We start from the raw sequence: 144,179 nt of genomic DNA, 5'->3' as shown, positions 1-144,179 counted from the left end.
AGTGTGGTGTCTGGCGGTGACACCACAGACACCATTATCAACATCTCACTAAGTTGGATCTAGGTCGTGTAGAAGGGCTACGAGAAGATGGATGTTCCTTCTGGAATACTACAGAAAGACTGTGTAGAAATGACTGCTGGCAACGGTTGTCACGAGAATATACGGCCACAAGAAGACTGGGCTCTGGACGGCCACGTGCCACTGCCGAGAGGGAAGACCATTGCGTTCGGCGTACGGCTCTGGCACATCGTACTGCATCTGCAGCAGCAATTTAAGAAGCAGTTGGCACCACAGTGACAAAACGAACTGTTACAAATCAGGTTCTTCAAGAACAGCTCCGAGCCAGGCGCCCTGTAGGGTGCGTTCCGCTGAGAGCAGACCACCGTCGTGACTTCAGTGGTGTCAAGCAAGAGCTCATTGGAGGGCAGGGTGGAGGTCTGTCATGTTTCCTGATGAAATCTGGTTCTTATTCGGTGCCAGTGGTGCCAGGTGTTAGTTAGAAGGAGGCCAGTTGAGGGCCTGCGTGCTAGACACACTGGACCTACATCTGGAGTTATCGTCTGGAGTGCGATTTCGTATGACAGCAGGAGCACTCTGTGGTTATCCCATGCACCCTGACTGCAAATCTGTACCTCAGTCTGGTGATTCGACCTGTTGTGCTGCCATTCACGAACAGTATCCCAGCCGGCCGCTGGTGGCCGAGCGGTTCTGGCGCTACAGTCTGGAACCGCGCGGCCGCTACGGTCGCAGGCTCGAATCCTGCCTCGGGCATGGATGTGTGTGTTGTCCTTAGGTTAGTTAGGTTTAAGTAGTTCTAAGGGACTTATGACCTCAGCAGTTGAGTCCCATAGTGCTCAGAGTCATTTGAACCATTTTTTGAACAGCATCCCAGGTGGTGTTTTCGACAGGGTAACGCTCGCCCGCTTACCGCAGTTCTAACCCCACACGCTCGACAGAGTACAACATGTTGCCTTGGCCAGCTCAATCACAAGATCGGTCTCCAACCGAGGCGGCGGAGGTTCGAGTCCTTCCTCGGGCATGGATGTGTGTGGTTGTCCTTCGGATCATTTAGGTTAAGTAGTGCTTGGGGATTGATGACCTTAGCAGTTAGGTCCCATAAGATTTCACACACATTTGAACATTTGATTCAACTGTGGACATATGGGACATCATTGGGCGACAATTCCAGCGTCATCCATAAAAAGCATTAAGCGTCCTTGTATTGACCAACCTGGTGCAACAGGGAGAGTCAATGAGAGCCAGGACTGGGCCCGGGGTAAGATGTATGGCTGGACTCCACTTCTAAACATAGGAGGCCGTGCGGAGTGGCCGCGTGGTTTGAGGCGCCATGTCACGGATTGCGCGGCCCCTCCTGCGGAGGTTCGAGGCCTCCCTCGGGCATGGGTGTGTGTCGTTCTTAGCATAAGTTAGTTTAAGTAGTATGTAAGTCTAGGGACCGATGACCTCAGCAGTTTGGTCCCTTAAGAGTTCACACACATTCTAATCATAGGAACCCAATTTTATTGTTATTTGAAATAAATTTTGATATGATTTAAACATAAAGCAATTCGGGGAATATTGGAGCTACAGAAAAAACTCTTATTGGGATGAAATACAGAAAAAAACATAATTTCTTTATTAAACACTTAACAAATCTTCACAAATGTAATCGGTCCATGCACAACATTGCACGATCCCACATGTTGGGAAAAAAAAATAAAAAAAAATAAAAAAAGTTCAAATGTATGTGAAATCTTATGGGACTTAACTGCGAAGGTCATCAGTCCCTAAGCTTACACCTAAATTGTCCTAAGGACTAACACACACACACCCATGCCCGAGGGAGGAGTCGAACCTCTGGCTGGACCAGCTGCACAGTCCATGTCTGCAGCGCCCTAGACAGTGTTGCAAAAAGCCTCTCACGAAAATGTGATTTTTCAGAGGGTCATATGTCGGGTTCTATTGGTTACAGAGATAGGGGTTCAAGCGTTTTGGACAGTCCTTAGCCTAGCGACCATTTGTATGCTTATCGGAAGAACTGGCATACTGTAGCTATTTAAATATTACACACTTTCTCCTGCCCAGGCAAACTGAGCAAATCGGTTGGTTTTTATGCATTAGGTGTGGTGTAGGGAGGACCTCAGGCGGCTTATAAAAGCATCATTTGCTCATTTGCGATTCCTGAGGGAACCCCGAAAAACTATGATTTTGGGGTACGAAAAGTACCAGTTGTGGGAATGGCCACTTCTATAATGTCTATTGATGGCATATCATCGAAAATTTTACTCTGTGTTGTTAATTTGATTTTCTCGGCGAACTTTGAAATTTTTTTCGATATCATTATCCGTTACCAAGATCCAGTGGTTCGAAGTTGTATTACTTATCCAGTAAAATATACACACAATAGCAGGTAAATGTAGTTTTAACTGACATTGTTGACAAGGGTTCTAGATCATCACAGGTGTTGTAAAGTTACCAAACTACGTTTTTAATCAGCACTGTTTCACCATTAAAATTTTACGACTCAGTGTCTGTGCAGTGTGTTCAGAAATTCACGTTACAAACCATTAGGACTTGTAGAATATAGTGAGTACACGTTTCCGTTCTACGACTGTTTCAATTCAGATGTACCATACCTCCTTCCACTCAAGTTAACTGGTCCTGCATACCTGATATTCCCACAAAACGTATTGGAGCCGTTCTTCGGAGCTGTGCTACTGAATGTCCGTCAGGAAATGTGGTTTCAGTACAATGGTGCACCACCTCACTTCTCACGTGCGGTTCGGAGACATCTCAACAGACGGTGTGGTGAAAGATGGATGGGCCGAGGTGGTCCAACCACATAGCCGTCGCGATCGCGGTATTTAACTCGTATGGACTACTTCTTGTGGGGCCGTAAGCAAAGCTGAGTTTACAAGACTAATGTAGAGACAGAGGAAGATCTACTGGCTCGAGTTCAGGCCGCTGCACTGGAAACTGAAGACACCAGATGGGAAGGAGAGCGTACTCGTATACCAGAGTATGCTTCTAGATTCAATGTCTGTAACAGCTTTGGTGGTCACCACATCGAGCCGCTGTTGTAATGCTCATTACTGTTCTTTACGTTAAGTTTTGTTTTAGAATAATGTAAACACGTAATGTTTATGTGTTAATACAAACAAATGCGCTTAAGTGATACACGGCGAAACGTCTTATTCAATTTCTAAAGTAGAAATAGATGAATTAAACATCTGAACTAAAACCGTCGTAGACCGGTACGTTTCAGGACGTGCGTTGCTTTTAAAAGTGTTATGTACTCACTCCCCTCTGCAAGTCCTAGAAGTTTGTAATGGGAATTTCCGAATGTCCTGTGTAATGTCCAACGTGCACTTCACGCCTGTAGAAACATGCGCAAACTGGTACGTCAGTAACAAAAAATAGGCTAAAAACGGTCTTGGCATGACAAGAACTTGAATTGATTGCCAAAGGTTATGTAAAACTGGAAAGACTGGAAATTCAATAAAATATTCCTAATAACATTATGACTCTTTTATGATACAAGTCATAAACTGGGAGCTTTCAATGAAATGCAATCGACGAGCAAAGTATTGAGTAAAAACATAAAGCATTTTGTATTAACCTTATGTTACGTGTGCGTATCTGTTGTTTATATGTGTCAAAGTATACAAATGTGTCAGAGTATACAAGTAAACTGCCAATACTTTAGACCAATAATGGAATGTAGTCGAATTAAATCAGGTGATGCTAAAGGGGATTACATTAGGAAATGAAGCACTTAAAGTATTAATGAGCTTTGCCATTTGGGAAGCAAAATAACTGATGCTGGTCGAAGTAGGGAGGATATAAAATGGAGACTGGCAATGGTAAGAAAAGCTTTTCAAAAGAAGAGAAATCTGTTAACATCGAGTATAGATTTAAGTGTCAGGAAGTCCTTCCTGAAAGTAATTGTATGGAGTGTAGCCATGTTTGGAAGGAAACATGGACGATAAACAGTTTAGACAAGAAGAGAATAGAAGCTTCTGAAATGTGGTGCTACAAAATAATGCTGGAGATTAGATGGGTAGATCACATAACTAATGAGGAAGTACTGAATAGAATTGGGGAGAAGAGGAATTTGTGGTACATCCTGACTAAAAGAAGGGATCGATTGGTAGGACACATTCTGAGGCATCAAGGGATCATCAGTTTAGTGCTGGAGGGAAGTGTGGGGAGTAAAAACTGTAGAGGGAGGCCAAGAGATGACTACAGTAAGCAGATTCAGAGGGATGTACAGGGTTATTACAAATGATTGAAGCGATTTCACAGCTCTACAATAACTTTATTATTTGAGATATTTTCACAATGCTTTGCACACACATACAAAAACTCAAAAAGTTTTTTTAGGCATTCACAAATGTTCGATATGTGCCCCTTTAGTGATTCGGCAGACATCAAGCCGATAATCAAGTTCCTCCCACACTCAGCGCAGCATGTCCCCATCAATGAGTTCGAAAGCATCGTTGATGCGAGCTCGCTGTTCTGGCACGTTTCTTGGTAGAGGAGGTTTAAACACTGAATCTTTCACATAACCTCACAAAAAGAAATCACATGGGGTTAAGTCGGGAGAGTGTGGAGGCCATGACATGAATTGCTGATCATGATCTCCACCACGACCAATCCATCGGTTTTCCAATCTCCTGTTTAAGAAATGCCGAACATCATGATGGAAGTGCGGTGGAGCACCATCCTGTTGAAAGATGAAGTCGGCGCTGTCGGTCTCCAGTTGTGGCATGCGCCAATTTTCCAGCATGTCCAGATACACGTGTCCTGTAACGTTTTTTTCGCAGAAGAAAAAGGGGCCGTAAATTTTAAACCGTGAGGCATCCAGAAGCTTTAAACTGCGCATACCATCGCCGAATGGAGTTAGCAGTTGGTGGATCTTTGTTGAACTTCGTCCTGAAGTGTCGTTGCACTGTTATGACTGACTCATGTGAGTGCATTTCAAGCGCGACACACGCTTTCTCGGCTCCTGTCGCCATTTTGTCTCACTGCGCTCTCGAGCGCTCTGGCGGCAGAAATCTGAAGTGCGGCTTCAGCCGAACAAAACTTTATGAGTTTTTCTACGTATCTGTAGTGTGTCGTGACCATATGTCAATGAATGGAGCTACAGTGAATTTATGAAATCGCTTCAATCATTTGTAATAGCCCTGTATATTGCAGTACTTACTCAAGAGGCTTGCAAAGGATAGAGTAGCATGGAAAGGTGCATCAAACCAGTCTTTGGACTGAAGACCGCAACAACACAACACGAGTCGTTTCGTATAAGCTGCATATGCTGCTGTAGCAGGGAAAAGAAGGGAACCAGAGGAAAAATACTCGTCAGTGCACAAAAAGTGCTACTGTCTCTCACTGACCATCAATATCTCCTTTCTCTTTGGTTGCCACTGCTATTTTCTTTATCAATCTCTCTTTCTCTATCACTTACACACTCTATCCCACCGTCACTGCCTCCTCTCTCTTTATCTTCCACTGGCACTGTCTCCTCTCTCTTCCATCGTCGTTGTCACTCTGCTACTCTCTTTCAGCATAAAAAAGCGCAAGTATGTTCGCATGTCAACATTTTTGGGGAGGAAGGCGTAATGAGGACTGGCGCAGCTGGTTACCCACATTTCTGTCAGAATCTTTACAGTAGGAGCTGAAAGAGAGTAGCAGAGTGACAATGACGATGAAAGAGAGAGGAGACAGTGCCAGTGGGAGATAAAGAGAGAGGAGGCAGTGATGGTGGGAGAAAGTAAGTGTAAGTATTAGAGAAAGAGAGATTGATGAAGAAAATAGCAGTGGCAACCAAAGAGAAAGGAGATATTGATGGTCAGTGAGGGACTGTAGTAGTAAAAGAAAGAGAGGTGTATGGAGACAGAAGCACTGGAATGGAAAGGAAGAGGAGACAGTGGAAATTATAGAGAGAGATTAGTGGACACCGTACAAGGCTTGGGAGGGGGTCTGGGCCCTCCCAAACTGGCGAACTTTAACGCTGAAGGCCCTCCACACACGCAGCGACCCAAATGGAACCCGTTGCCGACGCCAGTTGGCAACCGAGCCATTTCCTTACTGTTAAATGGGGCTCCGGAGACTTCGCGACTCACTGGTAAATCGCTTGCAACGCTTTGTCAACCAGTTGCATGCGACTCGGCGTGTCGCGTTGCATGCTATCCGGGTTGCGTCGTATCATCGACATCAACTTTGTTTTACGTGATTTTGAAGACGAACGAGCAAGTTTTAAACATTACTTTTGTGCGGGATGTAGAAAGACATCCTATTTTATATACTTACAAACTTCCAGGCTACTGCAGGAGAGATTTGACAGACAAGGCGTGGAGTGATGGCGGAAAGGAAATTCATATGACAGGTATGTAATATACTGTGCATCTATTGTTTAAAATAAAATTGCCAGTAAATCAGTGGGAACAAATGTACAAAAAAATATTTGCATTATACATTGAGTATTCTTTGTGTGACAATGTCATTCTGTAAAATCACATTGTTGTGCGCAAACAAACCTGAAAATGGCGGGAAAAGACAGATGCTATAAATCTGCGATGAGTGTTAAGTACAGTGGTATTCAAATATGGGGTGTGGAAAAAGTCTCTCCGCAGTGCCGTATGATTATTAGCCGCGCGTGCCGTATGGTTGTTCGCCTGCCTGAGTTACTCCCCTTCAAGTGGACTCTCCCAACATTCCACTGTTTCATTTATCTCAGCCAGCGTCAGTAGTATCGTTGATGTGTGTCGTTATGTGTTGACGTGAACGTTTAAGTTTAGTTCCTTTGTTCGTTTGTTTCGTTTTTGTCACTGTTAAAATGCTAACCATTTAAGAACGTGTGTTTTTAGTCGAACAAGTGTTCGTCAAACATTTAATTCAGTTTTCCCGGCGACAACACTCCCACATCGCGATACTGTGCGAGATTTGATTAACAAATTTAGAAGTACGGGTTCAGTGACAGATGCACCGAGAAGTGGTCCTCCTAGCGTTTTGTCTGAGGATAAACTTTTCGACATTTACGATAAAATGTCCACGAGTCCGAACAAGTCAATAAGAAAACTCGCCCAGGAAATCGATGTTAGTGTCGGAACGGCCCACACAGATGTAAGGAAAAAATTATAACTTTTCCCATACAATGTGCAAGAACTGAAAAATACTGATCATGGTAAGAGACTGCATTATTGTCAATGGTTCAAAAATTTCGTCCAACAAAATGGAAGGGATATTCTTAACGGAAAGTTTTTCACTGATGAGAGGCGATTTCATTTATCCAGGTACATGAACTCGGAAAATTCTCGTATGTGGAGTACTGCAAATCCATTGTGTATTCATGAGGAACGACTTCATTCCGTGAAAGTAGGAGTTTGGATTGCAATTTCTAGACGTCGAATTGTGGGTCCTATGTTTTTCAACGAAACAATAAACGCACAACGATACTGCAGTGATATTCTGTACCCTTAGTGTTAAGTGAAATACTGAACGGTTATTTTCAACAAGATGGTGCAAGCGCGCATGCAGCTCGCGTTTGAATGTCACTGCTTGCCGATGTTTTTGGTGATCGCATAATTTCACAGGGACTTTGGCCTCCACGATCTCCTGACCTAACACCATCTGACTTCTGTTCTGGGGTGCAGCGAAAGCAACTGTCTATAAAAACCGTCCAAAACCCATCGATGAATTGAAAACTGCAATATCCGCTTTCACTGCTTCTGTTACAGAAGAAATGTTACAGCTTGTGTTTGGAAACGTGACTAGACGAATTGAATTGCATATTCAACAACAGGGGGGCGGGGGCACTTTCAACATTTAATGTGAAAATTTGTAAGTAAAAATGAATATTCAATAAATTAATAACTTGTATTTCACTGACTTTCTTTGCGGTATATTCACTGCGGCATACGGCACGCGCGGCTAACAATCATACGGCACTGCGGAGAGACTTTTTGAACACCCCGTAAAAATGATTTAAAGAGCATAAACCACTACCATCATGTTCACGTGGGTATAAATGTAATCACGTCCAGGTTTTCAAAATAAAAGTAATCGACAACAGGTTAAAGCGAAGAATGTAGGTTTTATTCATTCACAGACTAACTATAGTCAAATGAAATGAACATTCAAGTACAGTAGTTCCATCGCCACACATGTGAGCCACGTGGGGTTAAAAAAAAATTTGCTAAATAATTTCTCAATTCAATTGCTGATGAATTAGCACAAATTGAAACATTATGATTTGTTTCAAATATTGCAACATCATTAGCGGGTTCATGATTTTCTTGCAAGTGTGTTGATGCGTATTCTACACCTTTTGCGTACGTAGTTGTGGAGAACACAAAAGGTTTGGATAACATCATTCACTCTGTCAGGATTCTTGCAACGTATTGGGCCATTTAAAACTTGAAACTTTTCTGAAGCCATTCAAGTGCACATTCACTGGTTTTCCTTCCTCTGCTTAAGCGGTAGTTGAGACACTTTTTAGAGAATGATCTCATTAAGTAGCGTGATAAGGGGAAGGCTTCATCTGCTAGAAAATAATAAGGAAATGGGTTATCATTTTCATCGTACATTAATTTCTATGGGGATGTAATATCAAGGCCCGGATGTGTTATCCAGTTTTTGATTGCTGATGCGTGAAATATTCCTCGGTCACTGTCGTTTCCAGCATAACCCGTCTCTATTAAAGTAAATAATGCATCAGCATCGCAGCAGGCCATTAGCACAACAGAATGGTATGATCTGTAATTGAAGTAAGTTGAACCGCTGTTCGCCACTTTTTCTATTCTGATATGCTTGCCATCCAGTGTTCCAAAACAGTTCGGAAGATTCCATAAATGACAAAAACGCTCGGCAATCTTCTTCCAGTCCTTCCTTTTTGAAACTGACATGTACATTTCCTTGAGAACACCCCAAAATATCTTTGTGATCTCCGGCACCACACAGCCAATGGTGATCTCTCCTCGTGCAAAGTACAATGAAAGTGATACAAATGTGCAGCCAGTAGCCCAGTAGCCAAGTATCTGTAAACGAAAAACTATGTACTGTATAAGCTTATCAATCTAATTCACGATTCTCTACGTTTTATTACCTATTTGGCTCTTAAGAGATAGGCCTTCTTTTTGTTTCAGTGCATGAATGCAAAGAGAACTGGAGGAATTTGCGAACGGTCTTTGTTCGGAACCTCAAACCTCCTCCAAGTGCCAGTGGGACAAAAACAAAGGAGCCTTATTATGTGATGCAAGCAATGCAGTTTGCATTACCGATGTGAAATCCTTAACCTCTGCTGCCACTGAAAATTTACCAGCTAATCCACCTTGTCGAAGAAAATGTATTTTATGCTGTAAACAGTGAAGAAATCTCTTTCTCAGCATCTCCCATGTTCATCACCATCATCCTTGTCAACACCAACACCTCCGTCAGAAACACCATTCTTACCAAACACCGCGGCTAATGAGTTGAATGAGAACAGCCAACGTGAACACTCTCAAGATTTTCAAGCTGACAGAAATTTCCAAGTGCATCTGATTCTTGTCCACGAGCAAAAAAGCCTATACAATGGCGTTCTAAAGCTGATGAAATGGACAATTTTTTCATCGAGTTTATTAAAGCCAAGAAGGCCAAAATTGACTCACAGCAGTCTAAACCTCACAGCCAGTAGGGAGACAATACGAAACTATTTCTTCTTAGCTTGTTGTCTCAGCTGGATGAAATGAATGAGCAACAGTTAAAGATATTCAAGCGTAGAGTATTACAGCCAACCGACTAAATCATGAACCAGGCAACTACACCACTGTCCGTCTCAATAGCTGTTACGCAGTCAATCAATGTCACTATTGAATCAGGCGAAGATACAGAGAACAGTAACCAAGACAGTAGTGCTGCCAGTCAGCTTCCCGAGGGAGTTCGCCAAGCAGTTAGTCAACAATCAATGAAAGATTCTACTGACAACGCATCTTGAAAGTTAGTTAAGAAAATGATTTATAAAACATAGTAACCAGTATATACCTTGATTGAAATGTTGTTATTTGTGTATAAAATATATCAGAATTCTCTCACCTCAAAGTGATTAATATCCGTTCTTCTACACTGACACATTCCCCCATTTTCGTATTTCGCTGTGTTACGGCGGCAGAAATCAGTTGTACCAGAGCACTGTAGCAATGTTTACTCATTCTATAAAAAGCAATGAATTTCGAATCTGTTAGTTGCAGCTCTTCTGTTGCTACAAACAGCCTGCAGTTTATGTTTCTGTGAATGTATGGTTGAACCCTGAATTTTCTTCTTTTTCTCATTCGTAGCAGTAGTAATTATAATAATAATAATAAAAGAGGACCACATCTTCTTCTGTGCTCGGATCTGTACTCGACATGTCCTGTGTAATCAAAGGACGCTCAGGTACAACAAACAATAGTCCTTCTCCTCCACGCTCGCAAGCCGTAACTGCAGTTTCTCATTGCAGAGTTTCGCCGTGTGCGGAGTTGCGTTGCAGGCCAGGCTGCAACCAGATATCGCCGACACGTGGCGTTGCTTTTCAGTTGCTGCGTGTGCGGACGGCCTTAAGCATAGAGGAGGGTGCATTTTGGGCCGAAGTTTTAAACACGTTTGTATAGGGGAAAGTTTAAGTTAGACCCCACCATCCTAGTTTATTATTTAAATTTCACAGATTCATAAAAAGAGCCACAAATAAATTTTAACATTTCACCTTAGAAATTTATATTTTAACCCTAATATTATAAACAACTGTTTTAACCAGGCCCCACCAGAATTTTTGAACTGCCGATAAATGGTGGAGACAGTGGCAGTGGCAAAGAAAGACAAAAGGAGACAGTGTATGTGAGAGAAGAGATATATTGTAAATCAACGGAAGAAAAATCAGGCAGTGGGAGAGAAACGTAGACAGTGGGACTGCGAGGGAGATGCTGAATATGAAGGCTTCACTACAGAGTGAGACTGGATAAAAAGATGCAGAAAGTTTTGTGTTAAACGAGGACGACTGTGTTTGCATGCCAAAATTTTTGAGGAGGACGGCGGACTGACGAAGCTGGTTCCTCGCCTAACTTCGGTTGCGCGTTGGATGCAATGTTATCCTGTATTATAGAACAAGTGAACATTCGAGGAAGCTATACAAAGCTTGACTTGTTATTGCATGATATTTAGAAAGCGAATGCCCCCGAAGAACTAGCGCGTAGTTTTCCGACAAGAGCGGAAAGTGTATCACAGTAAATGTTCCTAATTTGCTGATGTCGTAGAGGACAAGTGCATGTAAACATTAACGGTACTTATCAGTCACACAGTGTCTGAAACTTCTCTTCGTTTTCAGCACATAACCCAGAACTCATCACTCATTTTTTAGATGCTTTTGTTTTAGTTGTTTTTCTTACCATGGCAACGAACTGTTGAAGTCAGTTTGTTGTTATCCGTCACAGAATAACTTCTGTCAAATTTGTTTACTTAGTTTCACAGTTTAAAATATGTAACATTCTTTTCCGACCAAAGGGCGGAAAGACAGACTTTTTAATTACAGAACTGACACCGAAACTGAAATTTCCTGCCTACAGTACGTTTTTTTTTTTTTCCGAGCACGTGTTCTGCATACATATTTCTATTTTCCAGCATATTTTCAATCAGGGTTAGAGTAGATTGTGGTAACTACAAATTAAAATTTATACATATACTTGCAATTTTCATTGCATTCAGTTATAATAATTTAATAGAAAGAAAACAGTTAGCAGCACACCTATGTGATGTACGATCGCTAAAATCATACTCTAAATTGTACACTCGTTTTGTAGTGAAGTCCTTCCAGTACTTTTATTACAATGTACAGATTCCTTCACCCGAGCACAAGTCCAAAACCACGCTTTACTGGACATTGGTTTTTTTAAAAAGATGTTTAATTCCACGCCCTATGTTATTTCAGAAAACCAATGATGGCTATTATGATACAATGTATTTAATGTTCGGTTACAATCAAAATTACTTCGAATGTAGTAAAACAAAAAAAAAAGTCATAAACCATGTCTCCAGTTTCCCACTGTGAATCTGAAAGACAACAGGCCAACCAGATGAATCATGAGTATGGAAAGGTTAGATACATGAGAAAGATTACTAGCGACACGACGCTTTCATGCAGTAGGAGACTGAAAGAACAGCAACAGACTGGTTTGAAAAGTAGTGAATAAGACTGTTCCGTGGCTTGATTCTAAAAGTATTTGTCAAAACTGGTTTTATTGATGTACGCTATATAGTTTCGTGTGCGCTTCATAATGCTAAAACGGCCATTGTCTAAGCCACATAGGGCATACTGGGGTTTTAAGATGTAAGCCCCAAAGTGTTGTATCAAGTTTCCAGTCGGCAGTTGGCCCTCCCTCTTATTTTACATTTGTTGTAAGAAGGGCCAAAGTGTTTTATCAAGTTTCCAATCCGCATAAAAGGACCAATCTTGGCATTGGCCCTCCCTCTTATTTTACATTTGTTGTAAGAAGGGCAAATGTTGACATTGTCCTTTTTTGCTGACAGATGGTTTTAACAACTGAAACAGTGCTGTGACATTGGACTTAAATCTGGCAGGAATACACAATATTAAGAGTCGTTCCTTTAACAATCCCCTAACCATTGTTATTGAGGAGTTAAGACAGTCTTGGTGGTATAACTGCCGTAACGTAATATTTGCGGCAGTTCCCAAAAGATGTTGCTTGGCGATATTTAGTCTAATTTTAAATCACCAAGAACACACGTCACTTTGCCTGCTGAAGACTTCTTTATTGACTTCTGCTTAGCAGCCATCTCAGAATCATCACATCTTTGCTACCAAAGAATAAACAAAACAAAAATTAAAGATATTACATCATGTTATCAGTAATGAACTATAACTATTAACGGTCTTGGCAACTTCACAAAATATAAAAATTCCATTTAGACTCATCACTGTTGCCTTTACAGTGGGCACAAACATTATGTTTCACAGAGGCGATAAGGAAGAGCTTGAGGAATAAACTGCACCTGAAATATCACTGCTGAAGCCGTCACTTTGCCTTGAAGGTAAGTTTACTAAAATAAACTGGTATCAGGAGCATTTACCCCTAATTTTTCCAACACAAGGCCATAAAACGACTGAATGCCAATCTAAAGCATTATCAACCGCTTAATAAATTTACTTAATTTTTATTTTCTTTAAGATCATCTCAGTACCAGCACAGAAGGAAATATATTTCGTCATTATCGACAGACGTGATTTCAAGATCTGATGAAGATGTATTTGAAGACTCTGATGAATATATTCCAAGTGGTAGCGAAAGTAGTGATGAAAGCAATGACGGAGGGAATATAGCTGTACGAAAGACAGTTAAAAGATCTTCAAGGATTGAAGAAATTGATCTAATTCAACATCAGCCTGGCAATGACACAACAAAGTTCAGTGGAAGGAAGAGGAAGAAATGTGATCCAAAGGATTCACCAGAAAAACAAAGCGAAACGAAAAATTATGAGAGAAAAATCGGAGGAAAGAATTTAAAACTGCAGGAAAGGAATATGTAACGTCGAAAGGAAAAGTTATACTGCTAAAGTTCCGAAATCATCATGCAAGTGCAGGAAAAATTGGGAAGGAAAAGTAAATGACAATGAAAGAGAGAAAATTTCATAGAATATTGCAAATTGTCCCCAAAAGCTCAAATTCAGTTCATAGCTACTCATGTGTCTGAGGAAAAGAAACTTCTGAAGCGTTTAAGGAATAAACCTGAAGGAACTGCAAGCAGGCGAAAATATTCCAGGCAGTACTTTCTTTACATTTCTTCTTCGCCAACTGAGATAGAAGTATTTCAGAATATGTTCCTTAGTACATTTTCTTTAACACAAAAGAAGGTAAGAATAATTGTGGAGAAAAGACGGGGCTCTGAAGGAGGAGTGTGTTCTGAAGATGGAAGTGGTAAACACTCTAATCATCCGAAAGTACCATTTGACAACACTGATTTAATAAGGGAACGCATTAACATGTTTCCTTCCTATGAAAACCATTATTCTCGCTCTCATCCTTATAAAAGATATTTAATGCCAAACTTGAGTATTTCAGCAATCTACCGGCCCTACCAAGAATTTTGCCAAACCAAAGATATGAAGCCAAGAAGTGAAGCGTGTTATCGAAGACTCTTTGTGACCTGTTTCAATCTTAGCATTCACAAACTGAAGACTGACACTTGTGCAAAATGTGACCAGTACGCCATGTTACTCATGAATTGTACTGATGATGCTGAACGTTGTAAGGTTGCAATGGAACGACAGCAACATTTCGATTTAGCCCAGGCTACTTACGATCAGAAAGACAGTGATAAAAAGAAAGCTGAGCAGAATTCCAATGTAGTAACCCTGGCCTTTGATTTGCAGGAATGTCTACTCACTCCTTTTCTACGCTGTGGTGTGGCATTTTACAAAAGACAACTTTGGACCTTCAACTTGACCATCTATGTAAAGAGACATAAAGAATGGTCTCCAGCATGTTTCATTTGGAATGAAACAGTAGCAGGAAGAGGTGGACAAGCAATAGCTTCTTGTCTATATAATTATTTGATGAAACTGGCTGACAAAATTGTTGAGGTACACCTGTGCAGCGATTCGTGCACGAGACAAAGCAGAAATATTTTTATTGCCATCATGTTTCTGAGAGTAGTAGAAGACCTCATGATTCATGGAAGACCTTTGGAAATCAACCATAAGTTTCTTGAAGTTGAACATACTCAACTGGAAGCTGACTCAATTCACGCAGCCACTGAGAAGACAAAGAAAGCGACAGCTGTTGAAGTAGAACTGCCAAGAGACTGAGCCAAATTAATATACATGGTTCCCCAAAAGCCACCCCTAACTACATTAGAGCTGGAACAAAAGGACTTCTACAACTTTAAAGACCTGATGAGAAGTCATTATCTGTACAAGAAAATTAACACAGAAGGGAATCCTATTGTTTGGAACAAGATAAAATGGATGAAGTATGACTCAGGTATGCCAGGAATTGTCTCCTAGAATCACAGTTACTCCTCAGAAGAACCATTCAAGATGATAGATCTGAACAGAAGGAAAACTCGACGCTTGTCTATGCCAAAACTTGCACCTATTTCTGACGCCATCTTACCCATTTCAGAAAAGAAATTAAAGGACTTAAGGGATCTCCTTCCATACATCAGTGTAAGCAGTCATCCATTCTACATGCAGTTCATCAATCACCCGAGAGCCAATGCACAGTCAGATGAAAGAGATAAACAGATACCTTATGAAGGGGAGGATGAGGATGGTGATGATGACGGAAAAGAGTGATATATTTTTCTCTCCCCATTCACAGTAGCAATCGTAGTGTATGCAAATTATTTGTCTGATATTAAGAAATGTGAATAAACAGTTTCTCCCCTGATTACGAGACCAAAGAGTGTTTTCATGATTTATGGTGATAAAATGTGATTTTTGTAAAATATAACAGCTATTAAATTCTTGAGGAATGAATAAAGTGATTTAATCAAGTACTAGGAAGTATTTATCTTAAAAGTACCAGTTTCTGGTTATTCAGTGTACCTGACCCTGAAGTCCAATGGGCCAATGTCAAATAATTTAAGAGAGTTGGTGATGTTAAAAAAGGCCAGTGACCCCTTAAGTCCTTTTAATTTTGAAGCTGAAAATTCTAGAAATTTATTATTCAACCATGAACCACACAGCTTGAGAGAAAACTAATACAACTGATAAACTTACAAATTCAGCTTCAGATGCTACTCAATAATGATTTATTGTAGAATGTATGTATGCACCAGTTTATATAACTTTTTAAATTGATTTAATTTGCTTTCACTCCATTTTAAAACAAAAGGCCTGATATTATAATGATGTATACATTGACACAATGTGTTTTGTCCCCACTCATTCCCTGCCATGCCAATATTCGTTCAGGAAGTGTTTGAATCATAGCATCAGAATCTATTTGTCTTGTGAAACTATATTCAGTTACCTAGGTTCCCAAATCTGTGAAATGTTGTTGATGCATATTTGATTTGAGACAACTTTTAACATGAGTCATAGTGCTGAATGACTTCTTTGATTCAGTTTCAATCACTGGAAGAGTGTAAAATATGGGCATTGCTCCACATAAATCGAAAACAGACTTAAAATTTTAACCCCATGCATCTTATTCAAGAGTTCCAATGGTTCCAAATAAATGTTTTCCAAGTTTGAAGTATGAATTGTTTTCAAATATTTAATTTCTTCTTTTAAATCTGTTATCATATCATTATGGTGTTCAATGATAAATCACTTGCATACCTCAGCGACTAGATCTTAAGTTATCTTCCAGTATTTCCATGAAACCCAGATGTTTCATCTAAAATCTTCGCTATTTTTTTGCTGGGATTTCAGGTTCGACAATAGATTGTCAACAATTATATAAAATACATTTATCCTGAATAAATCTTCTGAATTAATACTTGTCACTTATTCCTGATTTCATCACGAAATAATTTCCTATTCTTAAGGTGAGCACCTTTTCAAGCTTAGGATCGATATTAATTGTACTGGCAACAACTTTACATCTGGAAAACTGGCGTCCCAATCTTTGTGGAGATATTTTAAGGCAATTAATGAGCTCTAAGAATGTCTTTCCTCAACATTAAGGTAGTTGATGATTTTTTTTGTGGGCCCACAATCCTATAAAACTTATGGAAAGATATAACTGCAATTTGACTGTATGATATGCTTTATTATATGATCCAGATTTCAGCCTTAGGCCATTTTCAAGTGTTACAAATGCCAAAAATAATGTGTGGAACACAAGTCATAATTCCTTACAAAAAAATCATCAGAAGAATAAAAAGTAAAAAGGCGAAATTTACACTATTTACGGACACAGACAGTGTGAGTGCATGAACAAACTGATATCAAAGCTTATCAAGATTGATGACTCAACATATCTTCATATTATTACGTAAAAAAATACATAATTAACTTTTTTCCTGTCAGGTCGTCCACAACGACAATCTATATCTATTATTTTAGTAATTGATTACAGTGAGCATTTCAATGCTCATCAGACACGAAATATAAAGAACTTCCAACACACCGTTTCAGAATTTACCATCGTTGTGGACTGCTACTGAACAGATTATTAAAGAAGATGAATCGCTTAGAAAAAAGTATCTGCTTCATGACAACTCTCAGCTATATGAACTCCACATAAGGCTACGACAAGCACACACAGAAAATTTTGCAAGAAGACATACTGAAGTAAATGTGTGTGACCTCATTTATATACTCTCTAATATTACTTCCGTTATCATAACCTTGTACATGGCATTCACTAATAGGAAACGACCATTTCACAATTGTTGATCGAATTAAATATGCAACAGTAACTTACTTTTCCTGATTAGAATCTATAAATTCAAAAAACCGTTCATTTATTTCGTTTTTATCAGTTTCCTTCTTGAAGTAAATATAACACAGGATTACTGTTGTTTGAATTTGAAATCAGGAGTTGCATAAATAATAATATTCTTCCAAGATGGCACTTCTGACATGATGGGCACAACTAGAAGTAAATTCATTCTGAGTAGCACTTGACACTTGTAACCACTTTTCGGTTTCTTGTAGGGCTCTGACCTTCCTAATGTGTTTTGCAAGAAACGGATCACAATGACTCAAAAGTTTAAACATTCCGAGGAAATCTCCATATTTGGATCTCTAATTTTCTGAGCTAAGCCCCTGAAGTTCAAGCCTCTTTGACCAAGAAATAATGTCACATTGAGTGACATAAGAGGTTCCACTTAAGTTGGCTACTCTACAGATGAATGAAAGAACATAACTATTCATGTCATTTCATTTCTTTACTTTTACTATTCTACCAGGGCAAATGTATAGAAACAAATATTTCATTTTGTGCTTACTCTTGAATGAAAAATATTCTCTGTATACTCATTTTTCGTGTAAAATCACCTTGTGATGGAACTGGCATGCGCCATCTCCGAATGTTGCCATGTACATTGTTAGGGAATTTTGTTGGTGGGCCTTTTAACAATAAGAAAGTGCATTTTGACTCTATCACAAGGTGGTTTTGGTGCACAATGTCTAAAGAAAAAAATAGTGAATTCAAGATTAAATGGGAAACAGCATTGTATGCAATTGGCTTGTATGACTTATAAAATTTAAGTTGAAAGGAAGAGCTAGATTGATTATGCTGGTGCTGCGGTAATGTTCCTTTATTTATTATGTGCTACAAAATTTCTTTTACAATAGCACTATTGGTGATCCGGGCGCTTGAGAGACTTTTACTCCCCCTACCAACCCCTCCTCCAATCCCCCATCTTTCGGGCCAGGCGACAGGCATGGAACTCCATCCCACAAACTACTGACATCTGGCACCTGTACAGCACAATGCATGCATGTTTCAAAATTCAGGCGGCTAGATTGGTTATTAATGTACCAGTATTTTACATCTGCAATGGCTTTTTCTCATGCTTACATTAAACTATGATATTGCACTATTAACCACTTAAATATGCTGTCTAGACAAATGCATTCCCCAAATTTCATTAATTTAGATTAATTATTTTTTGGTGTTCCGGTATTTTTGTAAGTCAGCGTAACTTTGCAAGTGTTAAGATTATCTTGTTCAGTGCTTGTCTGGACATCAGGATTGAAAATTCCAAATTCTTTTTCCTTCTTCCTGTTGCCAGGAATCGCAATGCCACTATTAGCCATTAATGTAAAAATACTCACCTCACACAAGCACAGGGTTATTCTAAATGATGGACCCATTTTCAAAAATTCGTATGTATTCAAGTATAAATCCAAAATGAACAAGCTTTATACCAATGAAATGAGGAAGTTTCAAAGTTTTTGGTGGGCGGCGGCAGGCGGGCAGTGATGGTTTCAGAAGCGGCCAGTAGAAATCGCATGGCAGTAGGGCCATCATTCTGATTCACTGTCAGTTTTGAGTGAGATGGCGACTGTGGAGCACAAGGTTTTCAACGTTCTAGAGTTCGCAAAAACTGAGTCGCAAATTGCAGTGCAGCAGACATTTCGTACCAAATTCGGTATTCAGCCAACAACTCGCAAAAGCATTAGCCTTTGGTTTAATCCCTTTAAACAGACTGGGAGTGCGTGGAAAGGAAAAATCAGAGACCGACTGCGTGTGTCAGAGGATGATGTCCGAAGGATCCAAGTGCGCAGTGCAGTATGTCTACCAATAGACCCAGTTGAGAACTTGGAATACCCCAACTAAGTGTATGGGAAGTTCTGAGACGGCGTTTGCTGTGCAAGAGCTACCGATTGCGTGTGTCAGAGGATGATGTCCGAAGGATCCAAGTGCACAGTGCAGTATGTCTACCAATAGACCCAGTTGAGAACTTGGAATACCCCAACTAAGTGTATGGGAAGTTCTGAGACGGCGTTTGCTGTGCAAGAGCTACCGATTGCGTGTGTCAGAGGATGATGTCCGAAGGATCCAAGTGCACAGTGCAGTATGTCTACCAATAGACCCAGTTGAGAACTTGGAATACCCCAACTAAGTGTATGGGAAGTTCTGAGACGGCGTTTGCTGTGCAAGAGCTACCGATTGCAACTCGTGCAAGCTCTCAACCCCAATGACAAAGAGAAGTGTCTTGCATTTTGTGGTTATGTGCTACTAAAGATGGCAGATGACGCATTCAGACAGCGTGTAATTTTTGGCGATGAAGCGATGTTCCACCTTAGTGGAAAAGTCAGCAGACATAATGTTCGTATAAGGGGTTTGGAAAATCCACATTCACCATTGCAACACAAAAGAGACTCACCGATGGTCAACATGTTCTGTGCAGTATCCTGTACAAAGGTTTATGGACCATTTTTCTTTGTGGAAAGAACTGTAACAGGAAACATGTACTTGGACATTGTGGAACAATGGCTGTTCCTTCAAGTTAAGGAAGGTTCCCAGGACTTCATTTTCCAAAGGGATGGAGTTCCGGCACGTTGGCACCGTGATGCACAAAGCTTTTTGAATGACTCCATTCCTCAAGGCTGGATCGGTCGCAGGGGACTTGAGTTCCTGGCTCTGCACTTCTGACCATCGAGATCTGCTGACCTCACACCCTGCGACTATTCCTTATGGGGTTATGTGAAGGAAGCTGTTTACGTCCTGCCTCTACCAACCACTCTGAACAATCAATGGAACCGGATCACAGCTTCCGTACACTCAGTAACAGCAGATACGCTTTCAGGTGTGTGAGACGATTTCGGCTACTGCGTCGATGTTTGCCGTGCAGCCAATGGTGGCCACATTCAACATTTATCACATTCCTAATTATTAAATAATTACAAATTATTAAATTTTTTGACTTGATATCAGACATTATGAAAAAATACTTTGAAACTTCCTCTTTTCATTAGTATAAAGCTTGTTCATTTTCGATTTGTACTTGAATAAATACGAAGTTTTGGAAATGAGTCCATCATTTAGAATAACCGTGTATTTTTAAGTGTTATGTGAGGAGTTACGAGCGGCAGCTGATATTCATACGTCTCCATGTTCATTCGCAAATAATTTCGCCAGTCGTCGGGTTCGCCGTGTAAGTCGCGAAGTACCGGGAAATTAACGCGCAAAAACGTCCGTTACTTAATAACCCTTTCGTTGCTGAGAGCGCCAAAACACTGCGTGTGCCGTCTGCCCGCTGCAAGCAGCACTCAGCAGTGCCCGCCGTGCGTGGGCCGAGTAAATGAATATGCTACCTGCCGCATCGATTGTCGATATTGCGTGACGTCAAAATGACGTCACGTCTGCAGCAAGTCCTGGCGAATCCGCCTTGCTGGCATGATATGGCGCTGAGCAATGCAGCATCTGCTACTACAGCACTAATCACCGTGGGCTTTTCTGTATTCGTTCTCGCCAATAAGTTCTTAAAATAAAATGTACTTTGAATATTCTGTATTGTTAAGCTTCCTGAAACCACGTAACATTCAAAGAAGCACATTTCAGAAATCCGGCATCATTCCAAACACGGTGCAGCACACAGTAACATACCACACTGTTTACAGCAGTATCGAGATTCCTCTCTCTCTTTTGTCATACTATGCACCTGCTTACAGTCCCGTGCTATGATGTTCACGATTCAACTATGGCACGGATTTTCCTCGTGTGATCGACCTGATGCTCTCCTTTCTTGATGGTACGTCTCCAAAATCTCACGAATTAGCCTGAGACGAAATTAGAGACAGATACATACCTGAGGACTGAAAACGTGTTTTTTGTGCTATTTCAGTGTCTTGCGAACATTAGCATGACTCGTTTGTCCACTGCACCCAAGTCTCGCTGTAACCCAGCACGCTTTTGGTCAAAATATTCAGGTATTAGTCTCCATTTTCCCGCTGATTTTATTCCAACTGTATGGCATTCGTAAACATACGTACTTTCTTCTGTTATATCACTTCAAAGCCATCATACTGTCTGCTGTAAATTTCATCTCTCCCCTCTCTGCATTCGGCTTCAGGTTTTGTTATACCTTTCCTGTTCATGCACACTATATCTACTGCAATAGTTCCTTTTCACGCAACCAGTGGAAGAGAGATAAACTTGGGTACCAAGTATCCACATATAGTATGTGCCTCTTCCCAAATATGGTTCCAATGGTCTTCACTGACTATTATGCCACACTTTGCACCAGTATAAATTAAAATGTCAAGTATACATCACATTTCACAATCAAAGAGAACAAATATTTTTATACCGAAATGACGTCATTTAGATGGAATGTACTGTCTGAAAGTCAAGTGTCCCTTGAATAATAGAAGAATTTCGTCAATATAGAATTCTGAAATGGAGGAGTGCCATTCTGAACTTCATCTTCCTGTATGAAACAACTGATTTTATTTTATACGCGCTATAATCTAGAGCAGGTACACTGTTGTTGCAAAAATGCAGCATTTGTAAGAACAGTAAATATCTGTCACGGGACAATATGTCACTAATAAATGGTGTTTTGAGGAGAGGAACATTGAACCAGTATTCAGAACCATTCAGTTTTTTACTTCTTGATGCAAGAAGAGTTACTGACAGGAACCAATATGTTTCTGTTATACACATTTCTTTCTATGCCTTCAAACAGCATTTCTCACCGAGCGAGGTGGCGCAGTGGTCAGACACTGGACTCGCATTCGGGAGGACGACGGTTCAATCCCGCGTCTGGCCATCCTGATTCAGGTTTTCTGTGATTTCCCTAAATCACTCCAGGCAAATGCCGGGATGGTTCCTCTGAAAGGGCACGGCCGACTTCCTTCCCTAATCCGACGAGACTGATGACCTCGCTGTCTGGTCTCCTTCACCATACAACCCAACCCCAGCATTTCTCATACAGAGAAGTACCAGTACTCTGAACTATTTGCCACATCTACTATAATTGGGACCAATTTCTCTGTGAACAATGTGAGAAAAACTTGTGATGTACCAGGGTTTCTGGAATCTGCTGTACCAAAATGATGAATGCTGGGATTCAGCTCCTTCCTGTACCAGTGAAATCTAGCCACAAACATGTCCTCCTTCACTGGGGCATGTCATCTCCATCTTCATTATCACTGTCAGCCCATACTACAGGAAGGTGAAGGTATGCAATGAGCAAAGCAGCTTTCCGGGCCCTGAGATGTTGAAGCACGAGAGTCAAGAGGCACAGTGTCCTCAGTTTCAAATGAAGGAAGAGAAAACCCACTCTCATTACCACTTTTCCTGAGAATACCTTCTATTTCCTCACCAGACAGCACACCTTACACATTTTCAAACACAGTGACACAATACAAATATTGCCATGAAGCCAACAAACTGCTGTGTCTGCCATCTGAGTCAGATGGAGGAAAGACCAGTAATCCTACAAACCACTTGGAGCTCTAAAAGTACTCATGTTACCAAGTCACTAGCATTTACTAAGAAAATCTCAAAATCTATGTAACCAACATCAGCACTCCTTGTACATTCACCTCCTGTCACATGTATAAGTTGTTAGCACTGGAGGCACAACTACTGTGTACAGATTTATGCACATGTTGGATAAAAACGTGGAAACACCATTAGAGTTGTATGCCTGAAAATTAATGGAGATGCTAGCCAAGCCTTCATGTTGCACTGTTGTATTTGACCATGAATAGCACCTGTGTAATGTCCTCAATACATTGCAAGTTTCAGCCATGGTCAGAAAAGTGTTCTCTGAAGTTATGAGTGCATTTTGTCAGAGCTTAATGATTTCAAATGTCAGAAAATTGTTGGTGTTCATGTGGTGGGTGATTCTATAACCGAGGGATGGTGGGAAAATATGTCATGAGAGCCTGGACACACAAATGGACAATCAGTGTCATTCTTCACTTTATGGATTTTGCAATTGCTGCTGCATGGTTGGAGTACAGGGAGACTGAAATGTAGAATGGTACTGCAAAGAAACATAGAGCCCCTTTCTATCAGTTCAAGATTGATATTGCAGAAAGTTTAACATATTTTCACCAAAGATCGAGTCTATGGATGGATCCTATGGAGCAAGAGCTAAGTGCTGAAGATTTTTTCCAAGAAAGAAGAAGACCAAGATGTCCTGTTCACTGCCACCAATGAAGATATGGCAAGCAATTACGTTTAATTTGCCTGAAATGATGAACCATGTTTATAAGAACAGGTCGAAATGCTGAACAGGAGGCTGCAGATGTATGATGTGAGCAATGCAAAGTGTACCTTTGCTTTATTACTGAAAAGAATTATTTTAACACATTCCATAAAAAAATTAAACTGGACAAGTAACATTAACATAATGGGATAATATAAAAAAAGCAACAATATTTTGAAAAATTTTGCTACAATGATTGTTTTTAAATACTTTGAATTGTTTACTTTCAGGTGTTGAAAGCTTCTGTACCAAGATTGTAGGGTGACTTCCTTTAAAATCTACAGAAAGTATAAACAATATGTGTCATGTTTTTTATGTAGAGATTCAGCATGCACATGCAGCATGACCAGGCGCCATACAGGAAGAAACAGTAAGCTACGCCTCTCATAGTTATAAGGTGCAGCCACCGCATGACACTCTTCAAATATCTCTGCATAACATATGAGCAAACAGTTCTATTCTGTCTATGAGTTGTGTTTACAATTCCGCCTTGAGAGCTTGAGTACAGCCACACATCAAAGTTCTACTTCCACCTCGATAGGACAGTATCACCATATTGTCACTCAGTTGAGCCTAGTTCAATCTTAACTGTACAGAGAGTTGAGCGCCATCAATGGACATGTACTTGTCATAGTTACAATAAACATACAGAGCTGATTATCTGCTAACTTGCACTTGAATGTAGCTCAGTATGTATGGCTGCCTCTTGTGTATTTGAATACCAAGTCATTTAATTGCATAATTAATTCCACATGTCCACAGCAATGGAGAGCAAAAGATAAGTGTCCTTTGCATCAATGAAGTGATAGGATATTTGCGTGTTCTTTTAACAACCTGCTTCTTTTGTTCACTTGTTCACGAGTTTGAAACAGAACACAACAGATACAATCTATAAAAAAATTCATTATGGTTTCAAAAACGTTTGAGGGTCATTCATTGTTAACTACCATTAACACAAATGTAACTCAATTGCACTTTTAAAATGTGTATGGGACTGAAGAGGATATGGGCAAGGAAATCGCTCATGCCCTTTCGAAGGAACTATCCCTGCATTAGCCTGGAGCAATGTAGGGAAATCATAGAAAACCAAAATCAGGATGGCCCGGTGTGAATTTGAGCCATTTTCCTCCTGATCATGGGTCCACTGTGCTACCCACTGCACAGCTCAGTAGGCAGGTATTGAAGTATCTACATGATCTTCAAACCATGGCTGTGCACTTGGATGGAGTAAATGTTTGCCAATGCAATGATTTGAGAGGATATTTTGAGGAAGTGTTACAGATAACCACATTTGTTGCATTTACTAGCTCTGGGGCATTGTTTTTAATGGGTTGTGGTCTGCAGATCCTTTGTGCCTTTGCTAGGATGCAGCACCAATTCTATTGTATTGTAATAGATTATGAAGTGTGAAGGCCCATGAAAAGTTCTGATCTAGAAATCATTTTCTTTTCCCTTTTACAGGGTGGGCACCAATAGTGACGTACACTCATGTTCAGAAGAAAACAGAACCCCTTAATATGTTCAGAAAAAAACAGAACCCCTTAGTATGTTCTGCAGAAATGATTACCATTTGAACCATGTAAGCCCTTCGGGTTCGATGTCAGTATTGATATCACGGAGCAACACTACCTACTGGTAAAATGTACCCACGGCTCTCATTGTTGTAATAAACTGAAGATAACGGATCAGTGTGGCTTGAGCAGATACGCAGCATGCGTCGCAGATGTATGTGCGAACTGTACCGTTAAATCAACGAGTTTGCAAGAGGGGGCATTATTGGCATAATTCCCATATGGGAAATTGCTGCTTGTGTGGGACAAATGTTTTGGCAATGCAACAGGTGTGTGCAGAATGGTTTATCGAAGGCAACAGAACACAATAAAATGGGTCAGGTCGCACCTCCTAGACTGCCCCCCGAGAAGATCGACATCTCATCCAGAAAGCATTGCAGGACAGATCTGCATCTGCATCCTCCTCTAGTCTGGAACAACAGTGAGGCAGTGTAAGTAACACATCATACACTATCAGGGTTGACAATTCATTGCTGTTTATTATAGCATTGCGCCATCGTCCACTTCTCGCTTACCTTTCATGAATGAAAAGACACATACTTGATGGCAATGCTGTATGGAATGACGTCACTGGGGACAGGAATGGCATCAGATACTGTTTTTGGACGACTCCAGCTTCTGTTTGTTTGAAAATGATGGCTGCATTTTGCTCTGCTGCAGACAGGGAGAGTGTCATCACAATGACTGCACTCACATTAGACATACAGTACCAGCTGAAGGCCTTATGATGTGGAATGCTACTGGGTGCAACCACAAATCAAAATTGTTGCCTGTTCAGGGTACTGTGACCAGTGTGACCTATGTGAATGACATCCTGTGACCTGTAGCCACACCCTTTCTGCACAACACCCCAGATGCCATTTTTCAGCAAAACAATGCACGACCACTTGTTTCCACATGAAGGAATTCCTTCTTGTGTCACAGGATGTCAGCCTTTTGCCCTGGCCTGCAAGATTGCCAGACTCCTCACCAATCAAAAATGTGTGGGATATGGTGAAACAACAGGTGAAGCGCTTTGACCCAGTGCCAACCACCACAGATGAATTTTGGAACCAGGTGAATGCAGCATGGGTGGCTACACAACAGGATGACAGTCACACCTAATCTGCATCAATGCCATCAAGCTTGGCACAAGTTGTCAGGGCCCACAGAAGACCTTGTGCCTACAACACAACGGGACACATACTGAATCGAGATGACTGAAATGCTAACATACTAATGTACATGTCCTGTGAATATGAACATCCTATCTCTAATCATTTGAAGTGTTTTGTTTTTTTCTGAACATGGGTGTATATTGATGTAGGGTGAATGAGTGTAGACTCATGGAGAGTTCAGAAATGATTACTGTGGTTTTAGTAATTTTTGCTCTCTGTGCGAGGAAGTATTAGTTTCCTTGTTACAGGAATGTACAAGTTTTCTGGTTGGATTTTAGTTCATACAGCCTCTGACAGTAAAGTTTGGTGAGGTAGTCCTGTAACATTAATGTAGAAGAACTGTGAACTACAGTTACCTTACTGTCCTCCCATAACTATGCATCGTTGAGCTCTGCGATACACATCCTGGAAACTTTGCACGAAGTTTTCCTTTGGGATGGTGTTCAAAAGCTGTGTCACATTTCATTGGATGTCAGGAATATTGTCAAATCTTTAAAAGCGAGTTTGAGTCAAGGGAATAGGAAGAAGTCTGGAGGATTGAGATCCGGCAAGTATAGTGGATGTTCAAGTTCCACCACCCCCTTTTTAGCCAGGAACTGTTTCACGATATTGGGTGTGTGAACAAAAACCAGGAATCTTGTTGTATATACTGGGGTCACATCCTGTGTTGCATGAAAAGGGTCAAAATTTCAACGTACCGTGCAGCATTCAAAGTCGTTCCCTCAGGTAGAAATTCCTTGTGGATAATGCCTTGACTATCAAAAAATGTGATGAGCATCGTTTTGGTGTGTGATTTTTTGGCTCTGACCTTTTTCCAATGAGGTGATGTCGGAGAATGCCATTCCATGCTATGCTGTTTCATTTCAGGGTCGTATCAGAGACATCAGGTTTCATCCTCAGTGACAATACGGTTCAAGAAATTGGGTGTTACATCCACGACAAAATCCTGTAAAGCCTCTAAAAATGCTTGTTTCTGATCGTCAGTCAAGTGATGTGGCACAAGAAGATAACATGTTTTCCTCTTTCCTAACTCTTGGGTAAGGATTTGTGGCACAGATTCACGGTTCATCTGCAGTTCATCCGCTATCATGTGCACAGTTAACCAACAGTTCTTCATGATTAATGTCCTCACTTTCTCAATGTTTTCATCACTGACGGTAGTCGACAGTCATCTGCTATGGGGATTGTCATAAACACTTTCCCGTCCTCCTCGAAAATGTGTGAACCACTCATACACACATCTCATGGACAGTGTTTGATCCCCATAAACATGTGCCAGCATTGCATGCATTTCTTTCAGCATCTTTCCAAGCTTAAAACAAAACTTTAAATTCATTCTTTGCTTGTTCATTGTCCTGTTCTCAGTTCAGAACCAATGCACTAAACAAGCACTTCGTCCAACAGGTCTAACATAGAACACTCACGATGCTCAACTGAACTACGGTGGGGGCAGGTTGTCAACACTGGTCCTATGCAGGTAGAGCATTGTGAGTCACCAGTGTTGCCCGATTGACCATTCTGACTTCATTCACTGAACTTTATTGTTGTCAGAAGTTGTATATGGGAGTACACCAGAAATGGTAATGTTAGTTTTGGTGATGCACAAGGAAGGAGAACATCTTCTAGCAGTCTTCCTTTATACAGACATACTCTAATTTACTGTTGTGTCAATCCTCTGCTAAGATTAACAGCATACAATTTTATTCGTTTTATAATGAAGTTATGTATATCTGATTTATTAAATGATGACATCTGGTAAGGATTTATACTATTGTCTACAAGCTGATAACATTAAAGCAGTACAGGTTTTGCACAAAGAGTATTTGTACTGTTTGAAATTTACCGAATGATTGGAGTGGCATATTTTTGTGATGGTGGTTAGCTTTACTGTAGTGTAGATAGTCAAGGTTATTGTTTTTCTGCTGTACCTAATGAATATAAAGTGGATCACATTTATGGATAACTAGTCAGTTCATTTCATAGTATGGTTCAGATGTCAAATGAAAGTTACTATGTGCATTCCATCATTCTTTGTAGGGTTTCCATAGTAGGGTGTTAAAACCAATTTTTGGAGTCTGTGGTGTCTGTTCTCTAGGATTGATGAAAACTCTATCCTCTTGCCCACCAGTGAAGTACTCCCCACATTTTATTAGTGTATGATCTTTAATATCTACTTGTGTTGTTTACATGGCCCTTGCTGATGAAGAAAATGAAAGTTTATTGTGGGATACTAGGAGGGGAGACTAGAATGCTGACTATAGCTTGCTGCTTGTGGCACTGCTGAAGAATACGCATTCATATTTAAGTGAAATCACACAATTGTTGCACCACAGCAGATGCTGAGATTTCATTAGTATGCTGCATAAGTATAGTATAGAAGATCAGAATTAGCTGTAGCAGGATGAGCAGACAACTCACGTAATGTTATGTTCTGAACAGGTATACAAAAATGTAGTATTCTGTTTCTAGAGTGAAAACCGTAGAACATAAAGAATATAGACATTTTGTAACTAAAACTACTTTATCCACAATTTTTCTTTTCTGAGTGCTTTAATATGTCACATATTATTTGTATAAAATTATATTTTATTTCATTGCATGTATCGTGATACAATACAGTTGGCACTTACTGGTATTTTAATTAAATTATTTGGCACATCTTACTTTTCAAAAAGACAGCTACAGTAGGCGTGTGCGTGCTCACACACACACACACACACACACACACACACACACACACACACACACACACACACACAAGTCGAAAAAAATCTGGAACTGTGAAGTGCATTTCAGTATGAAACAACTCTGAACATGCTATGATATAAAAACACAACACAATTTTTTTCATATTCCCATGAAATTACAAAGTGTGTAGTACTTCCTTCGATGATATGCTGATTTTGTGAGACATCCATATAAATCATTGATCTTCAGACAGTCAGTCTTGCTCATTGCTCTGCGTTGACCCAACTTCACAACACGATTCTTTGCAACAATGGTTGGTTTTCCCTTTTCTTTACTGTAAAAAGAAGTCAGTACATAATATCAAGGTTCTATTTGCATGAAAGAAATTAAGCTGCAGGACCTATTCTGTAAAAAGAAAAATTAGGTAATAACATTATAACTTTATTTAACTAACTTGACTGAATTGATTTGTCAATGAATAAATCACATCTAGACATAAAGGAAAAAGTAGCTAATAAAATAATACACAGTGGAGCATGCTGTTTGGTGTATTTACACATGTGGTAGCATACTTGTTTGTAAGCCTGAGATTTAAACAATGAATGAGTGTATACACTGTCATTCACCATACAATGAAGTTCTTACCAATACACTTGCAATGATTAAAGACTGCTGTAGACTGAGGTGTCAAAAGTCATAGGATACTGTCTAATATTGTGTAAGACCTACTTTTGCCTATGTAGTGCAGCACCTCAACAGTTAATTGGAAGTCCTCTGCACAAATATTGAGAAACCCTGCCTCTGTAGCCATCTGCAATTGCAAATGTGTTGCCAGTGCAGTATTTTGTGCATGAACTGACATCTCAATTTTGTTCCATAAATGTTCATTGGGCTACATGTTGGGTGATCTGGATGGCTATATCATTCATTCAAACTGTCCAAAATGTTCTTCAAACCAATTGTGAACAATTGTGGCCAGATGATGTGGTGCATTTTCATCCACAAAAATTCCGTTGTCGTTTGGGAACATGAAATCCATGAATGGCTGCAAATGGTATCCAAGTAGCTGAACACAACTATTTCCAATCGATGAGCAGTTCAGTTGCACCAGAGAAACCAGTCCATTCCATGTAAATGCACCTCACACCATTAAGAAGTCACCACCAGCTTGCACAGTGCCTTGTTAACAACCTGGGTTTATGGCTTCGAGGGGGCTGCACCACACTCAAACCCTACCATCAGCTCTTATCAATTGAAATCAGGATTCATCTGACATGCCCATGGTTTTGCAGTCATATAGGGCACAATTGATATTGCCACAAGCCCAGGAGAGGTTCATGTTGTCAGCAAAGGCACTGGTGTTGGTGATCTTCTGCCAAAGCTCATTCAATGCCAAATTTCCATGTACTGTCCTAATGAATATGTTCAAAGTATGTCCCAAGTCGATTTCTGCAGTTATTTCATGCAGTATTGCTCGTCTGTTATCACTGACAACTCAATGCATTGCCCCTCCTCTTGGTCATTAAGTGAGGACATTCAACCGCTGTGTCGATGGTGGTGGGAGGTATTGTCTTGACACTGTGGGTCTCAGAATATTGAATTCCCTAACAATTTTCAATATGGAATGTCCCATGCATCTAGCTCCAGCTACCATTCTGCGTTCAAAGTCTGTTGATTCCCATCATGTGGCCATAAACATAACAGAAACCTTTTCACATGAATCACCTGATACAAATGACAGCTTCACCAATGAACTTTTTTACCTTGTGTATGTGATACTACTATGGTCTTTAAATATGTCTGCTTGTGTCTGTATGTGTGGATGGATATGTGTGTGTGTGCGAGTGTATACCTGTCCTTTTTTCCCCCTAAGGTAAGTCTTTCCGCTCCCGGGATTGGAATGACTCCTTACCCTCTCCCTTAAAACCCACATCCTTTCATCTTTCCCTCTCCTTCCCTCTTTCCTGATGAGGCAACCGTTGGTTGCGAAAGCTAGAATTTTCTGTGTATGTTTGTGTCTCTATCGACCTGCCAGCGCTTTTGTTCGGTAAGTCACCTCATCTTTGTTTTTATATATAATTTTTCCCACGTGGAATGTTTCCCTCTATTATATTGATACTACTATCATCTGTATACGTGCATATTGCTACCCTGTGCCTTTATCACCTCAGTGTAGTCTGATTGAAATTACTCATTAGTTGACACTTCTTGCCCTGAAACTGATGACCTACAATAAAATCTGTCAGTGTACAGGAGAACTGTTAATCACCACTTATGTGCCAAAACAAAATCACAGGTTGCTTGGATTGTGTAATTATTGCAAAACACCTCATGCTGCTGTAACAAGTCTCATTTAACAACTGAAATGCACAGTTAACATATCACTGATTAAAGCAGGGTACAGCACAGTCTGGTTGCATGGGCAACCTGTATCTATTTCAGCAAGCCTCAACCGTACAACAGCCGACAACCATTGTGGCAACACGATAGCAACATATGACAAATACACATGAATGTAATTTTAATTATGCTATAGTTCTTTTCCACAACTGCATCAGAAGTGTTTTTGAGATTTTTCTTTCAGTTCTCATTATGAAAGAAAAAATATTAAAAAGGATAGTGCAGAAATCAACACAATATAGCTATTCTTTGTTCGCCATACTATATTTAAGGTGAATGATTATCACAATAAACGAGTACATAACTTATTCTTGATAGGAGCTCAAATTGAATACAAAACTCTCTTATTCTGAAATCAGTTACTTAATCTATTGGCAGTGTTTACTTATAGAAAATTTGTAAGTTTGTTAAAATGTTGCAAACTCAGCAAGAACATGAATGCCTTTGTTAAAGGTACAAGGCAGAAAATGAAATTCCATATACATCTACACTCTGCAAACCATTGTGAAGTGCATGGCAGAGGGTACTTCCCACTGTACCAGTTAAAAGTTCTTCTTGTTGTTCCAGTCACATATGGAGCAAACTCTTCAGATATCTAACAAACTGCATTTTCACATAATGGTTATGCAAAACTTCCTTTCTGATGTCAAGGAAACCGTTTTCAACTTCAGTAGCATCCATTACACAGTACCAAGTTTACCATATGGTGTGCTGTGTCATGTAATGAGGTGAGAGGCCCTTTGAGACTGAATGAGACACTGCTATCACTGTGACATTAGGTTAGAGCTGTTTCTTACTCCATGACTCTCTACATTTCCAAATCCTGAAATTTAATGCACTTGCTTTCAAAAGGATTGAGCTAGTTTGCAAGTTGCCAGTGAGTGTGTGGCATCAGTAAAATGTTTATTTGGGGATGACATAATTTCAAGGAATGTTAACATTGCTTGGCTGCCTTGTTTTCCAGACCTTTTGGACAGTTATTTCTTTTTGTACGGACATCCGAAGAGTGTCATGTTACCAGACTAGAACAATAACTGTAGCTCATTTCAGAACACAGTTTGAAGAGGAAATTGTGAACATCCTGGGTTGACACATTATGTTGCATTTTGTAAAAGGTATAGCAGTTATTTAGTAACCCTGGAATCATTAACGGTGGACAGAGCAATTAATTTTGTGAGCCAGTATCCATTACAAATGCTTGCCTTTTACAGTTCTTCTGTTTTTGTTGATCTGGACCCGAAAAACCAACCTCCTCCATATCCTTCTTCCATAACCCTTTCTTATATTCCTTGCTTCTTCTTTCTCTCTTATTCCCCATAACAAATGCTCATTGGTTCAATAAATTCAGTTTTATTTATGACTTACTTATGTTACTTATGCCTATTATCACAGAGTAATTTCAACTCACTCTGGTGTATGCATATACAGGGTGTTTCAAAAATGACCGGTATATTTGAAACGGCAATAAAAACTGAACGAGCAGCGATAGAAATACACCATTTGTTGCAACATGCTTGGGACAACAGTACATTTTCAGGCAGACAAACTTTCGAAATTACAGTAGTTACAATTTTCAACAACAGATGGCGCTGCGGTCTGGGAAAATCTATAGTACGATATTTTCCACATATCCACCATGCGTAGCAATAATATGGTGTAGTCTCTGAATGAAATTACTCGAAACCTTTGACAACGTGTCTGGCGGAATGGCTTCACATGCAGATGAGATGTACTGCTTCAGCTGTTCAATTGTTTTTGGATTCTGGCGGTACACCTGGTCTTTCAAGTGTCCCCACAGAAAGAAGTCACAGGGGTTCATGTCTGGCGAATAGGGAGGCCAATCCACGCCGCCTCCTGTATGTTTCGGATAGCCCAAAGCAATCACACGATCATCGAAATATTCATTCAGGAAATTAAAGACGTCGGCCGTGCGATGTGGCCGGGCACCATCTTGCATAAACCACGAGGTGTTCGCAGTGTCGTCTAAGGCAGTTTGTACCACCACAAATTCATGAAGAATGTCCAGATAGCGTGATGCAGTAATCGTTTCGGATCTGAAAAATGGGCTAATGATTCCTTTGGAAGAAATGGCGGCCCAGACCAGTACTTTTTGAGGATGCAGGGACGATGGGACTGCAACATGGGGCTTTTCGGTTCCCCATATGCGCCAGTTCTGTTTATTGACGAAGCCGTCCAGGTAAAAATAAGCTTCGTCAGTAAACCAAATGCTGCCCACATGCATATCACCGTCATCAATCTTGTGCACTATATCGTTAGCGAATGTCTCTCGTGCAGCAATGGTAGCGGCGCTGAGGGGTTGCCGCGTTTGAATTTTGTATGGATAGAGGTGTAAACTCTGGCGCATGAGACGATACGTGGACGTTGTCGTCATTTGGACCGCAGCTGCAACACGGCGAACGGAAACCTGAGGCCACTGTTGGATCACCTGCTGCACTAGCTGCGCGTTGCCCTCTGTGGTTGCCGTACGCGGTCGCCCTACCTTTCCAGCACGTTCATCCGTCACGTTCCCAGTCCGTTGAAATTTTTGAAACAGATCCTTTATTGTATCGCTTTTCGCTCCTTTGGTTACATTAAACCTCCGTTGAAAACTTCGTCTTGTTGCAACAACACTGTGTTCTAGGCGGTGGAATTCCAACACCAGAAAAATCCTCTGTTCTAAGGAATAAACCATGTTGTCTACAGCACACTTGCACGTTGTGAACAGCACACGCTTACAGCAGAAAGACGACGTACAGAATGGCGCACCCACAGACTACGTTGTCTTCTATATCTTTCACATCACTTGCAGCGCCATCTGTTGTTGAAAATTGTAACTACTGTAATTTCGAAAGTTTGTCTGCCTGAAAATGTACTGTTGTCCCAAGCATATGGCAACAAACGGTGTATTTCTATCGCTGCTCGTTTAGTTTTTATTGCCGTTTCAAATATACCGGTCATTTTTGAAACACCCTGTACTTCCACTATGTGCAATTATGATGTGGTTGAAATAACTCATGACTTTTGATAGTTCAGTGCCGAGTGAGTACAGGGGAGCATTATTACCATTGCATTCGAAGTGTACCACACAAAAACCTCTCATACTTGAATCAAAGTACTTCTGTTAGCAGACAGCACAGTAAAAGAGTGTACCGTGACACCCAAACTGTTGGAGGCACAGTGGAGAGGGGGAGGGGGAAGTTGGTTATGCATTGATGCTACTGAAACAAAAGTGTTGTTTCTTCTCCAGTTGGTTAGAAGTTACTATTGCTGCACCATCTATTTGAATTTAAATAAGCTCTCTTTTTCCGAAATACTTTTCTTGCTATTTTGCAGGAACACTGCTTTTACACTGTAAGTGAATTCCTTAGTACAAAATGGTTGTAAATAGCTTTTGTTTCACAATATTTTGATAAGGAGCAAAAATGAATGTAAATAACTTATATGTGACAATGTTTAACTACATGCAACAACAAACTGTATAAATATATGAATGTACACAACTGACAACATCCATACATTTTAAAATGTCCATGGATGGCTAAATAAATAAATAAATACCAGTCTATAATTTAGAACCTACCTAACAGGTGTGGCAGTGAAATGGGCAATTTGGCAACCCTGGAAATAGCATGCTACATTAGGAATCATAAAATAGGAGTTGTGCCATCTGGAGAACATTCCTTTGCCATTGACCCTGATATCGATGTTCAATCGAGATGGTGTCATGGACCGCGAACAATGTGCTATTGCTGTGAAGGTGTTTTACAAAAACAGTGACAGCTACATGGCTGTGCAGCATGTATTTCATGCTCATTATAACCCTGCATGTCATGCCCCAGTCCCATCAGCACGTGCTATCAAAGTGTTGATAGAGTCCTTTGAAGAAGTGGGCTATACTTCCCTTGCAAGTGTTAAACGCGTGTGCACACAAGGGAATGTTGCAGTGGTGGAAGAAGCCTTCAGCTGAAGTCACAGACATTCTGCAACTGTCATACTGGATCACAGTGTACAGGGAATATTGCCCAAGGAACTGCAGAAAAACCCATACAAAATTCAGATAGTGCAAAAACTGAAGGCAGGTGACCTGCCAAAGAGGCTATGCTTTTACTACAAAAATGTTGGAATTCATGAATGACAACCGACGCCTATGCAACAATCTGATCATGAATGAAGAGGCCAATTTTTGTGCATCAGCATTTGCTAATGAGCAAAACTTTAGATACTGGTCATGTGAAAATCCTGAAATTTTTCATGAAATGCTAGTTCATCATCATCATCATCATTTATTGCCTTATCGGGCCTTTAAGGCCTACAGCAAGAAGAACAAAAGGAAAAGTAAAGACAAAAAGACTTACAAAAGTACTCTATACAGTAGTAAAAGTTACATATGTACATTACAGCTTAAAGAAAAACGAAAAAATAAACAGGGCATTCAATCAAAGGTTTAAAAGGCAAGAGGGATACATTACAGAAACAAAAAAACAAAAAAAAAACACACACGCAGTGTCTGTCAATTACACGAGAGGAGGGAGCTGTTGCAGATGGCAGTCCATCTCATCCGGTCGTTGGCGTCCTCCTCCACGGCTGCTGGTTCCACTTCTTTTAGGATCGTTGTTATCCTATCCTTCCATCGAGTTCTTGGGCGTCCTCTAGGGCGTTTTCCTGTGGGTTGAGAGTGGAGGACTCTGTTTGGAAGGGATCCGTCTGCCCGTAGGATGTGGCCAAACCATTGGAGTCTCTTCTGCGCCAATATTCGTCCAATGTGTGGCTTTCCATACCGCTGGTATAAATCTTCTTTTTTTCTTCGTTCCCATTTACCTTCCATGGCATTGTAGATGGGTCCATATATCTTCCGAAGTACCTTCCTTTCAAATGCACATATTGCTTCTTCTGCTGTTGCTGATGTTGCCCAAGTTTCACAGCCGTATAAAAGTACTGGTCTCACCAGTGTCGTGTATAGGTGGATCTTGTTCTTCTGCGATATCAGCCGAGATCTGAAAAGATTGTTCAGGCTAAAGAACATGCGATTAGCATTTGTTATACGTTGCTGTACTTCTTTCGTTACTTCACTTCTATTTGTTAGTATGGAGCCCAGGTACTTGAACTCTTCAACTCGTTCGAAGGTATGCCTGTCGACATCAATGGAAGGAGGGAGATCTCGGCGGCGTGATACAACAAGATATTTAGTTTTTTCCTCGTTCACCACCAGCCCAATTTTCTCTGCATTGTGGAGGAATCGGGAAGTATCCCTGCGTACTTGCTCTAGAGTGTCGCCAAGGATCACAACATCATCAGCAAATGCCAAGATTGTGTCTGCTCCCACCATCTCCATCTCTCTGGTTCGACAAGTGTCACGGCTTACTTTTTCCAGGGCCAAATTGAATAATATTGGCGCCAATGGATCTCCTTGTCTCAATCCATTTTGTATACTGAATGATGGTGATAGTTGATTACCAAACCGCACTTGGGCCGTAGACTGAGAGTAGCAAGCAGCAATTAAGCGGATGTATTTTGATGGGATGCCAAGTTCCTCTAACGTTTCCCATAACGTGGCGCGGTCAATGCTGTCATAAGCTTGTCGAAAATCGATGAAGATGAGGTGTAGATCCTTATTGAATTCGTAGAATTTTTCTATCAACTGCCTCAGAGTAAATATGTGATCAATTGTCGATCGTCCAGCAACGAACCCACATTGATAGGTCCCTACAATTCCTTCAGCCAGTGGTTTCATGCGGTTTAGTAGCAGTGTTGTAAAAACTTTGTAGCCAATTTCAAGTAACGAAATCCCTCGGTAGTTGGATACATGAGTAGCATCTCCCTTCTTGAATATGGGACATATGATTGCTCCCTTCCATTCCTCAGGAATAGCTTCTGCTTCCCAGATGGTAGAAATTAATCGTTTCAAAGCACCCACCAGTGTTTCCCCTCCCAAGCGAAGCATCTCAGCTGTGATACCACTACCTCCTGGAGCCTTGTTGTTCTTGAGTGCTTTTAGGGCAACACTGATTTCTTCCTCAGATGGTTCAGGGACTTCAACTCTGTCAAAACGGGCATCCGTCTGTGTTGTCCCTACTGGTGGGTTGTCGGGATTCAATAGGTTTTCAAAATGTTTTTTAAATAGGGTTGCTTGCTCTTCTGGCGGTACAACTTCACCCGTCTCATTCGTTAGGACCAATGTACGTTGTCTGTATGCGCCTCTGGCGAATCTTGAGGCCTGGAAAAACGAGCGTGACGACTTTGCTTCTTCGACTGCAATCAACAGACTTTTGTGGTGGTCCCGTTTCTTCTTTCTATGAGTTGGTCCGTGTTACGCCTCGCTTCGTAGTAAGCTACCCTTGCTTCTTCCGAGAGTTGCTGTAGCCATTTTATCCTCTTCGCTGATCTAATCTCAACAGATTCTCGACATTGTTCATCGAACCAAGGTTTACTTCTTCGTTTTGCATCGCAAACTAGTTCTTCATTTGCACTTTCTAATGCTAGTTCATAGTCACAAAATTGTAGTGCAGTGTGGTGTATCATTGTTTGGAATCATAGGACCTTATTTTTTTGAAGATAACTGCACCAGTGCTGTTACAATGAATACAGAACATTATGTTCATATTCTGAGCAATTTCCTAGTGTGATGACTTTCTGATCTCCCTGTAACTGAAAACACATTCTTGCAACAAGATAGGGTCTCATGATGTCCCTCTTGGCATTCCATGAACACGCTGCAGAACAACTTCTGTGGTCATCTCATCTCCAAGAATGGGGAACTTTCCTGGCTTCCAACACCCCCTGATGTTTCAGCATGTGATTTCTTCCTTTGGGGTCATTTCAAATCTTAGATCTTCCACTGTAACCCAACAAACATCATCCAGGAACTGATGGATTGAATTTGGGAGGAAGTTAATCAAATTCCAGTGCCAGTCCTGCAAGAAGTGATGTCTAACCTCTGTAAAAGACCTGAAATGGGTCTGAAGGAACATGGCAGCCACCTATGTGCTGTAATTTGAAAGTGATGAGCATTTTAAATTGGAAGCATAGTAAATTCATGTTGCATTTCTTCTGCATTGCTGTGAATAAATTTGTATCAGTGGTGAAGGTCAAAATCATCCATTTCACTGCTGCACCTGCTGCTTTGGCCAATGTCAATTATTTTTGTGTCCAGTGCATAATTTCATAATCTAATTGCTTCAGCATTGCCTGATTTAATTCAACTACATTCTGTTATCATTACTTTACTTTCGTTGAAGTTCATTTTATAACATGTTTTCGAAACTCTCTCCACTCTGTTCAATTGACAGAATTAAAATGTCATCAGCAAACCTTAAAAATTTTTATTTCTTCTGCCAGAACTTCAATTCCCCTTCCAAACTTCTCAATGGTTTCCTTCACAGCTTGCTCAATTTACAGACTGAATCACACTGAGGATAGGCCACAACCCTTCATCCTTGCTGTGTTCAGAATTTCAAGTGTGTATCCAGTCAACGTAGTCAAAAGCTTTCTCTGAATCAATTAATGCTATAAATGCAAACTTGCATTTCTTCATCTTCTAAGAGTACTGCCTTGCATGTTCCTACATCTCTCTAGAACTCAAACTGATCATCCTCAAAGTTGGCTTCTAGAAATTTTTGTGTTTTAAGTAAATACTTTTTGTGTTAATACTCTAAGAAACAGTATTTTGACAGAAAGCATGCTTTTCATTAAATAGGCACTTGTGTTACCTGAAGAAATATGCTCCATAGTGCATGATGCTGTCATAGTCATATTCAAAACTGTATGTTGTGTTCTCCAGGCTCTGCTTATTGAAATTGTTTAAAAATTCTGTAAAAAAGACAATTATTGTTATTACATATTTTGAGAATCTCTTACCAGCAAAGTTTATGAAAGGTTCAGTCCCTGCAATGTGTGTTCAAAATACATACTAAATGTTTGAACTGTGTGTGGGAATTGTTAAGCAGATATTTATTTGGAAAAAAACTGTAACTGCTCAATAATTTCCAGTATTTATACACTCACAGATTGTGTTCCATAGCTCTCTGCATGAAGGCTGAGAATTAACAACATGGAATTAGCAAAAGAAATGAGATATAAATTACTTCTGAAGCCTATATTAATAATTATAATCCTCTTTACAACATTTTTGTTTATTAAGTCTCTAAACAAATCCCTTCCACAATTAGTAAAAAGATAATAGATTCCAATTGATAACAGTCAAAAGGTAATAGCCACTTTGCACATTGCAATACAGAAAGACTATTTGGATTGGTAATTATAGCATGCTGTTTTATTAAAAATATTCTCCAAATCAACTTAGTTTCATAATTTATAGACCTAGTGGCTAATTGGATATTCTTTTAATTTACTTTTCACCTAGAAGAGACTGTCATTTTATAGATTGTTATATCTTTTGTGTTGTGGTCATATGTGTAGACACACACACACACACACACACACACACACACACACACACACACACACACACACACACACGCACGCACACGCATGGTATAGAGGAAGCATGAAGTGGAAGTTAGGCATAATATTGTTAACAATTGCAACCATTTTCATCAGCTGCGAACTTCTGTTATGCTTTATCATAAATATGAGAAAACTTCCATCTTTTGTAACTGAAATTTATTCTTGAAGGTACTGTAGAATAAATTTCATTTGCAAAAGATGGAAATTTTCTTATCTTTATGATAAAACAGAGCAGAAGTTAGGCACATAACTAAATTTTCAGTAATGTATTCCATGTTTCAATATTTCCTTACATTCATACCACTGTATGTGTACTTGGACATGAACACACTCACACACATGACTTCAGTTATTTATTCTTGTGACACTTCTTAGTGAAGCGAAAATAAGTATTTAGAACAAATACCATAGTTAACTAAAATTACTTACTCCCATAGCAAATGGAGAAATTTTGAAAAGTATTCAAAAAATCTTACATGCTTTCTGGAAAGAAATGAAGGCAATTAATATCTGCAGATTTCTTAAAAAGGGATTTAAGCTAAAATATCAGCGACTGAATACATCTACTCCATACAGCAAGCTCCCGATTATTTGAGTGTGGATTATGTGGTTTGTAGACTACCTGTGCATAGCTGAATGATTTTTGAAAAATTAAAAAGTAAGTGTGAAGTATTTTGTGATAATTAGAACAAATATTTTCATTAAGAATACAAATTTTTGGTTGTAAAGATGTAGAATGGAGGAGGCTTTTGTTAGCATTTAAACAGTGATGAACCAGGACTTTTTTTCACAAATCAAAATGCTCTGTGAACTCAAATGGGATGACTTGGAGGAAAGATGACATTACTTTTGTATAGAAACATTGACAAAGTTTGGAAAACCAGCATTTGTAAGAGACTGCAACATGATTCTTCCACCATAAAAATGCACTCACATAAGGACCATGAGAAAAGAGAGAGAGAGAGAGAGAGGGAGAGAGAGAGAGAGAAATCACAGCTTGTAAGAAGCATACAGACAATTCTTTTCCCCTCATTCCATTCGAAAATTTAAGAGGAAAGAAATGATCCGCAGTGGTGCAAATTACCCTCCACCATGCACTGTACAGTGGCCTGTGAAGTATATATAGATGAAAAGACTCAATGCTGTGTACTCATGTTTGCTAGAGTATTGCTGTGCAGTATATGTCCTTATCAAATAGGATTGACAAAGAACATTGAAAAAGTTCAAAGAAGAACATCTCATTTTGTATTATCGTGAAACAGGGAAGAGTGAGTCACAGATATTATACGCAAGTTGAGAGTGGCAATCATTAAAACAAAGGCATTTTTTGCTGTGGCAAGATCTTTTCACATACTTCCAATCTCGAATGTCCTCCTCTGAATGCAAAAATATTTTGTTGACACCCACCTACATAGGTAGTAATGATCATTGTAATAAAATAAGATAAACCAGAGCTCGTGCAGAAAGATTTAAGTGTTTGTTTTTTTCCGTGTACTGTTCTAGAATGGACTGTTAAGGAAACAGAGTGAAAGAGGCTCGGTGAATCCTCTGCCAGGCACTTAAGTGTGAATTGCTGTGAAGTCATATATAAAAACAAAGATGAGGTGACTTACCGAACAAAAGTGCTGGCAGGTTGATAGACACACAAACAAACACAAACATACACACAAAATTCAAGCTTTCGCAACAAACTGTTGCCTCATTAGGAAAGAGGGAAGGAGAGGGGAAGACGAAAGGAAGTGGGTTTTAAGGGAGGGGGTAAGGAGTCATTCCAATCCCGGGAGCGGAAAGACTTACCTTAGGGGGAAAAAAGGGCAGGTATACACTCGCACACACGCACATATCCATCCACACATACAGACACAAGCAGACATATTTGTGTCTGTATGTGTGGATGGATATGTGCGTGTGTGCGAGTGTATACCTGTCCTTTTTTCCCCCTAAGGTAAGTCTTTCCGCTCCCGGGATTGGAATGACTCCTTACCCTCTCCCTTAAAACCCACTTCCTTTCGTCTTCCCCTCTCCTTCCCTCTTTCCTGATGAGGCAACAGTTTGTTGCGAAAGCTTGAATTTTGTGTGTATGTTTGTGTTTGTTTGTGTGTCTATCGACCTGCCAGCGCTTTTGTTCGGTAAGTCACCTCATCTTTGTTTTTATATATAATTTTTCCCACGTGGAATGTTTCCTTCCATTATATTGCTGTGAAGTCATTTAGATATAGAACAGCAAACTGCAATGGCAGAATGATTAAATCATACAACCTTTCAAAAGGCCCACTGGTTGATTCTTCGATGAAAGCATGGAGTGCAGTTCAGCCAGACATTGTAATGGCAGCTCTTTTTATCTCTAAGTGTACCCCTACATTAGCTTTAGATGGTGAAATTCTAGCAGCACTAGGGTAAGGACAGAAAAAATAAATTTGTTCGGATATACTGCATACTAGCAGATTCCTAAGGAATTCACAAGTATGAAACAAAATCATTAGAGTGTTTCATGCCAGGTTACAATCATTAAAGTTATTGTGTTCTAGTATTGTAAAACTGTTTTTGAAGAGATGTCATTTTTGAAGAAAAAAATTATTTTCGCAAATATCACTATAAGATCATTGTAATGGATCTCAAAACTAAACTGTTTAATTGGACAAAATAATGCAGAATGTTGCAGAACATCAAGGAACTTAGAATGAAACTAATCTCTAAAGTGAGGTGATGTGGGAATATCACCAATGCAGCTTAAGAGAAACTGCTTTCAAAAAAGGCAAAATCTTCTGCGTTTGAATGTAAAACCAAATTTCTTTCAATCTTAACCTCTGCTAACAATGAAAGAGAAAGCAATGGTGTGCAGAAAATGTGAACAAGAGGCAGAAATATCAAAAGTAAAATGCAAGTCAACTTTATAAAGAAATACTGTTCTTAATGTATAACAACCAAAATGTACATACATACACTGAGGTAATGAAAGTCATGGGATACCTCCTAATATTGTTTCACACCTCCTTTTGCCCAACATAGAGCAGCAAATCAGTGTGGCATGGACTCAACAAGTCGCTGGAATTCCCCTGCATGAATGTTGGGCCATTCTGCCTCTATAGCCATCCAAAATTGCGAAAGTGTTGCTGGACTTTTTGCACAAACAACCTCTCAATTATGTCCCATAAATGTTTGAAGGGATTCAAGTCAGGTGATCTTGGTGGCCATATCATTCACTTAAACTGTCCAGAATGTTCTTCAGACCAATCACAAGCAATTGCGGCCCAGTGAGATGGCACATTGTCATCCATAAAATTTCCATTGTTGTTTGGGAATGTGAAGTCCATGAATGGTAGCAAATGGTCTCCAAGTAGCCGAAAATAACGATTTCCAGTCAATGATCAGTTCATTTTGTCCAGAGGGCCCAGTCCATTCCATGTAAACACAGCCCACACCATTATGGGGCCACCACCAGCTTGCACAGTGCCTTGTTAACAATTTGGGTCCATGGTTATGTATGGTCTGCAGCACACTCGAACCCTACCACCAGCTCTTAACAACTGAAAGGGGGCTTATCCAACCACCCAATGGTTTTCCAGTCATATCGATATTGTCACGAGCCGAGTGGCACTGCATGCAGTGGTGTGCTTTTAGCAAAGGCACTCGCTTTGGCTGTCTGCTTCCATAGCTCACCAAGCCAAGTTTTGTTGCACTGTCCTAAAGGATACATCCAATGTATGTCCCAGGTGAATTTCTGTGGTTAATTCATGCAGTGTTGCCTGTCTGTTAGCACTAACAACTCTACACAAATGCCGCTGTTCTCAGTTGTTAAGTGAAGGCCATCAGCCATTGGATTGTCTGTGGCCATTGGTAATGCCTGAAATTCGGTATTCTTAGCACACTCTTGACACTGTGTATCTCAAAATATTGAATTCTCTAATGATTTATGAAATGGAATGTTCCATGTGTCTAGCTCCAACCTACATTCTGTGAAGTTGGTGTATGTGTGCGTATCAAAACTATCCCATGACTTTAGTCACCTCTATTATGTATCCATATTTTCAGAATGACCACAAAAGATGCTTTGTAAACAAAAGTGAAACATGTCTGGTGTGAAATTCGCCATAATTAATTGCAGTAAACTTGAGACAGAGAAACCAATAATAACTGATTATAACAACTGCTGTGTGAGATAGCCATGCAAACAAACATATGAATTTCAAGGCAACTGACAAAAACAAACCAGGTATTGTGACTTCAGAAGGAACAAAGAGAGCAGAACTGCAATAACCATGTAAAATAATAATGAGAAGAGCATAATCTCTGGATGATTGCACCATATTGGCCTTGAATCCAGAACTGTTTATTGAAGATATACCTCAGAATTTTGATAACATGAAGAAAGGATGAAGGAAAATGATCTAATGGGATAAAGAAATAATTGGACTCTCTTTCATCCAATGAAACACATAACTATACCCCACTCCAGCAAATAAAAGAGCCACAGACAGCAAATGACGAGTTCAGAGTAAAATGTGATTTCTTGGGAAGTATTGAAATTTACAGGGCACACTTAGTTATAAAACATTGTTTACTAAAAAGGATACAGCTATGAGATAAAATGTGCTCCAGTTGCTTTACTTAATATTGTAAGGACCTTTCACAATATGGTGAAATAACAGGTCATTCTCTTGTAACAAACAGATGCACAGAACACATTTCTACATCGAGAACTAACTACAAAATCAATCAGATTTCTGGAACTTCTACATAAGAGAGCACATGTAAATTGTACTTTACATTTATTGTTGTATTGTCTTCTATATCAAACTTTTTGGAAGTAAAGAGGATCTTTCGGAAGGCTTCGGTTCAATGTATATATGATTATACAGAAGCAGTGCTACTCTGAGAAAAGATACATTGTAGAAGATGAGAGATGTGTTCTGTTAACAGAGTTGTTGCATATTCGTTGACAGTACACTACAGACAGATTGTGGAATAACAGATCTGTGGAATACAAAAGATTATTTTGCATTTAGATCTATGGAAATGACTATTAGTAGGCATAAGACAAAGTTCAAAAAATTACAAACTTATATGGAAAGTACAAACAATACGGTGATGTCTGACACAATTATTAATGAGTCAGAGAAAATATTGCGCAAGGTGAGATTTCTAAATTTGGAAACTGTACTTTAACACCTATGGAAGTACAAATTGAGGAGATTATTATGAAAGTAGAAGCAGGTGTAACATTGTCCTCCAAAGAAGCTCCAAATGTTACTTCAATCAGAATCACCAGGGTAGTGTGCTGCACTTAACCTTTGAAAAGTAATTTGATGAAAAGTGAGAGATAGGGTCTCAAAGATTTCAATCCAAATGAAAAGATAGTTGTTCTTGCAGTTGATAAAGAAACCACTATTGTTGTTATGAAGAAACAGAAAGATTGAAACACAAGAGCACCTGCACAGGGTCTCAAAGATTTCAATCCAAATGATAAGATAGTTGTTCTTGCAGTTGATAAAGAAACCACTATTGTTGTTATGAAGAAACAAAAAGATTGAAACACAAGAGCACCTGCACATTTTCATGTCAGTAGGGGCAAAACATTTTCCCCATACATGTCAACAGAAATTCTGAGCACATTGCGACCTGCTCACTATATTCTCCTATCAGTTTTTGCAGTGTACTTTTAGTACTGTTAATGTCATTAACATAAGCAAGCAAATAGTATAATTACAGTAAAATTTGTTTTTACATTCCCAGATTTTATGTTTCACCAACATTTACATTTATTGTTTTCCCACCATTTAAAACTTTGTATGGATAACATATCCCACATTTTGCATTTTTGAGCCACTGCCATAAGCTGCAACATTGATTTTCAAACGGATTTATGTGGATACTACAGGGTGTCCCACTTGAAAGAGGCCCCACAAACATGTGTAGTAATTTCACTGAAATTTCACCATGTAATTTGTGATGCTTGACATGGCAACACTGCACTCTGCAATATTATTTCAGTGTGTTTCTGCACAATGCTGTGGCTAGAGCTCAGTGTTCAGTGTTTCATGACCATGTATCGCTATTCTGTCGAAGAGTGCACGTTTCTTGTGAAACAATATTGGATTACCGGTTCCATTAAAACATTTCAGCAAATGTTTGTTGAACAGTTTGATGACCAGCATGTACCTTCCAAATGCTGCATACAAAAGTCAGTGAACAAGATGGAGAGCAGTGGAACGGTGTTGGATCTTCACAGCGGCGGATATGAAACAACAAAGCCTGTTCAGTATTTATCTCAGGAAAATGGAATGTCGCAGAACATTTGTCATAGAGCTGCAAAGAAAGCTGCCATTTATCCATACAGTTTTACAGTATTTCAGGAACTGAAAGTCAATGACAAAGACAAATGCATTACATTTTGCCATTGGTTTCAGGACTTTATTGCTCAGAGGCCAGGAGTAATGCAGTACACAAAATTCAGTGATGAGGCATATCTCCACCTCTATGTCTATGTAAACTCTCAGAATATACATTTTTGGTGTAATGGAAATCCACATGCACTGGTTGAGCAACCCTAGCATTCACAAAGTAGTGGCGTGGCCTTGCAATATCACAGTATCGCATCATTGGATCAATTTTTTTCAAGTCTATGGTGACAAGTGCAGTTTACATTGAAATGTTTCGGGAATTTGTGAATCAGTGGGACGATGAAGAACTTACCCTTGGCTGGTAACAAAACAGTATGGCACCACATGCCACATGTTTGGAGTGACCATGGTTGAGGTCAAATCATTTTTCCCTGGCAGAGTGATTTCAAAAGGACTGTGCCCCCAAGGTCACCTGATGTAACATCATCTGACATATTTTCTGTAGTGACCTAGAAGGCAAGGTCTACAGTAACAAAACACACAACTTTGAAGATTTATGAGAGAACATCATCCGTGAAATCCAGGCAGTGACACCAGAGGTTCAGGCAGCAACATTCAAGAATCTGCAGTGTCTTGTTCAACTGTGTTTACAAGTTGACGGTGGTTACTTCCAGCACCTTTTGTGATTATTTCCCCATGATCAAGGTATGACATGTTCATTTCATTTCATTTCCTGATTTTTATGTGAAGCCTTTAAGAGTAATTTAAACAAATGTTCATTTATGGGCCTTCTTTTGAGTGGGACACCCTGTACATCATGTCCCCACTCATGCACAACCTGTTGGAAATACATAACATAACACTTAACAGTTTGTTTCAGAATCTATACTGTTTGGGATTCTATGAGAAATATATGTGGAGTTTATAGGAGCAAAATGTTTCCACAATATTTTGCCACCGGACTCAACACTTAACAGCAATAAATCATAAACAGAATTTGAATTTGTTTTCCCCTCTTAAAAGTAGTAATGAACAAAACAATAGGTAAGAAACAGTTGATTTCAACTCAGCATGATTAGTTTGAACTAATTTTGCAAGATTCTCATTGATAAGTTCCTTTACACTCTTAGTTTTATTTGTCATAAAATTAACTGCATCTTCATGCCATTCAGAATTCATATGCATTTTTGCAGATTTGTGAAACTGTTTAAATTGATGAATGGATGGCTTGTGGATGTGCCATAATGACTGTCATGCTTTATAGAAGGCTAAGAAAGCACACAGAACTTACACCCTTAAATGACTTACAATGAACGAACCGCATATATACTAACAGCCAGTCCAACTGAAACATCCTCTTTATGCCATCTACATCATCCTTGAAATTATAATTTTTATTAGGTTGCAATAGATTCAATAAAATCTTATACTTTAGGGAATCACCAATCTCCCCATCCCCCACCCCCACACACTGCCCCAAACATAAATTTCTGACCTCAGATATACTGACAGGAAGACTACTACCCTTTTCATCAAAGCACTGGAAACCAGTAGCACTACTGGCTATGTCTGTATTATCTTCATGAGCAAAATTACTGGGATTTTTAAAAGAAGATCTTTTCTGGTGATACTTCATTGCAGATAGTATGTTTTTCAATTCCCTCATTTTCATTTTTGGTTTTTATTCATTTCCGACTTCCCAAGAGCTTATGAATGCCTGTGATTTTTTTTTCTTTCTGTTCACTAAGATTTTACACTTCATAATGCCTAAAATTTTAAGTAGATCACATTCATGCACCACTGCTCACTTACAGCTGATTGTCGACTATGGAAAAATTGAAAGGTAGCTTTATTGTCTGCCAAAAATGCCTTCGCAGCATATTGATCAGCTAAGTTTTGTGACAGTGCATTATGAAGATTTTCATGCTCAAATATTGTGCTTATTTCCAGAATTGCTCATGAAATTTTTTAAATGAAGGTTGTTATACAACTATTTCTCAATGAGTGCCAGGAACTGCTGGATCGCAAAGGTTGGTGGTAGTTCCAGTCACAATGACTTACTGCTTGTAATGACATATACCTATCAGTGACCAAACAGTACAATTGAATGCCCTTCAGCAAATGAAAAGATAACACAATATTCTACTTTAAGTCAGAGACGGACAGTTGTTGCCCATTATTTGGATTTTGACCAAGTAAGCTTTTGTTGAGCAATTTTTATTGTGCAGATGTTTTATTACACCAAAAGCCATTTGAAGTTGCTGCTTAATGCATAATAGTAATGCCTGGAGGTTATTGACATGTCATTTTCTTTCTTATGAGCTGTGCATTATTCAAAAGTAATAAAATCCCAAATATTCTAGCTATAGAAACGCAAATTTAATATTCCATTTTTCATCATATAGGTATTACACTGTACTTAAAAGGGGTGTTAAATAAATAACGCAACACTTTTCTTTTCTGAAAGCAAGTTGGTTTTATTCAGTATTCCAATACACCACATTATTCGCCACTCTTTAGGCTATTTTCCAACATAATGTCCATTCAATGCAGTGGCCTTATGCCACCTTACTGAGAGGACCTGTTTGCTCACATTGTATCATTCTACTGGTTGACATTGAAGCCACCGTCTTGTTGCTTCAATAACCTACCCACAATGCTTGTATTGCTTCCCACAGAGTGCATCCTTCATTGGGCCGGACAGATGGAAGTCAGAAAGTGCAAGATCCAAGCAGATGAGGAAGAACAGTCCAAAGAAGGTTTCTGAGCTCCTCTTGTGTGTGCAGACTTGTGTGAGGCCTCACGTTGTCATAGAGAAGGAGAAGTTCATTTGCATTTTTGTAGCAACAAACATGCTGAAGTTGATTCCTCAATTTCCTTGTGTTCAATACACTTTCAAGTGGACTGTTGCACCACAAGGAAGGACATTATCCTCTCAGGGTTCCACAACACCATCACGATGACTTTACCGACTGAGAGTGTGGCTTTGAACAATTTCTTTGGAACAGAGGTTGTGTGGCACCACTCCATGGATTGGCATTTTGTTTGTAGTTTGAAGTGATGAACCTATGTTTCATCACCAGTGACAATGTTTGACAAAGCATTGTCATGGTCAGCCTTGTAGCACACAAGCAAATTCTGCACAGATGGTTCTTCGTTGCTCTTTATGATCTTCTGCTCGGTGTTGAGGAACCAGTGGTACACGTCTTTGAGTTATCCAACTGGTGGATGAGTGTGTTAGCACTACCAACAGAACTCCAGTTGAGCAGAAATGTGTCTGATGGTGATCTATCAATGATCTTGAATGAGAGTGTCTGCATGCTCCAACATTTTAGAAGTCACAGCTGTGTGAGGTGAGCCAGCTCATGGGAAATTGGACAGGTTTGTGCAACTTAAAGTTGCAAAGATGATAGATGCCTCATCCAATGACTCACTATGATTTTATTCAGTGCGAGGTCTCCCCTGACATTCAGCAAGTGTCTATGAAAATCTGCGCTGCTCTGTTTTTCTGCCAAAATTGTATACCAAGCTCTCTGCTTGGTATGCACCTCCATTACAGATGCCTTTTTGAAGGCTACATATAGTGCTGCCACCCATTGGAACATCATGACACAATAGGGGCTGAAGTGGAAATATTCCACAATATCGCACTTAAATTCCATATTTTTTCAAATGATATTGGTTGACAAAGAATAAAGAAGTGTTGCATTACTTATTGAGTGGCCCACATAATGTTTCAAGGGAATGTCATTTTTAAGATTTACTTCAGTTTTTTCACATTTGAATTTAACATTGAACTATGACATAATACTTCATTCTTTTAATGTTGTTAAGAATAAAAATCTCACATGCTTTGCACAAGGATGTATCTGAAAATGTTGAAAATAAATCCGTAGTTCAAATGCTTATTGTCATTATCATGTCAGTTACTTTTGTTAATTTGTATCAGGTATGAGTACTGGAACAAAAATTCAAAAATTCAGTTCCAGTATTGTACCAATGTAATGTCCATTTGAGTAATATCAGTGTTCATGAGTTGATGTTAAAATGTCAGACTACTGTCCATGGTTATAAGGAGAAGCCCCAAAAATATATAAGACAGATGACAGTTTGACGGTTAAGTTTCATCACTGACAAAGATTATTTTTGCCAGTCATGTGTGAACCTTCACCATGCCCTCCTCTTGCGGAGTTTATACCATTCTCTGACATCTGCACTGCTGAGTCGACAACACAGCAAAACCAGGAGCACCTCTGAAGATGTACAACAGTGCTCTGGATAAAATGTCAGGAATGAAAAAGTTCCATGCACCACAGCTATACATCCTGGAACATTCACCTGCAACTAACTGTGTAAATTTACATGAAAGTGCTTCAGCATCAAAAGATTAATGAAGGACATGTATGCAGGCTTAATAGAGTCTTATATGGGCTGAAGGAGATACTGAGTTAATTATGAAGGAAATCAATTTAAAAAAAAAAAAGTGAAGTTGATGGCTGCCTACCAGTATATATATGTTGGTAGTTATGATGACTGCTCTTTGTATCGTACTACATGTTGCTGATATTCTGTTTGTTGAGAATTATAAAAACAAACTCATGATATTAAAAATAAACTGAAAGTAATTATTCCAGCAAGACACCTTGGTGAATGAAAATCCTTGGAAATTAACATACAGAGCACCATTGGGGAACTGTTTCTTCACTAACGCATTTATTTTGAGAACTTATTGAGAAGCTTCAATATGGGAGATTGTAAATCTAACAAGATGTCAATGGCAGCAAGCCTCAGTGAAGAGTTTAATGGAGACATAGTTAAAAATAAACCACAGAAAGAATTACTACAGTGTCTGATGTGTGCAGTGATGGCTACAAGACCAGAAAGTGCATCAGGTAATCATTACAACAGTCATAAATATAAAAACTACAGAACAAGACTGCAAAAATTTTAAATGATTTCTTTAATACATTACTTGAAGCTCAAATGTTCTTCTCTGTTATGTTGATTCTGAATGGGGAAGTGGAGAAGACAGAAGAGATACAACAGGATAAATATTCCAGGCTTTCAAAAATACTGTATGCTGGGTAACCAAGGAGGAAGATATATGTTTCATTATCTTCAACAAACGCAGAATATGCTGCTTTTGCAATAGCTTCAAGAGAAGTTTTGTTGCTGATGGGTCTTCTTTAAGAATTTAAAATATTTATGAAGACTGAGTTTATGAAAACAATCGCTTACATGTGTGTGTGTTGCAGAAGTGGGAGTGTTGTTGGCTGGCACATGTGGATATTAAATAGCACTTTAAATGTCCAGTGTATAATACTTATGATCAGTGATGAACATATCTCTTTATCTGTGTAATATCTTCATAAATAAATATTATTACTTGTTAGATTAACTTTGGTTTCTGTGAGGAGTATCTAAAGCACAAGTCCCAGTTATTACAATAACATGGCATTAAATGTCTGGAAGCATTGTAAAGAATGGAGGTTTTTATCTATCATGAGGAAAATTACTTTCTCACAATATGATTAAGTTATATTTAATTTCCTCTTTTCTTTTTTGACAACTCTTATAATCATAAGCAAACTCAAGCATTCCTTGGAAGACTATAACTTGTAGGTAAATAACTTACCCGGTATAATATTTTCTTTTACAATCTCAACAAACTGATCACGATCTGCTCGAGATTGTTCATGGAACAATCCAAGAGCATGTAATAACTCATGAATAGAGCGACCTTCTTGGCCAAGACAGTTTGGTCCCTTACTGTCTGGTGGCTGAAGGGAAATTATTTGTGCTCCACCGTGTTTCCCTACAAATGACCAGCACCTGTAAAAGTTTATTATTGTTGTTTAAAATCTTCATGTTTATCATTTATTTACTACTGGGACTCTGTAGTGTCCTAGAGACATATGTGAATTATTGATAGAGTATTGAGTCTTGGCTGTTGCTTAGACTAAATTGAACAGATATAACTAAAAGAATGCAAAGAATTAATAAAGGATTATTTTACATAAAAATTACTTTGAAAAGTCAAGTGATTTAGAACTTTGGCATGTCAAGAAGCTTAAACTTCCCAGTGTTCATCAGTATGAAAAATAATTAAATGATTTATTCATATGCTTCAAATGACAGATCAGTAACTCTAATTACTTATGTAGCTTACCCTTTTGGGTATTTAATTGGCCATATAAGCAGATAATCTTTTTGTTTGCCATTCCAAGGCACAAATTTGACACAGGTCATGAAATTCAAAATATTTATGGCTTTGTAAATTGTGATGTAATCATCTGGTTCTGAAACAAAGTGAAAAATCATTACTGTTGTATTTGTCTCCATTTCAGTTACAGCAACAATTTATTCCTCAAATAACATAACGTTTCAAAATGAAGATATACATACATTATTTAGAATTATTTATGATTTTTCAAAGTTCTTCCTATTAATCTGTATTTTGTGAAAAGCATTTTTTATGGTCTCCCACCATTTTCATACAGCAATTTAGAAAAATCATAAAAATTATACATACATATTGTTACATAAATTATCAAGCTTACATCCAATTTCCATTTGAGTGCACCATGTAACAATCTACTAGCACTCCAGAAAAACAGCAAGTCTAATACAGAACCTCATCAAGACACCATCAAATGTAATTCCTGATATTACCAAGTGGACCATGAAGAACTGTGTAAACTGGATGGTAGTTCCTTGTTGAAAATTCTTGCACTTTCACATCACAACTGGATTTTCTTACACAACCTGTGACATCGTCGCGAAAAAATGCAGTGACCCTTATACGTAACAAGTTTCCTTTAAGTTACATCTATGGTCACAATCTTTTTTGTTTAACAGATTACCGGTTTTGGTCTTTAATGACCGTCATCAGATCTGTTTCATAAAAACAAAGTCGTAATGAACTGCAGCCACTATGGCTGCAGTACATTAGGACTTTGTTTTTATGAAACAGATTTATGAAACATTACAACCCACTTGCAAGGATTTATAGAACATGATTGCATGCAGAATAATCCACAAAGTTAGGCAGAACTAAGAAAATCCATAAGTTTTCTTTAATTTACGTCTATGGTCACAATCTTTTTTGTTTAACAGATTACCGGTTTCGGTCTTTAATGACCATCATCAGATCTGTTTCATAAAAACAAAGTCCTAATGTGGCTGCAGTACATTAGGAATTTGTTTTTATGAAACAGATCTGATTATGGTCATTAAAGACCAAAACCGGTAATCTGTTAAACAAAAAAGATTGTGACCATAGACGTAAATTAAAGAAAACTTATGGATTTTCTTAGTTCTGCCTAACTTTGTGGATTATTCTGCATGCAATCATTTTCTATAAATCCTTGCAAGTGGGTTGTAATGTACTAGACTAGTATACAACATGATCCTTGAGACTAGTGTATAACATGATATAGGGCTGCAGTTATAGTAATTTTGTATAACAACTTTCAATACTTTGTATTTTGCAATCTTCATGGTACATGGATTTAGAAATTTTATTACACTTAAAAGAGCATGCTGTTGGGATGTCACAGTATTATTATGTTAAATGAAACTAATATTTGGAATATTTTAGAGGGTTACATGATAACATGTAACTATCTTATAAATATATCCAGTGTACTGTAGTGAGATAACAGACTACAATAATTTTTTCAGCCATTATTCAAGATTCTGTGACAATATAAAAACAAAAATTCTGTTTATGTAAAATTTATTTCAATTTCAATATCTTAAACTTTGTAAATATGTAACTTTTAACGGTAAATTTATTTCATAATCATTTGAATAATGGTGTGTAAAATTTTAATCGTTGTTATTTTATTTATATCACAATGGCAGCACCTGTCAAGTTAATCTATGTTAGGGACAAGTGTGTAGTAGTAAGCTCTACACTATATATGTGCTCATCCCTGTTCAAAATTCTTAAATACACACATCAAAAAAAGTTTTGCATCACCTCAGTTCTGAGAGTTCCACAACCTGTACAGAAACTTGGAATAGAGATCAACATAAACATCATGTCCACCCTTTTTATTGCTCATGAAAATCACAGTGAGACCCTCAGAGGTGTTGGTCCAGATAGCTGTACACACCGGTACCTCTAATACGCAATAGCACGTCCTCTTGAATTGAGCATACCTGTATTTGTCATGGCATACTATCCACAAGTTCATCAAGATTGTCCCACTCCTCAACAGGGATTCGATGTAGATCCCTCAGAGGGGTTGGTGGGTCACGTCATCCATCAACAGACCTTTTCAGTCTATCCCAGGCATGATCAATAGGGTTCATGTCTGGAGAACATGCTGGCCACTCTAGTTGAGTGATGTCATTCACGAGATGTGCTTGATGGGGGCGTGGATTGTTGTACATGAAGATGAATGCCTCGCCAATAATCTGCCCATATGGTTGCACTATAAGTCGGAGGATGGCATTCACGTATCTTACAACCGTTACGGAGCCTTCCATGACCACCAGCAGCATATGTTGGCCCCACATAATGCCACCCCAAAACAGCAGGGAACTTCTGCCTTGCTGCACTTGCTGCCCTTGGGTGGCCTGAGCGAGGCATGTCATCGACAGTCCCTGTCTGTGTGTATCTCCTCCATGTCCAGACACCACTTTGGTTCACTTCGAGACACCTGGACACTTCCCTTGTTGAGAGCCCTTCCTGGCACAAAGGAACAATGCGGACACAACCGAACCGTGGTATTGACTGTCCAGGCATGGTTGAACTACAGACAACACAAGCTGTGTACCTCCTTCCTGGTGGAATGACTGGAACTGGTCGGCTGTCAGGCCCCCTCCATCTAATAGGTGCTGCTCATGCATGGTTGTTTACATTTTTGGGCAGGTTTAGCGACATCTCTGAACAGTCAAAGGAACTGTGTCTGTGATACAATATCCACAGTCAACGTCTATCTTCAGGAGTTCTGGGAACCGGGGTGATGTAAAAGTTTTTTTGATGTGTGTAAGTGAATTGTAAAAAGTTTGATACAATTTTATTGAAACTGGAATGAATAAACACAACATTAAGAGGAAATAACTGTCTGCCTATTATTTTAGATGAAAAATTCTCTTAGTATTTCTGTTGCACCCCAGAGGTATTTTATTCTATATTACCAGTCCAATATTTTATCTCTTAGTGATGTTCTTGGATTGCTACACTGATAAAACCACCTGGAAATCATGAACTCAATTTCTGAATAATTAAAATAATGAACAATTATTACTTGGTATAATTGGATGGTAGCTACAGAAGGTGAGTAATTATATAAGTAATTAAATAAAGACAAAATTAAGTTCCCATCTTATGAGGCAGCAACAAAGTGCTGAATCGAAGCTAACTTTTTGTAATAAAGACATAGGTTAGAGGAAATGCATTTATTCAGAGTTGCTGAAAGTTATCTAGGTCCAGAGGTCAAGCGAGGCACATCAGAATGGAATGAAAGGAAACTCAGCAATGAAGCCCCATATTTTGTGAGATGAGAGGGCTGGCTGATTCTGAAAGCTGGTATTCGTTTCATCTTTTGCTTTATTCTGTGGCTAACAGATCTGGTAAATAGAAACATTTTCTGTCATTGATTGTAGTTTCTTTTTGAAAACAATTTTTGTGTAACTGTGTAATTAGATAAATGTTAGACAGATAAACATGAAAGTGCATAAAGACTGAAGCTTATATTGTGTGACTGATGTTTTAGTATACAAAGGAAGTGCTCCTTTGTTTCTGACCATTAGTTAATGCTACTATAAACATCAACCAGTTTGGGAAATGCACTCAGAGATAGTGAAGATTACAGATGCACTTTGAAGGGCCTATTAGATTTCAACATCTTTTCTGTAACATACAGTACACAATAGGACAACTTGTTATTTTTCTCTTGCTTTAGTTGTTTCTTTTTCTTTCCCTTTTACAAATCTTTTTCATGACTACAATGTCTTGTGTTAGTTATCAAATAAGTAGATTTGTCTAATACCGTAAAGTGGGCTGATGTAATATGGAACAGTTCCATTTGTCCACAGCTTCTCAGGAAATACATCCCACCGTAGGCCAACACGCCAGTATTCATACATCTGTAAGCACAATGAAACTATAAATGTACACCAACAAAATTTCAGTATTTGATGATGAAATGTTGTTCTTTGTGAATGACATTACATTTTTGAGATGCTGCAATGAACTGCAGGAGAACAATGGATGACAAAAATTTTTGCAAGCAACTCATAGCTTCAGAAAAAGAATAAACCTTTTGCTTTGTGAGTTAAGTGCTTATTCTTTGACACTAAATTAAGAAAAGAGGGAATTCAAAGCAATTGTACAGTTGGTGACCGGAATACTGGGCAAGTGACAGAAAATGTGTTTCACCAATGTGCTGTATTAATAACAATGCTAACAAGTACATGAATAAGATTAAAATATAGTGTTCATTACTTATGCTTTGTGAAGCTCAAAACTGGGAAGCAAAACAGCAGAATGAGGTGAGAAGTACAACAGAGCAAAAAAGAATGAATGAAATGAATAGAAACAGCTATTCATCAAATGGGAGTGATTTTGACCTGTGGCTAGAACATACGTAAGTGGATAAGCACTGTAGCACATCTTTTGACTAGAGTTTTTCCTCAGAGCATAATGCAGCACACACTTCACTGGTGAAATGAGATGTCTATTAAATGTAAGTTTCTATTTTGTTTTCTGTTTACTTTTTTTAATTATAAGTCTTTCCCTTATCAAAATCTTCAATTTTTTTTACCTGTCACATGTGAAATATTTAGTTTATATTTTAGATTATGACCTGTAAAATATCTTTATTCATCCTCATCCATGTTTTTCCATTACAGCAAGCAGGGTGAAGTTATAGATAAGCCACATACAATGTGGATTAAATACGCATGTGTGAACCCACTTTTCAAAGGTAAAGAAACTGATGTGAAAAAACTACTGGCAAGTATCTCTGCTAATGACTTTTTTCATATACCGGTACCTAGAGAAACCGGTGTTCAGCAGATCTGTTGATCACCTGAACAGCCACAACATCTGAATCAGTGTCCGTTTGGTTTGCAGCAAGGATGATCAACTGATGATTCTTTTTTCTCCTTCACCACTCAAATTGTGCCATACTTGACAAAACGTTAGCACCAATTGTATACCTAAGTGACCTATCCAATGCTTTTGACTATATTAAGCATGACATTCTGCTAAGTCAAACAGAATTCTACAGGTTAAGTGGAATAACCATGACATGAATTAAGTCTTCATCCAAGACAGGCTCTGTCAACACTGGAGTGCCACAAAGCTTGGTACTGAGGCCCTTGCTGTTTCTTATGTATATAAATGACTTCCCAGTCTGTACCATAACAGTGAGCAAGTTCACCCTCTTTGCAGGTGATACTTCTCTCCTAGTGGTTAAAACAGAAGCAAGAAATGTGGATCTCTCTGCTAACAGCATATCTAATGATATCATCAACTGGTTTAGTTGTAATGGACACTCTCTGAATATAAAAAAAAAACCTCATTATATGCAGTCTCTTGTGACACAAAAAGAACAAATGGACATAAATATAAAAATGATGGACAACAAATATAGCAAGTGGATTCTGCTAAGTTCTTGGGTTCAAATGGTTCAAATGGCTGTGAGCACTATGGGACTTAACATCTGAGGTCATCAGTCCCCTAGAGCTTAGAACTACTTAAACCTAACTAAACTAAGGACATCACACACATCCATGCCTGAGGCAGGATTCGAACCTGTGACCATAGCAGCCGTGCGGTTCCAGACTGAAATGCCTAGAACCACTGGCCGGCCTAAGTTCTTGGGTGTGTACGTAGATTGCAAATAAATTGATCCTACTTTATACCAGATCTGGCAGGAAGACTTCATTCTGCAGCTTTTGCCTTATGCATAATTGCATAAACTACATGTACACATACATTTACATGATCACTCTGCAATTTACAATTAAGTGGCTGGTAGAGGGTTCATTGAACCATCTGCAAGATATTTCTCTACCCTTCCACTCTGAAACAATGTGTGGGAAAAATGAACACTTAAATCTTTCCATGAGAGCTCTGATTTCTCTCATTTTATTATGATGATTATTCCTCCCTATGTAGGTGGGTGCCAACAAAATATTTTCACACTCTGAGGAGAAAGTTTGTGATTGAAATTTCATGAGAAGACCCTGTCACAACAAAATACACTTTTGTTTTAATGATTGCCATCCCAATTCCCATATCATATCGGTTGCGCACTCTCCCCTATTTCATGATAATACAAAATGAGCTGTGCTTTTTTGAACTTTTTCATTGTCCTCCATCAATCCTATCTGATGCAGATCCCACACCACATAGCAATACTCCAGAAGAAGGTGGACAAGCATAGTGTAAGCAGTTTATTTAGTAGACCTGTTGCATTTTATAAGTGTTCTCCCAACAAATCACAGTCTTTGGTTTGCTTGCCCCACAACATTATCTCTGTGATTATTCCAGTATAAGTTATTTGTAATTGTAATCGTTACGTATTTAGTTGAATTTACAGCCTTATGTTTTTTATCCTGTAATTTAGCAGATTCCTTTTAGTACTCATGTGGATGACTTCACACTTTTCATTATTTAAAATCCACTGCCACTTTTTGCACCATACAGATATCTTGTCTAAATTGTTATGCAATTTGTTTTGATATCTGTTAATCTACAAATAAGAATGCCATCAGAGCTGCTTGCTTTGGATATTTCCAAGCACTTTTGTCTCATTGCATCATTTTTTTGGGGTAATCAGTCTCTATCAGAAAAAATTTTCAGCACTCAGAAGAGAGCTATACATATTATGAGTGGTGTTCATCTGAGGCACTCTTGCAGGAATTGGTTCCAGAAACTACATGTTTTTACAATGATGTCTCAGTACAGCTTCTCCCTTGTTTGTTTCAATAGTAAAAATTACTACCATGGCCACAATACGAGATCAAAACATGATTTTATAGTAACCAAACAAACTTTATCCTTGTGCAAAATGGAGTAAATTTCTCAGGCATAGAAGTTTTTAATGCTCTAATGAGACGCATCAGAAGTCTTGGTTTTTGAACACTGAAATTCAAGGGAAAATTGAAAGAATACCTGTTGCAAAATTCATTCTACTCAATTAATGAATTTTTAAAATTTAACTAAATGGATAAGTGTGTAGTTTTCTTGTATAATTGGGATGTCCCACTTAGTGCAAGCGTAAATATAAATTATTTTTTGTCTTAAAGATATAATCATTTTCAAATATTAAGATATTAGTAACACAATGTCTCATAGTGTTTTCATAAATAGGAATTGTGATGTCTTGTGGTGTTATGAACCACATTTATTTTCATAGGTTACAATGTGACATTAGCTGGTATGAATATTATCATGAATCTATTATATTACTCATTTCATAAATTTTATGGAAAATTCATCATTATAAGTGTTGTATGAACACTGACTTGTGTCTAGCAACTGTAATGCTGTTGGGATCAATGCAACTCCCAACAAAATAAAATACATAAATAAGTAATTTCTTCTCCTCCCACAGCTGTTGCTCATTTATCTGGTGCCACTCGGCATTCCAAATTTTTTGGTCTTTGAGGATCTCCTTTTCCTAGCTGCCACGAGGTCTTTTCTTGGTCTCTTCCCCAAAACATTTCAGACATAATAAGCCTGACGGTTTGTGTGGGGAGCCGCCCTCTTCATAGGCCCATACCACTGCATTTGCTTCTGTTCAATGTTTTCCAGCAGACGTCTTACTAATCCTAGCTATTGTGTGATATTCTCAGTCTTTATTTTATCTATTTTTGTTTTCTGTAGATAAGAATGGAGGAAATTGATTTCTGTTACCTGGAGGAAATTATTATTCAGCCCAGTATCCATTTCTGCTTATAATCCACATACTCATATAGGTGGATGGTATGTTTTGTATATGCTGTTCTTAGAAGCTTGCAGAAAAGCTTCATCCAAAAATATTTGACTTACTATATTACACAAGTTGGAAACTTAAAAGCTTGTACTGTGTTTCCAGTTCCTTGATGCTTGGTGTTGACTGAGGAAACCAAGTTATGCAAGTACTGGATATTGTCCATAATATTTATCTCATCATTTCCAATTCTTATATGGACTGTCGGACAGTTTCTACTTATCACAAAACCAACTGCCTTGGTTTTCTGGTTTTAACCCATTTCCTGAATTCTTCATGCCAAGGTTCTAGCATGGTTTATATCTCCATTTGTCTCTCCAGAACATTACATTACCCACAAAAATTAAGTCTTTAGTTGTTGGGTCCCTTCTTTTGACTAGTTTTAAAAGTATATCCATACAAAGGTAAGAGGAATGCTGAAAGATAACTTCCTTGTTGGACTCCACACTTTGTTACAAACCAACCTGACTTCAATTTTAGACCTGTACACAATCCTTGGTTTCTCCATGTAATCATTTTATCAAATTTTGCAGTAGTTCAAAAGGTATTCTGGCCTTTTATTCATTTTAATGGAGACGATACTGTTATGGATATGATACTCCTGTTGTTGATGAACTGCACAATTTTGATCACATAAAGTTAGATAGCCTGGCCTGGTTGGAAATGGCTGAAGTGATATCTGAAAAAAAAAAAAAAAAAAAAAAAAAAAAAAAAAAAAAAAAAAAAAATCATCTGAACAATATTACAAAACAAGGTACCATTGGAATAAGTCATGTGAAAGAGAAAATAACAATGAACATCATCAAAACAAGACAGCAAAGTAATGTAAACAATGTTGTTATAACTTTAAAAAACATAAGCTTGCAAGCCTAGTGTCATGGAGGTACACAGACAGGCTGGTTAGACATCTGAAGAGACAGTGCTTAAGTAGGGGAGGGGTGGGTTCTAGGGAGAATATGAATAGGACGGGGAAGGTGGTCTGCTTTTAAAAGTAAAACAAAATACAAAAATGTAACGCATTTAAAAGATTTACACGGCCACATGAGAGAAGGCATGATAAAAAGAAGTAATATGAAAAAAGTAAAGACAACAGATGGTGCTAGAGAACTTAAGATGCAAAAATTGCTGTGTTTGGAAAGCTAGCCATGACAAACAAGTAAATTATCATGTTCATATCTGTGGGCAAACAAAATGTTTATGTGACACAGCCTGTGGTACTGATTGTGGCCTGTTGTTTAAAATGACACACAAATACTATGTAATGATAAGTGACTGCACTAGATTAATTTACGTTGCAACATATTTTACATGTTCTAAAGAGCACTTTTTTAAATTTAAATCCCATGTATTTCTGTACTTTGTTTTACTTTTAAATCATTGTACTTATGTCTTTATTATTATTATCTTCCTCCAGTCCACCTTCCCTGCCATCTATAGTTCCCATTCATTCTCTATTTAAGCACTGCCTCTTTACATGTCTCACTAGCTTGTCTATGAATGTCCATGATACTGTGGGATTTCAGCTGGGTTGTAAACACACACATTTCTGTAAGACTCAGTATATTTCATTACAGAAGTCTCATTACAATAAGTTGTACAGCCAACTGAACAAGCAAGATGGCATGGGCCGTTAGGTTAACAGAGTCAAAGAACTTGTGATGGCAGAGATATGTCATTTGTATTTGTCAACGACACAATACTACACTTACAAGCTCATGTTTTTAATGTTATTTTCTTAAATTATAGATGATTTATTGTACAACATTACTCAATTTACTATTGCGTCTTGTTTTTATGATGTTTATAGTTACTACATTTTTCTGTAACTTATTCTACTTCTACCTTGTTTTTCAATGTTGTTCAGATAATTATTGAAAATGGTCTTTGTGACTGCAACCAGCCATGGCATTTGAAAATAAAATCAACTGGTGCTATTATTCATTTCAGTGTAATTACTATAGTTTTGGATGCTGAACCACCAACATGCTGGACAAAAAAATGTCTATATTGAAATACAGGGTAAACATAAAGTGTGTGAAACATTTTAGAAAATCGGTACAGATAAACATTACAAGAGCAATACAACAAATGATGCAGTATCTGAAAGGCAAATAAGAATGTTTATAATTGTTCTATTAGTCCGTCCTTTGTTATACGGCACAGACGTAACTGATAGTCAATTTCTGCTCAAACCTGACCCATGACATCAGGAGTGATGGTAAGAACAGTTGCTGTGATGCTGTGATGTGGTGTTGCAAATCTTCGAGGTTCTGTGGTAGAGGTGGAACATAACACTCTTTTTTGTTAACTGTACAAGAAAAAAATCACAAAGCATCAAATCCAGCAAGACTGTTGGCCACTTGAGTACTGCCAGATCAGTGGCCACAACCACCATCTTCCTCAAATTTCTTATACAACTGCACTATGCTGTTGTGAACTGCCTGTCCTGTGAAATTTGTCGTAGAAAGCTCTTTGCTCACTCACTGTTGATTGGCAATGGGCAAATTCTAGCACAAAAAAGGGTTTCCCTGCCTAGTGCATCACCCTTTTCAGCAACTACCATTGGTGGCATCATGCCTAAAAAAAATTTTGGGAGTTTATCCTTCATGTAATGTATCATCTGTTACATTATGTTTAGCTATTTACCTATACTAATGTTTCATGCATTCTGCAGTTAACCTGTACAGCCAGTTTCATTATTAGTTGCATTTTGCACTTTTAAAATTGACTTTTTATTTTTACTCTTTTGGAGGAACATATTAATGACAAATACATTATTCTTCTCAACAAATTCTACTAATATGTGAACTTCGTCATTTCTGCTATTGCAACGAAAGTTGTTGTTGTTGTTGTGGTCTTCAGTCCTGAGACTGGTTTGATGCAACTCTCCATGTTACTCTATCCTGTGCAAGCTTCTTCATCTCCCAGTAACTACTGCAACCTACATCCTTCTGAATCTGCTTAGTGTATCCATCTCTTGGTCTCCCTTTTCGATTTTTACCCTCCACGCTGCCCTCCAATTCTAAATTTGTGATCCCCTGATGCCTCAGAACATGTCCTACCAACCAGTCCCTTCTTCTTGTCAAGTTGTGCCACAGACTCCTCTTCTCCCCAGTTCTATTCAATACCTCCTCATTAGTTATGTGATATACTCATCTAATCTTCAGCATTCTTCTGTAGCACCACATTTCGAAAGCTTCTATTCTCTTCTTGTCCAAACTATTTATCGTCCACGTTTCACTTCCATACATGGCTACACTCCATACAAATACTTTCTGAAACGACTTCCTGACACTTAAATTTATACTTGATGTTAACAAATTGCAACGAAAGTATTCCACTGAAATCCATTCTTCAGTTTTTGACCTACTTACGCATAAAGTCCCTCTTTATTAGTAGGATTGATCAGTTTCTGTAACTCTTTGCAGAAGTCTCCAACCTTCATTTGAATTTGATGTTTTTGATGTGCAGACTTGAATGTTTTCCTTGGAGTAGGGCTTGTCTTTAACAACAACTTTAAAAAAGGCAATGAGCCCTGTAATGAAACGTGCATACTGATTTTATTTTATCTTGTCTTCATTTTTTGCCACACCTATGGTTACCCAGATATATCTCATTTTATGATATTTAATTTCTCTTCAAACTCTACTTTTAATGTTTAGTAAGTTATCATCCCTACATAAAAAGAAGTACATGTACTTGGAATTCTAAGCTGTATGTTATTGTTTAGCCAAACTTTCTGCAGCAAGGTGTGTGTGTAGATGTAGCTGGGCATGCTCCATGGACTAAAGCCATTACTCGAGATCCTTCTGTCCACTGCTCCTGATATTCTTTCACTGGGGCTGCAGTAGTTACTCACATATAACTGTAGTGTCTTCAGTAAGCCTATCCATGAAACACTACCCTGCCAGGGTATGAAGAGATTGGAGAGATAAGTTAACATTGATAAACCTAAGCAGAACTATTCTCACAGCAGTGTCGGCAGTTGCCTGAGTATGTTTACACCTTCTGTTTATAATTATTTGATCTCAGATTTCTAGTCTTACTTTAAAATATTCATGATGACATTTATTCCAGGTGAATTCTAATAAAAATAACAAAAAGTTAAGTAAATAGATACATACAGGGCATTTTAGACCCATGTTCAGATACTTCTTATTGGAAATAGTTTGTGATGTATTTGGAGTAAAATGGGTTTCACACAATCAAAGAACAGAAGCTCCCTTACATAAAGCTTTTGACCACAACCTTCATCAGCAAGAGAGACACACCTGCCATTCATACACAGACAAAGAGTGATTTCAGGTGTGCCGCAGGGGAGTGTCATAGGACCGTTGCTATTCACAATATACATAAATGACCTTGTGGATCACATCGGAAGTTCACTGAGGCTTTTTGTGGATGATGCTGTGGTGTATCGAGAGGTTGTAACAATGGAAAATTGTACTGAAATGCAGGAGGATCTGCAGCGAATTGACGCATGGTGCAGGGAATGGCAATTGAATCTCAATGTAGACAAGTGTAATGTGCTGCGAATACACAGAAAGATAGATCCTTTATCATTTAGCTACAAAATAGCAGGTCAGCAACTGGAAGCAGTTGATCGTCGGTAAAGCAGATGCCAGACTGAGATTCATTGGAAGAATCCTAAGGAAATGCAATCCGAAAACAAAGGAAGTAGGTTACAGTACGCTTGTTCGCCCACTGCTTGAATACTGCTCATGAGTGTGGGATCCATACCAGATAGGGTTGATAGAAGATATAGAGAAGATCCAACGGAGAGCAGCGCACTTCGTTACAGGATCATTTAGTAATCGCGAAAGCGTTACGGAGATGATAGATAAACTCCAGTGGAAGACTCTGCACGAGAGACGCTCAGTAGCTCGGTACGGGCTTTTGTCAAAGTTTCGAGAACATACCTTCACCGAAGAGTCGAGCAGTATATTGCTCCCTCCTACGTATATCTCGCGAAGAGACCATGAGGATAAAATCAGAGAGATTAGAGCCCACACAGAGGCATACTGACAATCCTTCTTTCCACGAGCAATACGAGACTGGAATAGAAGGGAGAACCGATAGAGGTACTCAAGGTACCCTCCGCCACACACCGGCAGGTGGCTTACGGAGTATGGATGTAGATGTAGATGTAGATGTAGAAGCAAGCATGCCTCATTCACACTTAACCACCAACTCCAGCAACTTGGGCCACAATGCAATTGTCATGTGGAATAGAAGCAACAATCTTGAGGAGGCAGAGAAGGGGAAGGGATAGTAGTCTATGGGCGGGGAGAGAGTAGAACACTGTCTGGCAGAATGTGCAGGGACTAGAATGCCAACCAGTTTAGTTTCAGGAGGTTGTGGGGTAAGGAGATGGAGAAAAAAGGAACGAAAAAGGCGAGGAGCAGCGAAACATAGGCAGGTGCATTGGCAGAGGGTGACAATCAAAGAGGGTGGGAGACAAGAATGGGGAGGAGATGATAGGGCTGAGGGAATGTAAATTGTTGTGTGGGGATATGAGGACAGTGTGTTACTGTAGGTTGAGGCTAAGATAATTACAGGAATGGAGAATGTACGAGGGCTGTTTTTTTTCAACCTCCAATCGTCCATCTAAGCAAGTAAGAGGTAGGGAGGGGCTGGACCTGCACGTCATGCGATTGCGCAGCTCCCCCACCACAACCTCTGCCATTTTCAGCTGCAGTGTGTCAGTCGTAGCCGAGCTACATCCGTGTAAACATGGTCGCTACGCTCGATGCTCCTGCCAAATGTGAGTTATGAAGTGAAATCCGTTTTCTGCAAGCAGAAGGATGTAGTGCTGCGGAAATCCATTGCAGAATGAACAACGTGTATGGTAACAACATTATGAGTGATGGTAGCGTTTGGGAGTGGTGTCAAAAATTTAAAGAAGGGCAAACAGACGTCCATGATGTAGATGGACAAGGTCGCAAGTCTGTCGCCGCTGTAGGCCTTGTTGAGTGTGTTTATCAGGAGGTGAGATGCAAATGAAGGTTTACAATTAGCGAACTGTCTGATGAATTTCCAGACATTTCAAGGTCTGCTTTGTACACAATTGTGACTCAAGACCTAGGCTATCGGAAATTGTGTGCACGTTGGATCCAAAAAATGCTGAGTACCGACCACAAAATGCAAAGGATGGCGTCAGCACTATTGTTTCTCACACATTATGCCAATGAGGTAAACGTTTTTTTTTAAGTCGATTGTTACTGGCGATGAAACGCAGGTCCTCTATGACAGTCCTGAAACAAAGGAACAATCAAAGCAGTGGATGCACACAGCTTCCCCAAGCAAGCCAAAAAAGTTTAAACATTCACTGACAAAAAGAAAAACAATGGCCACTGTGTAAGGTAGTTTATTGTGAAACTTTACGTCATGTCCTCAGAGCCATTCAAAACAACCGCAGAGGAATGCTTTCGTCTGGCATTGTTTTGATCCATGACAGTGCCAACATGACAAAAGACCTCCTCAAAAAGTTTAAATGGGAAGTTTTTGAACATCCACCGTACAGACCGGACCTAGCACCAAGTGATTATCACCTGTTCCGAGAACTGAAGTCATGGTTCGGTGGGCAGTGCTTCGCTACTAACGAAGAACTTCAGGACACCGTCAAGACTTACCTGTCATTACTGGCAGCAACATTCTTCAAGGAAGGCATCGAAAAGCTTGTGCCATGGTATGACAAGTGCCTAAATCATTTTGGCGATTATGTAGAAAAATAAGTTAAGACTTTACTGTACTTTTGGTAATAAAATTATTATTTTCTGTACATTTTTCTTTTATTTACAGCCAATCGGAGGTTGAAAAAAAAAAACAGCCCTCATATAACTCCCATCTGAGCAGTTCAGAAAAGCTGATGGTTGACAGGAGGATCCAGATGGGTTGGATAGTGAAGCATCCATTGAAATCAAGCGTGTTATGTTCAGCTGCATGTTGTGACACAGGGTGATCTTTGCTCTTGGCCACAGTTTGGTGTTGGTCACTCATCCTGGTGGTCAGCTGGTTGGTAGTCATATCAATATAAAAACCTGTGCAGTGATTGCAGAAGAGCTGGTAAATGACATGGATGCTTTCATGGGTGGCCTGGCCCCTGATGGGTAGGATAAACCTATGACAGGACTGGAATAGGAAGTGCTGGGTGGGTGGATTGTGCAGGTCTTGCACCTGGGTCTTTCACAGGGATACAATCCTTGTGGCAAGGGGTGGGATCGGGAGTAGCATAGGAATGGACTAGGATGTTGTGGAAGTTGGATGGATGTTTTAAAAATAATTATGATTGGTAGAATTAATGCAATTTCTACACCAAAGATTAGAAAGAATACTACTTAAGGGGAATGGGAAGGATCTTGTGTGGGGTCCCTCATTTCTGGGCATGATGCCAGGTAATCAAAGCCCTGGTGAAGGATGTGGTTTAATTGTTTCAGTCCACAGTGTGCTGGGTGACAAGGGGCATGCTTTGTGGCTGCTACTTGGAGATGGTGGGAGGATTGTGGGTGTGAGGGGAAACAGCAGTAGGGATCTGTTTGCAGACTAGGTCTGAGGGTAGTGCTTGTCTGTGAATACTTTTGTGTTGGTGAGACCCTTAGCATAGTGGGAAAGAGACTTCTTGTCACAGCAGGTGTATGGGAAATATTTTTTGCTGTGAAAAGGATGACACTGTTGAAATGCAGGTACTATTGGTAGTTGGTAGGTTTAATGAAGACAGAGGCATGGATGGAGCCATCAGAGAAGAGGAAGTCACCAACTAGGAAGGTGGCAAACTGGGTTGAGGAGGACCAGGTGAAGTGAATGGGAGAGAAGGTGTTGAGGTTGTGAAGGAATGAAGGTAGGATGTTTTGGCCTTAAGTCCAGATCATGAAGATATTATCTATGAGCTTGAGCCAGAATAGAGGTTGGCTAGGAAGGCCTCCTCTAGATGGCCCATAAATGGGTTGCCACAGGAGGGTGCCATGTGTGTGCCAATGGCTGTGCCATGGAATTGTTAGTATACCTTCCCTTCAAAGGAGAAATAGTTGTGGGTTTGGATAAAGTTAGTAAGGTGTATGACATCCTACTGCAACCTCGGGGCACCACTATCCAACTCCTATCCTACCCACAGCTTTCCTCCTCGTCCACCCCACATAGCACCTAAATGCTGCCTAATTGACCTTTTCAACTTGCCACATTCCCCAAAATTCCCTACCAATGCTCCATCAAATGCACAGTAGAAACATTCTCGTAACACTGTTAACCTTTCCACCAAAACCATCAGCTGTGTAGAAATTTCAGTCCTATCCAAACCACTCATCTTTAGCCCTACAGCCAGATTTAACTGTGCTGGACTTGTCAAAGACCTACTCTCCTTCTCCTGATCCCTGCAATGGAAGCACTTATTTGCTGCCAATCCCTCCAACCAAAATCAATCTAATTCCAAAATTGAACTCTGTCCCTCCCTCTTCATACCACCATCCAACTGTGATCCTTGCCCCTCCCACCTAACCACCCTCTTGTCACCTTCCAGGAGTTCCCCCATCATTCTTCTCCAGGTCCCTCACAACACCAACATTTCAGCAGCCTGATCTAATCATCCAACCTGCACACAAAGGTTCCAACAATGTTTTTAAAAACTGCAGTGACTCCCTGGCAGAAAGCCCCCGCCAGTTAACTGACTCCTCCAACTATAAACTCTGCCAGAGTGATCCCATCCCAGAAGTCCAATGCGACCTCCAATCCATGCTTAAAACCTTAGGCACTATCCAGGGCCACTCATCTTAATCCATTTCCCTCCTCACCCCCATGACACCCCGCACACCCACCTGTAGAAGGCTCCCCAAGATCCACAAACACAACAGTCTTGGGTGCTCCATTGTGGCTGGTTATTGTGCCCCCACTAAAGAATTTTATCTCTCATTGACCAACACCTCCAACCAATTGCTTTAATCTAGCCTCCTACGTCAAAGATACCAACCACTTCCTTCATTGACTCTCCTCAATCCACATCACTTTAGCTCCTGGATGCCTACTCATCACTGTTGATGCCTCCTCCCTGTACACCAACATCCCTCATGCCCATGGTCTTACAATTATTGAACACTAACTGACCCAACATCCTTCAGACTCCAAACCCACTAGGTCATTCCTCATACACTTTACCCTAACCCATGACTACTTCTCCTTTGAAAGGAAGGTGCACAAAAAAATCTGTGACATAGCCTTGGGCACACCTGTAAGGCATCCTCCTATGCCAGCCTGTTTATAGGCCATCTAGAAGAGACCTTTCTAGCCTCCCAAAATGCCAAACCATTATTCTGGACCGAGCGAGGTGGCGCAGTGGTTAGCACACTGGACTCGCATTCGGGAGGACGACGGTTCAATCCCGCGTCCGGCCATCCTGATTTAGGTTTTCCGTGATTTCCCTAGATCACTTCAGGCAAATGCCGGGATGGTTCCTTCGAAAGGGCACAGCCGATTTCCTTCCCCATCCTTCCCTAATTCGAGCTTGTGCTCCGTCTCTAATGACCTCGTTGTCGACGGGACGTTAAACACTAATCTCCTCCTCCTCCATTATTCTGGTTTGGGTTTGCTGATGATATCTTTGTAATCTGGACTCAGGGCCAAGATATCCTATCTTCATTTCTTCAAAACCTCAACACCTTCTCTCCAATCCACTTCAACTAGTCCTCCTCAACCCAGCAAGCCACCTCTCTATATGTTAACCTCCTCTTCTCTGATTGCTCCATCCACACTTCTGTCCACATTAAGCCCACCAACTACCAACAGTACCTGCATTTCAACCATCCCTTTCACACCAAAACATCCCTCCCTCACAGACCATCCCTATGCCACTCCTAGTCACAGCCCCTTGCCACAAGGATCATATCCCTGTGGAAAACCCAGGTGCAAGACCTACCCAATACACCTATACAGCACTTCCTATTTCAGTTCTGTCACAGGTTTATCCTACTCCACCAGGGGCTGGGCCACCTGTGAAAGCAGCCGTGTCATTTACCAGCTCTGCTGCAATCATTTCACAATTTTCTATATTGGTATGACTACCAACCAGGTGTTCACCAAGATTAATAGCCACCACCAAACTGTGCCCAAGAGCAAAGTAGACCATCCTGTGGCACAACATGCAGCTGAACATAGCATGCTTGATTTCAATGGATGCTTCACTTCCTACGTCTTCTGGATCCTTCCATCCACCACCAGTTTTTCTGAACTGCACAGATGGGAGTTATCCTTACAACATATTCTCCACTCCCATATTTATCTCGGGCTCAACCTACAGTAACATACCGTATCCACACCCCTCACCCAACAGTTTCCACCCCTTCAGTCTATCATTTACCACCAGTTCTCACCTCCCACCCTCTTTGATTGCCACCCACTGCCAATGCACCTGCCCATCTTTCCCCACTTGCCTCCTCTTTCAGTCCTTTTTTTCTCCATCTCCTTGCCTCACAATCTCCTGATGTTGAGCCTGTTGGCATTCTAGTCCCTGACACTCATGCCAGACAGCATTCCACTCTCCCCCCACCCACACACTACTATCTCTTACCCTTTTCTACCCCCTCCAGATTGCTGCTTCTATCCTATATGACACTTGCATTGTGGCCCAAAGTGACGGAGTTGACCGTTATGTGTGCATAAGATGTGCTTCCTTGTGTATGGATGGTGTGTGTGTCCCTTTTGATGATGGAGGCTGTGGCTGAAAGTTTTATGTAAGTGTCTTTTAATTGTACCTGTATGCAACTTCATGTGTCTTCTTAACAGTATGTAGCAACCTATGTTTCTCCTTTATGTGTTTTACACAAACTAATATGAGTGAAGAGAATGGTCTACCTTGTACTGCAAAAATACTGGAAAGAATAAAACTAACTCATCTTCAAAATTTCAAAAGGAAAAATGGGGAAAAATAGTACAGTTGAAAACAGCTCTGAAAATGGAACAACATATTTGTCAGAAAAATTCTTTTCGTTTTCTGCTGTTTTGGTGATACAATCAGAAAGCTCTTCCTGACTGTGCTTCTTGCCACACTATGCCCTCAACCAAAGAAAGTGAGTGGGAACTGTTGACACTAGGTAGCACAACTTCCATTAACTCACTGCTAGTGCCATTCCACCCTTCTAACTAGAGGTGTTTTGACAGTACATTGTCAAAGGTTTCTATGGTGGTTTTCAATTTTCTTACATTCTTGGTTCAATAATCATACAAGGTGTAGAAAAATTGTGTCATGAAGTTTTAACCCTGGATAGCTGATGCCAGTAGGAACCAAAATCACTAATTTTGTGTGGGTTGACAATACACAATTTTTAAACTACTGAAACTTGGCACCATGTGCTCCAATTGGCTGCAGGATTGCTATGTTGCTGGACGCTCTGGACAACACATGACCACAAATACTTTGCCTGCTGGAGATCGCAATGTATCCAAGGTGGCCTACACACTTGGTGACAGTGTGCCACCCTTCCACACTGGGGGCCTGGGGGCGAATTTGCCGTGGTCCCGACACATCCATTGTAGTTTCATGATAAGTCGTACCGGGAAAAAACCAATTAATAGCTGTTAGTTCACATACAGAAAGTGTTTTACAAATTGTGTTAGCCCTGAAAAGGGCCTTTTTTGTAGCTAGGACATTGTATACTTAAAGCAGGTGCTCGAACTGGTGACACTCTGATGCGGCACAAGCTTGGTAACATTGAATGATGTTCTGCCAAACTCTTTCAAAGATTCCTGGCAGTGCCCTGATGTGACTGACGGCATGTTGAGTGTGATCCATTAATTCCTCTTCATTTCTAGGTGGTTCACGTCTATGGGTGAACTAGAACCTTGAAGAATCCCAACAGGAAAAAGACTGCCAGGGGCCGTGTTCTATGAGCGCCTCTGCCAGCCATTGAAGAGTTCATTTAAATATCCACGCTCAGCATGACTTTAATGTGCAAGCACCCCATCATACTGCAACCACATGCATAGCCGTATGTTCAGTGGAACATCTTCCAGCAGGCCGGGTAGAGTTTGTTGCAAAAACTGAAGGTAATTTGCCCCAGTAAGTCGAGGAGGTAGACCGACCAGCCCAGCAGATGGTCACCCACAATGCCGGCCCAAATGTTGAGCAAAAATTGTTCCTGGTGTCATGGAGGTACGTGACATGAGGATTTCCCCTTGCCCAGTAATGAATGTTTTGAGTCTCGTAAAGGCCACCCCAATGGAAGGTGCACTCTTTGGTAAACAACACAATGGCGAGGATGTCGGGATCTCATGCAACACATCGCAGAAACCACCGGCAAAACCCTAGCCTGTGTTCACAGACTCCCACAGCATTCAGACCTTGGACAGGGTGGAAATTAAAGGGATGCTGCCCATCATCCCTCAAACCTGCCAGACTAACTGATAAGCGACCTCCATGTCATGTTCAACTGCTCGAGTACTTGTCGCAGGTGCTTCCTTGAAGCACTTGAGAACAGTCTCTTCAAATGCAGAATATCGTTATGTTTGAGGTCTTCTAGCATCACCATGATCTTCCTCTAACAAGCCTGTTTCACCAAGTCACCAGTGAATTGCTGTAAATGTTTGCAGGTGCGGGTGGCGTCTTGCTGGGAACCGTTCCTCATACAACCATTGATCTTCATGTGCATTACCGTCAGCTAGTCCATAAACAAATATCATATCTCGTTGTTCTTCAAACGAATACTGTGGCGCCAGGCTTACTGTATGACTAAATCACAGGTGATGTGTGTGTGCTCCAAAATGAAGCTTACGTGTGAATGCCTTGGATGTGAGGTGGAGACAAATAGCAAGACCTATTCAACACGTGTGTATCACATTGGGACAGTGATGGAGCAAAGGACGTTTATATGTGTGAACCGACAACCATAGCACTAACCGTCAACTGAGGAATGACAACAAGGCAATCCCACAGCCAATTGGAGAACATGGCGCCAAGTTTCCATGAATTAAAAATGGTGTGTTGTCAACCTACACTACATCAGTAATTTTGGTTCCTACTGACATCAGTTATCAAGGGTTAAAATTTTGTGACAAAATTTTTTCTTCACCCAGTATATTCTAACAAGGAGGCAATTTGTAAGCCCTTACAACTTTACACAATATTGACATGATTACATGTGAGTAGAGTGGGCTTATGAAGGGAGACATGAAAAGTCAAGTCATATTTTCAGCAATGGGAGCCATGGATTCACAATAACGGCTAGGTCCAGCCAACCTATACTTGTAACAAACAAGTTAGAATATGTATTGGAGGTGGTAGAAGTGCTGTAATAAATCTCAACCTGCATCTTTATATGTGAAGAATAGCAAGGAATTCTGAGGTGAGTAGAAATACTGTCTGGAGAATTCTACATGATAACTGTTTACTCTGTATCACAATGTTTATCAGGTATATAGCAAAGTTTATTTCTGGCTAATAAATCCTTCTGAACCTATTTCCTAACTCAAAAATATGGACTTCACAACTGCCCACTGTGTACTGACAAAGCCACTTTCATATCTAAAGGCAAGGTAAATATCCACGGTCTTTACTATTAGCCAGAAGGGAAGCCTCATTAATACAAGACAACCAGATCATATGGAGCATATATACCTCATGTAGATTCATCCACAACAAGGTTATCAAGCCTTATTTTCTTGAGTAATAATTAAATGATGAACAGTAACCTGAATTTCTCGTAAAAGCACTAACAAAGTTGCTAGAAAATTAATGTGGTTGCACCAAGATGGGTTTCCTTAGTGGCTAGGTGTACCTTAAATCATTGTTTTCCTGCCCAGTGGATTTGTGCAGGACAGCCAAAGACTTATTAACCATGGTCACTAAATTTAATACACTTTATCATTTATATTGCTGATGTATCAAAGCCATTGCATACCAACTGGGCTCTACACCATGAGATTATATGAAAGATATAGTTAGTAAAACACACTGGCCACTCCCAGATGTAGAGATACTACACAAAATGCGCAAAGGTGAGCATGACTATGCTTAGAATAAGGCAAATATTTTTAACAACTATTGCTGTAAACCATAACCAAAAAAATCTGATGTTTCCTAATAACTTCTTGCAAATGTAAAAATTACAAAGAAAGATTATTTAAAATTAAAGGTTAAGACAAAGTTTTTCCCACTTCATAATATTTAAAAAGAACATCCATTATTCTACAGACTTTAATTTATTTTCTCCAGTAAGTGTTCAAATAGTCATCTACAGGAAGAGCACACACTATACAAAAAACTTTTCAGATGGAAAAATGTTCAGTTTTGAGTCCGATTTTAAATATAACTAACTTTTCTCATGTTCCCACTTGAAATTCTGGAGTTACTTCATTTTATACATTTTCTAGCAGCCTTCAGCCAATTTCAGATAAACCATTCGATTCATCCTTATCAGTTTGCTTAAAACACATTACACCCAAAAAAGATTAGGCAGAAATTAAAAAAAAAAAAGCCACCTATATGTTAATCTGAAGCACCCAGTATATGAAATATCAAAATAATTCCCTCTGCAATTTCAGTCAGTTGTTGAAACATAGCTAATAAATGGCAAAATAAAGGAAAATTGGATTTCAATATTCTAGCAGCTATTTTGATTGAGAAGAATATAGTAGTTACTGTTTCATACATTATTTCTTAATGGCAGAGATCAAAAGATTATCATATTTACATCATTGATTATAGCATGAACTAGCCTATTTTTTATTTTCATCAAAGCAGTAATGCTTTTCTTCAGAATTTGCATCATTAAATTAAGAGTTAGATAAAATGTGTAATCTGACACCTTACCATGTGGATATTTAATTGAGGTACATGTGATATGCTCAGTGTCATTTCACTGCGTTGTTTCACTGGAAAGCAAAAACTATAATATCGGTTACAGTATGTGCACATTATGCTAGTAAAGGAATGAAATCATTCAGGTAATGGGAAGTGGTCTGTGGCCACTCTATACAATTTGCTTTTTACCTCATTGGTCATTGCCATGTCTCCTTGAAAAAGTCCTGGTTTCACTTCAGGATCATGGTCTGTCTCTTGCAGGGCATTTAAGCTCTCTATGCTCATGCGACCTGTAAGGAATGATACAGCGGGCAATACGTTATTTGTGTATCCGGTTATTGGTAAGGAGATATAGCTAACAGAGGAATGCGATCATCTATTCAGGAGTAAGGAATAAGGCTTCAATTTTGTCATCTCTTAGCATTTGAAGAACTGGTAGCTATAGCATAGGTCGCTACAGCATACATGGCTGTGGAACAGAGATCACTCTGTATTTTAGTCACTTAAGGGCCTGCTTAAAAGAAGGAACAGTAATATTGTCAAGGATCACTTGAAAGTCTAACCTACCTTCATTAGGAACAGGTGGCATTGTTGAGCTGGGTAAAGGATTCAGAGTCCTTGAAGCTACCATCGATAAAAGGTAGGGCATAAGCAATAGCTTCATCATTGTATTCCCTGCAAACGGAAAGGTTGTCAGTGAGTAAACACATTGCCATTGATTTATTGTTATAGTACTAATAATGACAGCCTCTCAGTGGTTGGGAAAGTCTTTACATATTTAAGAGGTAGTCATAAAGTTTTAATTATCACCTATAAAAGTAAGTTAAATAATTAATTTTTGTTTGTTTTGAGGTACATGTTTGTGGTCCTGGTACACATTGAAATCCTCATGCTACGCACCATGGCACACCACTAGAGGAATCAAAGCAATATGTTGTGACCCTTCTCCACAATTTTGTTTTGGCTTGTCTGGTGGTGTATTACAGTACTGTAGTGTGGCAATTTCAATGTGTACCAGGAAAATTAAATACAAAATCATTTCTTTCTTAATGGTTTGAGATCACAGCAGCTATTTTCATAAATATTACTGAAGGAGCAAATTAATAACAATATTTACTTTTTCAAGGTGATAATTAAAATGTTATGGCTAACCCTCACAGAAAACAATAATCTTATACATGTTCTCACTATTGTAGAATTTAACAATATCAGAGAAGGAAAGTTGCTACAGACCATATAGCAGAGATGCTGAGTCGCAATAGGCATAACCAAAAGATTCACACAATTATAGCTTTCGGCCAATAAGGCCTTTGTCAGAAGTAGGCACACATGCACACATGCACTCATTCAAACACAACTTGCACACACGTCTGCAGTCTGAGAGAACTGAAACCACACTCTGAGACTGCGGATGTGTGTGCAAGTTGCATTTGCGTGAGAATACGTGTGCGTGTGTGTATGTGTGCCTACTGCTGACAAAGGCCAAAGCAAAACCAGTAACTCAATATATCCTAACTTGCCGTGTCACAGTGTACTGTTGCTTCGTGAATACATGTTAGGCACGTCGAGAAACTTTTAATGCCTTCTAATCTTTCATGTATAAAATATCTGAACTATAAAAAAATATTGTCACCAAATCATTTCTTGGAGTAGCCCTATTAGCAAAGAAATCGCCCATCATTATGGATGATTGTACACATAATAATAAAAAAATGTATTGTACATATATTATGGCTCTGAGCACTATGGGTTGTTTCAAATGGCTCTGAGCACTATGGGACTTAACTTCTAAGGTCATCAGTCCCCTAGAACTTAGAACTAATTAAACCTAACTAACCTAAGGACATCACACACACCCATGCCTGAGGCAGGATTCGAACCTGCGACCGTAGCGGTCACGCAGTTCCAGACATATATTATGTCTTTGCTTCTTTACATCTAGTAAAAAATCACATTTAGGAATGTCACAAAAGTTAGAAGCGTACTTTGGTATGTTACCAAGGAAAAAAGATTGAGAAACACAGTCCTAGCCAACTAGCCAATTAAGTTCAATGTTCCCTGAAAGAGTGGTTCGGTGTGGGGCGGTGGAGGGGTGAAGTGGACTGCGGTAGTCGTTCAAATGGCTCTGAGCACTATGGGACTTAACTTCTGAGGTCATCAGTCCCCTAGAACTTAGAACAACTTAAACCTAACTAACCTAAGGACATCACACACATCCATGCCCGAGGCAGGATTCGAACCTGCGACCGTAGGGTCGCGCAGTTTCCAGACTGAAGTGCCTAGAACCGCTCGGCCACGTCGGCCGGCAGTCATTTTAGGGTGTGGACCACCGCGGCTGTGGCGGGGACGGAGCCTCTCCGTCGTTTCTAGGCCCCCGGTTAACATACAATACAATACCAGTTCAATGTTATTTGTATTAATGGAGATAACATAACACTGGCGTAAACTTCCGAAAATACATATGACATTGAGTTAAAAAAAAAAAAAAAATTAACAGCGCCGTTTCTTGATTCTTTGGTGTACTACAAAACTAACAGTGCCATCTATTAGTTGTTTGCTGCACTATGCCATAATAATTACTAAGCAGAGCAGACGACAAAACTTTAGATATCTTTTTTTCTCTTGATCCGATTTTGATGAAATAAAGTACATACGTTTCCTCAAACTACGCTCATGTTACCTGTGAAAATCCCATGAAAACTCCTGTATTAATGTTCAGACAGACACAGCAGTTCTAGATAAAACTTTAAATTACTGTATCTTTTTTGTGATCCGATTTTGATGAAATAAAGTCTATACATTGGACCAAGCTACGCTCAACTTACCTTTGAAAGCCTCATGAAAACTCGTCTAGTAATTTTGGAGATCGTCATATTCAAACAGACAAGCACAATAGTTTAATAGTGTTATCACTAACATAGGTGTAGAAGTTTGGTATCGGCTATTACAATAGCCCTCCCTCCCCCCACCCCCTTCCTAACTCACCCAGAGAAATTTCACAGTCCAGAGGCACTGGCGCACAATGATTTTCCTATTACAACAGGTGCACTGCACTGTATTGCATAATGAAAAATACAAATATCATATGGAAGCGTTTTACATGTTCTGCGCAGTCAATTATGGCACACAGGACCTGTAGCACTGATTAACTGCGGATCCATATGTATCAGTTCTTCAAACTTTGTTATTTTAATTTTCTATAATATGTAACGGTAACGTCCAACAAAATCTTATTTTACTAATTTAAACACGACTGGTGCTACGCATCTCGAATTTTGAACCATTGCCTGTGCAACCTAATCTCTGAAATTGCCCGCCGCAGTTGACTTTTATTGCCTCCATTCACATAGTAAGAAAAATCATTGTTACGAAATAATGTCCCTCCACTGTACAATGAAAATAGAATTTTTGGATCAGCTGCAAATTACCAGGGCGTTCTTAGTATTGTTGTCACTAACAAGGAGACTTGCAGGGGCGAGGCATGTTCGTAACTGCTGTAATCACCGGTTACTTTTTCTTGCATTTCAACATTCTTGGTATATATCTTATGTACAATTTTAGTTGCAGGCATACTACTTGATACTTCTAAAACGCACTGTTAACCATGGGGCATTTAAAACATTAACAGCTGTCATTGTAACAGGCGGCAGTTGGAAGGGCATAGGGGCTGGTCATCTACACGCTACACTCGAATAACTTGCCAGCAACAGCGATTAATAGCGCTGGCGCACCCGACTGGAAGGTCCATCCACTCTCTCGCTGCCGCTAGACAAAGAGGAGGAGGGTTATGCAGCTGATGAAGGCAGACGATAATCGTGTGGCGCCCACAATTCTCTTGTTCTTCCAAAGACGCGTGTGTTATTCTTTCGCGAGTTGCAATGCTGAAAGTGTTCCGATATAAATCAGGATACATATTATAGTATTTCATTCTGTTTTAGTACATACTCGGACGGAAATAAATCGCAACACAATGTAGTAGTTGTGCGACGTAAACGAAAGTTGGTAGGCGTGTTTCCACATCTGAGAGAATAAGTCTATTCAAATTTCGCGCCAGTCGCATAAGAGTGGTGCCACTATGAAGTTACAAATCGGGCTTGTTTTAAATACACGCTGTAACGGTCGTGAACGTTAATTGCCTTTGAGAGTGGCACCTGGCTGTGTTTGAACGATGTCGTGTAATATGGCTACAAGAAGCTGGATGTTCCGTCAGCGATATTGCAGAAAGACTTGGCAGGAACGTAGCCAGTGTACATGGTAGCTGGCAGCGGTTGTCACAGAAGACTTGACTCCGGACGTCCACCTAGAGGGAAGATCTTCGTGTTCGGCTTATGGGTCTGATACGTACTTTGAGCAGCGGCTGGCAGCACAGTGAAACAACGAACTGTTACAAATCGGTTGCTTCAAGGGCAGCTCCGGGACAGATGCCCTGTAGCGCGCATTCCACTGACCCAAACAACCGCCATTTGCTTCTTCAGTGGTGTCAATCGAGAGCTCATTGGAGGACAGAGTGGAGGTCTGTTGTGTTTGCTGATGAAAGCTGGTTCTGCCTCGGTGCCAGTGAAGGCCGTGTTTCGGTTAGAAGGCCAGTTGAGCACCTGCAAACAACCCGTCTGTGTGCTAGACACACTGGACCTACCCCTGGAATTATGGTCTGGGGTGCGATTTCTTATGACAGCAGGAGCGCTCTCGTGGTTATCCCACGCATATTGACTGCCAGTTTGTACGTCAATCTAATGGTTCGACCTGTCTTTCGGGAACAGCATTCCAGTGGGCGTATTCCAACAGGATAATGCTCGCCCACATGCTGCTGTTGTAACCCAACGTGCTCTACAGGGTATCGACATGTTACATTGGCCTGTTCGATCTCCAGATCTGTGTCCAATCGAGCACATATGGGACATCATCGGACGACAATTCCAGCGTCATCCACCAACTCTGTATCGACCGACCAAGTGCAACAGGCATGGAACTCCATCCCACAAAATGACATCCGCCGCCTGTACAACAAAATGCATGCATAGAACGAAGTTTTCACTCTACAGCGGAGTGTGCGCGCCGATACGAAACTTCCTGGCAGATTAAAACTGTGTGCCGGACCGAGACTCGAACTCGGGACCTTTGCCTTTCGTGGGCAAGTGTTCTACCAGGAGTGCTAGTTCTGCAAGGTTAGCAGGAGAGCTTCTGTGAAGTTTGGAAGATAGGAGACGAGTTGCTGGCGGAATTAAAGCTGCGAGGACGGGGCGTGAGTCGTGCTTGGGCAGCTCAGTTGGTAGAGCACTTGCCCGCGAAAGGCATAGGTCCCGAGTTCGAGTCTCGGTCCGGCACAGTTTTAATCTACCAGGAAGTTACAATGCATGCATGTTCGTATGCTTGCGTACTGCATGCTGGCAGTTACACCAGTTATTAGCGTTGTGCAAAGGTTTATATCGCACATACGCCAGCATGTGATCTTGCAATATTAATCACTTAAATATGTTAGCTAGATAAATGTATTCCCAAAATTTCATTAATCTACATTAATTTGTGTTGCGATTTTTTTCCATTGGTGTGTGATTATTTATTCATTATAATTTTAGTGAACAGGTATATTTTTAATGACTTCAAATTAGCTCCTTCGTAAGTGTGAAGTTGTGTTGCTGAAGCAGTATCGACGAAGTAGCGCGCTCCTTAAAAGATACAAATGTATCGTTGGCCATGTTTTGTTTACATCCGATGTATTGCCCCGTGTGGACAACATAGTAATAAGGATTCATGGCATAGAGAAGCAACTGAAAAAACTGATGAAAATGAATAGGTCACAGGGCCCGGAAGGACTCCCAATTTGGTTTTACAAAGAGTAGGGGTCTACTCTACGGCAGTGGTCCCTTACCTAGTTTGCATTTACGGCGAATCTCTTGCCCAACTCAAAGTCCCAAGCGACTGGAAAAAAGCACAGGCGACTCCTGTATATAAGAAGAATAAAAGAACGGATATGTAGAATAACTGAGCAATATCCTTACCATCGGTTTGCTGCAAAATTCTAGAATATATTCTGAGTTCGAATAAGATAAATGTATTAGAGACCGAAAAACTTATGTCCATTAATCGGTGCAGAAAATATCGCCCACTTGAATCCCAGCTTGTCCTTTTATCACATGATATGCTGCGAACTATGGATGAAGGGCAATAAGCAGTTTCACTATTTCTAGATTTCCGAATAAGCATTTGACACGGCAACCCACAGCAGACTCTTAACGAAGATGCTAGTATACGTTAGTAGGTTCCCAGATATGTGAGTGCCTCGAAGACTTCTTAAGCAATGGAAACCAGTATGTTGTCCTCGACGGCGAGTGTTCATCACAGACAAGGGTAACATCACGAGTGCCCCAGGGAAGTGTAAAAGGACCGCTGTTGTTCTCTATACAGGGTGGTCCATCGATCGTGACCGGGCCAAATATCTCACGAAATAAGCATCAAACGAAAAAACTACAAAGAACGAAACTCGTCTAGCTTGAAGGGGGAAACACGATAGTGCTGTGGTTGGTCCGCTAGGTGGCGCTGCCATAGGTCAAACGGATATCAACTGCGTTTTTTTTTTTAATAAGAACCCCCATTTTTATTACATATTCGTATAGTCCGTAAAGAAATATGAATGTTTTAGTTGGACCACTTTTTTCGCTTTGTGATAGATGGCGCTGTAATAGTCACAAACGTATAAAGTACGTGGTATCACGTAACATTCTGCCAGTGCGAACGGTATTTGCTTCGTGATACATTATCCGTGTTAAAATGGACCGTTTACCAATTGCGGAAAAGATCGATATCGTGTTGATGTATGGCTATTGTGATCAAAATACCCAACGGGCGTGTGCTATGTATGCTGCTCGGTATCCTGGACGACATCATCCAAGTGTCCGGACCGTTCGCCGGTAGTTACGTTATTCAAGGAAACAGGAAGTGTTCAGCCACATGTGAAACGTCAACCACGACCTGCAACAAGTAGGTGTTTTAGCTGCTGTCGCGGCTAATCCGCACATCAGTAGCAGACAAATTGCACGAGAATCGGCAATCTCAAAAACGTCGGTGTTGAGAATGCTACATCAACATCGATTGCACCCGTACCATATTTCTGTCCACAGGAATTGCATGGCGACGACTTTGAACGTCATGTACAGCTCTGCCACTGGGCACAAGAGAAATTACGGAACGATGACAGATTTTTTTGCACGCGTTCTGTTTAGCGACGAAGCGTCATTCACCATCAGCGGTAACGTAAACCGGCTTAATATGCACTGTTGGGCAACGGAAAATCTACGATGGCTGCGACAAGTGGAACATCAGCGACCTTGACGGGTTAATGTATGGTGTGGCATGATGGGAGGGAATATAATTGGCCCCCATTTTATCGAAGGCAATCTAAATGGTGCAATGTATGCTGATTTCCTACGTAATGTTCTACCGATGTTGCTACAAGATGTTTCACTGCATGACAGAATGGCGATATACTTCCAACATGATGGATGTCCGGCACGTAGCTCGCGTGTGTATCAAACGGTATTGAATAGCATATGTCATGAAAGGTGGTTGGTCGTCGAAGCACCATACCATGGCCCGCACGTTCACCGGATCTGACGTCCCAGGATTTCATTCTGTGGGGAACGTTGAAGGATATTTGCTATCGTGATCCGCGGACAACGCCTGACAACATGTGTCAGCGTATAGCGCATTGTCAGTGCACGTGCGAACATTACGGAAGGCAAACTACTCGCTGTTGAGAGGATAGTCGTTACACGTATTACCAAACGCATTGAAGTTGACAGACATCATTTTGAGCATTTATTGCATTAATGTGGTATTTACAGGTAATCACAAAAATGGTTCTGAGCACTTTGGGACTTAACATCTGTGGTCATCAGTCACCTAGAACTTAGAACTACTTAAACCTAACTAACCTAAGGACATCACACACATCCATGCCCGAGGCAGGATTCGAACCTGCGACCGTAGTGGTCACGCTGTTTCAGACTAAAGCGCCTAGAACCGCACGGCCACACCGGCCGGCTACAGGTAATCACGCTGTAACAGCATGCTTTCTCAGAAGCGATAAGTTCACAAAGGTACATGTATCACATTGGAACAACCGAAATAAAATGTTCAAACGTACCTACGTTCTGTATTTTAATTTAAAAAACCTACCTGTTACCAACTGTTCGTCTAAAATTGTGAGCCATATGTTTGTGACTATTACAGCGACATCTATCAGAAAGCGAAAAAAGTGGTCCAACTAAAACATCCATATTTCTTTACGTACTACGCAAATATGTAATAAAAAATGGGGGTTCCTATTAAAAAAAACGCAGTTGATATCCGTTTCTATGGCAGCGCCATCTAGCGGACCAACCACAGCACCATCGTGTTTCCCCCTTCAAGCTAGACAAGTTCCGTTCTTTGTAGTTTTTTCGTTTGACGCTTATTTCGTGAGATATTTGGCCCGGTCACAATCAATGGACCACCCTGTATACATAAATGATTTGGCGGACAGGATGGGCAGCAATCTGCAGTCCTTTGCTGATGAAACTGTGGTGTACGGTAAGGCGTCGAAGATGATTGACAGTAGGATAATACGAGATGACTTAGACAAAATTTCTAGTTGGTGTGATGAATGGCAGCTGCCTCTAAATGTAGAAAAATATAAGTTCATGAAAATGAGTAGCAAAAAACCTTTGATGTTCGGATACAGCATTAGAAGTGTCCTGCTTGACACAGTCACGTCGTTGAAGCATCTTGGATTAACATTGCAGAGTGATATGAAATGGAACGAACATGTGAGGTTCGGGGCAGGGAAGATGAATGGCCGACTTCAGTTAATTGGGAGGATTTTAGGTAAGTGTGGTTCATCAGTAAAGGACACCGCGTATAGGACGCCCTTGTGACCTATTCTGGAGTACTACTGGAGTGTTTGTGATCCGTACGAGGTCGGACTGAAGGAAGACATCGAAGCAATTCTGAGGCGGGCTGCTATATATGATACTGGAAGGTTCGGCCGGCCGGGGTGGCCGAGCGGTTCTAGGCGCTACAGTCTGGAACAGCGCGACCGCTACGATCGCAGGTTCGAATCCTGCCTTGGGCATGTGTGATGGCCTTAGGTTAGTTAGGTTTAAGTAGTTCTAAGTTCTAGGGGACTGATGACCACAGTAGTTAAGTCCCATAGTGCTCAGAGCCATTTGAACCATTTGAACTGGAAGGTTCGAACAACACACAAGTGTTACGGAGAAGCTTCGGGAACTCAGACGGAAATCCCTGGAGAGAAGGCGACTTTCTATTCGAACAACATTATTGAGAAAATTTACGGAACCGGCATTTGAAGCTGACTGCAGAAAGATCCTACTGCCGCCAAACATACATTTCTCTTTAACAACCATCAAGTTACGAAGGTAATCCCAAAAGTAAGGTCTCCTATTTTTTTATAAGTACAGAACTCTGTTTGTGTGGCAGTTGGTCACGCCGTTATGAAGAGTGCTTCACGCGCTGTGTGTAAACATGCGCACGCCGCGCTGAGGCGCTGAGTCTTGGCTTGGCAGCCGTTGAGAATGGAGCTCCCGTTGGATGTTACCGCTAAGTGCGAATTGCGCGCAGTTGTTCGGTTTTTGAACGCAAAGGGCACTGCGCCGATTGAAATCCATCGCCAATTGACGGAAGTGTATGGTGAGTCGTGCATGAATGTCAAAAATGTTCGTAAGTGGTGTAGAGAGTTAGCAGCTGGTCGGACCGAAATTCACGACGAACAAAGGAGCGGGAGACCGTCAATTTCTTTGGAGACAGTGTTGAAAGTTGAGCAAAGCGTGCGTGAAGATCGGCGGATCACCCTGGATGATCTCTGCACGTTGGTTCCTGAGGTTTCCCGAAGCACCGCTCACAGAATTTTAACGGAAACATTGAACTACCGGAAGGTGTGCGCAAGATTGGTGGCCACGCATGCTGAGTGAGGACCACATGTGGCAACGAGCTGATGCTTCCCGCGCATTTCTCCACCGCCTTGCAGAGGAGCAGGACAACTTTCTGGACTCAACTGTCACGGGTGACGAAACCTGGGCATACCACTTTACACCTGAAACCAAGCAACAATTACGCCAGTTCATAACTTCCTGAACAGCATGGCGGCGAGCTGGTATGACATGGGCGTACAAAAACTGCCACAGCGTCTACAAAAATGCATCGACAGAAATGGTGATTATGTCGAAAAATAGCTAAATGTTAAAGCTGTAACCATTGTATAAATAAACAGGTGTCTCTACATATAAAAAAACAGGAGACCTTACTTTTGGGATTACCCTCGCAAGATACGAGAAATTAGGGCTCATACAGAGGCATATAGATAGCCGTTTTTCCCTCGCTGTATTTGCGCGTGGAACAGAAAAGTAAACGATTAGTAGTGGTACAGAGTACCCTCCGCCACGCACCGTACGACAGTTTGCGGAGTATGAATGTAGATGTAGATGTAGATGGAGGTGTTGTGGCCAAAAGATTGGTGTGAGCGAGTACATACAGTACGCATGGATACTCATTAAATTTGCCAGTACAAGGTTAAATTTTTGTTTGAGAAATGCCTTGGCTCTGAGCACTATGGGACTTAACATCTTAGGTCATCAGTCCCCTAGAACTTAGAACTACTTAAACCTAACTAACCTAAGGACATCACACACATCCACGTCCGAGGCAGGATTCGAACCTGCGACCGTAGAAGTCCCGCAGTTCCGGACTGAAGCGCCTAGAACCGCACGGCCACCGCAGCCGGCGAAATGCCTTTATATAAGAAATGTTCAGAAGCACAACGAATCCTCTCTTCGAGACACCAGTCACAAACAAGACTTTCTCATCTTGCTTTGTTGCCCATTGGAAAAGGATTGCTCAAGTCCGTGAAACAAGTCCACTCTACGACTCCGTGATTGAAGGTTTCGACAAGAACGACCGCAGAATTCACCTCAAATATAAATAAAACAATGAGTACCAGAATTTTTAATATCATTCTTATTCATGTAGACAGAACAACAGATATTTTCCAAGTATCCGGTATCGCTCTGTAGACCCAATCTTTATGAAGTTGTGTCTTGTACGTTAATAGACGCCATAAGGAATTATTCACTGTAGGCCCTAATACCAGGGCGCGATGCTACGCAATAACGGACAATCGTAAACAATACATAATAATAATAACAATGACAATAATAATAATTGCAGCAATCATTCTGTTACTTTCAACAATTTTTTTGAAGACGATTAAAGTTACGAATACCTCATGACTGGAGACTGACCCTGCTTGTCATCACCGGTTTAGTCCACATTTATTATGTATTTAGGGCTTGGCCAGAAAAGAAAGTCATAAAACGGGAGCTCCAGATGGAAAAGCGTTTCAGAAAAGAAACAGCATCTCTTGGCGCGGGTCGGGCAAGTTATAAGCGGTTTATGTTAAGGTCGTTTCCAGGCAACTGTCGGTAAGCGGAAAGTGTGGATGACAGTAATCGAACGGCCTTGGGGTCGAGCCCCTTGCCGGCACGGTGGCTCACCGTTCTCGGTCAGAGGGCCGACTGCTCTCTGCGATAAAAAAATTAAAAAAAAACTGGATAAAGGAATCAACGGTCGACTTGAATGGACATCATGTGACGTCCGCCCACACCAAATGTAACGAACAATACTGAACAAAATGAAAAAAAAGTCTCCATGCGGAATTTTTTTATTTTCAATTTTTACATTACTTACAGTGCACAAGAAACCTAAATAACGCACAATGTGTTGTATTTATTAATATTTTCATAAATGGCATGAAAAGGAAAGGTGAAGGAAAGTTTGGCATTGCAAATAAGTTTCCGAAAAAGGATTGTACTTATGGTGTCTACGAGGACTCTGCAAACAACTTTCCTAGAAAGAAGAGTAATTAATGTGTGCAAGACTTCGTAATCCGTTAGTTTCATTTTGGCCTTCAAGGAGCCGTCAGCAGCTCCACGCGAACAGCGGGTTCCCGATGCATGTAAACTCTGCCCATCGGCCTCTGGGGTACGGAGCTTATTCGCTCGCTAGCTCTCGACCGAGTAACGTCAGTTTTTGGAGAAAATTGTGAGAAGGTAGTGAGAGTATTGTTTTTTCTATAGAGACTTTAAGCAACTATTTAATTGTAAAAATGCTGCAAGATGCATAGAAAATTACTAGTTTCTCTGTTTTTACAACGAATATCACGCCAGCACATATAAATTATTAACTGGAAAACAATAAAAGTATCTAATTTCACATACGAAATTCTCGTGAACGCCTTACGTTGTCATTTTGGAAATTTATTTGCAGTCTCACATTTTCCTTTGCCTTTTCCTTTTCGCGCTTACATGTACAATATAATGAGCATTATTTCGGTTTATTTGCAGTGAAAGTATGTAAAGACTGAAAATTAAAAAAATGTTTCCGCATACTTGTTCCGTAGATCATGAATACGACACTTCGTAATGATGTGGAACGTGTCAGGTTAATAAAAGGTGTCTATACAAGATATTACATTACACAAAATATTACATGACACTTAATATTTAATTTTTTTTTGGTGGGGCTTGGGGATATTACCCACTTACCATAACCAAAAATTCATCCAATGAGTAGAAGGAGTTGCCATTAAGAAATTCTTTTAATTTCCTTTTAAATGCTATATGCTATATGGCTGTCAGACTTTTGATGCTATTAGGTAAGTGACCAAAGACTTTTGTGGCTGCATAATTTACCCCTTCTGAGCCAAAGTTAGATTTAACCTTGAGTAGTGAAGATCAACCTTTCTCCTAGAGTTATAGCCATGTACACTGCTATTACTTTGGAATTCGTTCGGATTGTTAATAACAATGTATATTGTGAGGCTACAGTGAAGATCCCTAGCTCTTTAAATAAGTGTCAGCAGGTTGATCTTGGATGAGCTCCAGCAATTATTCTGATTGCACACTTTTGTGCAATGAACACTCTTTTACTCAATGATGAGTTACCCCAGAATATGATGCCATGCGAAAGCAGAGAATGAAAACAGGCGTGACAAGCTAATTTACTGAGGTGTATATCGCCAAAATTTGTAATGACCCTAATAGCATAAGTAGCTGAACTCAAACGTTTCAGCAGATCCTCAGTGTGTTTTTACAGTTCAACCCCTCATCAATGCATACACCTAGAAATTTTGAATATTCTACCTTAGCTACCGATTTCTGATCGAATCTATATTTATTAATGATGTCATTCCATTTACTGTGTAGAACTGTATATACTGTGTTTTGTCAAAGTTTAATGAGAGCCCATTTGCAGAGAACCACTTAATGATTTTCTGAAAAACATCGTTTACAGTTTCACCAGTTAATTCTTGTCTGCTGGGTGTAATAGCTATACTTATATCATCAGCAAAAAGTACCAGCTTTGCATCTTCGTGAATATAGAATGGCAAGTCATTAATATATATTAAGAACAGCAGAGGACCCAAGACCGAACCTTGCGGCACCCCGTTCTTGATTGTTCCCCAAATGTGAGAAATCACCAGTTTTTTGCATGTTATGTGAACTGCTTATTTCAACTTTCTGCACTCTTCCAGTTAGATATGATTTAAACCATTTGAGCACTGTCCCATTCATACCACAGTACTTGAGCTTATCTAAGTATTCCATGATTTACTCTTCCCACTGCGCCAACAACTGTTAGGAAACAACGTTCTCATAAATAAATGACTCGTCTGCATGTTGGGCCATCTGGAGTTACTGGTTCCGTCACTTTCATTTCTGGCCACACCATATATCTACAGATTGTTGTTGTTGTTGTGGTCTTCAGTCCAGAGAATGAAACCTACATCCTTCTGAATCTGCTTACTGTATTCATCTCTTGGTCCCCTTCTGCGATTTTTACCCTCCACGCTGCCCTCCAATACTAAATTGGTGATCCCTTGATGCCTCAGAACATGTTCTGCCAACCGATCCCTTCTTCTAGTCAAGTTGTGCCACAAATCTCCTTCTCCCCAATTCTATTCGCTATGGTCGCAGGTTCGAATCCTGTCCCGGGCATAGATGCGTGTGATGTCCGTAGGTTAGTTAGGTTTAAGTAGTTCTAAGTCTAGGGGACTGATGACCTCAGATGTTAAGTCCCATAGTGCTTAGAGCCATTTGAACCAATTCTATTCAGTGCCTCCTCATTAGTTATGTGATCTACCCATCTAATCTTCAGCATTCTTCTGTAGCACAACATTTCGAAAGCTTCTATTCTCTCCTTGTTCAAACTATTTTTTGTCCACGTTTCACTTCCATACATGGCTACACTCCATACAAATACTTTCAGAAACGACTTCGTGACACTTAAATCTATACTCTATGTTAACAAATTTCTCTTCTTCAGAAACGCTTTCCTTGCCATTGCCAGTCTACACTTTATATCCTCTCTACTTCGACCATCATCAGTTATTTTGCTCCCCAAATAGCACAACTCGTCTACTACTGTAAGTGCCTCATTTCCTAATCTAATTCCCTCAGCATCACCTGATTTAATTCGACTACATTCCATTATCCTCGTTTTGCTTTAGCTGATGTTCATCTTATATCCTCCTTACAAGACACTGTCCATTCCGTTCAACTGCTCTTCCAGGTCCTTTGCTGTCTCTGACAGAATTACGATGTTATCGGCAAACATCAATGTTTTAATTTTTTCTCCATGGATTTTAGTTCCTACTCCGAATTTTTCTTTATTTCCTTTACTGCTTGCACAATATACAGATTGAATAACATCGGAGATAGGTTACAACCCTGTCTCAATTCCTTCCCAACCACTGCTTCCCTTTCATGCCCCTCGACTCTTTATAACTGCCATCTGATTTCTGTACAAATTGTAAATAGCCTATCGCTCCCTGTATTTTACCCCTGCCACCTCCAGAATTTGAAAGAGAATATTCCAGTCAACATTGTCAAACGCTTTCTCTAAGTCTACAAATGCTAGAAACGTAGGTTTGCCTTTCCTTAATCTATCTTCTAAGATAAGTTGTAGGGTCAGTATTGACTCAGCTGTTCCAACATTTCTACGGAATCCAAACTGATCCTCCCCGAGGTCGGCTTCTACCAGTTTTTCGATTCGTCTGTGAAGAATTCGTGTTAATATTTTGCAGCCGTGACTTATTAAATTGATAGTTCGGTAATTTTCACATATGTCAACACCTGCTTTCTTTGGGATTGGAATTATTATATTCCTCTTGAAGTCTGAGGGTATTTCTCCTGTCTGATACATCTTGCTAACCAGATGGTAGAGTTTTGTCAGGGCTGGCTCTTCCAAGGTTTAGTTCTAATGGAATGTTGTCTAGTCCCGGGGCCTTGTTTTGACTTAGGTCCATACAGTAAAGCTGCATGCCCTCGGGAAAAATTTGGCTTTAGCTTCCCCTTGCTTTCAGCCGTATGCAATACAGACACAGCAAGGCCGTTTTGGTTAATGTTACAAGGCCAGATCAGACAATCATCCAGACTGTTGCCCCTGCAACTACTGAAAAGGCTGCTGTCCCTCTTCAGGAACCACACGTTTGTCTGGCCTCTCAATAGATAACCCTCCGATGTGGTTGCACCTACGGTACTGCTATCTGTATCGCTGAGGCGCGCAAGCCTCCCCACCAACGGCAAGGTCCATGGTTACAGATTATAAATAAGAATGTAAATGTTTGTCTCTTCAGAATCAGGTATCACCATTCGAATACTCAAGTGTTTCATATAGTTCAAATGGTTCAAATGGCTCTGAGCACTATGGGACTTAACTTCTGAGGTCATCAGTCCTCTAGAACTTAGAACTACGTAAATCTAACTAACCTAAGGACATCACACACATCCATGCCCGAGGCAGGATTCGAACCTGCGACCGTAGCGGTCGCGCGGTTCCAGACTGTAGCTCCCAGAACCGCTCGGCCACCACGGCCGGTGTTTCATATACACTCCTGGAAATTGAAATAAGAACACCGTGAATTCATTGTCCCAGGAAGTGGAAACTTTATTGACACATTCCTGGGGTCAGATCCGTCACATGATCACACTGACAGAACCACAGGCACATAGACACAGGCAACAGAGCATGCACAATGTCGGCACTAGTACAGTGTATATCCACCTTTCGCAGCAATGCAGGCTGCTATTCTCCCATGGAGACGATCGTAGAGATGCTGGATGTAGTCCTGTGGAACGGCTTGCCATGCCATTTCCACCTGGCGCCTCAGTTGGACCAGCGTTCGTGCTGGACGTGCAGACCGCGTGAGACGACGCTTCATCCAGTCCCAAACATGCTCAATGGGGGACAGATCCGGAGATCTTGCTGGCCAGGGTAGTTGACTTACACCTTCTAGAGCACGTTGGGTGGCACGGGATACATGCGGACGTGCATTGTCCTGTTGGAACAGCAAGTTCCCTTGCCGGTCTAGGAATGGTAGAACGATGGGTTCGATGACGGTTTGGATGTACCGTGCACTATTCAGTGTCCCCTCGACGATCACCAGTGGTGTACGGCCAGTGTAGGAGATCGCTCCCCACACCATGATGCCGGGTGTTGGCCCTGTGTGCCTCGGTCGTATGCAGTCCTGATTGTGGCGCTCACCTGCACGGCGCCAAACACGCATACGACCATCATTGGCACCAAGGCAGAAGCGACTCTCATCGCTGAAGACGACACGTCTCCATTCGTCCCTCCATTCACGCCTGTCGCGACACCACTGGAGGCGGGCTGCACGATGTTGGGGCGTGAGCGGAAGACGGCCTAACGGTGTGCGGGACCGTAGCCCAGCTTCATGGAGACGGTTGCGAATGGTCCTCGCCGATACCCCAGGAGCAACAGTGTCCCTAATTTGCTGGGAAGTGGCGGTGCGGTCCCCTACGGCACTGCGTAGGATCCTACGGTCTTGGCGTGCATCCGTGCGTCGCTGCGGTCCGGTCCCAGGTCGACGGGCACGTGCACCTTCCGCCGACCACTGGCGACAACATCGATGTACTGTGGAGACCTCACGCCCCACGTGTTGAGCAATTCGGCGGTACGTCCACCCGGCCTCCCGCATGCCCACTATACACCCTCGCTCAAAGTCCGTCAACTGCACATACGGTTCACGTCCACGCTGTCGCGGCATGCTACCAGTGTTAAAGACTGCGATGGAGCTCCGTATGCCACGGCAAACTGGCTGACACTGACGGCGGCGGTGCACAAATGCTGCGCAGCTAGCGCCATTCGACGGCCAACACAGCGGTTCCTGGTGTGTCCGCTGTGCCGTGCGTGTGATCATTGCTTGTACAGCCCTCTCGCAGTGTCCGGAGCAAGTATGGTGGGTCTGACACACCGGTGTCAATGTGTTCTTTTTTCCATTTCCAGGAGTGTAGTTACTGGAAGGCTATCTGGTATACATGTAATACATATGTAAAAAAAGAGAAAACATACAAATATAAATGTTGGCCTGTTAAAAATCGTTAATCTCCGTAAGTTTTTGGCCGATTGTTTTGAAATTTTGACAGAACTTCAAATTCTAATGCGGGCATGCTTTAGGCACATAATTATTTAATATATGATGTATAATATATGCATATGTAACTTTTTGAGATTTTTTGTAACAACGGTTCTCTATTATTAAATTTCTGAAAATTTATGTATTACATTTATTTAAAAATAGGAAATAAAAACACGCATGTATACCAACAGTCGTTGTATCAAAATTTCAAAGCAATCGGTCAAAAACTTTCGATGTTTCCCGATTAGGAACATCTACACTTTCCATATAAGTACGAACATAGATGTTTGTTTCTTCAAAATCTCAAATCTATGAAAGTTCTTCATGGATTGCTTTGAAATTTTGGAACAACGGTACATTTCGAGTACTCAAGTGTTTTTATATACCTACTGGAGCTCCATCTGGTTTATATGTAATGTATATGTAATAAAAGGGGGAACGTTATAAAAATGTAAATGTTAGTTTGTTCAGAATAGTTTATCTCCGAAAGTTCTTGACCGATTTCTTTGAAATTTGTTCGCAACGTTGAATTCTAATGCAGGCTTCTTTTTAGGTACCTTATTTACCAAAAATCTCAAAATGTGTGAGGCCTATTCGGAAAGTAAGGTCCATTGGTCGCAAAATGGAAACCACTGTGAAAATCAAAAATGTTTTAATTGCAACAGTTAGTTACACCTTCCACCTACTTCTCTACATAATCGCCGCTCCGATTTAGACATTTGTCGTAGCATTGTACCAACTTTCCAATACCCGCGTCATAGAAGCAAGCCGGCTGTGCTTCCTGCCAATTCTCTACGCTGGTCTACAGATCGTTGTCTGTGCCAGAATATCGTCTTCATAGCTAGCGGTTCATGTAAGCAGAAATGAAACTCAGGGAGAGTCAATTACGGGCTCTATTGTAGGTGATCAAACACTTCCCATCGAAAATGCTGCAGTGGCATCTTCATTGCCGCTTAAGAGTGCGGCTGAAAATTGTCACGCGGAAGGAAACGTATGACAGTTATGTTATGTGGGCTGTATGACATCAGGCGAAATCTCACACCAGGCCCTCACATTTGGCGGGAGACACTATTGTTGTAAGCATCTTTATGTGCTCAGGACTGAAAAGAGCGAAGTGACGCGACCGACAGGCATAACAGAGACACTACTCAACATATCTGTGCAAAGCTTCATCGGATTTTCACTGTGGTTTTCATTTCGCAAGCCATCGGATCTTACTTTAAGAATAGCCCTCGTACTTTTCCAATTTACTTAAAAAAAATTTCACGCTACTGTAATAAAGGTTTAGACACATATAGAGAGAGGGTGAAAGGAAATGGATATAGAAAACAGGAAGGAGGAATGGTGGACAAAGAGAGGTGGCGGAGGAGATGGAGAAAGAGAGGGAAGTAGATGAACATAGAGAGGTGGGAGGAGATGACGGACAGATGGAGAGAGAGAGAGAGAGAGAGAGAGAGAGAGAGAGAGAGAGAGAGAGAGAGGAGGCAGGATGAAACGGATTGGGGGGGGAGGAGGAAAAGAAAAGATGGACAGAGAGAGGGGAGGAGGTGATGGACAGGTAGAGGGTGAAAGAAGATGGACAAAGAAAGGGGGAGGGGGACAGGTTAGAGAAGAAGATTAGGACGTATACCCAGTTCCCATACATGTTAGAAACGTGTGCTTTCTCTTTTCTTCCTTTTCCATGATCTACAGCAAAGCGTAGTACGAGTACACCATAAATTTGGACGAAATCGGCGATAACGAGTAGGCGTGGTCCATTTAGCAAATAGTAAGTTCATATTTTTACCACAGCTCGAATTACTAGCAAACGAAACGGGTAGCTGCCTGCCGTTGCAGGCGCTGTCTTGTGTTGACTGCCACGCAGCTGATTATAAATTACATCACGTCTACACCCGACGTAAAAAAAGTGAAATGTATCATATTATCAACTGATAAAGTTTAGAAATCTGGATGGAACAAAAACTTCGAGGCACCCTCCACTCTCCACTGGCACCACTGCGCGAGAGAGAATGAGAACGTTTGCATATCTGAATGCAAAATGGCGACTCCTGTGTGTAAAGCTTGCAGTTTGCTAAGAAGTAATCTCTAATTCAGTTCAACATACATTTCGTTTAATGTTTAATTGTGATCCACATGTGGCAGGAACGTCTGCCGATGCTACAGTCTGTGTGCAAAGGGAAAACCAAGGGACGACCAAAAGTGCCTGAATATGATGTTGGGCGTGGCAGGGAATCTTATCTTTATAGGCCTAAGGAGTCTCTTTAATTGTGACTTTGAACCAACTCACTACACCACTTACAGTTAATACTACAAGGTCGTGTTGAAAAATAATGCCTTCGCATTTTTTCGTGAAAACTATTAAAGCTTTTTAAATAAAACAAGCGTTATTAACATTCTACATCTTTATTTTCATGTCTACGTAGCCGCTGCCGTAACTGCGTCGGTGGATGAGAAACAGCATGCCGTTCGGAGCAGCCTCTCCTTTAACATCACAATGTAGACCACATACCAGCGCTATGACATCTGCAACAATCCGATGCCCTGGGTTCACTGTCATCGATCTTCCTCCATACAGTCCCGACTTGGCCCCTCCCGATTTTCATCTGTTTCCAAAACTTAAAGAATACCTTCGAGTACATCACTTTGGTAGTGATAAAGCGGTGCAAGCAGAGGTTAGGTTTTGGCTCCGTCAACGAAATCAAACATTCTACAGTGACGGTATCAACAAACTGGTCTCTCGTTGGGAGAAATGTGTTCGGTGCAAGGGTGACTATGTTGAGAAGTAAATACGTAGACATGAGGAATAACGATGTAGAATGTTAATAACATTTGTTTTATGTAAAAAGCTTTAAGAATTTTCACATGCAAAATTCGGATGCATTACTTGTCTGCACACCCTCATATTAAAATTTATAGCTGGGACGTTCTTTTAGGGTCAGCCTGTACATTAAGTTCCCTGAACAGTTTGCTGTTACATTTAGGTTAGGGCTGTGTCGATCTGCTACGATCGTAGCAACGTGTCTATGACTTCGTTCCATGTCTGCCCCATGACTACTTTATAAGGACTCCAAACTCCTGCAGTACTCTAGAATTGGTTGCACAAGTGCACTACAGGCCATTAAAATTGCTACACCACGAAGATGACGTGCTACAGACGCGAAATTTAACCGACAGGAAGAAGATGCTGTGATACGCAAACGATTAGCTTTTCAGAGCATTCACACAAGGCGACACCTACAACGTGCTGACATGAGGAAAGTTTCCAACCGATTTCTCATACACAAACAGCACTTGACTGGCGTTGCCTGTTGAAACGTTGTTGTGATGCCTCGTGTAAGGAGGAGAAATGCATACCATCACGTTTTCGACTGTGACAAAGGTCGGATTGTAGCCTATCGCGATTGCGGTTTATCGTATCGCGACATTGCTGCTCGCGTTGGACGAGATCCAATGATCGTTGGCAAAATATGGAATCGGTGGGTTCAGGAGGGTAATACGGAACGCCGTGCTGGGTTCCCAACGGCCTCGTATCACTGGCAGTCAAGGTGACAGGCATATTATCGGCATTGCTGTAATGGATCGTGCAGCCACGTCTCGATCCCTGAGTCAACAGATGGTGACGTTTGCAAGACAACAACCATCTGCACGAACAGTTCGACGACGTTTGCAGCAGCATGGACTATCAGCTCGGAGATCATGGCTGCGGTTACCCTTGACGCTGCATCACAGACAGGAGCGTCTGCAATGGTGTACTCAACGACGAACCTGGGTGCAAGAATGGCAAAGCGTCATTTTTTCGGATGTATCCAGGTTCTGTTTACAGCATCATGACGGTCGCATCCGTGTTTGGCGACATCGCGGTGAACGCACATTGGAAGCGTGTATTCCTCACCGCCATACTGACGTATCACTCGGCGTGATGGTATGGGATGCCATTGGTTGCACGTCTCGGTCACCTCTTGTTCACATTGACAGCACTTTGAACAGTGGACGTTACATTTCTCATGTCTTACGGCCCGTGGCTCTACCATTCATTCGATCCCTGCGAAACCCTACATTGCAGCAGGATAATGTACGACCGCATGTTGCAAGTCCTGTACGGGCCTTTCTGGATACAGAAAATGTTCGACTGCAGCCCTGGCCAGCACATTCTCCAGATCTCTCACCAATTGAAAAGTTTTTGTCAATGGTGGCAGAGCAACTGGCTCGTCACAATACGCCAGTCACTAATCTTGATGAACTGTGGCATCGTGTTGAAGTTACATGGGAAGCTGTACCTGTACACGCCATCCAAGCTCTGTTTGACTCAATGCCCAGGCATATCAAGGCCGTTATTACGGCCAGAGGTGGTTGTTCTGGGTACTGATTTCTCAGGATCTATGCACCCAAATTGCGTGAAAATTTAATCACATGTCAGTTCTAGTATAATATATTTGTCCAATGAATACCCGCTTATCATCTGCATTTCTTCTTGGTGTAGCAATTTTAATGGCCAATAGTGTATCTTGTAAGTGATTTCCTTTACAATTGCGTTGATTCGTCTCAGAAACCCTCCAACAAAACTAAGTCTTCCATTTGACTCCCCTAAAACTACACTGTCTGACAGAAACAAATGAAACACAGGGAAGAGGAAGTGAAAACGAAATGAAGCTTCACGTGATGGGAGAGTATCACTTCAGTGATTACAGACTCGATTCAAATTTACAAAGAAAATAGCAGTACGAGCCCACTTATCAGTATGATGTAGCAGCCTCTCTGGCCTGGATGCATGCACTGACTCGTTGCATACTCAACTAAGGCAAGTTTGGCCACAACTTTTGTAAATAGTGCTTTATATTCAGGGCACTGGCTCTGGGACAGAGTTGACATCTCAGCTGGTCCCACACGTTCTGTCGGGGACAGGTCTTGGGATCTTGCTGACCTCGTGGGTCCCTCATCACACAACATTTCGTAAACACGTACCGTGTATGGATGAGCATTGTCCTGTTGAAAAATGGCACCACGTGATTTTCGCTTGAGAGGTACCACATGACAACGTACGAGATCCATGACATGCCATTCTGTCGTCAGAGTTTCCTTAATCACTACCAGCCGTGATACGCAGAGCAAGAAATGAGCCTGTGTTCGATATTCATTCCGTTGGTCTTGTGGAGTATGTATTTACGACTGTAGTGCTGAAGACAATAATGGGAGAGCAGAACATAGCGAGTGAGAAATGAGTGCTAGTGAAATGTCAGGTACAACGGCAATAATCGAAGTTCAATTAAGGAATTTGTGAAATAAGATACAGAACCAAACAGAAATATGAAATGTGGTATCCTATGAGCTAACACCTCGAACTTACCGAAAGAGCATTCTACATACCTCCATCCCCTAGCTAACCTAAGGGTGGTCCATTGATCATGACCGGGCCAAATATCGCACGAAATAAGCGTCAAACGAAAAAACTACAAAGAACGAAACTTGTCTAGCTTGAAGGGGGAAACCAGATGGCGCAATGGTTGGCCCGCTATATGGCGCTGCCATAGATCAAACGGATATCAACTGCGTTTTTTTTTAAAATAGGAACCCCCATTTTTATTACCTATTCGTGTAGTACGTAAAGAAATATGAATGTTTTAGTTGGACCACTTTTTTCGCTTTGTGACAGATGGCGCTGTAATAGTTACAAACGTATAAGTACGTGGCATCACGTCCTATTTCGTATGGCTTCTTAGAATTACTCGTAAACATACCGCGTGGCATGCGCGAAATGCTCACGACTAGTCTTGTAATGAAATACTATGTGGTTCTTTCTCGTAGGTATTACCTTATATTTGTCGACATTTAAAGAGAGCTGCCACTAACTGCACCAAGTGGTCATCTTGGACAAATATTTCTGCAGTTCCTTACGATAGAGCAACGGTGATACTTTCCTGTCAAATTAACGCGATCAGGTTACTGCGTAAGTAGTATGGTATTCGGATACAGATTACTATAGTCAGCAAGCTGCAGGTGTGAAACGAAACCGGACGAGGAAAACAGATTAACGTCTGTGCCATTCCTAAGGATGTAATTTCGGATCGCAAAACCGGCTATCAGGGCGAACACCGCGAAAACGGGTCCTCTCAAAACAGACGAGGTGCAGCGCCGCAGCCGGTTTCTACGATGACCTTGAGACGCAGGTGAACGCCCGGAACATATTACTATGCAGGCGTGCTAACGTAAATTGAGCCGTGTTTACGGTGTCGGGTGAGGCAACCCAGGTCGCGTCCCGTAGCGGTCCTGCCTAACTTACATTGTGTGTGTGTGTGTGTGTGTGTGTGTGTGTGTGTGTGTTTCCTAGCCCCCGTTACACCGAAGCGTACACAAGCGAATGCGCATTCGCAACCAATGCGCAGAGAATTTTCTGGGGCAGTGGTCGTGAAACTTTTTTGCTCAAGAGCCAATATTGACATTGTAGGGCGACAGCTCGGGCCGCATAACCATGACGACGACGTGGAGGTGTAGTGGCCAGTCGAAGGAAACGTTTATACCAAACCATGGTTACTGAAAGACGCTTATCACTTACACATTTTGAATCTACATGTTATAAGTCTCACCAAACGTATTTAAGTGAAAAAGAAAATTATTTGCAGGAACTACATGTATATTTGAAGGCCAATACAGCGACCGTTATGTGGCCAGAGCCATCGCAACAAGATCGCATGTTTGTTTTTCCAGACTGAAGCGCCTAGGACCGCTCGGCCACAACGGCCGGCTAAAAAATAAAATAAAATAAAAAATAAAAACACGCATATAATACACGAATCAGACTTCTAAACCCTTTGCTATAACAAAGCTGTCATCCAGCATTCTATCCCATATGACAATTTTGAATTAATTATCTTACATTATTTAAAACCGTCTCTGTTTTATTTTATGTGGGCTAATACAAAAGTCCGACTGAAAACGGTCTGGTGCAACTGATTTTGGGGCACATTTTGTAGGCATCTTCGCGCCCTGCAGTTGCACCAGACCACCGGCCGGAGTGGCCGAGCGGTTCTATGCGCTACAGTCGCAGGTTCGAAGCCTGCCTCGGGCATGGATGTGTGTGATGTCCTTAGGTTAGTTAAGTTTAAGTAGTTCTAAGTTCTAGGGGACTGATGACATCAGAAGTTAAGTCCCATAGTGCTCAGAGCCATTTTTTGCACCAGACCGTTTTCAGCCGGACTTTTGTATTATCCCACATATAACAGAACAGAGACGGTTTTAAATAATGTAAGATAATTAATTCAAGATTGTCATATGGGATAGAATGCTGGATGATAGCTTTGTATAGCAAAGGGTTTAGAAGTCAGATTCATCTATTATATGCGTGTTTTTATTTTATTTTATTTTTTTGCCGGCCGTTGTGGCCGAGCGGTTCTAGGAGCTTCAGTTCGAAGCCGCGCTGCTGCTACGGTCGCAGGTTCGAATCATGCCTCGGGTATGGATGTGTGTGATGTCCGTAGGTTAGTTAGTTTCAAGTAGTTCTAAGTCTAGGGGACTGATGACCTCAGATGTTTAGTCCCATAGTGCTCAGAGCCATTTGAACCATTAAAAAAATTTTTTTAAGCAACGAACTCTTATTTGGGCAATCACAACCTTCACCACTTTTCCCGATCGGACGCTATGTCGGCATTAGTGATCCATTCCATAAAACTGAAGGAAATAACAAACGTCGCATTTGTTGGCTAAAAGACACTGTTTAAACACTGATATACCAGTACTATTAAAGTGTGTACAAGTAAGGTAACAAAAATAACATACAGTAAATGACTTACCTTACATCATACGACTCAAAATCAAAAAAGTTTTTACTAGAAAATAATGCTCTGTCAGTCGATGTCCGTTTCTACAATGCGTATTCACGAATCCATGTTTTTTCAGTTTGACATTCATGCCATAGCAACTGATCGGTGCGAGTTGCGCACGTTCGTGAGTTGCCAGCATTGGAAGACAAACAATAAAAATATTCCTCCTCTCACTTCTATTAACCCTGCAGTGGCCGCTCTACTTATCATTCTGCCCCTGACGTAAGCGGAAAACTTAACTCGCGACCGTATTCACCAACGTCAATTACAATTAGGCACTTCTTGAAATATTACTGCCTCATTAAGTACATTTGTTTGTTATTGAGCAAGAAAAATACATTCTTCAAAAGCTGTTAACGTTGGTCGACATTTTTGGATTCGGCTGTTTGCATCCTATTATAGACCATGTTGGAGAACCGTGCACCGCACGACCACTTGATTCGGGCAGCATGCGTAGAGTTGACATCCGTCCCGATATATCGGGCCTATCACCATTATGGACCTTCTTGTCCCGACATCCCGACAAGACCAAATTTTGTCTCGATTTTGCAAAATTCTCTTACGAGCTTGGCTAAAATACTGAAGTAAAGCTGTCTGTTAGCGCAACATGTAAATGCAGCCTCAGTAGTGGTTCAAATGGCTCTTAGCACTATGGGACTTAACATCTGAGGTCATCAGTCCCCTAGAACTTAGAACTACTTAAACCTAACTAACCTAAGGATATCACACACATTCATGCCCGAGGCAGGATTCGAACCTGCGACCGTAGCGGTCTCGCGGTTCCAGACTGAAGCGCCTAGAACCGCTCGACCACACCGGCCGGCAAAGAATCGAGCAGTTCCAGTTTGAGTAGTGATCTCATAAGACGTTTCGAGCCTCGGTCCGGCACACAGTTTTAATCTGCCAGGAAGTTTCGTATCAGAGTGAAATTCTCATTCTGAAGACGATTCTTTCTTAACTTAATACGAACGCCCAATGGACCGATGCAAGAAATCGACTGCTGCCGGGGGCGGTGGAATCAGTCTTGCGGTGTCAGTTGAACCACAGACCGACTTGCATGGAGTTTTAGAAATACGTAGAACGGAAAAAAGTCTTGCTGAAAAAGGTGAAATCTTCTGAAAAATATGGTGTACCGATTGCTTGTGCCACAACAAGTTACAAGTAATTGTGCTCTAAAAAAAGTAATTATATTAAATAATTTTTTACTTCATTTCTACACCCCCATCCCAGAATGTCTTGACGAGGTCCCCCAGCTAGATATGACAACTGCTACCCATGCGGCGCCCGCATCTCGTGGTCATGCGGTAGCGTTCTCGCTTCCCACGCCCGGGTTCCCGGGTTCGATTCCCGGCGGGGTCAGGGATTTTCTCTGCCTCGTGATGGCTGGGTATTGTGTGCTGTCCTTAGGTTTGTTAGGTTTAATTAGTTCTAAGTTCTAGGCGACTGATGACCTCAGCAGTTGAGTCGCATAGTGCTCAGAGCCATTTGAACCATTTGAACCCATGCGGCCCGTGGGCCACTGTTTGATGGCCACTGCGCTAGTGCACACCGTCGTCTACTTTCGTCTTGTATCTTCGAATAAGCATTTAGACCGGAGCGAACGGAAGAGAACGCGGGATAACGAACATTTTTTTGTGCTAACGCTGTCGCAGTAAAGTTGCTTAAGTTATATTCGGTACTGTGTGATGGGGCACAGAAACGTACAACTCCGTTTATTCGGACTGCGTGCACGCTGTTGGTCATGACAGCAAAACAGCCTGGACATAGAAATTTTTGCGAAGGCGTGAAGGAAAAACTGAACTGAAAATTTCAAAACAAGATGCAAATCATCTATGAGCCCTGCCACAGCAGAAGTTGTTAGTTCTTTAAGCTTGCTGTCATGGTTGCACCGACTTCGGTGGACTCCGACGACGACCGACATCGGCCGAACGTTTCAAATCGGTGTGCCAGGACGTACGCGACCACAATGCAGCCTATCTCATAGTCTGAACTTCGAGGTTTCGGACGACAATCGGTGAACTTCAAATCAGTTTGTTTTCTTCGGTAGATTCGGCCGACTTTCTCGAACAGAAAGTGTGGATTGTTATAAACTGCTAAGTGTATTTCAAGAAAGAAGGAATTGTGAATTTCTGATTATGAAATATATCGTAATCAGAATATAGCGTGGAATCTATGGATTGAAATCGCAGCTTTATTGGAAACCACAAGTAGACAAAACCGCTCTCGAACGTTTTAGGTGTAAATTATAACCTCAAAAAATAACTCATGCTTATAAGTTACTGTAGTGGAATGTTTTCGGTTTATGGCTAAATGGCCGGTTTCCGATGTCTTCAAATTGTTACTGCTGTTACAAGAAATTGTAGGCCTAAATTGTAACCTCAAATAATTAACTTGTACAAGGGAAAACGATGGCGGATCTTATGCTTATAGTTAATGTAAGGAATCTTTTTTTCGGTCGTGGTAGGGGTAAGTGGGCATTAGCCGTCTACGAATTATTATTCCTGTCTAATGGCATTTTTACGGCAGTGTGGTGGTGATGCTGTTAGATGAGATTGTTTGCGAATGTCGTGTCTGTTTTTCCACTTTTCGGTGCTTCAAGTGTTCAAAGTACCTCATTCCAAAATTTATGTTCGTCCTTCAAACGAACGCTGAATAACAGTCATTGAAGGTCAATTGACTTACGCCTATTTTCCTAGATGTATTTGAAGCTGTGCAGAGTGCTCGTAATATTCCTTTTCAATGTCATCACAGATAATCTCGAGCATATATGTATAACACAACGTTTCCCTCTTCATCTCATATGTTACAAAGCATGTCTGGTTAGTCCAGTAACTGGGAAAACAGTGTAAGTTCTCGCCATGTTCGTTTCGGGACAGATTTAGCACATTCACAAGTATTTGGTGTCTTTTTAATAGCAAAAGCACACTCGCCTCCAAGCTTGGAGGCGTCGTGGTATCGATCCCATCGTAGGAGATTAAAATCTATCGTACTTCATACATGTAATCGCATTTGGGGGTGGGGGGTTGGTGCTCGGTTCCTATTTGAGCTAGGAACATGGGATTAAAAGTTTTTGCTTCAGCACGGACCAGCGGCCATTTGTGTAGATTACCTATGTTGCAGTATATTAAGCGAGGTATGAACAGCGAACCGGAGCTGGCGCCCAGGCAAATTGTGCGAACCGATTAATTCCTTTTGCAAAAAATTTTTAATCGGGCTGGAATTAATGCTCTGCTAATGGTACTATTCGGATTTTACTTGTAAAAACAATCACCCTTAAATAACTCCGGATTGGAACGAGCTTGGTGCTTCAAATTTGGTCCACCAGTGTATCGGATCTTGGTCTAAGATATGTTTTAACAGTTTTAAAAAATCTTTCTTAATTTGGTTTTTACTTGCAAATGACACCATTTATGGGAGGTTTTTGAAGCACGCAACTTCTATGTTTCAAACTTGTGCGAATCGGTACAAATTTTGTAAGTAGGTACGCAAATACACGTAAATAATGGTCGTTCTGATGTTTTGTGAAAGCTTCATCAGTTGCCACGATTCAGCGTTCTAAATTTAGACAGAAAATACGATTTTAAGCGAATCGCACAAGCTGAGACGGTTTAAAGTGGTAAAGATTATAATAAAAAAGGTACTATAACAAGCGTTTGCAAAAATCTTTCATCGTTCGTGTTTTACATGCAAAAAAACACACGTTTGCACATGAGACTGTGTCGTAGGAAAACGCTGCATTTTAAGCACTGCATTTGGATGTAATTAAAAATTGGTTATTACAGTTTACTATCGTTTCGTTGTTCATACGTTAAATATTTTATTCACCAGTGCCTTAAAATTATCGACAAATCTCTGGACGCGCAAAACAATGCACGTTGTAAACCAGAATTGTGCTCAGTCCTGTACAAAGTAATATACTGTTTGATCGAGCATTTAAAGCTTTAGTGATGAACACGCGGAAAATTAGACTAACCCGAAAATCGCTATAAAAATAATTGTCAAAACACAGGTCACCTTATTTCTAACCAACAGAAAATGTTTTACTGCGTTTTTTATTTTTTTTTTAAACTGCTATGAAATGTCGTATGGCTAGGGCCTCCCGTTGGGTAGACCGTTCGCCTGGTGGAGGTCTTTCTAGTTGACGCCACTTCGGCGACCTGCGCGTCGATAAGGATGAAATGATGATGATTAGGACAACACAACACCCAGTCCCTGAGCGGAGAAAATCTCCGACCCAGCCGGGAATCGAACCCGGGCCCTTAAGATTGACAGTCTGTCACGCTGACCATTTTTTTTTTTAATCTCATTTTGTTCGCTTCTGTTCGTTGCATTTGCTCGGGGCGGACGTCGTAAGACATCCGTTGAAGTTCGTTTGTTGATTGATTAACTCAGTTTTTTTAATTACAGAGGGCAACTAACCCTCTGACCGAACACGCTGAGCTACCGTGCCGGCATAGACCACTCAGCCACCGGGGGCGGACTTCGAAAACTGCTATGCTATCCTGTGGAAAAGTTAATTCCCGGACAAAACAACCGTAAGTTTATTAATTTTCGTACAGGATTGAAAAGTTGATAGTACATTTCAATTTTTAGTATTGCAGACTTTAAATCAACAATGACAAGAATTTTATGTTAAGAGATGATAACAAAGTGAGATACTACAGTGCCTGTGTTGTTAAGAAGCACGATGCAATATTTATTCATCTATGCATTCATGTCCGAAGGTACGTTGTATCTTAACAACACAGGCGCTGCAATATGCTATTTATCTGCCGACACCAGGCAGTGGCTTTCAACCAAACTGTCTCTGTCACCCAATCCTCCCCCCATGTACAGGAATTACATAGTGTGTATGGGTGCAGACTGTGACGCATGAACGATAACAAGTGGAAGTCCGTGACTGGCCGTGAGTTGTGAGTGGATAGCCAAAGCGGTTACAGTCAATCGAGGTAACTTTTTACCAGTCGGGGTATCTTCGTACACGTACCTACTTTTGTTTCAAATGGCTGCTGCTCCAGTGCTTGTATTATTTTGTACTAAAAGTAAGAGTTTTATGCCTCTGTGATATCTAGTTAGTTCAAAAAATGAGTCCAAGCACTATGGGACTTAGGCTAACATCTGAGGTCATCAGGTCCCTAGACTTAGAACTACTTAAACCTAAATAACCTAAGGACAGCACACACATCCATGCCCGAGGCAGGGTTCGAACCTGCGACCGTAGCAGCAGTGCGGTTGCGGACTGAAGCGCCTAGAACCTCTCGGCCACAGCGGCCGGCTTTCTAGTTAGTATTTCAGTTGTCTTTCCACCTTCCTACAAGCTCTTAGGCTTGTGAGTATCCGTTAATTGCATTGTCTGTGAAAATAGCTTTTGGCGACAGCGATTTGAATTGAACAATGCCAGGTTGATACAAATATCTTGATATTTCAAAATAAACCTGCAATACTGAATTAATACTGTTTATTTCTGCTTCTTATTAACAAAAGACTGGTCTAAACTTACCTTAAATGACAGTGTAACTTTGTACCAGTATTAAATCTGGAATGTTGTTCTAATAGGGCATAGTTATATACAACTTTCACTTTCGCAAGCACTCAGTAACGATGTCTGTTGTGATGTGGAATTTATTTTGTGTCCTGTATTTTAAAAAAATGGTAAAAAGTGTTCCAAAGTTTCTCAGATTGACTGTAAGGTGACCGCTCGTGTAAAGCGGGAAATCCGCGTTCAAGTCCCGGCCCGGCACAAAGTTTCATTGCCGTAATTCCATTATACAGCTGATGGTTGTCCGTATTCGCAACTATGAATACATTTCGTGAATAACAAGATGGCTGCAATTCAATAGTTTATTACTTCTTGTGCGAATCGTTCAGCTTGCGATATAGTATGCATTTAAGAAAGTTTGTCTATTGTATTGTACTGTATTGAACTGGGGCCCTGGAAACGACGGAGAGGCTTCGTCGTCGCCGTAGCCCTCAGTGGTACAAAAGCCCTTACCCCACAACAGCCTACAGCAGCCCACTCACCCCACCGCCGCCCCACACCGAATCCAGGGTTATTGCGCCCTTCGGCGCCCAGTGGAATTTCCCCCCCCCCCCCCCCCCCCCTCCTTCCACGCCCTGGGAACATTTCACACCAGACGAGAGTAACCCAAGTGTTTGTGTGGTAGATAATGATGGTGTACGCGTATGTGGAGACAGGGTATGCGCAGCAATCGCCGACATAGTGTAACTGAGGCGGAATGAGCGAACCAGCCCGCATTCGCCGAGGCCGATGGAAAACCGCCTTAAAAACCATCCATGTGCTGGCCAACACACCGGACCTCGACACTAACCCGCCGTGCGGATTTGTGCCGGGGACCAGCACGCCTTCCGCTCGGGAAGCAAAGCGTTAGACCGTGCTTCTAGCTGGGCGGGCTAGGTTCAACGATACTAGGCAGGTAACCGTAGAGCACACAGACTAACGATGCCCAGCTCATGCAGCACGGTTCGAAAGGCAATAAAAAAAACAACCTATACCTGATCAGCCGTCGCCCAAGTCACCAAACATCTGCATCGATTACCAAGCTATGGCGGTCTAATGTCAAAATTATGGTACAGTTAATGTTGGGAGTCACAATAAAAAATACTCACATTATAGCACAAAAAGGCGGATATGTCCTGGACAGAGTTCGAGATGTCAAAATAGGGAAGTACGGTAGCTTTTCGTCTTATATGGCAGCTTTCAAAACATCTTGACATATTGGCGCTTTCTTACGAGTTAATCCTACGTCCCCAGCGCAGTGACCTCTCTTAACTGCAAGGTTTTGGCAGACCCGCATCTTGCAGTTTATTGGCTACAGTTCCTAATCGGCAGCCATGGTAAAAAATATATTAAGTCACGAGGGTGAAGAGCATGTTTGTAATAACTAAAAAGATTTTCCTGTGGGTTAAAATTTGTGGGGTGGATTTGTTCCTGGAGAGACGCTAAATCAGTTATTTTAGTTCTGGGTGGGGGAGAAGGTTGATTTTTTTGCCGGAGGGGACCATTTTCCCCCAAAACAGCTTCATGACATGTTGTATTATACAGCACGAAATAACAAGTGCCTTGTTGGATGGCATGGTAGCATGTGTCATGTTATATGACGTGACATTTTGTATCATGTTACTTTACTTGACATGATGCATTATATTACTTGGCATGGGTACTACTAATACTGACAAGTAAAACAGCACGAGTGTGTGAAGATGTTTTGACTTCAATGTCTTTGAATCTTCCAGATAACTCTCCCCTGACACATGACCCTTTTTTGCTATGTTAGGAGAATTTTTCATTCTGGTTACTACATGTTCATGAACTGTTGTGTTTACCTCTGAACATCTACCTTTTCTTACTTCATATTTTTGGCCGCGCGAGGTAGCCGCCTGGTCTAGGGCTCCTCGTCACGGTCCGTGCGGCTCCCCCCGTCGTAGGTTCGAGTCTTCCCTCGGGGCATGGGTATGTGTGTTGTCCGTAGCGTAGGTCAGTTTAAGTTAGATTAAGTAGTGCGTAGGCTTATGGACCGATGACCTCAGCAGTTTGGTCCCAGAAGACATTACCACAAATTGCCAAATTTCATTTCATATTTATCGAGCAGGAATGGCAATGTATCTGAAGGCAAACCTCCTGGCATTACACTTTTCCACGACACCCATTGCATATGTTATATGTTCTTTACACATTTCTTGGCTAAAAGAAGATAGTGAGTTCATTTTCTTCTTTGCTTCTTCTGTGGGCATCTTTACCGCTTCGAAAATTTCTCCCCAAGTCTCACATCTTTTGTATGCATTTTATGCTGCGGATCTCTATAGAGTCCCACAAGCATCTGTGAGATCTGTGCGCTTCTGTCAACAGCAATACGGTATTTTCAGCCACTCCGCCGTTCGTATAAATCACAGTGACAACATCAAAAAATAGTCCGCCCACGGAAAACAAACCGAACGAGGTGGTGCAGTGGTTAGCACACTGGACTCGCATTCGGGAGGACGACTGGCCATCCTGATTTAGGTTTTCCGTGATTTCTCTAAATTGATTCGGGCAAATGCAGGGATGGTTCCTTTGAAAGGGCACGGCCGACTTCCTTCCCCATTCCTTTCCCAATCCGATGGGACCGATGACCTCGATGTCTGGCCACTCCCCTAAACCAAACTTTCAACGGAAAACAACATACTGCGGCAAAGCGAGTGCACTCTGTTTATCACCGAAGCCAGCGCCGAAGCCCATTGCAAGCGAACTTCTTTTGATGGTTCGCTGAAAAGCCGACAGCCAGTGGAACAGGAGCGAACAACTGCGAATGTGAACTGCGCACGACCGAATTCCTTTTGCGTACGCGTGCATAGCTTGTGTTCACTTCCGTGTACAGGCGACTAGACAGGCGTTACATGATACTAATGCATTCGCTAGAGACTGGGAAACAAGGTGCTAAGGGCTAGAATTGTGCGGATTTCAAAAAGAAATGTTACGCGGAGGAAGATAAGAAAGAAAAAAATTTTTAACACGAGGGGTGAATGAAAAGTAATCCCTCCACTTTCGAAAGTCGTCAGCAAACGGGAGCACTTCTACGCGGCTGATACTGGACCGTTCGGTATACTCCCCTCTACAGCTTGAGTTGGCGGAAAGCCTAGCAGTAATGGTCTTGTTGTTCCAGTATAAAGAATGAAATACCACGCAGCAATTGGTCAGAACAATTTGAGTAAGGTACTGCCATTGAATTCTTGATGCCAGTAGGTGTGATAGCGAAGTAAATTCTTTTGAGAATGCAAGCCATTTATGGTGATTGCGTTGATGTGAGATGTGTGGGTCGTTGGTCCAGCAAGTTTAAGGATGGTGAGGCTTGCGTGACAGTGAACGATCTGGTCGTTCGTTGACAGTGACCACTGACAGAAAAGTTCAGAATGATCTTGGTATCACTCACAGGGGAAGTACATCTCCTCAAACGCTCATAATTGCCGAAGATCTGCTTAGAATATAAATCACTCATCGCAGAAACAGTGGTGTGGGCCATTCGTATGCAAAACTGTGCGTTTTACCGCGAGATACATTTGAATTATCATCTTATCCAGGTCTAAAAGAGCAACTTTGGTAAAACGTAGAAACAAAATATCGATATAATAGGATCGAAAATACACCGAAAATAACGAAATATTGGCAGCAGCTAGATGTGTTCTCCTTTAGGCAATATACGACCTACTTAAGAATGATCGTTGATTTTGTAAGATTACAATGTGTAAAACCGCAAGTAAAGTTAAACGATCGTCATTTCATCATCACACTTTACTCTGTGCTATACAATCAACTTTCTGAACAAAGTACAAGCCTATGTTACCATATGCTTGACGAAAGGCAGGTCTCGACACTGACGCACCAATATCATCGTTCGAGAGTGCAATTGATGTGGCGTTTGGTACTGGAATGCTTGAATACAGATTTAATATTCAATGTGGAGAAGTAGCTCTAGGCAGATATCCATACTGTTCTGTTTCACCTTCATTTGACTACTTCGCCGGCCGGTGTGGCCGAGCGGTTCTAGGCGCTACAGTCTGGAACCGTGAGACTGCTACGGTCGCAGGTTCGAATCCTGCCTCGGGCATGGATGTGTGTGATGTCCTTAGGTTAGTTAGGTTTAAGTAGTTCTAAGTTCTAGGGGACTGATGACCTTAGAAGTTAAGTCCCATAGTGCTCAGAGCCATTTTTTTTTACCACTTCACTGAAATCCCATACCTGCACTTTGATGTTTGAATAGCTGTGCAACACTATCAGATCAGTGGAAAAAGTTTGTTGTTCACAAAGCGTAATTGAAATGAAATGAGCGTATGGCATCGTTGGCCGGGAGGTCCCCATTCGGGGAAGTTCGGCCGCAAAGTGCAGGTCTTATTCCATTCGTCGCCACATTGGGCGTCTTGCTCGCCGGTGATGAGGATGAAATGATGATAAGAGCAACACGACACCCAGTCCCCGGGCGGAGAAAATCTCCAACCCGTCCGGGAATCGAACCAGGGCCCGCTTACATGGGAGACGAGCACGTTACCACCGAGCTAAGCCGGCGGACAAAGCATAGTTATTTCACACTGAGGTGAAAAAGTCATGGGATACCTCGTAATACTGTAAGGGACCTTTTTTTGCCCAGCGTAGTGCAGCATCTCTACGTGGCATGGACTAAACATGTCGTTGGAAGTCACCTGCAGAAATATTGAGCCATGCTGCCCCTGTTGCCGCCAAAGGGGGAGCAAGGAAGGTGCCTGCACGTGTGCATTTTACTTACATGCTACATAGAAGAAAGTAAAATGCCGGCGCTCCCCGGAAACGTTGCCCAGTGGGACAACGGCCAAACCTTCCACCACCGGAAACCAATGCAATCAAAAGCCAAAAACAAAAACAGGTCCTCTTCAGGGCCAACCCTGACGACCGTCAGCCTGAACGTCGAGGGAATCACCAAGAATAAGGAAGATGTAATATCGCAACTATGCCGATCAGAAAAGTGGGACGTACTGTGCCTGCAGGAAACGCATAGAGATGAAACAGCAAACAGACCCAATATCAAAGGAATGCGCTAGGCAGTAGAAGCACCTCACAGAAGGTATGGGAGCGCAATATTTGCCAGACCCGAGATGCTGCTCTCTTCCACGAGTAAGACAACCACCAACAACATTGAAGTGTTAGCGATAGAGAGTGGATCATTTACAATATGCTGCGTATATAAACCCCCCGGCCAGAACTTACACACTTCAACGCCAGAAAGCTTCAACAACCAAAGAACACACTTCGTTGTGGGCGACTTTAACAGCAACAGCACCACCTGGGGCTACGATAAGACAGACGCCAATGGTCAGCTGCTAGAACAATGGGCTGAGGCAAATAACCTCTCACTTCTCCACGACCCCAAGCTGCCCTGCTCCTTCAACAGCAAAATTTGGAAGCGAGGTTACAATCCCGATATTTGCTTCGTCAGCCGGAACATCTACGACACCTGCTGCAAAAGAGTATATGATGCAATCCCAAAGACGCAACATCGACCTATTGGAATCCAAGTCTACTCAACAATCAAAACAACCAAAATACCTTTCCGTAGGAGATTCAACTTTAAAAAGGCTAGGTGGTCAGAATATTCCCAAGCGCTGGATGAGGAATTAGCCAGTCTGACCCCAACACCAAATAATTGCCTTACCTTTGTTGAGACTTTGCGAAAGGTATCTAGACAATATATTCCTAGGGGTTGCAGACAACACTATATCCCAGGGCTCTCAAATGCCTCAAAGGACATCCTGGAGAAGTATCAAGTATTGTACGCGGAAGACCCATTCAGCGACGAAACCATCACCTGTGGCACAGCTTTAATGTCAGCCCTCAGCGAGGCACACGAGAAGAAGTGGATAGCAACCCTAGAAAGAATGGATGTGTCCCACGGTAGCAAAATAGCTGGAACCTGATTAAGAAACTGGATGGTGACCCAAGGCTAAGCAAGGCCCCGGCCAACGTAACTCCAAACCAGGTGGCCAACCAACTCCTTCTAAACGGCAAGTTCAACTCCAAATGTCAGAAAACTAAAATCACACGCCTACTGCCAACGGAAAACGCCAACTTCCAGAAACCATTTAGCATGAGAGAGTTGAACAATGGCATAAATACCATGAAGAATGGGAAAGCCGCTGGGTTTGATGATATTTGCATGGAACAGATTAAAAACTTCGGCCTTGGCGCCAGGGACTGGATACTTGGACTTTTTAACGTGTGCCGTGAAACCTTTCAAATCCCGAAACTGTGGAGGAAGTCAAAAGTGGTGGCTCTCCTTAAACCCGGGAAGGACCCAGAGTCTCCGAAGAGCTATCGACCCATAACCCTTCTCTGCCATCTGTTTAAGCTCTATGAAAGATTGATCCTCAACAGAATAGAGAAGATCGTTGACTCGAAGCTAATTCCACACCAAGCAGGTTTTAGACCTGGAAAGTCCTGTACCAGTCAAATTCTAGCATTGACGGAACATACCGAGGATGGGTTTGAGAATAAACTAATCACTGGGCTGGCACTAGTCGACCTAAGTTCCGCCTATGATACAGTACATCACCGGACACTACTGCATAAAATCTACGAGACCCTGAAAGACTACCACCTAGTCAAGATAATCGAATCCATGCTCCAAAACAGACAGTTCTTCGTAATGCTTGAGGGGAAAAAGAGTCGATGGCGGAATCAGAAAAATGGGCTCGCCCAAGGGAGCGTGTTGGCGCCAATCCTATTCAACATATATACAAATGACCAACCAACTCCAGACAAAATCAAAACTTTTGTATATGCAGACGACCTGGCAATAACAGTTCAAGGCAACAGGTTTGAAGCCATCGAGGAGAAACTAGAAACCGCCCTTTCTATAATGTCAACCTACTACAAAAAGAATTCTCTAAAACCCAACCCCTCCAAAACTCAAGTGAGTGCATTCCATCTGAACTCGAGGCAGGCAAAGTACAGGCTCAATGTTATCTGGGATGGGACATTACTAGAACACACAGATACTCCCACCTACCTTGGCGTCGTGCTGGACAGAACGTTGACATACAAATATCATTGCGAAAAAACACGCAAAAAAGTAGAAGCACGAAATTCCCTAATAAGAAAGCTGTCCAACAGCAAATGGGGTGCCAAACCTACCGTGGCCAGAACTTCAGCCCAAGCTTTGTGCTTCTCAACTGCCGAATATGCCTGCCCGGTATGGTGCAGATCCGCCCACGCAAAAAAGGTTTTTTACTTCTGATGAAGGTATATTTATATGTACCGAAACCTTGGTCAAGAATTTTAATAAATTTTTATCCTGCAACTGTTTTTTGGCTGTCATCCTTTATCGTGAAGAATTTCAACAGTTGCTGTTGCAGCCATGTTTAAAATCTTGAAAGGTAGATATTAGCTTGAATGAAACATGCAGGATAGTGACAGACTGCATGAAACCAACTCCCATAGAAAATCTTTACAGGGCCGCAGGTTTCACAAACCCTGACTCACATAGGAAAGCCCATGAACATACCGAGAAGCTAAAACAAACCTTTGATGTAACTCTTCAGGCTTTCCGGGCGATCTAATGACATCTTGGGTTGTCGGGTGTTCTGCCGGATATCAGCGTCGTACTTGCACGATATTTCGGTCACATAGCTCGTAACCTTCATCAGGTGCGACCTGAGACTGCTCCTCGAGGGTTTTTTTTTTTTTTTTTTTTTTTTTGTAGCACATTTCATTCCCTTCCCTTAGGGGGGAGGGCGAGCTATTCTAGTGCTTGCATTGCACTTTTTAGCCTTAGGCGAGGTTTACAATTTTCTTTTCTTTTTTTTATACAATTTAAAGTGCTTGCAGAAAGGTACTTTACAGATTTTTTGCACTTTGATGTGGTCATTAACAATTAACATTTAGGATTACAATATATAATTAACAAATTTATATAATTAACAAGGTTATAGTAGAATTAACAAGGTTATATTTTGGTTTAACAAAGAATATAGTAGTAGAATTTAATAACGAGATATGATTTACAAGGTTATATTTTAGTTTCTCAATGTATATAGTACTAGAATTAACAATGTTTATAATAATAGAATATGGAAGGGGAGAGGTTAAGGGAGAGATTTGGGGGTGTGACAGTAAGAGATAAAGATTTAAGCATTGGCATTTGGTGAGGTTTGAAGGTGTAAACATTGACATTTGGTGATATATAATTGTGGTTATTTACGTTGGAGTGTGTAGTGTTTTTGTGTGTGATTTGTGTGTAATATTTCCTAAATTACGTTTGTGTTCGGTTGTGGAGCAGAGGGGAGGAGAGCATATGAGAAGAGGTTTTTGAAGTTAGTCTGTGAGTAGCATATAATGATGTTACTATTGTTACTTGCTTTTGTTGTACAATTATGGCTATTTTCTATTTTCATATTTTCCAGTGGCAGAACAGGATTGAGTAGTTGAAGAGTGTGCCGGCTTGTTTAATTGTGCGAGTGTTGTCGTTTTGTTGTTTGTTTGTGTGTGTGTGTGTGTGTGTGTGTGTGTTTGTGTGTGTGTGTGTGTGTGTGTGTGTGTGTGTGTGTGTGTGTGTGAGAGAGAGAGAGAGAGAGAGAGAGAGGGAGAGAAGGAGGGAGAGAGGGTATATGTCTGTCTGTGTTTTATTGTCTGACGTCTAGGTGGGGAGGGGTAGTGGTATGGGTTGTCAGCGGTTCCATAGTTGGGGCTAAGTCTGGGAAGTGGTGTGATGTGTTTTGTGCTACCGTACGCGCTGGGCAGATATACTTGTGTTTGGGGAATCGTTGAGTACGAGGTCTTGTTGTAATTAGGTTTTCCATGTCAGGTCTTTGCGTTAGTATTCGTTGTCCGTAGTTCGCACGCAGTTTTGTCAGTCGTGTCTGTAGTGGTTCCACGTTAACTATTTCGTATACGTCGTTGCTGGGCGTCCTTGCCGGGAGTCTCGATGGTTGCGGAGCAGTCGTCATTCTGTACTGTAAAGTCTGTCTGCTGCCGTGTGCGGAATTCCTCCCAGCGGGGCGCTGGCGTATTCGAGGACAGGTCTGATAAAAGTTTTGTAAGTATGTATGGCATCTTCCATACTGCAGCCACGGAGGCGTCCTTGTACTTGTCGTATCAGTCTTTGGCGTTTTCTAGTCTTGTCGAGAAGGTAGTTCAGGTGAGTCATCCAGTTCATGTATTTGTCTAAGAATACGCCAAGGTACCTGGCCGTGTTGACAAGTCTGAGTGGCGTGTTCCAGAGTGTTAATTGTATGTCGTTGTCGTTTTGCTGTCTCTTTTTGGTCAGGTTTCTGTGTCGAAAGAGTACTGTTTGTGTCTTGCTCGAGTGGACCTGGTCCAGTATTTATGCCTATGGCCTTCCCCCTCCACCAACGGCTGCAGGCGCTTCATCTGTGGTCCGCGCCCATTCCCTGCGACCTGCTGGAGCGTTGCTGCTCCGTTTTCCGTCCGCTGCGGTTCTAGGTGTTCCCTCTGCGGTCCGCGCCCACCAAACCCGCTCCTGGGGTTTTCTTCTACGGTTTGGGGTACCAAGCGTTCCCCCTGCGGTCCGCGCCCGCTCACCACGACCTGTTGGAGCGTTGCCGCTCCGTTTTTCGTCTGCTGCGGCTCTGGATGCTCCCCCTGCGGTCCGCGCCCACCAGTCCCACTTCTGGGTGTTCCATCTTCTGTCTGGTGCGCCTGGCAGTCCGTCAGGGGCTTGTTTTCCATCTCCATGTCTCTGGTTCTTCTGTTTGTGTAGTGTTGCAGCTGGCCCCGTTGCTCCTTCAACAATTCCAGAGCCGGATCCCAGGCTCTGCTTAGCTGGTACCCTGTGTCACGGTTCATAAGATCGTCAGCCATTGTTGTTCTGGAACACCCAGAAGTGGGACTGGTGGGCGTGGACCGCAGGGGGAGCATCCAGAGCCGCAGCGGACGAAAAACGGGGCGGCAACGCTCCAACAGGTCGTGGTGAGCGGGCGCGGACCGCAGGGGGAACGCTTGGTACCCCAGACCATAGATGAAAACCCCAGGAGCGGGTTTGGTGGGCGCGGACCGCAGAGGGAACACCTAGAACCGCAGGGGACGGAAAACGGAGCAGTAACGTTCCAGCAGGTCGCAGGGAATGGGCGTGGGCGCAGACCACAGAGGAAGCGCCTGCAGCCGTTGGTGGAGGGGGAGGGCCATAGGCATAAATACTGTACCAGGTCCACTCGAGGAGCAGTCTCGGGTCGCACCTGATGAAGGTTACGAGCTACGTGACCGAAATATCGTGCAAGTACGACGCTGATATCCGGCAGAACACCCGACAACCCAAGATGTCAAAACTTTGATGCTCGTCACTCAATATTTGGCCTAGAGTGTGACCCCAGCAGACTCAAATCCAGACGCCGTTTCCTAAGTTGTGCCTTAGATGAGCCCCCCATCTACTATCCACTAAGAGAGGACCCACCAAGCGGCGTTTCTGGTGATTAGAAAACCTGAAGAACGCTTAACCGCATCAGAACTGAGGTGGCTCCTGTGAAATCTTATCTGATCAAATGTGGTTTGTTGGACGAAAATGACGACAAATGCGACTGCGGCACTCGACAGGACATGGAACATCTCCTACAATGCCCAGCCTGCCCGCATAGATGCACCCTCGACGATCTATGGCTGGCTAAAGAAGAAGCATTGGACATTGCCCAATATTGGGCAAACAAATTGTAGTTTCCGGACACGAAAAAGTAAAGTAAAGTAAGCCGCCAAAATTGCGAAAGTGTTTTCAGTGCAGGGCTATGTTCACGAACTGACCTCTCGATTATGTACCATAAATGCTCGATGGGACTCATATCTGGCGACCTGTGTGCACAAACCATTCACTCAAACTGTCCAGAGTGTTCTGAAATTGCGAATTGCTGTCCATAAAAATACCATCGTTGTTTGGGAACATGAAATCCATGAATGGCTGCAAACGGTATCCAAGTAACCGAACGTAACTATTTCCAGTTAATGAGCGTTTCAGTTGGACCGGAGGACTCAGTCTATTCCACATAAACACAGCCCAGTCCATTACGGAGCCACTACCAGTTTGCACAACTTGGGTTCAGGGCTATGCCACATTCGAACTCTACCATCAGCTCCTGCCAGCTGAAATCGGGACTCATTTGACCATGTCACGGGTCTCCAGTCGTCTAGGTTCCAAAAAATATGTACACAAGTCCAGGAAAAATGGAAATGAGGGTTTGGCGTCATTGGCCACGAGGCACCTTTCGGGGCAGGTCCGGCCGCCTTGTTGCAGGTCTTATTACATTTGACGCCACATTGGGCGACCTGCGCGGAGGATGGGGATGAAGTGATGATGAAGAAAAAGCAACACCCAGTTCCTGAGCGGAGAAAATCCCCGACCCAGCCGGGAATCGAACCCGGGCCCGTAGAATGGCAATCCGTCACGCTGACAACTGGCTATATTCTTTTTTTTTTTTTTCGTTTTGTTCGGTATTGTTCGTTGCGTTTGGTCTGGGTGGACATCACAAGACATCCGTTCAAGTTGATCGTTTATTCCTTTACTCAATTTTTTATTAAAGAGGGCGAGCAGCCCTCTGACCGAGCACGCTGAGCTACCGTGCCGACTTCTGCAAGCGACTTCGCGCTGTTAGCAAGGGCACTCGCGTCAGCCGTCTGCTGCCATACTTCATTAACGCCAAATTTCGCGGCACTGGCCTAACGGATACGTTCGTCGTTCGTCCCACATGAATTTCTGTGCTTATTTGACGCAGTGCGGCTTCTCTCTTAGCACCGACAACTCTACGAAAACGCCGCTGCCGCCAGTCGTTACGTGAAGGCCGTTGACCACGGTGTTGTCCGTTTTGGAAGATAATGCTTGAAATCTGGTATTCTTGGTGTACTCTTGACACTGTGGATCTAAGAATATTGAATTCCTAAACGATTTATGAAATGAAATGTCCCACGCTTCTAGTTCCAGCTACCAGTCCGCGTTCAAAGTCTTTAAATTCCTGTCGTTAGGCCATAACCGCGTGGGAAACATTTTTACACGAATCACCCGAGTACAAATGACAGTTCCGCCAGTGCACTACTCTTTTACACCTTGTGCACGCGATACTGCCGCCATTTGTATATGTGCACACTGCTGACCCACGATTTTTGTCACCTCAGCGTAAGCAGGGGGAAATATATAAGAAGTCGCAACAATGAAATATGTGCGTTTTCGATCCTGTTGTTTGAGAAATCCTATGGAACTTAACTGCTAAGGTCATCAGCCCCTAAGCTTACACACTACTTAACCTAAATTATCCTAAGGACAAACACGCACACCCATGCCCGAGGGAGGACTCGAACCTCCGACGGGACCAGCCGCACAGTGCATGGCTGCAGCGCCTAAGACCGCTCGGCTAATCCCGTGCGGCTTTCGATCCTATTATTTCGGTATTTCGTTTTTTGGCATTACCAAAATTCCTGTGTTACACCTTGAGTAGGTGGTCATTGAAATGTCTCTCGCAGTAAGACGTGCAGTTTTGATGCCAGGGGGCCATACTATTGCTTGTATGGATAGTGATTTCTATTCTAAGCACACTTTCGTGCGGTTCTGAGCGCTCTAAATCAACGCACTTCTCTTGTCAGAGAGAAATTGCAAATGTAACGGCATTTCACAAGAGTGTGTGTGTGTCCGCAGCTTTTGGTCTATTGGCGCCGGCACGGTAACTCAGCGTATTCGGTCAGAGGGTTAGCTGCCCTCTGGAAAAAAAAAAAAAAAAAACCTGAGTTAATGGATCAACGGTGAAATGAAACGGGTGTCTTGCGACTTCCGCCCCGAGCAGATACAACGAACGAAGACAAACAAAATGAGGTTAAAAGAAAAGAAGATGGTGCTTCTGGATCACGGGATCCCGGGTTCGATTCCCGGCCGGGTTGGGGAGTGGGTGTTTCTGTTGTCCTCATCATTTCATCATATTCATCATCGTTTGTGACAGTGACTAGATTGGACTGTGTGAAAATTGGGACTTTGTATGGGAGCTGATGACCGCGCAGTTGAGCGCCCCAAAAACCGAACACCATCACATGAGTATGTAGGTCACATTGTTGCTGTGCTCGGTTATCGGAAGATCAGAGTGCCATGGGTACCTCAGGGGGTGACTCCTGAAACGAAAGTGCACGGACCTGATATTTGCCAGGAACTCCTCTCATAAGAGACGACGCCTCCCTGCAGTCAATTGTGACAGGAGGCGGAATGTGGGTACATTATTAAGGACCGAATACGAAACGCCAGTCCATGGAATTTCGTCAGATAGGGTCACCACAGTAAAAGAAATTCAAGACACAGTCCTCAGCTGCAAAAATCATGGCATCAGTGTTTTGAGATGCAGATTTTGTTATTGATTTCGCGAGACTTATGTGGAATGAAGTAATATGTTGCTCTGTTGCCCAAATCTTCCCAGAATGTTCTCTCTCGGAATTTCAGCAGTAAAACTCTCCATGATGCACAACACCTCTCCTGTAGCGTCTACCTCTGGAGCTTTTTTAACCGCTTTTTTTTATTTTTATTTAATTGGTTTGAGGTGAAGTCCATTTCATTATACACAATTATGTCACATAATGATACAAACAAGACATTTGTCCGACTTCATCACAAAATACAGGGTGTTTCAAAAAGAATAGAATAATTTCAGAACATTTTTATTGATAAAAACATTCTACAAACATGGAATGGATTGCAAAATACTAACAAAATCTTTAAGTTTTAGCTAGGCTCCATGTGTCCACCAGCAGCAGTATAAACAACATCTAGAAAAATGCTCAATTCGTCATAAACTTTAGACAGTGTATCTGCTTTTACAGAAGTTATGGCGGCTGTTATTCTGTTCTTCACTTCTTCTATGTCACGAGGTAAAGGGGAGATGAACATACTTTGCTTCATATATCCCCAAAATCGCATGGGGTCATGTCTGGCAATCCTGGAGGCCAGGAATGCAGGGCAGTGACTCGGCGTCTCGGCGTCCTACATTGAGGCAGAGTGTCATTGAGAAACTGATATTCGTTGTTGTGCGAGTATGGTGAATCTCCATGCTGTTGGAAAATTAAATCATTGGAGTCCTCCCGAAGTTGTGGAAAAATCCATTTCCGTGGCATTTGAACATAGCTCATTCCAGTCGCTGTGTTTCCCTAAAAAAAAAAGGGACCGTACACGTTTTCAAGAGAAATGGCGCAGAAAACGTTGACTTTGGAAAGTCTCTTTCGTGCTCAATAATGCGATGAGGATTCTGGAGTCTCCATATGCGCACATTATGCCAGTTTTACCGCTAACATAAAATGTTGCTTCATGACTGAAAGTTAACTTTTGTAAAAATGGATCGTCTTCCATGTTCTCTAGCAGAGCGTTGCTGAAGTCTACGTGTTTCCTTTTATCACCAACCACAAGAGCTTGCACTAGTGTGGTTTCTATGGTTTACAGACCAAATGACGCTTTAACATTCGCCGAATAGTCGCATGAGACATTGCCTGTTGTCTGTTTGAACGGCGAGTGGACTTTCGGGGACTCCCCTCAAATGTTTGCTTAGATCTTTCCAACATGTCATCGGAAGTGCGAGGTCGACTTGGACTCTTACCTTTGCACAAGCATCCTGTCTCTTCAAACTGGCGATACCAACGACAAATGTTTTTGGGTGCTGGCGGATAAATGCCAAAAAGCCGACAAAAAGCAAATTGGACTGAAATCACTGATTCACGCTTTGGAAACTGCAGCACAACAAACGCTTTGTGTTCAGCGGATGCCATCTTATTTCTGACAGACTGTAAATTGAGAAGACGCATTGAGTGATATCTAACGGCGATTTTCTGAAACTCCAAGTCACGCCAATTCACACAACACACATTTCCTTGCCGGCTCGTCCCATGTTTCGTAATTATTACCGTCCAAAATCAGATCATTCTTTTTAAAACATCCTGTATACAATTGTGTGCGATAATCAGTCTACAAAGTGCATTATTCGGACTGTATACTGGTGAATCAGACCAAGTTTTTTAAATTTAGTATTTCAGTCATTTTTGTATCAGAACAACGCAGTGACCACCAGTATACACTTTTCATTTACAAAATCTAACCTCAGAACTGAGGAGGTTATGAGAGTGACCCAAACCTAGCGGTGGACAGATGATGTGGTTATTACGAAAAGTGGCGACGCGACGTTTCTTCACTGCATGTAAAATATCTTGTGTTTGGTTTGCTGTACGCTAGAAAGTCGCTGATGTACTAGTACACAAATGATTCGGAGTGCTATCTGAATATGGAGGCTAGTGAATTGTAACCATGTTCCCAATGGACAACAAGGTCATCTCTTGCTCGTGTTTAATAGTACACCTTGTGTACACAACAAAGGTCAAAAATTAATTACGATTGTAGTGTTGCTCTCGCTGCTAAAGATTGCATTTTCAGGCAACAACGAAGTTATATTATGTGGCAGGTGTCATTAGAGCACAGTTAATAAAGTCATTTCTTGAAATAATGGATAAACTAGGTGTCTCCGCCAGACATGACACTTGATAGGTGGTAGCCTTTAAATCGGCCGCGGTCCGTTAGTATGCGTCGGACCCGCGTATCGCCACTATCAGTGATTGCAGACCGAGCGACGCCACACGGCAGGTCTAGTCTAGACTCTCTAGCACTCGCACCAGTTGTACAGCCGACTTTGCTAGCGATGGTTCACTGACTACATACGCTCTCATTTGCAGAGACGACAGTTTAGCATAGCCTTCAGCTACGTCATTTGCTACGACCTAGCAAGGCGCCATACTCAGTTACTATAAGTAATATCTTCAAGAATGTATTATGAACAGATAATATTGTGACTGATGTACTGTCAAGAGCGACGTTCATCATTAATGGATCAAAGTTAAGTATCAAAATAATTATGTCCGCTTTCTGAATTCTCATTCCTTGTCATGTTCCAGACCTCACGTCAGTATAGTTCTTCCCCCTTCACGCCAGCCTGCAGAGCTAAAACGCGTGCATTTCGGCCTCCACTCGTAACACGGTGTTGGCTCTTCAGCTAACACAAAACTAGGCACTCATCTTTTCGTGTTTCCCACGCTGGTCTCGTTGTGAACTCATGGCTCAATCTAGGTAGTGATGATTCCAAGCTCGGATGCAAAGAGGCCTAGGTTTTATTATGCGACATTCAAAAGTTTTATAGATATGTTTCACAAACCATTCTTGAAGATTACGCTTTTGCAGGGCAATGGTGATGTAAAAAAATAATCAGCACTCCGAATTTAAGTTACACTTCTTTTTTATTACTTTTGTTGCTGTATCACGTATCTCACAAAACATCACTTCACAATACAAAACATACTTGAAAACATCTTCCTCACTGTTAAAGTTCACATTTTATAAGCTGACTATGTTATGCGTCTTTCCAACATGACGTCCAAGACTTGACTTTTTCAAGATCCTACTCTCTAACTAATAATAATCGCTTAGGCGCCCAAAAATCAAGAGTTACAAGTACGACAAAGATCATAGTGACAAAAGAAAGAATACACATAAGAATAATATCATTGCAACATAAACATATCGATGTATCAAAGTACCTCTACATTAATGAAATTAAATCTGAATGTTGTCTCAGAAATATGTTAACTACTTTACAGAAACACAGTAGAATATTGCTGGTATCGAGAGGTTCAGGTGAGGTACCGTAATGGTTACGTAATTCAAGTACCATTACAAGGGGTTGGACAAAAATATGTAAACACCAAAAACACAACACATTACCATGCCTAATAAGTTGTAGGAAATCCGTTGGCATTCAAAACAGCTTTCGTTTGTCTCGGAGTGGATAAATGCAGGTCTGCAGCTCGTGGTCGTGCGGTAGCGTTCTCGCTTCCCGCGCCCGGGTTCCCGGGTTCGATTCCCGGCGGGGTCAGGGATTTTCTCTGCCTCGCGATGACTGGGTGTTATGTGATGTCCTTAGGTTAGTTAGGTTTAAGTAGTTCTAAGTTCTAGGGGACTGATGACCATAGATGTTAAGTCCCATAGTGCTCAGAGCCATTTGAACCATTTGATAAATGCAGCTCGTGTGTGGTCTTCGAGGTAACATTGTACCATTCTTCCTGCAAAATAGTGGCAAGTTCAGGTAACGATGACGGAGAAGGAAGGCGATCACGCACCCTTCTCTTCAAAGTACACCACAAAGGCTCAATAAACTGGCATGAAGGCCAACACAAAAGTTCTACCTCCATCTCTGCATATTGGTTAATTTTCATTAGGTGAGGTCTGGCTGGATTTGGGTACTGCGATGTTTGCGTAATCTGGGTATGATTAACCACTAATACGCGTTCATCTGGAGATAGATTGCTCTGCTTCCTAGTGGAGATTCGACAATTCACCCCCGTGCCCACAAAACCACTCCTGGACGATGCGAGCTGTGTGAACAGCGCTCTATCGTCTTGGAGCACAGCAGCACAATTGGGGAACAAGCATTGCACCATGGGATCGACCTGATCAGCCAAAATGGTCACAGAATCCTTGGCAACCTTGCAGATAATCCATGCAGCCCATATTGCTGCACATATCATCACTAACCCGCTGCAACTTTTACTTTTGGGGTGTAGTTGGAAACAGTGTGAAACAAGCCTCAATCGACCACATGACTTTCTTCCAATGTTTCATAGCGCAGATTTTATTGTTTCGGCACCACGTTTTCCTGTTACGCAAGCTTGTATCAGTGATGAGTAGTTTTGGAATTCGAGCTCGGCCTGCAATTCCCTGCTTACTGATCTGCTTTCATGTTATTTCGGTGCTGATAAGGTTCATGAGTGAGTTTTGCGGCTCTCCTCTTATTTTTCGCCGCAATGCTCTTCAATGACCGCCTGTCACGATCACTCAACACACACTTTCGTCCGCGTTGTGACTTAGTGGGTGATGCTTTCCCGCTTCTCGTGTATGCAGTATAAATCTTAGATACGATGCCTCTTCAAACGCGAAACTCTTCGGCTCCCTTTATTACGTAAGCACCCGTCCACATGAGCACCAAAAATTTGCGCACATTCGAATCCACTTAGCTCAGACCTAATTCGCTCACAGCTGCTCAAAACAATGTTCTGACCACGACTGTTACTTGCAACCTATCGAGGACATTGCACAGGCGCCGTTCATGGTGAAATAAATACAACAGTGTAACCTGCAGACTTGGCTATCATCACCATTTACTCGTATGTCTTACAGTATGCATTTCTCGCGGTATTTCTATACTTTTATCCAAACCTTGCATTCCCTCTATACTTCTTACAATCAGAATGAACTAGGCACTCTTGGCAAAACATTACTCCCCTTCCTCACCCCCCCCCCCTCACCCTTCCAGGAGACATCACACCAATACCGTGTAACACCGCCTCCAGCCTGATTATGACCTTCGATATACCACATTCTGCTGAAGAGTAGAATTACCAAACTGTGAGGATGTTAATTCAGCCGCCATTCCAAATAGTGGGGATTAGAATTAGGTGGCGTTCAAGGCCAGACGAGGTATGTTCGGGTGCTCGTGTGTTCGTCAAACCACGAACGTAGGCGTGCAGCCCTGCGAACACGGACGTTGTCGACTTTAAAGACAGAAGTGTCCACAGCATACTCATGATGAAGATATTAGAGGGAAAGACAGCAGTGGATCACAGAGGATGTTGAAATAAACATCCTGGTTCATGTTTACAGTAACCTGAAATAGTGGGCCCGAGTCATAGTACGAAAAGAACAGCACAAAAAGTCAGAGAACCATCTCTGGCTTGAACTGCACACGGCGGGTTAAACACTGTATTGACCACAGTTAAAGTTAGGAGGCTGAACACCCCAATATCCGCGCACCTAGACGACTGGAAGGACCTAACTACTTTTCGCTAACAGTAACCCCAGTTGTACGGTGAAGTCGTGCTACTTACAGTAAAATTATAATGGCTCCACTAATGTCTAACGGAACCGTCCATTAGAAGCACAGAGGCTCCGATCATCCAACACCGAATACGGAATGATCAGACCAACTCCTCTTGGAGGGGCCAGACGCTGATGGTCGCACAGTTGAGGGCCCCACAAACCAAACATTATCATCTCTTACAAGGGGACCTCGCCTATTCGTAATCACCGATTTCGTCCAAATTTATGGTATATGCAGAGATAGGACAGAAATGAAAGTGACAGAAGTGGAATCTCTAAACGGCCACGCGTTTAAAAAAAATTGCGCTCGTCAGAGACACATGAGGCTTTTCTGTTTGCATAGTCACTAGGCAGGCTGGCATAACGGAAAGAGTACAGAACGGTAATCCGAGGGCCGTGGGATTGAATCGCTATGGCAAAAGTTTTTTATTTTTCTTGTTTCAATTTTTGCTTTACTTACACTGTAAATGAAATAATGAGGAAAAAGGAAAGGAAGGGATTGTAAGGCGTATGGCAGAATTTCGTATATAAAATTAGAGATTTATATTATTTTGCAGTTCATGGTTTACAAGTGTTCGTCAAAACAGGGAATCGGTAATTGCCTAGGCATTTTGCACACGTTCTTGTCGCCGCATTTTTGCAATTACATGGTTGCTTTGAATTTTCTGTAGACGTTCATAAAAGATTCTCTCTCTCTCTCTCTCTCTCTCTCTCTCTCTCATCGTACAGCTTGCTAGCAAACCGCGCTTGATGTATCACTTCGTCAAATACTGATGAAGATGGCTGGTGAGGTGCAATGGAATGTATTTTGATGCAGTCTTCTCACGATGTGATTTCGATTCCTCCTTCGATGGCTCAATTTTATCTATACTGGAAACCTACTTGTTTGCGTGCAGTTGCTGAGGACTAACGGAATACGATATCCAGCACCCTTTAATTACAACTCTTGCTGGAAAGTTATTTGCAGATTCGTTATGAACGCTGTACCTACGGTACAATACTTTCTTGGCCATTTATTTGAAATCCTAAATTTTCCTTTGCCTTTTTATTTCATATCTTCGATGAAAATAATAATAAATACAGTATTTTGACCATTATTTCGTTTTATTTGCAGTGTCAGTAACACAAAAATTAAAAATTAAAAAAATTTGCACAAAAGGACTCGATCCCACTCCGTCAGATTACCGTTCTGTACTTTTCGCCCGGATCCAACGGCTGCCTGGCAAATACTCCACATAAATGGTTCAATCCGCATCCGGCCCACGTTAAAAATGCTGTTTATTTCTAAATACTTAGCGATCTAGAGCTCCCACTTCAGTGACTTTCATTTCTAGACACAAAGGAACTATTGACATTTAGCTGCTGGTGTGCCGAACTGGGATTCTAACCCGGGTCTTCTGTTTACTAGGCAGGCGCTCCGACCACTAAGCCATCCGGACACAGTACTCATCGCACGTACACGGACATGCTAGAACACCTCCCGTCAGCCCCAAATTCACAATATTCACACACTACTGATGTAGTGCCCCTGCCCACTGTCCTCATTACTCGTGGCGTTTCGCCAATTCTCCTAACATTTCGAGCGTGGTGTGTATCTGCACTGAATAAATGAAGGAATCATTATCGAGCATCGCCTTAGTTATATACGTGGGTATCTGTTCATTCGGACTTCTCCGAAATAACAAACGACACATACAGTGTGGCAATTATTAAATTATACGAAATAAAATCGTCATAACTTCTGAACGTTTTTAGCGACGAATCCCACTTACATTTGGATGGCTTTGTCAATAAGCAAAATTGGCGCATTGGGGGACTGAGAATCCGAATTTCGCAATCGAGAAGCCTCTTCACCCTCAACGGGCAACTGTGTTGGGTGCAATGTCCAGTCACGAAATAATCGGTCCGATGTTCCTTGATGGCACGGAGCCTACCGAACGGTACGGGAAGGTTTTGGAAGATGATTTCTCCCCATTATCCAAAGTGACCCTGATTTCGACAAGATGTGATTTATGCAAGAGTTCGACCCGAAACGGTTGCAACAGAGTGTTTGGGGACCGCATTCTGACTCTGGGTTACCCAGAGGCCACTGGCATGGGCCTCGATTTTCCACCTTATTCTCCGTATCTGAACACACGCGACTCCTTTTTGTGGGGCTATATTAAAGAGAGGGCATACAGCAATAATCCCAAAACCATTGTTCAGCTGAAAATAGCCATTCAGGAGATCGATAATTTTATTCTAATTGATGCACCTTGAAAGGCGAGAAGATTTGATTCAAAATCAAATGGTTCAAATGGCTCTGAGTACTATGGGACTTAACATCTGAGGTCATCAGACCCCTAGAACTTAGAACTACATAAACCTAACTAACCCATGGACACTACACACATCCATGCCCGAGGCAGGATTCGCCCGTAGCGGTCGCGCGGTTCCAGACTGAAGCGCATAGAACCGGGCGGCCACACCGGCCAGCGTGAAGATTTTATTCAGCCGTTCAGGAGGTCATCGACAGCATCTATGTTCCGAAACTTCAGCGGGCCATGCAGAATTTCGCTATTCGTCTGCGCCACATCATCGCCAAGGATGGCAAGCATATCGAATATGTCATAACCTAAATCCGAATATCTGTAGTGACGTTCAAATGTTGAGTAAAGAGCGTCCACGCCATAGTTTGTAAGTAATTTACGTTATTTTTCATGTCTTTCAATAACTGTCACCCTATACTTCCATCTTGACAAAGCCCTGCATATAATATAAATGTGGACGCGGTTCCCTAGTTAGACTGTCACCTCCATAAACCCTACCTCCACAACGCCTATACTTTTCTTCATGTGGCACGTGCATTTTGTATTGAGTCTTGGGTTCTTGCTTATACGGTATACTTCTTGCATTTATTTCTCCTAACCTCGAGTAATCCTCTTAATTTTACATGTCTGATACCTATGTTCGTATTCTGCAAGTAACAGCACAGTGTGCTCCATCTGAGCGCGCGTGGAACAACGTACTTTTCACTGATAAGGTGTTTTACACAAGCGACGGCTATCCAACAGTAATTTACAGGCCGCAAGTGACTACACGTGAAAAACACGTAGCGATGACAAGAAGATATGGGGAACTATTGATTTGCTGCTGGAGTTTAATTATTGCGAGAGGAGTAGGAGCACTTTACATAATTGAGGGGACTCTTGAAAGCAGGTGGTACGCTCGCCTATAGAAGGATATGCTGTTGTCTTCAACGCGAATTCTATACAGTGAAGGAAAACTCACGTTACAAAAAGATCATTCTCGCACGCATACGAGGGCTGTTCAAAAAGTAAGGTGACTTTTAAAATTGCGCGGGCAACGTACATTCGATTATCGACCGTTTTTTTCTTTTTACTGTGTTGGTACACATGTCCCGAACATATGTTAACAGTTTTAAGTGCACAGCATAGACTACTTCGTTTGTTTTTGACAGATAGAAAGGTTAGAAGTGTTTCAGTGTGCTCCGCGATTTTCGATTATTATAAAATATTGAGCAAAGAATTTGGATCAAATTTTGTGTGAAAAATGGAATAAAGTACTCTAAAACACTTAAATGTTGACAGCGGCATACGGTGATTCTGCTCTAAGTAAAAAATAAAAAAGTTTACAAGTGGTACAAGATCTTCCAAGATGGCCGAGAAGATGCCAATGACGAACCTCGCTCTGGCCGTCCCAGCACATCAACAACAGATGATAACGTCGAAGCTGTGAAGGAAATTGTTTTGGAAAATCTTCGAATTACTGTAAGAGAAGTTTCTGAGGATGTTGGCATATCTGTCGGCTGTGTCATGTAATTTTTTCGGATGTTTTGGCCACGAGACACGTGTCAGCGAAGTTTGTTCCAAAACTTCTCAATTTTCGTTCAAATGGCTCTGAGCACTATGGGACTCAACTGCTGAGGTCATTAGTCCCCTAGAATTTAGAACTAGTTAAACCTAACTAACCTAAGGACATCACACACATCCATGCCCGAGGCAGGATTCGAACCTGCGACCGTAGCGGTCTTGCGGTTCCAGACTGCAGCGCCTTTAACCGCACGGCCACTTCGGCCGGCTTCTCAATTTTGATCAGAAGAACTGTCGCATGAGAATCGCTCAGGAGCTCTTGAATGACGTCAATGATCCTGATTTCGAGGATGAGATTTTCACTCTGCAGCGGAGTGTGCACTGATATGAAACTTCCTGGCAGATTAAAACTGTGTGCCGGACCGAGAATCGAACTCGGGACCTTTGCCTTTCGCGGGCAAGTGCTCTACCATCTGAGCTACCCAAGCACGACTCACGCCCAGTCCTCACAGCTCTACTTCTGCCAGTACCTCGTCTCCTACCTTCCAAACTTTACAGAAGCTCTCCTGCGAACCTTGCAGAACTAGCACTCCTGAAAGAAAGGATATAGCGGAGACATGGCTTAGCCACAGCCTGGGGGATGTTTCCAGAATGAGACTTTCACTCTGCAGCGGAGTGTGCGCTGATATGAAACTTCCTGTGTGCCGGACCGAGACTCGAACTCGGGATTGGTTGGTTGGTTTTGGGGAAGGAAACCAGACAGCGAGGTCATCGGTCTCATCGGAGTAGGGGAGGATGGGGAAGGATGTCGGCCGTGCCCTTTCAAAGGAACCATCCCGGCATTTGCCTGGAGCGATTTAGGGAAATCACGGAAAACCTAAATCAGGATGGCCGGACGCGGGATTGAACCGTCGTCCTCCCGAATGCGATTCCAGTGTCTAACCACTGCGCCACCTCGCTCGGTCGAACTCGGGACCTTTGCCTTTCGCGGACAAGTGCTCTACCATCTGATTTGCTCAAAAGGATCATAACTGGTGATGAAACATAGATTTACGGTTATGACGTCGAAACGAAATGCCAATATTCCCAATGGAAGCATCCCGGAGTGCCAAGACCGAAAGAAGCACGACTAGTTCGATCAAGTGTCAAAGTTCTGCTCAATGTTTTTATTTTTTATTTTTTCGATGACCGTGGCATAGTGCATCATGAATTTTTGCCTCAAGGTCGTACGGTCAATAAGGAGTATTACCTTGACGTTATGCGCCGTTTGCGCAAAAAACGTTCGGAATTATGGAAAAACAATCCATGGTTTTTGCATCATGAAAATGCACCTGCCCATTCGTCGTTACTTCTGAGTGATTTTTTGCGCAGAAACAACACAATAATGCTTCAGCCACCATATTCACCGGACTTGGCCCCATGCGACTTTTTCCTGTCCCCAAAACTGAAGAGACCTATGAAAAGATTCGCCAGAATACACAGTCAACATTTCGAATGTGGTGCTGTACTAAATTCCATTTTTCAAGCAAAATTTATTGCAGATTGTTTGACCCAACTGTTTCGAAAGTAAAAAAATCGCCAAGCACCCAAAAACACGTACAACATTTTCGATTGTCAACAATAAACTGCTCAAAACAGCTGAAATGCAAACGTGTACCAGGAACATGTGTGCCCCAAGTGTAAAAAAATTTTTTTTTGAAAATCGGATATATACAAACTGCAAAATTAAAAAAATTACCGTTGCTTTTTGATCACACTTGTATATTTATGCTCGACCTGAGAGCAATTTTCTCATCAGCTACATTGCCTGAAACCATTTACATTTTAAAGGAGAATGGGAGCCTGTGCCCTGCAAAAAGCTGCGGTGGCGAGGAGCTGACGCCGGCGTGCACTGACCTGCGATCCGATGCGTCCGTGGAGGCGGCGGCTGGCGGACTGGTCTGCGTACGCCACGCGCCGCTGCTGCCTGGTTACTGACCTGCCGGCTGCGGCTGCCGCAGGTGTGGGCGACCTGAGCCGCCAAGCCATCCGACCTGCCACAGAAACGCGACCACTGCTTCTGCGTGGGAACAAAAACAAAGCGCAGGGCTCCATCATCTGCTTCCGAGCTGGGTTTTTTTAAAATGTATCCGTGCAGTCATCTGCGGACCTCCAGTGCGTCATCGCAAACGGAGACCTCCCGCCAAGAAGCCTTCAAGGAACTGTTACGGAACCATAACAATGGAGTGACAAAAGTCGTAGGATAGCGATATGCACATATACAGATGGCGGCAGTATCGCACACGCTAGGTATAAAAGGGCAGTGCGTTGGGGGGGCTGTCATTTTAGTCATGTGATTCATGTGAAAAGGTTCCGACGTGCTTACGGCCGCGCGACGGGGATTTACAGTCTTTGAACGCCGGATAGCACTTTGAGCTAGGCGCTTGGGACATCCCGTTTCGAAAATCTTTAGCCCCTTACCGCATAATGTGCCAGATATGGCACATACCTCTTTTCTCTTTGTCAATCTCTTATCTGAGAATATATTTCCAAACTGCATGTTGGGACAGATATGGCACACAGTCAAGAGCAGCTGTGCAAGTAGTGTATGCCATCTGTTGGGAGAGTAAGGAATTACGTGTTATGAATCTTTGTTTGTGTTGCTAGCTGTTTACATCCAAGTTTGGTCACACAAACAGTTGCAGTCAGGTACAGTAAACGATTGATTTCAGTGTTTATATTATTTGCAGAGAAAAAAGGACATCTGTGGACAGTTATTAAGAGGTAAGTTTATATATTTGTTCATTAGAATACATATAATACTGAAAAATAGGTCTGTGACGGATATGGCACAACATGCAGTCCGATCCAATCGAGTACGTGGTTGCATTTTACCTAAGGAGGCAGCAATGAAGATGAATGGTCGAGGTAGCATGGAGGAAAAGATAGCAACAGTAGACAGTGTGCAACTGTCAGTAGTCTCCTGGTTTGATAATAAGTAGTCAACACTTTGTCAACTTACGTTGGATGCAAACCAGAAGGCGAGATCAAGAGGCTTTTCAGGGAGGAAAAAGAATATAAAATGGTACCTTGTCCTGACTCCGTGATGATCTACAAAGACTACATGGGGGGTGTCGATCTATTAGATTCTATGCTAGGATATTATAGAATTCAAATCAGATCAAAGAAATGGTACTTGAAGATATTCTTTCATCTAGTTGACTTGGCTTGTGTGAACAGCTGGCTGTTATGGAGAAGAAGAAATATAGACTACATGCCCCCTTGTTGATTTCAAGGTCGCAGTTGCAGAGGCCCTCTGTAAAATTGGGAAATCCTTATCCAAGAAACGTGGTAGGCCAAGCAATGAAATACAAAAACAGCTTGACTGCAAGAAGAAGAGAGGCCCTACAGCAGATCTTCCACAGCATCAGGTGCGACTGGATGGGATACATCACATGCCTATCTGAATGGAAAACCGTGGTCGTTGCAAGTATCCAGAATGCAAGGGAAAATCCTATATAGTGTGTATGAAGAGCAGTACAACATTGTGCTTGACTAAGGAGAGAAATTGCTTCATCAAGTTTCATAATGAATAGAGAAAAATGGAAACAGAATGTGTATTATTTTCTTAAAATGTGTGTATTGTAATGAATAGAAAGTGTAATTGTTTTACATAAATACAGTTCTGCTAGTTCATGTACGTATCTTACTGTGTATTTTCCACATTGTGCATCATCAATCCCAAAACTGGTATCACATGGTATTAGTCGTTACTGCATGCTGTCCCATATATGGCACAAACTCTTAATTCTAACATAACCACCCCTACATAAGATTAAGAATTTTTTAAGCATTTTTTATGAAATCATAACATCGAACATAACATGTAACATTTTTTTCAGAAAAATTAAAAAAATCATGCAGTAAGGGGTTAGAAACTGAATATTCCGCGACCTACATCTACATCTACATGGTTACTCTGCAATTCACAGATAAGTGCCTGGCAGAGAGTTCATGGAACCATTTTCATACTACTTCTCTACCATTCCACTCTCGAACGGCGCGTGAGAAAAAGGAACACCTAAATCTTTCCGTTCGAGCTCTGATTTCTCTTATTTTACTATGATGATCATTTCTCCCTACGTAGGTGGATGTCAACAAAATATTTTCGAATTCGGAAGAGAATGCTGGTGATTGAAATTTCGTAAACAGATCTCGCTGCAAAGAAAACCGCCTTTGTTTCAGTGACTGCCACCCCAACTCGCGTATCATATCAGTGACACTTTCACCCCTATTGTGCGGTAACACAAAACGAGGTGCCTTTCTTTGCGCTTTACCGATGTCCTCCGTCAATCCTACCTGGTAAGATCCCATACCGCGCAGCAATATTCCAGTGGAGGATGGACAAGTGTAATGTAGGCTGTCTCTTAAGTGGGTTTGTCGCATCTTCTAAGTGTTCTGCCAACAAAGCGTACTTTTTGTTTCGCCTTCCCCACAATATTATCTATGTGTGGTCTTTGCAATTTTAGTTGCTAGTAATTGTAATTCCTAGGTATTCAGTCGAATTGACAGCCCTTAAACTTGTGCGATTTATCGCATACCCAAAATTTATCGAATTTCTTTTAGTACCCATACGGATGACCTTGCACTTTTCTTTGTTTTGTGCCAATTGCCACTTTTCGCACCATACAGAAATTCTCTTTGGATCATTTTGTAATTGGAATTGATCGTTAAATGATTTTACTAGACCGTAAATTACTGCGTCATCTGCAAGCAATCTAAGAGGGCTGCTCACATTATCACCTAGATCATTTATGTAAATTCAGGAACAGCAGGGGGCCTATGACACTACCTTGCGAAACGCCAGATATCGCTTCTGTTCTACTCGATGATTTACCGTCTATCACTACGAACTGTGACCTCTCTGAGAGGAAAACACGAATCCAGTCATACAACTGAGACGATACTCCATATGCACGGAATCTGATTAATAGTCGCTTGTGATAAATGGCATCAAAAGCCTTCTGGAAATCTAGGAATATGGAATCGATCTGAGATCCCTTCTCGACAGCATCAATACTTGATGGGAATAAAGAGCTAGCTGTTTTGCACAAGAACGATATTTTCTGAATCTGTGTTGGTTATGATTCAATAAGTCATTTTTTTCAAGGTGATTCATAATGTTCGAGTACAGTATATGCTTCAAAATCCTACTGCAAACTCATGCCAGTGATATGGGTCTGTAATTCAATGGGTTATTCCTATTTCCTTTCTTGAATATTAGTGTGACCTGTACCACTTTCCAGTCTTTAGGAACAGACCTTTCGTCAAGTGAGCGGTTGTATATGATTGCTAGGATAGGCGCTATTGTGTCGGCATACTCTGAAAGGCCTCCCCCCATGAACCATGGACCTTGCCGTTGGTGGGGAGGCTTGCGTGCCTCAACGATACAGATAGCCGTACCGTAGGTGCAACCACAATGGAGGGGTATCTGTTGAGAGGCCAGACAAACGTGTGGTTCCTCAAGAGGGGCAGCAGCCTTTTCAGTAGTTGCAGGGGCAACAGTCTGGATGATTGACTGATCTGGCCTTGCAACACTAACCAAAACGGCCTTGCTGTGCTGGTACTGCGAATGGCTGAAAGCAAGGGGAAACTACAGCCGTAATTTTTCCCGAGGGCATGAAGCTTTACCGTATGGTTAAATGATGATGGCGTCCTCTTGGGTAAAATATTCCGGAGGTAAAATAGTCCCCCATTTGGATCTCCGGGCGGAGACTACTCAAGAGGACGTCGTTATCAGGGGAAAGAAAACTGGCATTCTACGCATCGGAGCGTGGAATGACAGATCCCCCAATCGGGCAGGTAGGTTAGATAATTTACAAAGGGAAATGGATAGGTTAAAGTTAGATATAGTGTGAATTAGTGAAGTTTGGTGGCAGGAGGAACAAGACTTCTGGTCAGGTGAATACAGGTTTATAAACACAAAATCAAATAGGAGTAATGCAGGAGTAGATTTAATAATGAATAAAAAAATAGGAGTGTGGGTAAGCTACTACAAACAGCATAGTGAACGTATTATAGTGGCCAAGATAGACACGAAGCCCATGCCTACTACAATAGTACAAGTTTATATGCCAACTAGCTCTGCAGATGACGAAGAAATTGAAGAAATGTATGATGAGATAAAAGAAATTATTCAGGTAGTGAAGGGAGACGAAAATTTAATAGTCGTGGGTGACTGGAATTCGACAGTAGGAAAAGGGAGAGAAGGAAACATAGTAGGTGAATATGGATTGGGGCTAAGAAATGAAAGAGGAAGCCGCATGGTAGAATTTTGCACAGAGCACAACTTAATCATAGCTAACACTTGGTTTAAGAATCATGAAAGAAGGTTGTATACATGGAAGAACCCTGGAGATACTAAAAGGTATCAGATAGATTATATAATGGTAAGACAGAGATTTAGGAACCAGGTTTTAAATTGTAGGACATTTCTAGGGGCAGATGTGGACTCTGACCACAATCTATTGGTTATGAACTGTAGATTAAAACTGAAGAAATTGCAAAAAGGTGGGAATTTAAGGAGATCGGACCTGGATAAACTGGCTAAACCAGAGGTTGTACAGAGTTTCAGGGAGAGCACAAGGGAACAATTGACTGCAACTGCTGTGTTCGGATGCAGGCTGAGTTGGCATCCCTTCGCTCCCAGCTTCAGGCAGTGTTGGCTTCGGTCACACAGCTTGAGGCTGTTGCCAATGGGCATCACTGTGGGGGTCCGGATGGGGGTTTGTCGGGGATGGCCAGCTCGTCCCACGCATCCCCTGATCGGACTACGACTGTGGTTGCCCGGGATACTGCCCGCATTGAGGCTGATCCCTCACCTGTGGTAGAGTGGGAGGTCGTCTCAAGGTGTGGCAGGGGGCGAAAGACATTCCGGAGGGCTGAACGGAAAGCCTCTCCAGTTTGTCTGACGAACAGGTTTCAGGCTCTGTCTCAGGCTGATACTGATCTTCGGCCTGACATGGCTGCTTGTCCTGTTCCAGAGGTTGCCCCTCAGTCTGCAAGATCCGGGCAGTCGCAGAGGGTGGGCTTACTGGTAGTTGGGAGCTCCAACGTCAGGCGCGTAATGGGGCCCCTTAGGGAAGTGGCAGCAAGAGAGGGGAAGAAAACCAATGTGCACTCCGTGTGCATACCGGGGGGAGTCATTCCAGATGTGGAAAGGGTCCTTCCGGATGCAATGAAGGGTACAGGGTGCACCCATCTGCAGGTGGTCGCTCATGTCAGCACCAATGATGTGTGTCGCTATGGCTCGGAGGAAATCCTCTCTGGCTTCCGGCAGCTATCTGATTTGGTGAAGACTGCCAGTCTCGCTAGCGGGATGAAAGCAGAGCTCACCATCTGCAGCATCGTCGACAGGACTGACTGCGGACCTTTGGTACAGAGCCGAGTGGAGGGCCTGAATCAGAGGCTGAGACGGTGCTGCGACCGTGTGGGCTGCAGATTCCTCGACTTGCGCCATAGGGTGGTGGGGTTTCGGGTTCCGCTGGATAGGTCAGGAGTCCACTACACGCAACAAGCGGCTACACGGGTAGCAAGGGTTGTGTGGCGTGGGCTGGGCGGTTTTTTAGGTTAGATGGCCTTGGGCAAGTAGAGAAAGGGCAACAGCCTCAACGGGTGCGGCGCAAAGTCAGGACATGCGGGGACCAAGCAGCAATTGGTATTGTAATTGTCAACTGTCGAAGCTGTGTTGGTAAAGTACCAGAACTTCAAGCGCTGATAGAAAGCACCGAAGCTGAAATCGTTATAGGCACAGAAAGCTGGCTTAAGCCAGAGATAAATTCTGCCGAAATTTTTACAAAGGTACAGACGATGTTTAGAAAGGATAGATTGCATGCAACCGGTGGTGGAGTGTTCGTCGCTGTTATTAGTGGTTTATCCTGTAGTGAAGTAGAAGTGGATAGTTCCTGTGAATTATTATGGGTGGAGGTTACACTCAACAACCGAACTAGGTTAATAATTGGCTCCTTTTACCGACCTCCCGACTCAGCAGCATTAGTGGCAGAACAACTGAGAGAAAATTTGGAATACATTTCACATAAATTTTCTCAGCATGTTGTAGCCTTAGGTGGAGATTTCAATTTACCAGATATTGACTGGGACACTCAGATGTTTAGAACGGCTGGTAGGGACAGAGCATCGAGTGACATTATACTGGGTGCACTATCCGAAAATTACCTCGAGCAATTAAACAGTGAACCGACTCGTGGAGATAACATCTTGGACCTACTGATAACAAACAGACCCGAACTTTTCGACTCTGTGTGTACAGAACAGGGAATCAGTGATCATAAGGCCGTTGCAGCATCCCTGAATATGGAAGTTAATAGGAATATAAAAAAAGGGAGGAAGGTTTATCTGTTTAGCAAGAGTAATAGAAGGCAGATTTCAGACTACCTAACAGATCAAAACGAAAATTTCTGTTCTGACACTGACAATGTTGAGTGTTTATGGAAAAAGTTCAAGGCAATCGTAAAAAGCGTTTTAGACAGGTACGTGCCGAGTAAAACTGTGAGGGACGGGTAAAACCCACCGTGGTACAACAACAAAGTTAGGAAACTACTGCGAAAGCAAAGAGAGCTCCACTCCAAGTTTAAACGCAGCCTAAACCTCTCAGACAAACAGAAGCTAAACGATGTCAAAGTTAGCGTAAGGAGGGCTATGCGTGAAGCGTTCAGTGAATTCGAAAGTAAAATTCTATGTACCGACTTGACAGAAAATCCTAGGAAGTTCTGGTCTTACGTTAAATCAGTAAGTGGCTCGAAACAGCATATCCAGACACTACGGGATGATGATGGCATTGAAACAGAGGATGACACGCGTAAAGCTGAAATACTAAACACCTTTTTCCAAAGCTGTTTCACAGAGGAAGACCGCACTGCAGTTCCTTCTCTAAATCCTCGCACAAACGAAAAAATGGCTGACATAGAAATAAGTGTCCAAGGAATAGAAAAGCAACTGGAATCACTCAATTGAGGAAAGTCCACTGGACCTGACGGGATACCAATTCGATTCTACACAGAGTACGCGAAAGAACTTGCCCCCCTTCTAACAGCCGTGTACCGCAAGTCTCTAGAGGAACGGAGGGTTCCAAATGATTGGAAAAGAGCACAGATAGTCCCAGTCTTCAAGAAGGGTCGTCGAGCAGATGCGCAAAACTATAGACCTATATCTCTGACGTCGATCTGTTGTAGAATTTTAGAACATGTTTTTTGCTCGAGTATCATGTCGTTTTTGGAAACCCAGAATCTACTATGTAGGAATCAACATGGATTCCGGAAACAGCGATCGTGTGAGACCCAACTCGCTTTATTTGTTCATGAGACCGAGAAAATATTAGATACAGGCTCCCAGGTAGATGCTATTTTTCTTGACTTCCGGAAGGCGTTCGATACAGTCCCGCGCTGTCGCCTGATAAACAAAGTAAGAGCCTACGGAATATCAGACCAGCTGTGTGGCTGGATTGAAGAGTTTTTAGCAAACAGAACACAGCATGTTGTTATCAATGGAGAGACGTCTACAGACGTTAAAGTAACCTCTGGCGTGCCACAGGGGAGTGTTATGGGACCATTGCTTTTCACAATATATATAAATGACCTAGTAGATAGTGTCGGAAGTTCCATGCGGCTTTTCGCGGATGATGCTGTAGTATACAGTGAAGTTGCAGCATTAGAAAATTGTAGCGAAATGCAGGAACATCTGCAGCGGATAGGCACTTGGTGCAGGGAGTGGCAACTGACCCTTAACATAGACAAATGTAATGTATTGCGAATACATAGAAAGAAGTATCCTTTATTGTATGATTATATGATAGCGGAACAAACACTGGTAGCAGTTACTTCTGTAAAATATCTGGGAGTATGCGTGCGGAACGATTTGAAGTGGAATGATCATATAAAATTAATTGTTGGTAAGGCGGGTACCAGGTTGAGATTCATTGGAAGAGTGCTTAGAAAATGTAGTCCATCAACAAAGGAGGTGGCTTACAAAACACTCGTTCGACCTATACTTGAGTATTGCTCATCAGTGTGGGATCCGTACCAGATCGGTCTGTCGGAGGAGATAGAGAAGATCCAAAGAAGAGCGGCGCACTTCGTCACAGGGTTATTTGGTAACCGTGATAGTGTTACGGAGATGTTTAATAAACTCAAGTGGCAGACTCTGCAAGAGAGGCGCTCTGCATCGCGGTGTAGCTTGCTCGCCAGGTTTCGAGAGGGTGCGTTTCTGGATGAGGTATCGAATATATTGCTTCCCCCTACTTATACCTCCCGAGGAGATCACGAATGTAAAATTAGAGAGTTTCGAGCGCGCACGGAGGCTTTCAGACAGTCGTTCTTCCCGCGAACCATACGCGACTGGAACAGGAAAGGGAGGTAATGACAGTGGCACGTAAAGTGCCCTCCGCCACACACCGTTGGGTGGCTTGCGGAGTATAAATGTAGATGTAGATATAGATGTAGAATGGAGGAAAGATACAGTAGAAGACGAATGGGTAGCTCTGACGGATGAAGTAGTGAAGGCAGCAGAGGATCAAATAGGTAAAAAGACGAGGGCTAGTAGAAATCCTTGGGTAACAGAAGAAATATTGAATTTAACTGATGAAAGGAGAAAATATACAAATGCAGTAAATGAAGCAGGGATAAAGGAATACAAGCGTCTCAAAAATGAGATCGACAGGAATTGCAAAATGGTTAAGCAGGCATGGCTAGAGGACAAATGTAAGGATGTAGAGGCTTATCTCACTAGGGGTAAGATAGATACAGCCTACAGGAAAATTAAACAGACCTTTGGAGAAAAGAGAGCCACTTTTAAGAATATCAAGAGCTCAGATGGAAACCCAGTTCTAAGCAAAGAGGGGAAAGCAGAAAGGTGGAAGGAGTATATAGAGAGTCTATACAAGGGCAATGTACTTGAGGCCAATATTATGGAAATGGAGGAGGATGTAGATGAAGATGAAATGGGAGATACGATATTACGTGAAGAGTTTGACAGAGCACTGAAAGACTTGAGTCGAAACAAGGCCCCGTGAGGAGACGACATTCCATTAGAACTACTGACGGCCTTGGGAGAGCCAGTCCTGACAAAACCCTACCATCTGGTGGGCAAGATGCATGAGACAGGCGAAATACCCTCAGACTTCAAGAGGAATATAATAATTCCAATCCTAAAGAAAGCAGGTGTTGACAGAAGTGAAAATTACCGAACTATCAGTTTAATAAGTCACAGCTGCAAAATACTAACGCGAATTCTTTACAGACGAATGGAAAAACTGGTAGAAGCCGACCTCGGGGAAGATCAGTTTGGATTCCGTAGAAATATGGGAACACGTGAGACAATACTGACCTTACGACTAATCTTAGAAGAAAGATTAAGGAAAGGCAAACCAACGTTTCTAGCATATGTAGACTTAGAGAAAGCTTTTGACAATGTTGACTGGAATACTCTCTTTCAAATTCTGAAGGTGGCAGGGGTAAAATACAGGGAACGAAAGTCTATTTACAATTTGTGCAGAAACCAGATGGCAGTTATAAGAGTCGAGGGGCATGAAAGGGAAGCAGTGGTTGGGAAGGGAGTGAGACAGGGTTGTAGCCTCTCCCTGATGTTATTCAATCTGTACTTTGAGCAAGCACTGAAGGAAACAAAAGAAAAATTTGGAGTAGGTATTAAAATCCATGGAGAAGAAATAAAAACTTTGAGGTTCGCCGATGACATTGTAATTCTGTCAGAGACAGCAAAGAACTTGGAAGAGCAGTTGAACGGAATGGACAGTGTCTTGAAAGGACGATATAAGATAAACATCAACAAAAGCAAAACGAGGATAATGGAATGTAGTCGAATTAAGTCGGGTGATGCTGAGGGAATTAGATTAGGAAACGAGACATTTAAAGTAGTAAAGGGGTTTTTCTATTTGGAGAGCAAAATAACTGATGATGGTCGAAGTAGAGAAGATATAAAATGTAGACTGGCAATGGCAAGGAAAGCGTTTCTGAAGAAGAGAAATTTGTTAACATCGAGTATAGATTTAAGTGTCAGGAAGTCGTTTTTGAAAGTATTTGTATGGAGTGTAGCCATGTATGGAAGTGAAACATGGACAATAAATAGTTTGGACAAGAAGAGAATAGAAGCTTTCGAAATGTGGTGCTACAGAAGAATGCTGAAGATTAGGTGGGTAGATCACGTAACTAATGAGGAGGTATTGAATAGGATTGGGGAGAAGAGAAGTTTGTGGCACAACTTGACTAGAAGAAGAGATCGGTTGGTAGGACATGTTTTGAGGCATCAAGGGATCACAAATTTAGCATTGGAGGGCAGCGTGGAGGGTAAAAATCGTAGAGGGAGACCACGAGATGAATACTTTTAGCAGATTCAGAAGGATGTAGGTTGCAGTAGGTACTGGGAGATTAAGGAGCTTACACAGGATAGATTAGCATGGAGAGCTGCATCAAACCAGTCTCAGAACTGAAGACCACAACAACAACACTCTGAAAGGAACCTGGTTGGTATACCATCTGGACCGGAAGATTTGCCTTTCTTAAGTGATTTGAGTTGTTTCGCAACATTTGAGATATCTACTTTTATGTCACTCATGCCAACAGCTGTTCTGTTTCGAAATCTGGAATATTTACTTCACCACAGTGTCAGGAGCGTGCCGACATTACCACGTTTCAGACATCATCTCTCACCACGGACAACGCAGTGGCCGACGGTCATCATCTAACGACCGATAGCAGCGGCATTTGCATAGAGATGTTAGTGCTAACAGATAAGTAACGCTGTGTGAAATAATCGCAAAAAATCAATATTGGATGTGATGTGGACTGACAATGCAGCCAGTCCACAGTGACGGGTAGCCGAAAGAAAGGCACGCGTACACACACGTCGACTGGCGTGAATTCTGGAACAGGATAAGTATTGATTCTAATAAGAAAAGTATGCAGCTCCTCGAATACTTAACTTTAATTCTTTGTTGGTTTACAACGTTCATGATGAGACATTTCATACGATAACTCTCAAACTATGTAAGGCTAATGGCGCCTTGCTAGGTCGTAGCCATGGACTTAGCGGAAGGCTATTCTAACTGTCTCTCGGCAAATGAGAGCAAAGGCTTCGTCCGTATAGTCGCTAGCAATGTCGTCCGTACAACTGGGGCGAGTGCTAGTCCGTATCTCGAGACCTGCCTTGTGGTGGCGCTCGGTCTGCGATCACACAGTGGCGACACGCGGGTCCGACATGTACTAAATGGACCGCGGCCGATTTAAGCTACCACCTAGCAAGTGTGGTGTCTGGCGGTGACACCACAGGATGTAAGACGAAGATATGCGTTAGGACAATGCGGCGTAATTCGGCGTTAATGGGCTATGGAAGCAGACTATAGACACGAACGTCATTGCGAATAGGACGACATCGCCTGCAGCGAACCTCCTGGGCTCGTGACCGTATCGATTGGACGTTCGACGACTGGGAAATCGTGGCCTGGTCGGATGAGTCCCGAATTCGATTGATAAAAGCTGATGGCAGGGTTCGAGTGTGGCAGAGGCGCCATGAAGCCATGGATCCAAGCTGCCATCAAGGCACTCTGCAAGCTGGCAGTGACTCCGTAATGATGTTGGCTGTGTTTACATGGAATGGACTGGGTACTCTAGTCCGGCTGAACCGATCATTGACTGGAAAAGGATGTCTTCGGCTGCTTGGAGACCATTTGCAGCCGTTCATGCACTTCATGTTCCCAAACATGTCACCAGGCCACAATTGTTCGCAATTGGTTTGAAGAACATTCTGGATAATTCGAGAAAATCATTTGGCTACCCAGATCACCCGACATGAATCCCATCGAACGTTTATGGGACGTAATCCAGCGAACAGTTAACGCACAAAATCCTGCGCCGGCAACACTTTCGCAATTAAGAATGGCTCTGAGCACTATGGGACTCAACTGCTGAGGTCATTAGTCCCCTAGAACTTAGAACTAGTTAAACCTAACTAACCTAAGGACATCACAAACATCCATGCCCGAGGCAGGATTCGAACCTGCGACCGTAGCGGTCTTGCGGTTCCAGACTGCAGCGCCTTTAACCGCACGGCCACTTCGGCCGGCGCTTTCGCAATTAAGGGCGGCTATAGACGCAGCATGGCTCAGTATTTCTGCAGGGGAGTTCAGACGATTTGTTGAGTCCATTACGCACTGAGATGCTGCGCTACAGCGGGCAAAAGAAGTTTCGACGTGACCTTACGACGTATCCCACGAGTTTTGTAACTTCTGTGTGTTACTGACACAGTTTATATCTACTCTGTATTATTTGGCGGTTAACCGTGGGAATCCACGACTCGAAGAGGCCACGTCATTTAATGATTGAATTGGGTGATGATGATGAACCGTCAGAAAAGTCTCATTTGCTTGTTGTCTATGTAACGGCTACCAGGGGCAACAAAAAGATGATTTTCAATATTTTTTATAATTACTAGCCGAATTTAAAAATTTACAATGCTGTCATATTCGACTTATTAAGACCGTAAACTGCATGGAGAGCTGCATCAAACCAGTCTCAGGACTGAAGACCACAACAACAACAACAAGACCTGGAGAGCTGCATCAAACCAGTCTCAGGACTGAAGACCACAACAACAACAACAACAAGACCGTAAACTTAGGCTGAAGGTTTCACACAGTAAGTCAAGTATCATAGTTAGAAATTGTATATCTGCATTGAGGCAGCGTAACACCGACTATGTTCATCTAGTAGTTGAGAGTGAGATCACTTACTGACTTCCAGCATACTACACTACTGGCCATTAAAATTGCTACACCAAGAAGAAATGCAGATGATAAACGGGTATTTATTGGACAAATATATTATACTAGAACTGACATGTGATTACATTTTCACGCAATTTGGGTGCATAGATCCTGAGAAATCAGTACCCAGAACAACCACTTCTGGCCGTAATAACGGCCTTGATACGCCTGGGCATTCAGTCAAACAGTGCTTGGATGGCGTGTACAGGTACAGCTGCCCATGCAGCTTCAACACGATACCACAGTTCATCCAGAGTAGTGACTGGCTTATTGTGACGAGCCAGTTGTTCGGCCGCCATTGACCAGACGTTTTCAATTGGTGAGAGATCTGGAGAATGTCCAGGCCAGGCCAGGAGTCGAACATTTTCTGTATCCAGAAAGGACGGTACAGAACCTGCAACATGCGGTCGTGCATTATCCTGCTGAAATGTAGGGTTTCGCAGAGATCGAATGAAGGGTAGAGCCACGGGTCGAAGACATCAGAAATGTAACGTCCACTGTTGAAAGTGTCGTCAACGCGAACAAGAGGTGACCGAGACTTGTAACCGATTGCAGCCCATACCATCACGCCGGGTGATACGCCAGTATGGCGATGACGAATACACACTTCCAATGTGCGTTCACCGCGATGTCGCCAAACACGGATGCGACCATCATGATGTTGTAAACAGAACCTGGATTCATCCGAAAAAATAACGTTTTGCCATTCGTGCACCCAGGTTCGTCGTTGAGTACACCATCGCAGGCGCTCCTGTCTGTGATGCAGCGTCAAGGGTAACCGCAGCCATGGTCTTCGAGCTGATAGTCCATGCTGCTGCAAACGTCGTCGATCTGT

General features: G+C 41.8%; 1 protein-coding gene across 1 annotated transcript; it reads right to left on the bottom strand.

Annotated features, from left to right (window-relative positions):
* Positions 1-29,018: 29,018 nt before the first annotated feature.
* LOC124789864 (hatching enzyme 1.2-like) lies at positions 29,019-130,519 on the bottom strand. Its single transcript, XM_047257376.1, has 8 exons — positions 130,411-130,519; positions 75,573-75,680; positions 75,195-75,295; positions 56,273-56,369; positions 52,438-52,567; positions 51,904-52,100; positions 39,171-39,270; positions 29,019-29,398 (listed from the first exon to the last, which is right to left on the bottom strand). Exons 2-8 carry the CDS (start codon positions 75,670-75,672, stop codon positions 29,224-29,226), a joined length of 900 nt encoding a protein of 299 aa, XP_047113332.1. The 5' UTR covers positions 75,673-75,680; positions 130,411-130,519; the 3' UTR covers positions 29,019-29,223.
* Positions 130,520-144,179: the final 13,660 nt, after the last annotated feature.

Source organism: Schistocerca piceifrons, chromosome 3, assembly GCF_021461385.2.
Source record: "Schistocerca piceifrons isolate TAMUIC-IGC-003096 chromosome 3, iqSchPice1.1, whole genome shotgun sequence".
In the NCBI taxonomy this organism is placed as follows: domain Eukaryota; kingdom Metazoa; phylum Arthropoda; class Insecta; order Orthoptera; family Acrididae; genus Schistocerca; species Schistocerca piceifrons.
Note: the sequence above shows the minus strand (reverse complement) of the source record. Positions and strands in the feature narration are given on the sequence as shown.

Bases quoted from the DNA above. Each gene is read 5' to 3' on its own strand.
- LOC124789864 (XM_047257376.1), bottom strand. From the start codon at position 75,672: ATGATGAAGCTATTGCTTATGCCCTACCTTTTATCGATGGTAGCTTCA. The intron at 56,370-75,194 runs GTAAAAAGCAAA...TTGTGCTTACAG, and splicing joins ACATGGCAATGACCAATGAG to ATGTATGAATACTGGCGTGT. The intron at 52,101-52,437 runs GTAAGCTACATA...AAACTTTTACAG, and splicing joins CCAATTAAATACCCAAAAGG to GTGCTGGTCATTTGTAGGGA.